Source organism: Abramis brama, assembly GCF_963993115.1.
Source record: "Abramis brama genome assembly, chromosome: 3".
NCBI classification, from domain to species: domain Eukaryota; kingdom Metazoa; phylum Chordata; class Actinopteri; order Cypriniformes; family Leuciscidae; genus Abramis; species Abramis brama.
The window spans coordinates 28176579-28313557 of record NC_139965.1 but is presented as its reverse complement, the minus strand read 5'-3'; the positions used below and the strand labels follow the sequence as shown (position 1 = coordinate 28313557).

The 136979-nt window shown below is 38.3% G+C and overlaps 9 protein-coding genes and 1 long non-coding RNA gene across 16 annotated transcripts in view; 5 read left to right on the top strand and 5 right to left on the bottom strand.

Annotated features, from left to right (window-relative positions):
- LOC311079010 overlaps positions 1-1368 on the top strand; it is a 4839-nt gene extending 3471 nt beyond the window's left edge. For all 6 annotated transcript variants that reach the window (XR_014605315.1, XR_014605316.1, XR_014605317.1 and 3 more), the window contains one exon: positions 1-1368. This exon is cut by the window's left edge. This is a non-coding gene — a long non-coding RNA (uncharacterized lncRNA).
- A 4997-nt stretch (positions 1369-6365) lies between these two features.
- atp6v0d1 (ATPase H+ transporting V0 subunit d1) lies at positions 6366-14725 on the bottom strand. The gene is made up of 8 exons (XM_084108128.1): positions 14502-14725; positions 12718-12889; positions 12310-12488; positions 9808-9887; positions 9087-9164; positions 8804-8980; positions 8541-8618; positions 6366-8414 (listed from the first exon to the last, which is right to left on the bottom strand). The coding sequence occupies exons 1-8, from the start codon at positions 14626-14628 to the stop codon at positions 8253-8255; spliced, it is 1053 nt and encodes a 350-aa protein (XP_083964254.1). The 5' UTR covers positions 14629-14725; the 3' UTR covers positions 6366-8252.
- Positions 14726-17377: 2652 nt separating this feature from the next.
- Positions 17378-19333, top strand: agrp (agouti related neuropeptide). Its single transcript, XM_084109556.1, has 4 exons — positions 17378-17517; positions 17690-17861; positions 18364-18443; positions 18841-19333. The coding sequence occupies exons 2-4, from the start codon at positions 17747-17749 to the stop codon at positions 19021-19023; spliced, it is 378 nt and encodes a 125-aa protein (XP_083965682.1). The 5' UTR covers positions 17378-17517; positions 17690-17746; the 3' UTR covers positions 19024-19333.
- An 879-nt stretch (positions 19334-20212) lies between these two features.
- On the bottom strand, positions 20213-22871 carry LOC311079825 (chymotrypsin A-like). Its single transcript, XM_084109555.1, has 7 exons — positions 22715-22871; positions 22483-22586; positions 22318-22397; positions 22075-22153; positions 20894-21074; positions 20537-20670; positions 20213-20425 (listed from the first exon to the last, which is right to left on the bottom strand). Exons 1-7 carry the CDS (start codon positions 22764-22766, stop codon positions 20264-20266), a joined length of 792 nt encoding a protein of 263 aa, XP_083965681.1. The 5' UTR covers positions 22767-22871; the 3' UTR covers positions 20213-20263.
- A 3742-nt stretch (positions 22872-26613) lies between these two features.
- LOC311080348 (chymotrypsin A-like) lies at positions 26614-28417 on the bottom strand. Its single transcript, XM_084110261.1, has 7 exons — positions 28319-28417; positions 28073-28176; positions 27875-27954; positions 27639-27717; positions 27319-27499; positions 26962-27095; positions 26614-26846 (listed from the first exon to the last, which is right to left on the bottom strand). Exons 1-7 carry the CDS (start codon positions 28368-28370, stop codon positions 26685-26687), a joined length of 792 nt encoding a protein of 263 aa, XP_083966387.1. The 5' UTR covers positions 28371-28417; the 3' UTR covers positions 26614-26684.
- Positions 28418-29548: 1131 nt separating this feature from the next.
- ctrb.3 (chymotrypsinogen B, tandem duplicate 3) lies at positions 29549-31768 on the top strand. The gene is made up of 7 exons (XM_084109860.1): positions 29549-29652; positions 29855-29958; positions 30077-30156; positions 30257-30341; positions 30566-30746; positions 31198-31331; positions 31418-31768. The coding sequence occupies exons 1-7, from the start codon at positions 29601-29603 to the stop codon at positions 31577-31579; spliced, it is 798 nt and encodes a 265-aa protein (XP_083965986.1). The 5' UTR covers positions 29549-29600; the 3' UTR covers positions 31580-31768.
- Positions 31769-38562: 6794 nt separating this feature from the next.
- galr1b (galanin receptor 1b) lies at positions 38563-91933 on the top strand. The gene is made up of 3 exons (XM_084107928.1): positions 38563-39469; positions 49629-49694; positions 90916-91933. Exons 1-3 carry the CDS (start codon positions 38774-38776, stop codon positions 91231-91233), a joined length of 1080 nt encoding a protein of 359 aa, XP_083964054.1. The 5' UTR covers positions 38563-38773; the 3' UTR covers positions 91234-91933.
- A 2744-nt stretch (positions 91934-94677) lies between these two features.
- ddx28 (DEAD (Asp-Glu-Ala-Asp) box polypeptide 28) lies at positions 94678-96597 on the bottom strand. The gene has a single exon (XM_084107682.1). The coding sequence runs from the start codon at positions 96559-96561 to the stop codon at positions 94765-94767; it is 1797 nt and encodes a 598-aa protein (XP_083963808.1). The 5' UTR covers positions 96562-96597; the 3' UTR covers positions 94678-94764.
- Positions 96598-111786: 15189 nt separating this feature from the next.
- On the top strand, positions 111787-113232 carry LOC311080433 (uncharacterized protein). The gene is made up of 2 exons (XM_084110412.1): positions 111787-112138; positions 112257-113232. The coding sequence occupies exons 1-2, from the start codon at positions 111995-111997 to the stop codon at positions 113007-113009; spliced, it is 897 nt and encodes a 298-aa protein (XP_083966538.1). The 5' UTR covers positions 111787-111994; the 3' UTR covers positions 113010-113232.
- A 33-nt stretch (positions 113233-113265) lies between these two features.
- Positions 113266-115655, bottom strand: LOC311080432 (uncharacterized protein; the record flags this gene model as incomplete). 2 transcript variants are annotated; one of them, XR_014605587.1, is made up of 3 exons in its annotated part: positions 114492-115655; positions 114334-114410; positions 113266-114235 (listed from the first exon to the last, which is right to left on the bottom strand). XR_014605587.1 is itself a non-coding variant. In XM_084110411.1 (3 exons), exons 1-3 carry the CDS (start codon positions 114615-114617, stop codon positions 113276-113278), a joined length of 1179 nt encoding a protein of 392 aa, XP_083966537.1. In that variant the 5' UTR covers positions 114618-115655. The 2 variants fall into 2 exon arrangements, 1 of the variants encoding a protein (XP_083966537.1); XM_084110411.1 differs by having other exon boundaries at positions 113276-114251.
- Between the last annotated feature and the right edge of the window lie 21324 nt (positions 115656-136979).

The following is a 136979-nucleotide window of genomic DNA, read 5'->3' as shown; positions in this document are numbered from 1 at the left end:
AAACGCTAAATTATCCAAATTGACAGAGTGTGTTAAAGATATAAAAGATTGGATGATGCGTAATTTTCTTTTATTAAATCCAGACAAGACAGAGGTAATGTAATAAAAATACTTATCGGTTCAAAAAACCACCCACAGAACCTCTCACAATACAACTTTGACATCGTAGGATGTCCTGTTACTTTATCCTCTACAGTAAAAGACCTGGGTGTTATACTAGACTGCAACCTGTCTTTTGAAAATCATATTTCGTATGTTACAAAAACAGCCTTTTTCCACCTTAGAAACATTGCTAAGCTACGTAATATGCTATCAGTTTCTGATGCAGAAAAGTTAGTTCATGCATTCATGACCTCGAGACTAGATTACTGTAATGCTTTATTAGCTGGTTGTCCTGCATCCTCAATAAACAAGCTACAGTTAGTCCAAAATGCAGCCGCTAGAGTTCTAACTAGATCAAGAAAATATGATCATATAACACCGATTTTATCATCACTACATTGGCTACCTATAAAGTTCCGTATTAATTATAAGGTATTGCTACTGACTTATAAAGCCCTAAACGGCTTAGCTCCAGTCTATTTAACGGATCTTCTATCGCCCTATAATCCATCGCGCTCTTTAAGATCAATAAATTCGAGGCTTTTGGTCATACCTAGGATATCCAGATCAACCAAAGGAGGGAGAGCATTTTCACATTTGGCTCCGAAACTCTGGAATAGTCTTCCTGATACTGTTCGTTGCTCGGAGTCGCTCTCCCAGTTTAAAACTAGATTAAAGACGCATCTTTTCGGCCAGGCATTCATATAATATTGTTAATCTTACAGTTCAAACTACAATCCGGCCTCTAGTTCATAAATGCCAGAGGAGAACTGGCCCCCGACTGAGCCTGGGTTCTCCCAAGGTTTTTTTTTTTCTCCATTAGGTCACCTGATGGAGTTTTAGGACACCATTAGGTCACTTGGAGTTTTTTCGGTTCCTTGCCACTGTTGCCTTTGGCTTGCTCAGTTGGGGATATTTTGGGGATATTTAATTTTATTATATCAATCAATAAATTCCACTAGAAACAAACCTTGTTGTATTATTTTATTTTAATTTAATACTGTGAAGCTGCTTTGATACAATCTGTATTGTGAAAAGCGCTATACAAATATACTTGATTTGATTTGATTTGATGTTTCATCAACTAAATGGTCGGGGCGGGGACATTGTTTAGGACACAAAACACAAAACAGGAACAACTAAATTTAAGGGAAACTGTTTTTGTTTTTGTTTTTTGGTTTTTAAACAAAGTAAGAAATTATTTACTGTGATGAACTGAAAGTCCAACAGTAATCATTATATATACAGTACCAGTCAAAAGTTTGGAAACATTACTATTTTTAATGTTTTTTGAAAGAAGTCTCTTATGCTCATCAAGCCTGCAGTTAAAAAAAAAAACAAAAAACAAAAAAAACAGTAATATTATGAAATATTATTACAATTTAAAATAATGGTTCTCTTTTTTAATATACTTTAAAATGTAATTTATTTTTGTGATGCAAAGCTGAATTTTCATCAGCAAGTACTCCAGTCTTTGGTGTCTTATGATCCTTCAGAAATCATTCTAATATGCTGATTTATGATCAATGTTGGAAACAGTTGTGCTGCTTAATATTTTTTTTATAACCTGAGATACTTTTTTCAGGATTATTTGATGAATAAAAAGTTAAAAAGAACTGTATTTATTTAGAATAGAAATCTTTTGTAACAATATACACTACCGTTCAAAAGTTTGGGAACAATAACTATTTTTGTTTTTAAGAAATTAGTACTTTAATTCAACAAGGATGCGTTAAATTGATAAAAGGTGATGGTAACGATTTATATTGTTAGAAATGTTTTTATTTTGAATAAATGCTGTTTTTATGAATAAATGCTGTTAACGTTTTACTCATCAATGAATCCTGAAAAAAGTATTCCAAAAAAATATATTAAACAGCACAACTGTTTCCATCATTGATAATAACTGAGTATCAAATCATCATATTCGAATGATTTCTGAAGGATCATAAGAGACCAAAGACTGGAGTACTTGCTGATGAAAATTCAGCTTTGCATCACAAAAATAAATTACATTTTAAAATATATTAAAAAAGAGAACCATTATTTTAAATTGTAATAATATTTCATAATATTACTGTTTTTTTTTTTGGGGGGGGGGGGGGGGGGTTAACTGCAGGCTTGATGAGCATAAGAGACTTCTTTCAAAAACATTAAAAATAGTAATGTTTCCAAACTTTTGACTGGTACTGTATATATATATATATATATATATAAATGTTAATTTTCCTTAACATATAATGAGGCACTACTTCCAAGATATTATGTTTACAAGACATATGCTCTGACATGTTGAGACGTGGTGCTCATGTACACAATACAGATTCAAATCTGCATCAACTACACTGCCACTGATAGCAAACGTGGCAAAAAAGGACCAAATTAAACAAAATACTGGACCCAAGTATTGTATGTCCAAGAGTTGAGAAATCTGGCATAGCAGAGAGAAAAGCAAAGAAAATTCTGAGAAAGAGTTCAGATTAATAATGCTAGTGGTGTCCTGAGGCAAGAGTTCAGCCAATTCCAAAGAGGAAAATTATTATTTTTTTAAAAATGGAAAAGAAACAAAAAATGTTTCACACACAAGTCAACCCTTGGGTTGTGGTGGGGTGTTAAGGACAAAGGGCAGGAGATTGTGCCATTCAAAATAGGGAACAATAACACACCACTACATCAATAAACACTGTAGGTCCATCCAGCATTACTTCACAGCTGCAAGATTTTCCACTCTAACACTTCATGTTGTCAGCACATTTAGCTGTACTTGAAGTACTTATGTAAAACTGATATTATGATTAACGTTAGTGAGTGTCTGGCCTGCTAGCAACAGATTTCAGTCTGCTTAAAAGCTTAGCATTTCAAAACCTTTGCAGGTGTGCCACAGGCAACGGTTCTCACTTGCCAATTCCCCTCAGGAGTGTGGAGTGCTGCACACTGACTCAGCGCTGCAGATGTTAAAATCCAGAACAGGACGTTTGCCAACAACAACATACTTAGTTCTTAACACTGAGCATACTTGGATGGAAAATGGTAAGGTTTGTGCTGGCCAGATACACTGCTGAAGTAGATCCAAAACCATAATTTGGCCCTTGTCAAAGTCGCTCAGATCTTTATTCCTGTCTATTTCTCCTGCATCCAACACATTGATTATGAGAACTTTGCTTACCATATAATCTATCCAGACCTTAATTTGTGGGAATAATTAAGGTCACAGTGCCAATAATGTAGGACACTATAAGAGACCTCTCTACTGAAAAATGCCCAGGGATCCCTACTCAGTGCTCACCTGTGTGAATTCCATTATCCTGCTGCAGGGAGGCTTGAGGCCTGCAGATGTGGCCAGAGCCATAAACTGCAATGTCTGTAATGTTAGACACATAAGACAGTGCTGCAGGCAAACAGGAAGGACACTTGGTCATCCATGCAGTGCCAAACAGCCATTTATGCTCTCTATGTTCCCTCTGTTTGTTTGTTTTCTTCCGGAACTGTGGGACACAATTACATTGTAAACAATGTATAGCGCATTTGTTCCCAGCACTTGCCAGTAGGACATGGGGCCGAGTTCCCGGGGCATTTGTCAGATGGCAAAGCAAGATGAGGGACACAGAGGGGCATAGGACACCGTAGGACACATATGCCCATCTAATACAGCGGCCTTTGTAAGAACTACATTGATGGGGGCTTAATGTTTAGGCTGTGTTAATGAGTAGAGAATGATCTGGGGCAACTGTGGCTACACGTCATTAATTTCATCCACACAAATAATTAACAGTTTGGCAACCGCAGCACAAGTAATTAAACAAGTAATTTTTCAAGTAATTAAAACAAATCTAAATGATGCTATTCTTCATGTTCACTTTCGCAGAATGCCACCCTGTGTCTGATGCAAGCTTTTGTAGAAGCTTTGCATAAGCATGTGTAACGTCATTTAATGTACAGTGACTATAAAGCAGTAGAGATACAAAGACTGCAGCGTTTTACGGATGCCTATATACGTTGCTTTTGTTTCTGTCTTCTCAGTCTGTTTGTCACTGTTTGTAAGTACCGGTCAACGAGTACAAGTCTGCATACATCAGACTTCTCTCATTCACTGCTTGACAAGGGCCCACAAAAACATCATTAGCAGGCTATTTTTGCTCATCTGGTTTCCAACAGAGATCTTCTTGTCAAAGAAAAAGCCCATGGAGAAGAAGCTGCCCAGTGCGCTTGTAATTATGCCAGTCAAATCCCAGGGCATCAGTGAGTGTTGTGCAACCAGAGAACCATTTCCTGCAAGTGCAAAGGAACACAAAGACTACGTACTTGTAACTACACTATAAAATGTAAGTATAGCTATATGTCTGCACCCTGCATTTGATACTCATTTTGCTATGCATCTTCCTTTCTTCACCAGGAAGTATACAAAGATAAATGTAAAAAAAAGAAGTATATTTGAACCTGAATTTCCAGTGTGATCGTTTTTCCTGTATAGCAGGTGACAGCTGCATCACAGCTGCTTTCCATATTCTCAAAATATCTTTATTTCAGTATCTCATTATAGAGCTAACCAAATGTGTGTTCTCCTGGGTACATGGGAACACTGTGACTTCCACAGAAACACTAAAACTGTTTCCTAGTATCAGCAAAAAGTAACCAAAGGCGACTCTTTGAACATCTTAACATCATGGGTGGAGAGGGCTTCATCCTGCTGAATAGCAGGGATTCGTAATCCAATTAGAGAATACTGAACATGCTCTTAAAGGCTCTGTGACAGAAGATGTAGATGTAGGTCTTGCACTCTTTACTCTACTGTTTACTACTCTTAAATAGAATAGTAAAGACGTTGCATTGCATGAACTTTAAGGGGTGGTTTGTTATTATTTATGCTGTTCCAAACCTGCATGCATTTCTTTCTTCTAAAATCATATTTTGAAGAACGTTGGTAACCAAACAGTTTTAGTGACCATTAACTTCCATTGTATAGACAAAAAAAAAAAAAAAAAAAAAAAAGACATTGAAACATTTCACAAAATTTCTTTTGTGTTCCACAGAAGAAAGAAAGCCATGCATGTTCGGAACAAGCATGCCGCGCACAAGCCCTGAAAATTGAAGCCAAAACGTCTCGATCGCCCTCCGGTGACTGGTCCTAGTATAGGTCATAAGCCCTGCCTCCCCGTGTTATTCAACGGGATGTGAGACCAACTAAACAATTTAATTACACTTCAAATATCTTTTTTCCAAAGGTGGTTTCTTTCATTTGCTGTCGTTTTTATCACGCTGATGCAAGTTCAAGTGTCTGTTTCAAAAATAAGTTGGTTTTTAGTTAGTTACGTGATGCTATGAAAACGGTGGTGTAACGTCATGATTGACAGCTGTGATTGACAGGTTCTCTGAGCGAAGTAGTCACTGAAGCTCCAACGGACATTTTTTTCGGGATCTTCGGAGGACTGAGGAGATTGTATTTACTTTATTTTAGCCTCTTGTCGTACTGCAATCAATTTTTAAAAAAGTGCACTCAGGGAGAGTGCATTCTGCGAGAGTGAGGGCGGAGCGTTGATTTCGCGGCTTTACTTCCTGCTCACTACTGCGCAGGTCTGGTCCCGAGAACGCTACTGCGCAGACTCAAGTTCCAAGATGTCAGCGCCATATCGGGACACTGGCGGCTTCAGTTCTCACCAATGGAAGAGAGCGAAGGGGCGTCGTCCATCTTTTTTTACAGTCTATGGTTCGTTTGGAATGACATAGTAAAGTTAGATGGTGTTCCTACAATGCAAAGGTGATGATCCAACAGTAACTTTGTACATGTATCACCTAATCAAAATGGCCATAAATCCCATAATGTTCCATAAATTCACCTCCATTATTTCATTCAAGTCTGGGACTTCCATCGTATACATCGAACTGCATTAGATCTGGCTAAACCAAACTTTTTTTGAACACTATTTGCTGAACAAGATTAAACAGGAATACCACATGTAGTACTACTGTAATAGAATTAAGTCCACCATAATAGTACAACATTAACATTGGTCAAAACAGATACATTGCATATTTATAACTCTACTAAATGAAAATGGCTTGGAGCGTCTGAAAGATTTATGCATTTTCCAGGAGTTGTGTGGCAACAGGAGGAGGAACTGTTTAAACTTATTGTGCTCTTGTCTTGGCTGCGGTGGCGTGGCTGCTAAGATAATTTGCATTCATAAAGGTTGCTAGAGTCCAAGCCATTTTTGGTCTTCTGATCCACAACAGGTCCAGAGCACTGTGGAACTAAAAGGCTGTGATTGTTTGCAGTAATTAAGCGTTTTTAATGAGGCCTGGACCATAATGTTTTAGCACGTAGAAAGAACGAGGATGGGGTCATCAGTGAGTGATCCAAAGCCCCCTCAAAAAAAAAAAAAAAAAAAACCTTAACTAATGTTCATCCAAACAGAAATACAAAACTCAATGAACTGCGTGGGTGTTTAGAACATCACTAAGATACAATTTCTTCTCGAGTGTTTTAAAACACAGATAACCAGCCATTCAACTACATGTTCAAACCACATCTGGTATTTACAAAAGACTGAAGCTCTGTCAGTAAGAGGTTGGCCTTCACATGTTTAGGTATAGCTTAGCTTTTGGCAGAGCAGCCTACAGCAACACAGCATTAATGCAAAAATGGCATCATTAGCCCCGGAGGCATCTTGTGGGTTTTGGCAGACACATCTTCCTGTCAACTAGAACACCACATGCTTAAACAGGCTAATTATCTTTATAAAGAATATCTTCAGGTTGTGTTGGAAGGTACAGTAAATCCTTTTGTGTTCAGCTGAATGTCCGTAATAAAATTTTAATTTAAATTCCAAAGCTCATGCTGTAGCCCACTTCAAAGCCAGTGAGCACATGGTGATGAAGGATTTTTGGGCTCTTTGCACCATCTGGTGGTGGCTAATGTAACTACTGCTAAATCAAGCTAGACAACTCCACAAAATGCAATAGTGGCTGTTTTTCAATCCTCTCTTTTTCTCTTAAAGATAGAATAAAACATACAAACACAGAATTACTGTATATATAGTGTGTGTGTATGTATATATATATATATATATATATATATATATATATATATATATATATATATATATATATATAGACTTCATTTAGATCACTTAAATCACAAACATTATGGTTACAACAGTACAATAGATTTTACATTGCAAGCAAGGTCTTTCTTAATACTAGATCCATTAGACCTCACCAATTCAGCTGTCAATCATGAATTATGATCTACTCCATAAATTTCATAAAGCACAAATTTTAGCACTAATTTACAAACAGCAAGCACACAATTCTCATTTTAACAAACAAACACACATAATGAAGAATCTATACACACAAAAAACATTTTCGTGTAAATCCCCCACATTTCTTTTTTTTATAAGGATAATCCTACTGTTCTGTATTCCTGAAACACATGGAAAACAATTTCTCTGTAAATCAATTATAAATCCATTCTTACATAAACCGTGTTGTTGCACTGAATCCAACAATTTACACAAAAAGGATTTTATGTAAAATTTATACTGAAATTCATTATGCTTGTTTCATGAATAAGGACAGCAGTCTAGATTAGCAGTGGTTCTCTAACCCTCATCAGATGTGGATACTGGATCCTCTAAGAGTTCAGGGAGTTTATAATCTGAAAATGTACATTAATTGAAAAAGTATTCAATGCATAAACAATAATGATGGAATGCGTGTTTTCTTAGCCTTACCCAGGAAGAGTATGACAATAGATCTCTCTTTAGTTTTGTGTTTCACTAAAACATAAACTCTCCTGTTTTCCTGTAACTCCCTGCATTTATTTACTTGCAATGGGCTGTGATTGCTTTCTAGGTGACATTGTTACACAGTCATAACATTATGAAGCAAAATAACATTTGACTACTTTTATAAAACTTTTCATTTAAAAAATCCTAAGTTTTGAGAGGGAATGCAAACTGCATTGCTTTGTCTGTCAGACAAAAACAAACAATAATTTACTCTAATAAAGACAATCACAATGAAAGGTAAGAGTGGCATAGTGCAAGAAACAGGGAAGAGACAGAATCATATTTTTCAAACCTTAACATAACAGAGCACAGTTAATACATGCCATGTGGATCATTACTCAAGACTGATATTATGTACCATTAGAATATGGGGATGTAGTTGTCAATCTTAGCCCGGTGCCTTTGGGCGATACACTCTGCAATCCACACAATGTTCCGGCACTCTTGTTCCTTCAGTTTGACATAGGCATAGAACACGCTGAAATGAAACTGATTCAGGAATGCCAGCTTATTAAGTTTCACCTGCAAACACATAACCAACATTTTCCCATTAGCAGAGGACTTTCAAAAGAACACATTTGCCAACATCAAAAAAATCCCTGAATTACATAAGGTTCAATGTAGTAGCATTCTCTCTGTAATGCTGACCTCATGTTCAAAAAAGCGATCCTCAAGGGTTTTGTCTCCTGGGTTGCTGCCAGCACCCTCAAAGAGAAGCTTGTATTCCTGAAGCAACATGAATTCATTGTTAATCCTCAAATCATTTTGGTGGCCAAAAATACATGAACTTCACATCAGAACAACTCTTATAGAATTAAAAGTTCAAAAAATTCAGAACATTCTGTCATAATTTAATCATGCTGTCTATGAAGTGTTAGTTTGAAGCCATTTTGGTGTACACAGATACCTACAGGGTAGTATTCAGCCACAGCTTTGACCTGCTCGTAATCATCTGCGCGGGCTAGCTGTGCTAGACCCTCTGGGTAGAGCTTGCCACAGTGAGGGAAAAGTTTTGCTCGGTCTTCTTTGGAGAGCTCCGTACCAAAGGAGTTAATGGTAATGATGAAAGCCCTTCTGTCTGCCTCAAACTGATGCACAAACAAAGCTTTGCTTTAGTTACTAAAAGACTGAAACGTATCAATAACAATTAAAAAATCCCATCAGAATCTTTTTCATTGTGCTCGTATTACTCACCTCCAGAATTGGACACATGGTGTCTGCGGTTGTTCCCCCCAGTGAGGAACAGAACTTGTAGAAAGCTTCGAGATATGCCTGGAGACACAGACAGGAGAGATCAACCACAGCTCATGGTTTCAAGGTTAAAGGCCAGACAGAGCACAGAAATAGAAAGAATACTGACATATTTTGCTGGTCACATGCCCAGCACTTTTGAATCCTAATGACCTTATTGCTATTTTGTTATTATTATCACACATTTTTCCATCATTATTTCTTGTGTTCATCTTAGCGTACCCTTTTTTTAATCTACTATTTATATATTTAATGGACAGTCTAAGTAGCTGACCAGGCTTACATTTCACTGCAAGTTGTATTCTGTAGATAACCGTGTATGCGACAAATTAAAAAAACTTAAAACAAAACAAGTGTTTAACCTACTGTATATTTTTTTCTGCTCAACAACACTGCTGTTCAATAAAAAATTTGCAGCCAAGCCTTGGCATGTGCCTATATAGAAATCAACCTACCCTGAAAAATATTCAGAGGAGTAAATATGGTAACAACTAGCCCCGGTCTGCCCTACATACAGGGTCAAAGTTAGATCACTACCTGCACATAATATCCAGACAACACCAGCGAGTTTCTGTGTTTAATAAAGCATATTTGTTATGTCATGAGAAAATTCCTAATGAATGTTTAAGATTTACATCCCTGTATTTTCCACCGCAAGGCTGACCTTGTAAAGGGTGTTGCGAATTATTTCAATGTTCATCTCATCCAAATCCTGCTCAGAGATGCAGTCCTGAAAGAAAGCAGCTGAAACAAACAGAAACAGTCTTTAACCCTCTGAGGTCGACAAACGCGCCGACGCGTTTTGCCGGATTTTCTCCACATTGTAGCACTATAAACTTAAATTACTCCATCATTTATGGTCATACAGAAAAAAGAAATATAAAAAAAGAATCTGTGATATTTCTCCTTTTGTATGTGTCCACTTACAATCAAATCAAAACATTGTGCTTTTGTAAAATAAAGAAAATAAACAGGGTGTGCGTTCTGCCTCTCTGTCGCGGTGAACTTTTTTTTCTTGAGCACGTCTATAAACTGAAACAAAACTCAGCGAATACTTGTCACACATTTATGAGCCATATACCTTTATAAACATTTAAGTGTGTACTTTTAAATGATCGGATTCAAAACGAAAACAAATATTCTCTGTTTAAGTAATTTGTATAAAACCAACAAGATGTCCAGCTTCTCAAACGCTTGCTCATTACAGTTAATTTGGCCACGCCTACTCGCGCAAAAGATATTCACATGCAAATCTCCACATGGAACGCGAACGCGCTCGTTACCTCAACAACAAAACACTTCACTTCACTTTTCGTCGAGTTTGAAAGACGTGCCTGAGCTTACATTGGATTTAGGCTACCTCAGAAGAAGAAGAACGCGATTTGAAGACAAGAAAGATAAGGTAAGAAATTCTTACATAGCCTAGTTTGTTATTGTTGCATAAATGTCACGTTGCAGCTGAACTGTTGCTAGATATATGGGGAATATTATAATATTTAGACCCGTGTTTACTGTGTTTGTGGATATCTGCTCAAACATAGATATGTTTATGGTAACCATAATGTTTTATATTTGAGAGTGATCGCGTTTGAATGTATCATATTTTGCAAGCGATCGCGTTTGAATGTAGCCTATCATATTTTGCAAGCGATCGCGTTTGAATGTATCATATGTGTTTACTGTGTTTGTGGATATCTGCTCAAACATAGATATGTTTATGGTAACCATAATGTTTTATATTTGAGAGTGATCGCGTTTGAATGTATCATATTTTGCAAGCGATCGCGTTTGAATGCATCATATTTTGCAAGCGATCGCGTTTGAATGTATCATATTTTGGATGAAAGCAAAACGCACCAAACGGCTTCATGTTTTTATTATTATCTCATTTCATATCATCATAACGGATGGAAACATTTGAAGTAACATGATAATCAATATATTTTTCTCTAGCTTCTTTTGGAAGATTTATAGGCTGTTATAGGTTATTTATTGTTATTATTATTTTATCCGCACTGCGCATATACCTTATGCCTACAAGGCACAACAAACCTGGTGTTCATTATATTATATATCGTTGGAAACGTGTGTGTGTGTGTGTGTATTCTGTGAATTTTAAAAAGGAATTTTAAAAAGCAATTTTAACCAGAAAAATCTAATATTTATTTCCAAAATCATGCAGGCCTTTCTCTTGATATCAGTATGTTCACTTTTTTTTTTTTCAGGTCCCAGATGCCACTGAGGACTTCAACATTCACATGAGTCTCAGTACGTGAACATGGTAAAGTGAAAATCTTGGAAATGAAAGGTATGTACAATGTTTTTAGGAATGGCACAAAGGTCTCTGTCTTTGAAGTGCTTTTTTGGCATTTGTTGTGTATCTTTGGATTATGTTGTGTTGTAAATAAATCCAAACAATTTAAAAGCCATTATTTTTTAAATCTCCTCATTTACAGTATTGTGCAAGGTTGCTCAGAATGATAGGGGCCTGATAGCTCCTAATAGGGCCGTTAGGGGAGGTTCTTTGTCTTTCTCAGGTGTGAAAAGCTTACATATTAATGAGCTCTCGCATAAGGCTTTTTCACACAAAACACGTCGTAAAATTTTTAAATCAATATATTGTCTTATCTGAATGAGCAGTCAGGGTGATTTTCACATAGTTTTGCAGCAAATATTCTAGGCTACGTCATACAATTTTCAAAAGTCTTGTGAAGAAATAATCAGTATGGGTTTCATGGCCTTATTTCAGTGAGAATTTTTTTTTGTATTTTCAAAAACCACGCATAAATGTCATTATCTCAAAACTACAAACTTTTACATACATGCTGCTGATATATTATTGTAGCAGAGTTTGTGCTGAATACAGTGTAATTAGACTTTAGCCATGAAAATGTCACAAGTAACAGAAATAACCAGAAATGTCAGAGCATGTCAGAACACCTCCAGGGCCCAGAAAACAGCTCAGACCTCAGAGGGTTAACTGTGATGTGGGGATGAGCACTTTGGTATTATTTAGAATATGTTTTGGAGATTTGTGAATGCTTAAAAAAATCCAGACAATAAATGACAAGATTTGCAACTCAGTGACTTCCTCTAGCCACAAAACTTGTGAACGAAAAAGTGAACGTGATTCATGTGTTCATTTTTCATGTCAAGATTGTCCTACCAAGTGGTGTATCCACCAGGATGGCATTATAGAGCTCTGCTGGAGTCTGGGCAATGTTAACGGCCTCCATCTGTTCGAAGCTGCCAAGCGGATGGCACTTGGGCACCAGCTCAGAGATGGCCCGCTGATGCAGAGTTCCAGTGATCAGCAGGATGACGTTGTCAATCATATAGCTGTATCTGAAAAAGCAACGGAGAATAGCTTAATAACGGGTCCTGAGAGGTGAAATATTTTAAAACATAGTGATTAGTTTAAAATCGAGCAGATAAAGCTATCAAAAAAATGTCTTAGTTATGAATATTCACTAAATCCAGTAAATTTGTAAAATACAGCATTATATTTGACACCTCGTGTTGTGAATCGGCAGCATTGGTTTGCTTATGCTTTTTGATATCTGACTGCACTCACGTGATGAAATCCATGAAGCTGGCCAGAGGCTCATAAGACTGGTTCCTCATATGGCGGAACTCAACCACCATCTTCTCTTTTAGTTTGTCATCAATGACGGAGACAGTGAGGGGGGAGGCTTCATTGGCCAGGAAGCTTCCATAGTCAGTGCTCTGCAAATGAAGCTTCAGGTCTGAGGAGAAATACAAGTGAAAACTTTAATTGTTTAAAAGAAAAAAGAAGATGATGATGATAATGAATGTATCTGTAAATCCAAATTCTCATTCTTCAATGCTAAAGGGTTGTGCTCGAAGTGATTTCTGTACACATTAATCTCGGAAATGTTTTTACATTTTCCAGTTCCCTAAAGCACAAGCAAAAATTCCAAGTGAGTCACTTCCCACTGATTCTTAAAGGGGGGGGGGGGGGACAAAATTAGCTACAATTTATTCAATTTTTAAAAACATTGCTTTCATTTTTGGGGTCATTTTAAAAGTTCTTTAATTGTAAAGTCTGGCATATTAGGCAGTAATGCAGCACAGGTTGAAGGATTTTTTAGATTTAAACCAAATGGAATGTATCTGATTGAATTGATAAAATAAATTAAGCAAAGTTTCTTCCTCAATTTTACAAAATACACACAAGTTGGAAACATCAGCAAAAGTAGCAATTTGGGAGCTAGTTGGATAGATATATTTAGCAGTTTCTTAAAATGTACTTTACTTCTATTCTTAAGGAGTTTTCAGGGAGTGACAAAGCTCTGTTCCAGTGAATACTGTCAAATTACTTGTTCCAGTAAAATTTTCATCTAGAGGATGTCTAAATTAATTTATGCAGCAATTGATTTAGATGTTTAAAATGTTATATCTAAACAAATTTGGTCATAATTGGTTTTCTCTAATTAATGCAATTTATTATTTTTTTTTTTATTTTTTTTTTTTGAATAAGTGGAAGTAAATTGCTGGACGAGTAAAGTCATAAAAAACAAGTAATACTGCCATCAGCACAGGTTGAATGAGAATATGCCCATCCTACAGAAACTGACGTCATGACATACTGTATCACATGACCAGCACCATCAACTATCATTCCTCAAATGAGACCTGTATCTTTCGTTTATTAAAAAATTAAATAAAAACACATATTTATCCCGATCATTACTTTAAACGGGTCAAAATCAATTACTGGCCGGTCTTAGCAATTTAAATACGACGTTGAAATCACAACCGAGGATGCTCCGGTAACCATCAGTCCGTCAGGTTAAACGCAGGCCTTTAAATACTGCATAGATATTAGATACTGTACATTACATTGCATGTTTAAAATAGAGTTTAGGTTTAAACATTTGCGTACGATCATGTAAAATAAATACGTAAATATAAAGATCAGAAAATAGAATGTGTTGCTGAAAGCACCACAGTTAGCATGTACATTTATTGCACTTAAATTAAAAAGTAGCATAATATAATGATCAGAGGACTTCATGTGTTTACTTAATATCAGGGCAGAGGAACATGGGAAATATAAGGATGTAAAAACTGAATTTCGCCAGATGAAGGGGATTTAAACGCTCGGAGGATCTGGGCTGGCTAAAGAAACAAGCTAACTGACATTAGCTGTGCTGTTGTATTATGACGATTTATGAGCGAGATACCACATCAATGATAACATACGGATTGCATATTTAAACGACAATACATGTCAAAAACGACACGCAACTGCATGTGAAAATGTCGAAAATGAAAACGGACACAGATCAGATACGTTAAGCTAGCAGCCTAACGTTACACATACATTTGACTCACCTTCCAGAGTTTCACATTGAACAAGGTTCAAATAATCCGCCTGAGATAAAATACCAGCCTTAAAACCTCTCACCAGCCCCTCCAGATAACCATTATCCACATTAAAATATAATTCAGAGAAAGGCATGGTGAAAAAATAAGACTAACTGTGTAAGTTACTAGCTACAGAAAAAGCAAGATGTAGCGCCACAGTCGCTGTCCGATTCATGAACGATTTGTTCTTCTGAGTCGAATCATTTTAATGAACCATTTGAACAGATTCACAAAACAGTTCTGAATGATTCAATGAGCCGAATATCAGAATTTCTACAAATACTGGATTGTTTACAACTTGATTGTATGTCAGTTTAATCAACAAACATACGAAACCGTTTGTTTTAATAAAATCCTTTTTCACCTGAAAGATGTTAAAAACAAAAAATGATTTAGTTTATTATAAATGCACATTGTAATTTCGAAATTACTTTTTGTATTATGAGCTGAATCCTAGCTGCAATAAACTAAAGTGAGACAGTAAAACATAATAATACATAATAATAAACGATCATTAGTACAATTTAATCGTAAAATAGCTAGTAATAATAGATGTGACGGAAAACAACACTTGAGAATCGTTTTAAAGCAAGAATCTTTAAATCTAACGGTTCGAAAGAATCGATTCGTGGAAATGAGTCCGACTTCCGTGTCCCATAACTGAAGTTGCGAATACCCGGATGAACACACATATATACACACACACACAAACTCATGTGACTGAGCATCTGACCATCAGACCTTAAATACTGATCTCAGACCATCCCTACACATTGGAATTGGAATTGGGGTCCCGCGGATGGGGTTTCACACCTTTGCTGCAGGTGGGAGAGTGGACGGTCAAAAACTACGGCACGGGTCCCGTCGTCACACAATTTGCCGCGTAACAAGAAAAGAGTCAACAAATGAATTTCGCCGCAGTCGATCAGTAACAATCTCTTCCTCTATAAACAGGGCTTGGCCAAGTCACAAGTGATTCATTATTTAATTAATAATTTATTTTCATTTTGATATATGTTATTAGCTAGGCTACATAAACATATTTAGCCTATTTCCTATTTAATTTGTTTTATATTTGATTTGTTTAATATTTATTTATGCTATAAGTAATATAAATTTAATAGGCCTATATTGTGCCTTGTTATAGGTTACCAGAGTTTTGTGTTGGTTAGGTGTGTCAACCATCCAAACAGAAGCAACCCAAGTCAGTCTGGGCTGAGCTGGACCTTAAACTCAAAAAAGATTCCACATTAATTGTTTGTTTAAATTAATGTTTGGATGTAAATGTTTTGGTTGTCCTTCAGCAAAATTATTATTTTTTTATTATATTTATTATATTCCTAGTATTCACCCATCCACCATCATTACAAATCAACTAATATGTGTCTTTGTTTTTTCATTATTTAAAGGGCACTGGAGTTTGAAAGGCAGCACTATCTATGTATGGTGCACTTAGACGGCCTTCTGAGAGAGAAGTACACTGAACATTGCACGTAGCCATCCTAAAAGATAAATGGAGAGATTTGTACAGATGATGGTGTTCACCGTAAAATTAATTAATGTACATTTTGGAAAATGAACAGATTTCTGTGAACTCATCATTGCCCTCTGATAAATTATTTTTGCTGCAAACTTAAATGTTGATAAATTGTCTTTCAACGGAAACACTCAGTCTATTATTTCTTCAAATATGCGGTTTATATTTTCCAGAGAGCAGGATATGAACTGAAATCATCTTAATTCAATATTAGATGCATGGCTAAAAGCATGTCATGGTATAAAATAGCAGCAAATATTTGTTGATGAGAAGTTGTCTGATAGTTAAGCATTACATACACACATGATGTATTTAATAATTTATTTCTTTTTTTTAAAAGAGAGATTTATCATACATTTGTGTCTACTTCGTCCTAATCCTAATAGATCAGTCTTTCAATAAATAAACTAACAATTCTGACTTGGCCTGTTTGTTTTGTACAAAATTATTTGAATAACATATGTTTTTGTTAATTGCACATTCTATTTTCCACTTATAAACAATTCAGACCAATCTGACCTTACAAAGATAAGTACTGAAGTCCTTTCTCTTAAACAATTTCTTTCCACACAAATGGATGCTGTATTGCGTCATCAGCAGTAAATCAGCAGGATGGAGTCATCAGCTGATAATAGATGTATTAGCTTCATAATGAACTGTTTACTGGTCAGTGCTGAGCGTTAGATATAGGATGAGCATGAAAAATAATCTGAAGTACAAATTCAGTGCCTAGCTCAAATATTACCAAATAGGGTATTTTCCTTATTTATCAGGAATAAACAACAATTATGAGCAAAATCACAAAATTAAGCTAAAGATCATTAAAAGTGTGATTGTGTCAAACGGTGTCAAAGAAAATGATGCTATGATGAGAAACATCACAAAATTAAGCCAAATAATAAATGAATATGTACTGAATACATAGATATAAAATTGTGTACGTTAAAAAATGTACAAACATATGCAAAATAAATATGCCAAATAAGCATCAGATTAAAAATTAGCATCCTTCAACTGATTTTTGTTGTACTGGTTCAAAATACAGAACCATGTTTCAAACCTACTGAGCTTCACTAACTAGCAATGCATTTTTCACACTCCTCAAATTGTTTCATACATTTAAAATAAACTGACATTTTTAAAATCTTAAATAGATGTTAAGTTTTTTTTCTTATATTTCAGCATTTATTTTTTATTCTAACATATTACAGTAATATTCCATCAGACACCATCATCCAGGATATTCTGTTTGTTTATTTTTTCCTGACTGCGTGGGCAGTCATGTATGTGTGTGTTTGTGTGGAAGTTAAGTGGTTGTACCAGGCACAAGAGACCACACCTCCATCCACTGATCAGCACCATGTGTCCCTCACCTCCCACCTCAAGGAGCCTTATAAATCGAGGAGTCTTGTGCAGACACTCAGCCTGGGACGTGGAACGCTGCAGGTAGGTCAAACATACATAGTTAACTTACACATGTGCAAACGTACATAGATCCACACACATACTGTAGGGCAAAAACAGTGCAACTATAAAAATACACACTTTCTACTTGCTCACAAACATATACATAAGACTTTTCAATCTGTATTTTCTTGACTGCTCTCTCTTTTTTCAGTGAATACAACCAGATCACTAAAAGTGTGGCTGAAGTTTATCTTGTTTTTGAGTTTAAATGATTATGATGCTGAACACAGCCATCTTCAGCTGGTTTTTGATAAATGTTATGGTGATGGCATCACATCCAAACCTAAGACGTAGTGAAAACTCTTTTGCTCTTTCTGACACAGGTAAGGTTTCTAGACTGATGTTTTTTTTTTTTTTTAAATGTGGTGTATCTTTTTCTATTGATCTTATCAGAGATTAAGATTTTTGTTGTTATTGTTTACATTTTAATGTGATTTTAGTACACTACAAATGTTCACACATATCTTATATGGGATATTTTACCAGACTTTTTCTTTTTTATTCTAAAATGTGAAAATACTTATAATAAATAAGTGGTAGGTTTGTCCAAACTTATTATGTTTGATATATGTATGTGTATATATTTAATATGTTTTGATAAATAAAATAATTTCAGTTCTTAAAGTGGACACTATTTTGTCTGGACATAATCTTTACATTTTGATCAGTATGGGGAGTACAAAAGATTTTTGCAAAAAGTATCAGTCCTTCATTGTGTAAATCCCAGTTAACATTAAGTGTTAAATTAATGAATTTCAAATTGGATACAGTGGACTTCTTTAAAAAAAATATATATTTGGCACATTTGTGTTTTGTATGTCACAGACGTACTACCTATACTGGAGCACCTTGAAAGAAACTCTGCAGAAGAAAAACTGCTAGAAGACCTTGGATCCTATGATGAGGTGGTTAATTTACATTTGGCTTTCACATTTAATATCATGTGACTTACAGAATTTACATGTACCACCAGTGGTATGTGCCTCCACTTGGTACGCCAAATGACAGTGCTAAAAATATTTCAAAAAGTTCCTTCCATTTAAATTGTCCTGTTTTTTTCTTTCTTTTTTTTTCTTCCATGTTTTACTTTTAATATCTGATCCGTTTACAGTTTTAATATTGGTTAGTTTTTACTCCAAAGCATAGCCCACATTCCTATGTATGCAGTGTATTGCTCAGATGGTTAAGGTGATGACTTGGATGTTCTGATATAATTTAACACGGTACTTGGTCTGAAAAGTTTGAGGACTATAAAATTATTCTCTGAGTTGAAGTATTTTTGATTCGTTGCCATAACCACAGGATCTGAGTAAAGCTGTACGGCTTCAGAGAAGAGGCACCCGTTCCCCCAGCCGCTGTATCCCTCATCAGCAGTCCTGCCTGGGCCACCACCTGCCCTGCTGCAACCCCTGCGATACGTGCTACTGCCGTTTCTTTAAAGCCTTCTGTTACTGCCGTAGCATGGACCACACCTGCAAAAACTAATATGCATAGAGCCAAATTCTACCCTGAAATGGCTAATGGTGGTTTAACGTTTACAGTTTATACAGCTAAAGCATGTATATGTGGATAGTGCAAACATACAGCCTTACACTATCCACAGAGAAGTTTAATATAGACCAAATATAATGGTTAATAATGTGTTAATAAAGCTGCACAAAGCATAGAGTGCACATTTGCTCTTAACACTTTTATTGCTGCAGTTTAAGGTGTAGTTTTATTGCAATTTTAGGTCAATATCTACTCATTGCCTGAATATTTTGTATATATGCATTCAATAAACTCTTATTGCAGATGTGAAGAGTATTATCTAAAAGAGCAACAAAAAGTATCAATCCGCCTGACATTGAAATTTAACCATGTACAACTGCACAGCACACATACACTGAGAGGCAGAAGAAAAACTGAGGGGAAATAATAATTATCTATATGCTTTAAAAAAAGGTTACCAAAAAACACATGTGTAACAACACACCAACACAGAAGATGAAGAACCCAGTTGCAGGAGTATTTTGCAAAACAAGGAGAAAAAAAACGGTAAGTAGCACAAAAAAAAGGAACTCATGATATCATTTGTCCAAAAAAGTGAGGAAAACAGGCAATATTTAAAATTCCATAATTCATTTATCGTAGCCCACAGGAATCCAAAAAACACAGTAAACACACAGGTAAGTTCTTTTAAAGCATTCTCAGCAAAGAAGGTGAGTCCATGAAACATTTCAACAACAAGGCCAGTCAACGAGTGAGTGCAAGTGAGCGGGTTGAATACAAATTCAAACCAAATCAAAGAAACAGGTGATACAACTTAATCAATCACTGAAAAACCATGGAAACATTATGTTTACACGACAATGACTAAAAACGGAAAAGTTATTCCTTTGCGTTTTTTGTGTATAGATGACATCTTTGTCAAAATGATCCCTGTTCACATGGAAACGCTGTATTATTATTTATGCATGCCAGGCCAATAGTTGGCAAAGGCACTTTTTGAGAACCACTGTGTAATGATGTTTTTTTTTTGACTACCTTATGATTAATCTAAAATGGGGAAAATAAGAAAATAAGTGTCTAAACCCTTGACTGGTAGTGTATAAATTATATCTGAAAAATAAAATATATATATTTTTAATATATAGCCTTTAGAATAATTAATCCAAGAAAGAGGAACAAAAGGTCATGTCATACATCTTTATTAAAGAAAATAAAGACAGTATTCATGGCTGCTTTAGTTAGTAGCAATGGTCTGGTCAACCCAGGCACGGAGCTTGGTGACACGGGCGTACACAGCAGGGGTTGAAGTGGAGCAAGTGCTGCTTCCCCAGGACACGATACCAACCAGCGTCCAGACTCCATTCTTCTCACAGACCAGAGGACCACCAGAATCTCCCTGTAAAACACATAGAAGAGTTTGTAATCAAAACATTTATACATGTAAGACGAACTTTCATTAATCATATAGAAATAAATAATTGTCACATATATTTATTTGGGAGCTCACCATGCAAGAAGAAGCACCAGAGGCTCCAGCACAGATCATCAGATCAGTGATGTTGGTTCCCCAGTAACGCTTGCAGTCATCATTGGTCAGCAGAGGCAGAGCAGCCTGCTGGAGCAGGGCAGGGGTACTAGGGGCTGAAAGCACAGATTGGCAGCATTTTAAAAGCTTTCAACATAGAAAATAAATCAGGACAGAGCTCTAACTCAAGTCTGACCTTCTTAAACCATAAAAACTGAACAAATGCTATAATATATATTAAAACTAAAATAAAAGTTTCATCATTGTAAATGTAAATATTTTTTAAATATATGCAAAAATTATATAAATGCTGAAATGAAAATAGATTCTGAAACTCACCATTGTACCTGGTCAGGCCCCATCCAGAGGTCACACACTTCATGCCTCCAGGGAAGTTGTCACTGGTTTCAGCGAGACACACAGGAGACACTTGAGTGTTGATCTGAGCAGGAGTGGCCAGCTTGATCAGGAGGATGTCGTTGTTGATGGTGTAGCTGTTGTAATTAGGGTGCTTGATGGACTTTGGGAAGAGGATACAGACATGTTAGCATTCCAATTTTAAGGTAGCAATCAGTGGAAACGCTCTCTTCATGTTTCTATTAAAAGACTACCTCAGAACAATTATGGTTAATGTAGGATATATGCTAGTGTTTCTTGCAGTGCTTTTCAACAATTGGGAATCTGTGCTGCTGCTGCTGAATCTTTTGTGAAAAGCAATCATATTACCTACTTTGTGAGTGTGTGTTTGCAATCTGTATTAAATGTGATGGAATATAATGGTGATAGAGGAAAAAAGAAATTGAGGCTGTCTGTGAAAATGTAATAGACGTCTAACCATAGCCCAGGAATAGACGCACAGGCTACGCATACAACATGTCAAAAACATGAAACCAAACACCTTGTAATCACTGTTGACTTTGCTTACATGATGGAATATCATACATCTCGCAAGTTATTTTGGAAAAAACGACATGTAATCAAATTCAGGGTTATTTTGTCTAGAAGTGGGTTACTCATAGCCGGACTATATCGGGTCTAGTTAACCGAGATGGTGAAATGACGGCTATTGCTTGCTGGGCAGTTGGCTTTGGGAAACGCACCCCAGATACATTAGTGAATGAACAACTGACTAATTTACTGAACTGAAAGTTGTCGTTATTAAGCACTGAATGATGTAGTCCCTATTTGTTATTTGTTATTTATTTATTTATTTATTTATTTATTCTCGAACAGGCATCCATTTGAACCTTACATAGTTAAAGCATGAAATTTGTTACAATGATAGAGGTAGTCCTGAATAGTAGTTGTACGTTGTACTGAATATTTTCAGTGATGTCAGATGCATGAAGAATGCTTTGCATGAGCATCATCTCATGCATCTGGTATATATTTCTAATAAATGAAGCGATTGTGCTTTATATTTATGTAGTGAATTTGGACGGGGGCTTCCCACTGGCAAAACAGAATTCTGCAGGAAATACTGCGATGCTCAATAAAATAGATATTGAGGGTCTACACACCTTTCCAACGGCAATGGTCTGAATGGCCTCAGCATTGGATGAATGATCATGCTCACCCAGGATGACGCGGTGAGAGGTCCTGTAAAAATATATATCGATAATCAAAACGGTATAACCCAAAATCTTTGGTAGCAGAACAATAGGCTATAAATACCATATGAAATATAATGATAACTGAATTTCAAAGTTATTCACCAATTGATCCTTATAGGCATTAAGGTTTACTTTTTAATACTGTCTTACCTGACATTGCAGTGAGCAGCAGTCACAACCCACCACTCGCTGATCAGGGAGCCACCACAGAAGTGGAAGCCAGTGGAGTCCTGTAATAAATTAAAAATGACGAAATAAATGATTCAATCTTTTGAGTTAGCATTAAAAAAGCATTGTTTTTCACACAAGTTTTACCTGCAGAGACACCTGCCAGGGCCAGGAGTGAGGACGTGCCTCCTCACCATTCACAATCCTGGCGTAGCCAGTAATAACAGGGGGAACGGCAGGAACGCCACAGCCTAACAGACCAAAAATTGCACCAAAGAAATTTAACAGATTCATGCATCCTGAGCACAATTTAATAAAGGTTAGCCAGGCTTAAAGGCTGATATAATGGTATCTTATTATAAGAAAAACAGGATTGTACCATAGGCTGCACCAAAGAAGGTGAGACAGGAGAGGATCCACAAGAAGGCCATTGCTGCACTTGAATATTGTCTGCTCCTCTGAGGGCTTTATATATTCAGTCCTCATTCATATGCTGGACTTCTTATCGCTCCACTGTGGGATATTGTGCACCTTGCAAGAGAGAGTTTTTTCCACCCAAAAGATAATGCCCCCTCCTTCTGGATGCTTTAAATCGGCTGCAAATATTTCATTATTGAATTACATTTATATTTATGCATTTGACAGACTTAAACTGCATTGAAAGTAATCATTTTATCAGTTTGTGCATCCCCTGGTTGTTAAACCCTTAACCATGGCATTTCTAACACCTTGCTTGCACTATACTGTTGGAGCTACAGAAATACTACCCAATTACCCATGAAAGAATGCCTTTAACTTTCACTGATTCACAATGATTGAAAATTAAGAGAATTAATGGCATTCATATACAGTAACATGCAGGTTATATTATATGAATGCTGTTAATTCTCTCAGTTTCACAATGATTGAAAATTGCTCTATTATTATCTTAAATTTCTCAGTTTCATGCAAAACATTTCTTAGGAAAGCTGTACTCAGAAAAGTGATAACCTCCATGTTATATGAATGAATATAGTTAATAATACCTGCGTGGTCAAAATGGCTATGACATATTTCACGTGAGCTGTTATTTTTTTCTTATTTTGTGTAATATTCTCTGTTAAATAGACTCCACAATAGCTTCCTGTAAGTTTAATTAGAGGATTTCATATTTTGCATTTATCAAATAAGCTTATTGAATGAATTTTTGAATTTTTCTCCTCTACTTTTTGTTGCGTAACAGACATTTTTCAAAAGTCATTATGTTGACTGCAATAACCCTGACCTGAATAGCTATATTCTCATACGCACTGATAAAGCCGTGTTCCTGGTTTCAAGGCCTCTGTGTCCACATCTGCACTGATTCCCAGCTCATTTCTATTTAGGTAACCTATTCCACGTATGTTCATCAGTTCAGCTGTATGTACTGTAAATGTACATAATTACATTATTTACATACTGCAACCAATTTACTTTGCACTGATATACCTAAGATCAAACATTTCAAAATGAGAATATTATGAGATTTCATTCAAAGATAATCTGAGCTTGTTAGAATATGTTTTTATTCATAAGTCATTTTGTATTCAGGTATCTCAATGGCAAAAAATTGTCCCAATCAACCTGAATTCAGCCCTATATTTATTCATGTGGTACTAATTTTTATCCAAAGACTGAATGGGATTGAAAATGCAGCAACATTAGTTATTCTAAGGAAGCATGCAATATTGCTTATTGCTTAGAAAAATAAGAGTTGAAAAGGAGAGTGGAGAAACAGCTCAATAACAATAAGTACCATTCCAGTAGGCTAGCATTTTTTCAATGTTTTAAGATTTATTGGATTAACAGTTAACATTAACTGTGTTTAAATGACTTTAATGGGCTGATATATTCACAATTGCACAGCAAAAACTTGACAAGCACCCTTATAATAAAGTGTGAAATTTGGAGCTGTCCAAAGCTATTGGGTTTGAAGGGGGAGTGGTAACGGTGTTTTTTGTTTGTTTGTTTGTTTTTTTAGTATTCAGTAACATTTATTAAATTATTCTATGCTTTTATATTTTTTGCAGTATATTTATAAAACTTCTTACAAGAATGTTATCATATAATTAAAATATATAAAACACACAATATATATATATGTATTATAGATTACAAATTAATGGCAGGTAATTAAATTAACCCTTTCATGCATGAATTATGATATCCTCAGTCAGGATTTTTTTCCTATGTGTTTTTATTGCTCTTAGGGCATGAAAAACAAGAATTGATTTTTATTTTATTTTTTTACAAATTTTTCAAAGAGATCTTCAGATGTCCACTTGAGTGGACAGCATGCGTTTGGTTTAAACTTAAGATATACTAGATTTAATATAAGACAATAATCAAACACATAAAGTATGTGAATTTAACGAACTAATCAATACAATTATATCAAATCATGTGAAAACTATAAAATATATACAAAAAATATAAATGCAAAATATTGCAAAGGCTTCATACAGCTTCATACAAGTTGCACTTCGCATATCTTTGATATCAGAACATGAGGACGTGATTCCATCAGATTTTTCTACAGTCTGTCAAGGTACAACTGTGGAAACCACTCAGATGCTCCCTCCAGTGCACCAGAGTATGGAGATTTACCCTTATTAGTTGATAATTCTGATTATGTTCAAGATGGACATGCACATTTCTATCATAGCCCCCCTCTGAGAAAACCTAGCGATACGTTTTTTCAATCTCATCTGAAATGATCAGTGTTGGGGGTAACGCATTACAAGTAACATGCATAACCCATTCAGATTACTTTTTTGATGTTACAAGTAAAGTAATGTGTTACAAGTAACATGCATTACCTAATCAGATTACTTTTTGATCTAACAAGTAATTAACTACAAGTAATGTGCATTACCTAATCAGATTACTTTTTTTATGTAACAAGTAAAGAAACGCATTACAAGTAACATGCATTACGTAATCAGATTACTTTGTGATGTTATGAGTGAAGAAACGCATTACAATAACGCATATTACATAATCAGATTACTTTTTGATGTTATGAGTAAGGAAACGCATTACAAGTAACATGCATTATGTAATCAGCTTACTTTTTGATGTTATGAGTAAAGAAACACATTACAAGTAACATGCATTACGTAATCAGATTACTTTTTGATGTTATGAGTAAAAAAACACATTACAATAACGTGCATTATGAAATCAGATTACTTTTTGATCTAACAAATAAAGTAATGTATTACAAGTGTCATACATATGTAATCACATGACTTTTTTCAATGTCAATGAAAATTACTTTCTAATAATACAAGTACATTTATTTACAGTAAAAAAAGTCACTGCAGATTAAGTTTTTAAGTTTTAAATTTCAAAAACAATATTCACATTATAATTATGAATTGTAGCTGAAATATAGCAGTTGATGCATGACGTCCACTACAGTGGACATGTGATTAATCAGAGTTTTCTCTCAATCTAAAATCAAAACTTGGAAAATTTTACTGTGATATGACTCATTAGATATTGCTTGATGCTGCAATATTTTTTTTACCTACAAGAGTCTCCTAGATTAGAAGGAATGGGTGGATATTCCGGAGCAACTTGGCATGTCTGACTGACCCTTGGCCATCTTGGATTGGAGGGGGAAAAAATCGAAACACAAAGGCTTGCCACTTGATTACAATTTATAGGATGATGCACAAGGGTCTAATGAAGAGATTGATGTGCAACTTTGCCATAAAAACCTGTGAAAATTCAAGAAAATGCATTTTTAATAGCTGTCCACTGTAGTGACCACTATGCGTGAAAGGGTTAATATAGGCTAAGTTAACATTTTCCTTTTTTCCTTCATTTTTTCATATCCTTACAAAAAATAACTTGTGAGTATATGTAACATACAAAAAATAAAAAATATGTTATTCCTTTTCTGTCCTGGTCACTGTTTTTTTTTTTTTTTTTTTTGCATAGTCGTTCTATTCACAAAGTTCATTTAAAAGAGCTTCAGGCATGCTAGCTATTATAGAAAACATGATTGAAAACATGATTTCTTTTGATTTCGAGATGATCTGCTAGTTGTTATTATTACTTTACATTATATACACATTTGTCATTTCATCTTCTTTTGCAGAAGATAGTAACAAACAGGGTCATTGCACTTATAGCAGTTTCGAATAATTACTGTTCTGATGAATTTGCAATTATTAAAATGATGTAATAAGAAAAATTCACTCAAACATATTGATAGTCCATTTTCCAAATTCTACAAAAAACACAAACAGGTTGTTTTTGTTTCCAAATAAAACTTTATTGATGAAAAGTATGAGCAAGAAATGCTATATAAACATTGTGCTTTAGTTAGTAGCAATGGTCTGGTCAACCCAGGCACGGAGCTTGGTGACACGGGCGTACACACCAGGCGAGCTGGTTGAGCAAGTGCTGCTTCCCCAGGACACGATACCAACCAGCGTCCAGACTCCATTCTTCTCACAGACCAGAGGACCACCAGAATCTCCCTGTAAAACACATAGAAGAGTTTGTAATCAAAACATTTATCTATACATGTAAAACGAACTTTCATTAATCATATAGAAATAAATAATTGTCACATATATTTATTTGGGAGCTCACCATGCAAGAAGAAGCACCAGAGGCTCCAGCACAGATCATCAGATCAGTGATGTTGGTTCCCCAGTAACGCTTGCAGTCATCATTGGTCAGCAGAGGCAGAGCAGCCTGCTGGAGCAGGGCAGGGGTACTAGGGGCTGAAAGCACAGATTGGCAGCATTTTAAAAGCTTTCAACATAGAAAATAAATCAGGACAGAGCTCTAACTCAAGTTTGACCTTCTTAAACCATAAAAACTGAACAAATGCTATAATATATATTAAAACTAAAATAAAAGTTTAATCATTGTAAATGTAAATATTTTTTAAATAAATGCAAAAATGATAAAAATGCTGAAATGAAAAGAGATTCTGAAACTCACCATTGTACCTGGTCAGGCCCCATCCAGATGTCACACACTTCATGCCTCCAGGGAAGTTGTCACTGGTTTCAGCGAGACACACAGGAGACACGCGAGTGTTGATCTGAGCAGGAGTGGCCAGCTTGATCAGGAGGATGTCGTTGTTGATGGTGTAGCTGTTGTAGTTAGGGTGCTTGAAAACCTTTGGGAAGAGGATACAGATACGTCAGCATTCGCTGCAGCAATTCTCATATTCAGTGGCAGCAGTTTTCTCATCTCTCTGTTTAAACCTTGTCTAAGTGGTTAAGGTATGATACAGAAAATATGAAGAGTCAACACACCTTGCCAACAGTCATGGTCTGAATGGCCTCAGCGTTGGAGGAACGATCATGCTCACCCAGGACAACACGGTGAGAGGTCCTAATAAAAAAAAAATGGAACTTTTTTTCGCCGAGTTGCGCCGATTTATTTTACTCAATAGAAAAACATACTTATTCTGAAATAAAATAAAAAATGATGATAATAATAATAATAATAATAATAATGTATACTGTTTATACTTTTAATACTGTCTTACCTGACATTGCAGTGAGCAGCAGTCACAACCCACAACTCGTTGATCAGGGAACCACCGCAGAAGTGGAAGCCAGTGGAGTCCTGTAATGAGACATTAGATTTATTTATTTATGGATGTTTTAGCCAATATATATTTTTGCTATGTTAAATGTGTTTATGTTATCCATATGTCATCTATTAAAATTATGTCTGTTTGTACCTGCAGAGACACCTGCCAGGGCCAGGAATGACGAACTGCCTCCTCACCATTCACAATCTTGGCGTAGCCAGTGATAACAGGGGGGATGGCAGGAACGCCACAGCCTTGAGAATAAAAAAAATAACAATAATTTGTAGAAATGTTCATACAAATCCAAGCATTCTGCCCTTGATGGGTATGTATTAAAATGGACACTTTTATTAGAAAATTTGAATCTGTTTTACAGAGGAAAAAACAGCAACAAACCATAGGCAGTTCCAATGAAAGCAAGACACGACAGAATCCAAATGAAAGCCATTTCTGAATCAGGGCCGTCTCACCAACGTTTGAGGGTTTATATACCAGTCCTTCCCACACATTTACATATTTTGCTACATAAATTTGCTGACACATTGACTTTGAGTTTTCACCTATTATCAAGATTGTAAGTATTCCAGAAACCCCATATAAAGGCATCATATAACTCATCAACTTATCATTAAATAATATGAACTTTTTTAATTATCCTAATTTTCCAGATGCCTGAAAAATCCCTAGTCCCCTTTATTACCACTTCTATAATATGTTTTGTGATTATTAATTTGCAAAACAAAATCTATATTTAAATAATTATTTTTGATAATTATATAAATAAATAATAGAACTAATATAATTAAATTATATATATATATATATATGTTTGTGTGTGTGTGTGTGTGTGTGTGTGTATTTAAATAATGTATGATATAATATAAATAATACAATAAAATAAATAATATGTAATTATAAAAATAATAGAACAATTCAGTATTTAGAGTTTATTTGCTTGTTTGTTTATTATTATTTTTTTATTATTCTTCAGTTGCAAATGTGTTTTCGTAATGGAATCTATGAATAAGAAGTTATGTTAATGCTTTTGCCAAACAAAAATATTCGTTAATAACCGTTTTGGTTAACATTAAGTTCAATGTAAAAAATATATATATAAAAATTCGCAAAATATATGTAGCGTATATATATTTTTATGTTCTACAGAAGAAAGAGAGTCATACAGGGTCATGAGGGTGAGTAGATGATGACACAATTCATATTTCAAATTAAATGTGAACCTTCCAGTGAAGGATTAGTTGGCAAAATATTTAGTTGTTTATGTTTTTTAATCATTATTTTCCTAAAAAGAAAACCCGATCAACAAATAAAACAATTTGAATTAATTAAACAATAAGAACATTTTTTAAATAAAATAATAAAATAAAATAAAATAATAAAATTAATAAAATAAAATTAATCAAACAGAAGTGTTTAATAGCACATTTATAAAGAACTACCCGGTTTATGCGAAAATGCACTGTACTTTGCATGTTAAACATGGCAATGTTCAAGTACTGGTAAAATCATGGGATTCTGCACAGGTGAAGACCAGCTGATGCAGACTCTCAGGGTTAATTTTTGACCATGACATCAGGTGGCCATGCCCTCATTGGTGTGCGAAATCATGGTTTGGTGTTAAATAGGACTTTCTACTATCAATAATGCTGTCTTCTGCACAATGTCTTTCCTGTGGCTGCTGTCCTGTGTTGCCTTCATTAGTGCAGCCTATGGTGAGGATTTTTTTTTTTTTTTTTAAGTCATACTCATAGTTACTGAAAAGATCAGTATAGTCACCAGCACCCTACAGTATGTTAAAAAAATGTATTGTTTGCATTTACAAAACCATTGGTCAATTAGCCTATTTATATTATACTATAAAATTTCATTCAGTTTTCATTCTTCTTTGATCTCCTGTTTTTCCTTTTTCTTTAGGCTGTGGTGTTCCTGCCATTCCTCCTGTTGTCAGTGGCTATGCCCGCATTGTAAATGGTGAGGAGGCAGTTCCTCACTCCTGGCCCTGGCAGGTCTCCTTGCAGGTATAATGTTAGTATTTTAGCTAATGGTAGATTATACTACACAGTTTATACAAAGTGTAATTTGTTTCTCTCTCTCTCACTGTCTCTTTCTTTTGCCAATGCGTTGTTTAAAATACAGGACTTCACTGGCTGGCACTTCTGCGGTGGCTCTCTGATCAGTGAGTACTGGGTTGTGACTGCTGCTCACTGCGGTGTGAGGTGAGACTAACTTAGACTAATCACAGTTAAATCATTACGTTAACTATGCATGAATCCTGGGATAGACGTGGATTAATAAACCTCTCTTGCTTATGTCCAGAACTAGTCACCGTGTGATCCTGGGAGAGCATAACAAGGGAAGCGGCAACACTCAGGAGGACACGCAGACTATGAAAGTGTCAAAAGTGAGGCTTAAAACTTAAAACTTATTCCTCAATAACACGCAAGAGCTGGACACTTACATGTCCACTTAATAATCATTCAACATGATAATGCAACATGATAATGCTTTTTAGGTATACTAAACCTTTACTCTGTATATTCTCATTTATGTTTATCTCTCCTCATTATTTATTTACTGATTTTTCTATGTTTTGACATGGAATTTATGATTTAATCACAATTACAGGTGTTCACCCACCCTCAGTGGAACTCCAATACCATCGAGAATGACATTGCCTTGATCAAGCTGACTTCCCCCGTCTCACTGAATGCCCAAGTGTCTCCTGTTTGTCTTGCTGAGACTTCAGACGAATTTGCTCCTGGCATGACCTGTGTGACCTCTGGCTGGGGAGTGACCAAACACAATGGTTGATTATCTATAACATCACAGTCTATTATACATACTTGCTTCTGGTTCTAGATCAATAGAAATATCTTTCAAAATTTGATATTCATTCAAGTCTAATGAATTAGAATATTTAGAATATATTTCTACAGCAAAATAATAATACAAATAATACATCATTATATTATTGAAATATATTATTATTATTCTATAAAGGTTATATAATTGATATAATGCTAATAATAGATATGCCTATTGATCTCTAATTACATTATATACACTACCATTCAAAAGTTTATTCCTGTGATGTTCTCCCAGTAAAATTCTTACTGACCCCAAACTTTTGAATGGTAGCATAATACATGTTTATAATATATTTACAATACCTAACATGTTTTATGATCTCTCTCTCTCTCTCTCTCTCTCTCTCTCTCTCTCTCTCTCTCTCTCTCTCTCTCTCGCTCTGTGTGTAGCTCTGTTAACCCCTAATGAGCTCCAGCAAGTTGCTCTGCCTCTGTTGTCCAACCAGGACTGTAAGAGCTACTGGGGAAGCAACATCCATGATGTCATGATTTGTGCTGGTGCTGCTGGTGCCTCCTCTTGCATGGTAAGACTATCTTCTCTTCCTCACTTCCTCAATTTCTCTCAATATAACTCTCTCACCATAACTCTCTTGTCCATTTGTCTGTTCAGGGTGACTCTGGTGGTCCTCTGGTGTGTCAGAAGGGTGATGTCTGGACACTGGTGGGTATTGTGTCCTGGGGAAGCAGTCGTTGTGACACCAGTATACCTGGTGTGTACGCCCGTGTCACTGAGCTACGCGACTGGGTGGATCAGATTCTGGCTTCCAACTAAACACACAAAATGTATAGAGATTCCTCAACATTACTAAACAGCAGCTAACAAAACAATTTCTACGACAGCCACTCAAGGCTGATGTTAAAACCATCTTAAAACCATCATTGTGGTCAAACTAATGCTATGAGAGGCTTATTGCTCTTACAGAATGTCTGTAATAGTTAAATAAATACATACAACATATCATTTTATAGTGGGTTTTCATCGTGTTAGAAATTAGCAAATGGGTACAATACTTTCCTGGAGAACACAAGATGGATTTTACTTGTCATACGCAGATTTGACAGAGGAGGGCGCTAAAGACTCACACAAAGCGTCATATTTACTAACTCAGTATATTTTGGCAGATCAGGCTACTTCTTTTCATCAATACAATCTATGTTTTCTAGTATGCATGCATTGTGAAAAACAGTTAAAAGTTTTTAATTTCCAATAGGCAGTCTTTTGTTTATACTTACTTAGAGCTTTCAAATCTATCAAAGTGAGAATGGGCTGTATTATATTAGAAAAAAAATAATTCCCCTGTTATTCTGTGGTTATTTCAAACATAAACCTAACTGAAAGATGTTTTTGTCTATACATATTTTGGTGTGTTCAGGTTCAGTCTCAATCAGTCTGTTAAATATGAGGTAAAACGCCATATAAGGTGTCTCCATGGCAACCTCCTGATCTTCCTTAAGACACATTTACAACAGTGGAGTGAGTTGTTTCAACAAAAGGACAAAAACAAAAGATAGTGAAGGGATGAGACAAATTATAGAATAGGAGAAGCTCTCATCTTGCCACTCTGTTAAGACTGATAAAAATACAATACCCCAGTAACCACTTCTTAAATTCAAGCATACATTGATTTGCTAAAAGCTTGGACTCTTCAGCTCTTGGTTAGACATTGGTTGAATAACACTTTAAATTTTTAAAACATGACTGTAGTTTCAAGGTGAATGTCGCCTTGAGGTCACTCTGAATCAGAACCGAGCAATTGTGGAGCTTTGCTTTTTATAGTTTGCTTGCGTCATCCACCTTTCATCTACCATCCAGTTTTGTGTTCTTGCAAGGCTGATCAGACCAGAATTGAACATTTGAGATTAGTAGAAGGATCATGTGAGTTCAAGGCCACTGAGAACAGCTGGATTGACTGGAAGATAATATAGAATAACTCTTGCCGATTTCCCCATAGGACTGACTCCAGTATTGAGAGGGTTCAGTGGATCACAGAGCATGGCAATAATATCTGTGGCTCTGCCTCTCCATAAACCTCTTGTAGTAAGAGATTCATGGGAGTATATTTTGTTTTTGGACATTGGTTGTTCGGACATTTCAAAGGAATTTCACAAATCCAATTCTCACAATCAAATAGAGGAAGTTTGAGTCACCTGTGGGAAAAAAGTGATACTTTGTACATTTCAGAAAAGATTTTGATTTAAATTGCCTCAGTTGAGCACTAAATTAATGGTATCCCATTTCCAGTTTCTCTACAAGTATCTGCAAATGTGCACTAACAGTTAACAATTACAGTTACACTATAACAATCAATATAGTCAATATGCATTAAGAATCAGAAATAAATAGAATCCAGTCTCATAAAACATCTACAAAAAATCATATAATGGAAATAGATTATTTTAACTTGTTAATGCAATTCATAAATATATTATATTTCATTGTTAATTATATGTATAATTTATAATTTACCAACATTAACTGAAATCTAAAACAAATACTATCTGAGAAAGTAACATTAATAAATGCTGTGTTAGTTGATGATGCCCAATGCATTAACCTCTGTTAACGAACTGAACCTTATTGTAAAGTGTTACCACCATTTCTTCTTTGAGATGTCCTGTCAAGAATGGATACAGAAAAGAAAAAAGAAAAAGATGTGAGGCAGTACCTATAATTATCCTGGCACTGAGGTGCATATGAACATTTTAATTTGATTGTCAAGGATGTGAAGAGTATTTCTTTACTGAAGAGAGTACATTCAGTCGCTACTTTATTGTATATATGTATACACATACACATACACATACATATACAGTACATACATATATATATATATATAAATATATATATATATATATATATATATATATATATATATTGCTGTACATTTCTTTTTACAAATTATGAATCGTCCCCTTCAGTGTCTCCCTTTTTTCACTCTTTCATTTCATTTATATCACTCAGTCTCAGCTCAATAGTCTCAGTCATTTCTTTACATCACTCTACATTTCTCTTTTTTCTTTTACCTCATTTCTATCTCGGGTTTGAGTCCTCCCTAATGTGTGCCATAATGAACTTGAGGCGCTCACTCGATCCTCTATGAACCATATAGTTTTGTGTGTGTGTGTGTGTGTGTGTCGAGGCTTTGAAAAAAAAATTAATGTCTGCTTTAAAAACTGACTGTACTGTGCAACACAACCACATTGGTCGTGTGTTTGCATAACCTCAGCAACATGCCACTTCAACAACCCTCAAAATGAGGAGTATGGAAACATCAATTATGTTGACAGCTCTTAACCTTATTCTAGGTATCAGAACACTATGACGCTCATTCAAAAGGCAAATAGGAATAATGACAGAGATGAACACACACAAACCAACTCACAACTCAACAAAACAATTTTGGTTTCTAATTCTGGTTATTATACATAAACAAATTTGAACAGGAGTTTTCAAATTCTGTGTACCAGATAAACCCAATGGGATTAGAGAAGATGCTTTTTAAATCAAACACGACAATACAAAAAGATTAAGTGTATGGCAGAAAGAGTACAGGGAGAATGTTGTATAAAGAGGTAATTTGGAAACCTTGTTTGAAGGGAAGGCAGAGCATTCATCACACCCCCTCCCCGAGGTAGATGTTCTAAACAATCACCTTGAATAAAGACAACCAAAAGCCTTTAAAATAACATTTAACTGAAAGAGCTTCTCCCGCCCCATGGGCACAGAGGATTTTTTCCAAAAGCTTGTGCCAGCTATTTTCTAGCAGCTGGAAACATTATCACTCTTACCCAGCCCTTAAACATCTCAGTCCCCTCTCCTATCAGTCACATCCCTGCTATAACACATTGCAACACTGCATGTTCCTCTCCTTGACTTCCTTCAATGTTTATTTTCACAATGCTGTGTGGAAATGCTCGTTGACTGCCGCACAACCTTGGTTTACAAAGATGAACTGATTTAAGGGTGAAATGTCTGAATCTGAAATATAAGATACAAATACGTTTTATCAACACTATAAAAAAAAAGTTGCTGCCTTAAATTGTTAAGTACAATCAATATATCATATATTTTGATGAGTTAAAGCAATGTAAATACATATGTTGTCATAACTTATTGATCATATAATTTTTTATGCTACGCACCATTGTGGTTATTTTTCAAAATTTCTGTCTGTGCTGGGAGAAAAAAATAGATAATCAGATCAGTCAGGTGAGGAAAGTGTTAGTCTAAAAATATGTCTTAAGTAATTGTCTAATGCTCAATGTTTCAAGCAATAATGCCCTTAACAATCAACTGTTCAAACCACTTACAGCTTACCTACTTACAATATATCTAAAATTCTGCATGAACCTCCAATTGCTATCACACATGAAACAGATTTACTGTAAAAACTCACACCTCATCCTTGCCACTTCACCTATCTCTCTCAAAATGTCTACTTCATTTATATCAAAGAGGATAATGTCCATATACTTCTCAAAAGACAAAACATGAGCTGCAAGGCCTGATAAGACGACACCAGCTGTGTTTATACATCTATTCAAACAATTACTGTCCCTAAGCTCCTAGCTTCAGTGATTCTAAAACCAGTGATGCAGAGAGTCCTTAGGGGGTGGACAGCAAGAATGTAGGCTGTTACTGTAAAATATTTCATTTTAAATTTTGTTTTATATTAATTGGTTATTTTAGTTTATTTTGTGTATCCTATTACAATTTTATTAATGCATCGCATACTTACATCAGATGAATAGGCAATGCTCTCTTTAAAGAGAGCTGTGCACAACACAATTTTATACACGTATGAAGCTGGTAAAAACTATCTATCAGCAAAACAGAAATATTATTCTGTCTGTAAGCTTGGTTTCCTGTTTGACTTTAACTGGATTCAGTACTTAGTTTTGACCGTTATGGATAATGAAACCAGACAAAGGAGTTCAAGTGCTTCTAAACTGATGGATAAAGTTTAACATTGACCTAAATAGGTCATGGGTTCGATTCCCAGGGAGTGCAATCAGTGAATGAAGTGTCTTTCACTTAGGCCTAAAGTGTTTGCCAAATGCTTAAATGGGATTGCAATACAGTATTTGAGGTGATTTGCTAAATGTTTGAACTGGACTACAAAATGTATAAATGTTACTGTTGTGGTGTATATGTTTTCAATTTTAGAAGTTGCATGTCAGTGGTAATTTCCAAATTAACATGTTTGACATCAGTATTGTTAAAAAGAATACCTACATTTGTACTTGGTACTACTCTCCTACTTTGTGCCAATGTGATACAGGCAAAACTATTGTTTTTTTCAAGCACATGTCAATTTTGAGATTTTGGGCTATTTTGCTTCCATAACATTTTGCTTCCAGAACATCTTCTTTCAGACCAAAATATGCATTTAAGTGTTTTCTTATAGAGGAGGTAAAAACTAGCATACACATAGCCTACTGTATATAAACTTTTAAGTTTTATTCATATCTACAGTATATTCTGAAGGTTTTTACAGAGGGGTTTGTTCATAAATGTAGCTTGATTTAATGCTAAAGACAATTTTTGAATTTTTTTCTGGCTGTTGATGGTATTTTCTGATTTAAATGTAGTGATAAAAATACATTAAATCCTCTCTGTTAAAATTCTAATATGTCAACAAAATTATCATTTTAAACCGGTCTTTATCCAGTTTTCGGGCTTCTGTTCTGAAAATGTATGCAAATTTGTGCATTTTTAATCAGATAATACCGATACAGATCATTTTTATATTTAAACATAACATTCCAGAAAAATAGTAATATAAAACAATGTCTTAGTGTGTTCAACTGGGGAAGTATGGTCATATCTATTAATTCTTTTCTTTTTTTCACCCTATTCACTTGTGGTGTGTGGTGTCATGTCCCATTCCCTTACCTCCTGCTACTTGCTTCTGAGGGGAACAGTGCTACACCTCTGCTACACTTGGCAAATACATCAGAATGCAATTTGTGAACTTTTGCTCTGAGACAAGTAAATATAACACCATCTTTGAGTCAGTGGATCACAAACACCTGGGCTAAAACCTGTAAAATTCCATATGAGCACTAGAGTGCCTCAGGGCTGCTCGTTTTACCTCTTGGAAATTAACCCACCTCTTCTAGAAAATAGGTGCAGCTGCGGTTATGACTGAATCACTCAAGTTCCTTGGGACCACCATAACCAATTAAATAACCACAGCACATCACCACACTGGAAAAAAGGACACAAGTGATCATGATCCTAAAAGATCACTCCAGTTCCTATCCTCCAATGCATTACAGTCTGGTTTTGCTCTTCCCTTGTCTCCTCAATGGGAAATCTGCCACATGTTGTCTGATGAGAAGAACACAGTGCCAGAACAAAGTTGTGTGCCTTGAACAACCACTGTTTGCAGGTGTTTCAGAGCTATTAAAACCAACACACATAACCTTCGACCCTTGAGAAGTCAGACTAAAACAAAGTCTGAGAATTCCAATAACCATCCCAGATACAGTTGCATATTAATTTCCTACAACAAATATCATGTACTGACAGAGCACATTGTTTTTTTTTGTTTGTTTTTTTGTTTTTTTTTAGCTCCACACTCATTGTATAGAAAAGAGTAGCTTCAACATTATGGAAAAATATCCCTCCTTGCCTAGAGCTAAAAGTGTGAAAGATGCAGGAAAGTGTGCATATCAGAACACCAGCATATTTAAAAAAAAATATTCCACTTTGAATGATTCTCCCATATCTTTTTAAAGCAATTTTCACTGAACTTTAATATTCATTGCCACATTGCTTTTGCAATTATAATAAGACACCTTCATGGATTAATCTATTCATTTGGCTTTAGACAAAAGTCTTAAGTCTATTATACTTTACCTGACCTTTGCGGTTTTGCTTTAAGTGCAAGGCTTTCTGCATTCATTCTTTTGATATCAATCAAATCTTTTCATAGTTTTCATTAACACAGTTACTTCTTGTTTTATAAATTAATATCAGGTGTAGGCATATACAACAATGTTAAAAGCTTTTTTTTGTAAATGTTTTTTCCCCCCTTCAAGAATCCTTTCTATTTAATATGATTTGTAAATGGGTAATATAGCAGGTGTGTTATAGAACATTTCCCTAGAGTACAAAGATTGCATTGTTTTCACAAAGACTTTTGTTTCGCATAACAAAATGGAACATTCTATTCAGGAACATATTTTAAAACTGCACAGTAACAGCTGCTATAAAATCCCGGAAACAGTGTAAGGATATTCTTCTTTTATTGAGTTCACTGAACACTCTTGCATCATTTTATTAAGGTTATTTGTGTGGGTGGAACGCTGCTTGTGTTAGTAGGTTCTTATAAAGAACAGGACTGAACTACTGAAACTTAAGAAAAAAAAAATATTTTGACAAATCAGTACTGTGAGTTGTGGATATCAGCAGGCTAGTAGGCTAGGCTATGCAGATCAGATGCAGCATACAAACAAGCAAGTCACTGAGTCTGCGCCTGGTTATCTGTATCGTCTTGACACCTAGATAATGTAAGAACAAGCGTAAAGGTCCTCTGAATTTTTCTAAGCCAAGTTCATAATGACATAGCCTACACAAACATGATAGTGTTCTTTGACCCAACGACATAGTTATCGTTATGACAAGTAACATATAGTTAATAGGCCAATTAATCTTCAGATAAGCTATGCCATAATAATAGTGAATCGATCATGACCAAATCACGACAAAGGATCTTTTAACGCTTCCGGGCGAAAATTTTCCCCCTTGAGCTGGTGCCAGTGTTCCAGCGTCTTCCCTGGAAAGAACACGCGCCAGTGAATGATGTGCGTTCTCTCTAGTGCTTCATACCCAGCCGGTGCATTTCCCAGCGTAACTGGAGTACTCCACAACCGAGCCAAGGATTTGTCAGCGCGCGCTAACTTGAGAAAATGAGAAACCAAACTGGGGAGTGATTGTTCTGTGCTTCTGAACGGACTTATGTTCTTTTGTTTCGACCGGTCTTCTCGAATCCTTGTAAACATGGTGTTATCCCGAAATGAAACAATCTGGACAGAGGAGCATATGGACACGAACCAAACGACCGACACTTTTGGTCCGGAGATAGTGATTGTGCCCGTCATTTTTGGATGTATATTTTTCTTGGGAATCGTTGGAAACACTCTAGTGATGGTTGTTATTGGGAAAATAAAGTCAAGGCGCTCGAGAAGTACCACTAACATTTTCATCATAAATCTCAGCATAGCAGATTTATCTTTCCTCCTGTTTTGCGTCCCGTTTCAGGCCACCATATACTCACTTCCCGAGTGGATCTTCGGGGCGTTTCTGTGTAAATTTGTGCACTATTTTGTTACGGTCAGCATGCTGGTGAGCATTTTCACGCTCGTGGCCATGTCCGTGGACAGGTACATTGCCGTGGTGCTCTCCAAAAAGTCCCCCTGTATTCGTAACCGGAGGAATGCGCTCATTGGCGTTTGTGTTATTTGGATGCTTTCCTTTATCTTTGCAGTCCCGGTTGCGCAGCACCAAATTTTGACGGATCACCCTAAGGCTCCCAATAGCACGTTCTGCTGGGAGATTTGGACCGAACGGGTGGCCAAGCACACTTACAAAGTGACCATTCTCGTTATAGGGTATCTGTTACCGCTGGTTTTGATCACATGCTGTTATGCCAAGGTAAGGATTCGACATAAGATAAAAGATAAAATCTTGTAGAACTATCGAGGGAGGACTTATACCTGCTACAAAGCTATAAGTTTCATGTTGTAGCCTATCTGATTTATCGTTTAAAATGAAAGTGTGAGGATGAGAGGGTTTTCTGGAGCGTCTAAGAAATTATTAAATGAAAACCACTTGGCGCGTGATTGCTTACTCAGAACTTACTTTTTATGACAGTGTGCGTTTCCTCTAACTCGTGTCAACATGATTATGACAATTGCCATAATAATTCACCATGGAGTCATTCCGTGTCAAATCAACCGAATTTCAGAAATTTCCCCGCTCAAATCTTTGGTTTTGTTATTCTTGTGTTGTTGTTGATGTTTGCTCCAAGTTTGCATGCCTGCAACATAATAACTATTAAATATATCTTAATAACCTTTTAGATTCCAATTATTAACAAACGTATATCTTAATTTTTAAGGCCCAATATGGTTCATTTCCAGAGACATGGGGATCTTAATGTAGCTCCATGAGTAAATTGGTAACTGTACACATTTTCAGTGTTCAAAAACCAAATGTGTCACTCTGCATAAAGCCGATACTTTTTTCCTTTAAAGAGGACTATCTGAAGAAAAAATTATGTTGAAACAAATGCATATCATTTTTTTCTATCAAAATAATTGCATAGAATATATCTGTTTGAGTGCCATAAATTTGTGCCAAAAAGTTTGTGTGCCTGTCACTCAAAAAGTATTACAATATCAATATCCTTAAAGATTCTAATTTTTAATAAATTTTTCTTTTGTAATCTTTATTTTTAAGGCCTTACATAGTTCAAACCCCATAGATATGGGGATCCCAATGCGAATATGTCCAAATTATTCAATTTTACCCATTTTAAATGGTCGAAAACAGAATGTAGGATACTTTTCAAACAGCTGCTTATTGTTCCGGTTTCACAGACAAGGCTTAGACTAAGCCAGGATTAGGCCTTAGTTTAATTAAAACATTTAAGTAGCTTTTTTTTTTAAATGTGCCTTAGAAAAAAACAGTACTGGTGTGCATTTTGAGACAAAACAATGCAGTGACATATTCTAAGATATTCTAAGCTTAATTTTTTAGACCCATATGGTTAATTTCCAGAGATATGGGGATCTCAATGTGGCTCCATGGGTAAATTGTACAAATTGTCAATGGTCAAAAACAAAATGTGAGTCACTTTGCATACAGCCGATACTTTTTCTTTTAAAGAGGAATATCTGAAGAACAAAAATGTTGAAACCAGAAATGTATCTCATTTTTTCTATCAACACAATTGCATAGAATATACCTGTCTGAATGCCAATAATATTCTTTTTACAAAGTTTGTGTGCCTGTAACTCTAAAAGTATTAAAGATATCTCAAAACAGTCCTAGATTCTCATTCTGAAGAAACTTTTCTTTTGAGAAAAGAAATCTTAATTTTTAAAGCCGTATATGATTCAATCCCACAGATATGAAGATCTCAATGTGGCTCAGTGTTAAAATAGAAATGTATCTTGTTTGCCTCTTATGTGCCAAATATATATACAGTCTTTTTCAGAAGTTTGCATGTCTGTTACTCACGAAGTGTTAAAGATATCTTAATATAATTTTATTTTCATTTAGATTATTGTTCCTATGAAACTTTTTTGGAATCTTAATTTTAAGACCCTATATGATTTAATCCCATATTGGGATGTCAATGTGACAGCAGTTATTATACTGTGTATTTTGAACTCTTGGTAGCTTCAGAAGCTGTTAAAATGAACAAAATTCCTGTATCCAAATATCCCTGAAACTGATTCAAATATAGATTCTTATAAATACAGGTTTGAGAGCAAATTAATGTGCCTCAACTTGACCATTTCAGTGTATTGTTGGCACTCTGAGAGGTATGTTGTATGCAATTAATTTGATAGAGTTAAACAAGATACATTACAAGTAGTATTATTTGTTCTTCAGACATTCCTCTTTAAACACAATTCCCCAGTTTCACAGACAAGGCTTAAGAGACCAACTGAAAAGTTTAAGAACAAAATTCAAAAAGGATATTATGAGATCTGTAATACTTATTCAGTTACAGGCATGCAAACTTCGGGCAAAAAAAAACAAGAAGTGCTTTTTCCCATTTTTGAACTGTCACCGTTGGCATATAATGCAACAAAGATTGTAAAAGTCAACAGATTTTACTAATAGACCTACCAATCTCTGTGTAAAAATACTGTAAAATAATGATGCATGTAATATGGCTCCAAATCTCAGGTGAAAATTTTCATTTGAACCCCCTCTACAAAATAGAGAACTACTTCTTCAGAAAATAGGCTTTCTTCTTCATTTATGAAAAAAAAAAAAAGAATAATCATTTTTAATCAGGGACCTCTGGTTGAGTGGACATGGAATGACCCTATGGGCATTGGCAAAATAACCGTGGTCATAACTCAAGAACTTTTACAAACGTGCTCGAGAGCATTCATAGTTTATTCAAGGATGCAACAGATGGCCATGCGCCCACACAGAGTGTTTGGTGGGCACTTCATAATTCATTCCCTTTGGATTCAGAGATAAAGTTACCTACATATAGTAGCCTAAGATTATCCAAATGTCACGAGAAGATAAATCTTTTCCAGACTCCTCATAATCTGTTTGCTTCTAGCAAAGCTGGAAGTTATCTGCAGTTGCATGTGCAGTGACCTCATCGTAGAAAATCATTAATGTGCATCTGTTCCCCTTCGTCAGCTCACTATTACGTACGTCAGAATTGATTCTGACGAATTGGGATCTCGCTCAAGAGCGTATCCAGTTCGAGTGTAACTAAACGAGCCAATGCACATTGGCATGCGATAATTGCACCAGCTGCTGTGCATCGCGGCGCGAGCATATAATGAACGGCAGGTGCATCACATCCTTGTCTTTCGCTTCGGAGCCAGACGGTGAATGCTGTTCCTGCTCTGCAATCTTATCTGAGAGTTGTTTAAACTTCAAAAGACGAGTCTGCTTCTTCAGGACAGCGGCAGCAGCGCCAACACAGATTTGAATGTTGCGATATGATTTTGTCAAAGGTTTAGTAGACAGATGAAATGGAGGAAGATCACGTGGGTGTTTGAATCGAGATCACAGTCTTTTAAAGATGAATCGTGCAGTGTCTTAAGCCGCGTTTCCACCGCAGGAACTTTCCTAAGGAACTAGGAACTTTGGGCTGGTACTCGATGTGTTTACACCGCAGGAACCAGGGTCTAAATGAAGTTCCGGGTAAATATTTCCCCCTCCGATAGTCCCTGCTCACGAGGTAGTACTTTTTCAAAGTTCAGGAACTTTCAGGGGTGGGACTTGTGTGCTGCACAAGCTGATTGGTTGTGTTCACGCCGCATTTTGGTTGGATGACTCCACGCAGCATTTTATTTATTTTTAACCTCACTTTTTAAAAAATCTATTGCGGTTCGTGTCGTGGCTTCATGCAGTAAGAGTTGTCTGTCTGCAAATATGGAATTTAATTAAAAAAACTGGTGGACTGGCGACGAGTTTCAGGCTTTATTTTGTGGAAGAGGAAACTTTCTGCGCGTTCGTCCCAGCCATCTCACGGTCAATGTCCGCAATAGCTGATAACATACAAATTTTATATCTAACGTTAGCATTACGAGCTTACTGAACACGCTTTATCAGTGCTCGTCTCTTTTCTGCCACAGCTTTTATTATTAAGTCATTATGTTTACACATTGTCATCTATTGCAAGGCACTCCAAACCATGTTATAAATTTACTAACAGGATTGAAATAGCGCTTTGAGGTTAGTAACAAACAACTATTTACAAGACTGTCACTATTTATGATTGATAGACTGGGTTCAGGCTTTTTTAAGCGTATTTGCGAAAGAGGGAATTTTTGCGCGTTCGTCTCTGGCATCTCACAATAACTGATAACATGAACATGCGTTGTCTAATTTTATACGCATACGAGCTTTCTGAACACGCTTTAGTATCAGTGCTCGTCTATTTTGTTTTGTTAATTACCTCGTTAGTAAACCAATACATAACTGCAGCACAGTTTGAATCTCCTCCATACTTATTATAAATGTGGCGCTCAAAACTGATTACTGTCTGTCGCAGACTGGGAGGAGCAGTTGCGCGCAGTTTACCTTCCCGGTACTTTAGACCGCGGTGTAAACGCAGAAAGCAACCGGTCTGGGGCAAAAAAAGTTCCTGGGAAAAAAGTTCCTGGGACAAATTGTTCCGGGTAATTTCGGTGGAAACGCGGCTTTAGTGTCTTATCTCTCTCTCAGCATATGAGTAGCGCGAGGGCTTTTCTATGCATTCACGCGTCCACTTGAAAGGGATATTACGTCACTCAGCACTCAAAGATAACGACACATTTCATCCTCTGTTGAAACGAAAGTGGCTAACTTCTGTCAACCTCATTTATAAGCAAGGACAAAAATAAAGCAATTTAATTTGAATTAATATCGATTCTGTAATAAAAAAAATCGATTTTAAAATCATAAAAAAAAAAAAAAACCGCGATACCTAGGTGAATCGATTTTTTTTCTCCCAGCTCTATTTCCTATCCTCATATGACGGCCACGATCACGGTTTCACATGCCTGGGCTTAAGCGTGTTGAGACTGGGTTCGTGGGTGGTTCATGTTCTCACATGAGAGCATGACCACGTCGGCAAGTTGTTTGTCTCCCCTTTCTCGTAAAGGCTGGAGCTGCTCAGCGTGCCACGTGCCGTCAAGCTGCTGGCCAACAGTGCTGGTTGTCACGTCAACCCAGCGCGCGTCGTTCGTTTCAGGTCTGTGGACGGGGCCTCAACTGCATTGGCACATCAATTGCCTCGAGTTGCTCACAGTACGCCTTGCGCTGGGCCGCCTCAAAGGGCCACTACATGGCAAGCACGTACTTGTCCATAAGGACAGCACTGCGACCGTTGCGTACATCAACCATCAAGGTGGTCTACGCTCCCACCGCATGTCGTAACTCGCCCACCATCTCCTCCTGTGGAGTCAGAAGCATCTGAGGTCGCTTCGTGCCATTCACATCCCTGGCGTGTTCAATCGTGCAGCCAACGAGCTCTCATGACAGCTTACGCTTCAGGGAGAGTGGCGTTTCCATTCCCAGGTTGTCCAGCTGATATGGGACTTCTTCGGAGCCGCTCAGATAGATCTGTTTGCCTCTCCGGACTCGACCCATTGCCAGTTGTTTTATTCCCTGACCGAGGGGACCCTCGGCATGGATGCACTGGTGCACAGCTGGCTCCGGGGCCTACGCAAGTTTGTGTTTCCCCCAGTGAGCCTTCTCGCACAAACACTGTGCAAAGTCAGGGAGGACGAGGAGCAGGTCTTGTTAGTTGCGCCGTATTGGCCCAACCAGACCTGGTTCCCAGAACTTATGCTCCTTGTGACAGCCCCTTCTTGGCCCATTCCTCTGAGGAAGGACCTGCTTTCTCAGAGACGGGGCAGTCTATGGCACCTGCGTCCAGACCTCTGGACTAGGTGGCCTACCCCAGGTGGTGGTAGACAACGAGCCCCTCAACGAGGTGCCTCTATGCACTGAAGTGGAACCTGTTTGTTGAATGGTGTTCTTCCCACCAGGAAGACCCCCAAGGATATCCGATCAGAGTCGTGCTTTCTTTCCTGTAGATGGGTTGAAGCGAAGGCTGTCTCCCTCCACCCTCAAAGTGTATGTTGCCGCTATCGCTGCACATCACGATGCAGTTGAAGGTAAGTAGTTGGGAAAGCATGACTTGATCGTCAGGTTCCTGAGGGGAGCGAGGAGACTGAATCCGCCTCGCCCCCCTCTATACCCTCTTGGGACCTGTCTCTGGTGCTCAGCGCACTGTAGAGACCTCCCTTCGAACCACTGCAGTCAGGTGAGTTAAAGATCCTGTCACTAAAGATAGTGCTCCTGACTGCTCTAGCTTCCATCAAGAGGGTAGGGGACCTGCAAGCATTTTCGGTTGACGAATCATGCCTAGAATTCGGGACGGCCAACTCTCACGTTGCTCCCTTCAGGGACCAGGTAGTGAACCTGCAAGCGCTGCCTTCGGAGGAGGCAGACCCAGCCCTAGCTTTTCTCTGTCCCGTCCGCTCCTTGCAGTTATACATGGACAGAACGCAAAGCTTCAGGACCTTAGATCAGCTCTTCGTCTGTTACGGAGGCCAGCAGAAGGGAAAGGCTGTCTCCAAGCAGAGGTTAGCCCACTGGATAGTGGTTGCTATTGTTTTGGCATATCAGTCCCAAGACATGCCTTGCCCTTCCGAGTTGCGAGCACACTCAACTAGAAGTGTTGCTTCCTCCTGGGCACCTCGCTGACAGATATATGTAGAGCTGTGGGCTGGGCAACACCTAACACGTTCGCTAGATTCTATAGCCTGCGTGTAGAGCCGGTATCTTCCTGTATACTCGCCCCCAGTGGCCAGTAGCGCAAAGGACCCGTTCTTAGTGTCGGCTTGCAACGCCACTCCCGCCCCGCTGGGCCGGATACATGCGTCTATTTGCTCCAGTAGTGTTCCCCAGAAATGGATAACCCTGTTGAGTTCCTCCGTCACCCCTGTGGCAGTCAGACGTTGCAGAGCGTCTGACGCCAGGCCTACACTCGTATGCATTGTGGAACCTGTGCTAGGCTGAGTGTCCATATGTAGCGGTCCCTGCGGCGACCCCATATGTGTATTCCTCCACGATCAGCTCATCTGCGGATTAGCCCATGTCTTTCCCTCGACAGAGCCCGCTCTGTCATCTCTGCTGGTGTTCTTTCCCCCCAATAACTAGGCTGGAACCACCCCAGAGACTGCCATAAGTTGTACTACCCTGCTTGGCTAGTCCATATGTGTAACCATCACAATGCCTCCCTCTGGGGTAGGATGTGGCTTCCGCAGCACAGTTGCTGAGCTTCCGCTGTATGGCAGAGTCACAAGTTCGGCTCCTCAGCGGAAAAACAAGGATGCGATGCACCTTCCGCTCATTATATGCTTGTGCCGCGATGCACAGCAGCTGGTGCATGCCAATGTGCATTGGCTCGTTTAGTTACAGTCGAAGTGGATAGGCTCTTGAGCGAGATCCCCATTTATCAGAATCACTTCTGACGTACATTTCTGTTCCCTCCTCGGGGAACAATGGTTGCCATACGTAACCGAGACGTTTTCAATAACAGTACAGTAATTGTGGAATTATGACCAACAATCAATATCGCCATGCTTGGACTGTGACCAATACTTTGCGGTTTAGCCGTTTAGATAAACATTAAATCAAAATAGAGGTATATGGATTTTAGTTCATATGTGTTAGTTTTGAGTATCTATACTTTGTAGTCATATGTTAACAAAATTTACTTTTAGCTAAAATATGCATTTTCAAATTTACAGACTTTATCTTTTGGACCAGAAATGTTGATAACTCATCTTGGACCATAAAAGTTTTGGTCCAGTCAGATTCTTATAATGAGAATGTCTCTTTGTTCTAAACCCCATTGCAACTGACTAAAGCCCCTTTCACACAGAGATTCCAGAAAATACACTGTGTCCCGGGATTTGTCCTGGGATCGCTTGATTTTGGTTCATTCACACTGCCAGTGATTTTCTGGAATTTGTGCGTGCGTTCAACTTCACACACATTCCGTAAAGATCCCGTAAAGACGTGACATCAGGATGTCGTCATTTCTTTGTTACTTGACGAACACAAACTTTCTTCTTTGAGTGCTTCTCAATACTCAAATTTATGCTTCCTCGTTTCCTCGCTCCTATATCCTCCAATGGTGGAGCTAAGATGTGATGAAAGGAATCGAGGAAAGGAAACAAGGATGCACAAATATGAAAGGAGAAGCACCCTTTGTTAATGTGCAATGTGAACATTGATCTTCATTTAAAACCCCCAAAGAGTCGACATATGCGTCATCACTACGACACACCCCTTATGGCATTGGTCCTGCCTTTTGTTGGAATGGATAACAAAAAAAATTTATAAAATAAAAAACTGGATGACTAGTAATTTCCTACTACTTAATTCTGACAAAACAGAAATTCTAATTATTGGACAAAAAACTTCCTCACGTAATAACCTAGAATACTGTCTAACACTTGATGGCTGCTCTGTCAAGTCTTCGTCGTCGGTTAGGAACCTGGGTGTGCTCTTTGATACCAATCTTTCATTTGAAAGTCACGTGTCTAGTATCTGTAAAACCGCATTTTTCCATCTTAAAAATATATCTAAATTACGTAATATGCTCTCAGTGACAAATGCAGAACAATTAGTTCATGCATTCATGACATCAAGGCTAGATTATTGTAATGCTATTATGGGTGGTTGCCCTGCACACTTAATAAATAAACTACAGCTGGTCCAAAATGCAGCAGCTAGAGTTCTTACCAGAACCAGGAAGTATGACCATATTAGCCCGGTTCTGTCAACACTGCATTGGCTCCCTATTAAACATTGTATAAATTTTAAAATATTGCTGATTACTTACAAAGCACTAAATGGTTTAGCTCCGCAGCACTTGAGCGAGTTCTTAACGCATTATAGTCATTCACGTCTAATGCGATCTCAAAATTCCGGCCAGTTGATAATACCTAGAATATCAAAATCGACTGCTGGCGGTAATCCTTTTCCTATTTAGCACCAAAACTTTGGAACAGTCTTCCTAACATTGTCCGGGAAGCAGACACACTCTGTCAGTTCAAATCTAGACTAAAAACACATATCTTTGGCCTAGTATACACATAAAACATTATAGACATCTATAATTCAATGTTAGGCTGCATAGTTTAGGTCAGCCGGAACCGAGAACACTTCCCATAAATCCTGATGTACTTGTTACATCATAAGAAGGATGGCGTCTACGCTAATATTAGTCTCTCTGTTTATCCCAAGGTTTACCGCAGTCCGCCATATCCAGATCTGATGGTGGACCTGCGCCTGGACACGACGACAACACAGTCCTGAAGTGTCAATTAGTTTCTCCCCTGTGAAGGCCTCCTTCCCTTCCCTTTACCTCTGTACGAATAAAACGTTGTCATTTTATCTATACAGAGTCACCACGTGGCTACGCGGACGCGATAAATAATTCTGTATTATACATTTTTAAGGCCAGACAAGTAGTTTGTTGAGGGTTGATTTGTAAAGAAGGACTATACGCCTGCGCACATATATATTCAAACGCGCATACCTATGGACTGAACACATGATGCGCATGTGTGCGATGTCGGTGTTTGCGCAGAGGTTTGCGCAGAGGTTGCGTAGGTTTGCGCAGAGATAACTGATAATCATTTGCAGCTTGGAACCTATTTATGGGAGTGCGTTCTCGAGCCACCAGGCACTGTTTTGGGCGGCCGGAACGCGTTGAGGGTTTTCTGTTAGAACGGTGTCGTGTTAGCGGCCCCTAAGTTAATAACTAATGATCTTCGCAACGGAAGTGAATCAATCAAAACTAACTTTAGCTGGACAATAACTTTAATTTAGAGCTGCTGTAAAGCCAAAACAATCTCTGTTACTGTAATTTCCTATTATCACTGTAAAGCTGCTTTGAAACAATTCATATTGTTAAACGTGCTATATAAATGAAGGTGACTTGACTTGACTTTTGTTCACACAGGACGCGTTCCGGGACTGATCCCAGCAATATTAGTTGGTCCCCATCCCAGGATTGATCCCGGAATCAATCCCGGGACGCGTTTGCTTTCACACAGAAGGCACTCTAGCAATTCTATGACAATGTTCTGGGATCAATGTGTGAAAGGGGCTTAACAAGTAGCAAATAATAATTCAAAGACTATGAGCTATTTTCTTTAGATATGAGATTTTTTTCCCAAACAATATTTTCAATAAAGTAAATGTCAACACAGGATAGAAAGCTGTTCCTTTCAACAGATTTCATGCGCTCTTTAAACATTTACATTATGAGTATGGAGATCAGCATTCCATGAAGTGTATGGCTTTTATTTGCTAGTTCAGAAGAATGCCACTAAACATTAGACTACTTTTATTACATTTATTGTGAGTTAGATTGTTTACTCATGCATTTAATGTAATCAATGTATTTATTATGTGTAAATGTCATACTACTGTTTTTGTCATACCTGTTGTAAAAATGTAGTATGTAACCTCTTGTTTAATGGTGGATGAGTAATGGTATACACTCTTAGGCATTAATGTGGCTTTTTTATTCCAGGTATTATATCATCTTCATAAAAAAATGAAAAATATGTCCAAGAAGTCTGAACGGTCAAAGCGAAAGGTAAGAGATTTGTTTTGTGGATATGTGTTCTTTTCCTGGATATGTGTTCTTTTCCTGGTGTGACAACATTTATTAATATTATGGTCTGTGAAACTGGGTTTTGTATGATTTTTACCAGATTTGATGGCAAGCTGCCATGATATTACCACAGAAATTGTGAAAATTCATGCATGGGTATGAAAGGTAGTGGAGCATGACAGACCTCATAAACCTTCATGGATGATATAGTACATTTTTAAATAAACTACAACACATATAATATATAATTTTAAAGGGGACTTATTATGCAGAATTCACTTTTACATGGTGTTTGAACATAAATGTGTCGGCAGTGTGTGTACACAACCACCCTATAATGGTAAAAATCCTCCCACTCCTTTTTTTTTTATTTTTTTTATCCCCATTAATCATAAGCAGTGTCTCAGAATAAGCCATTTGCAGTTTCTATGTAATGTGACGTCACATTGCACAGGCCCTGCCCACGACTGCTGACGGACTCTGCCCTATAAGCATAGACCCCGTCCTGAGTGAGCTGTACACAGTCCGCCATGTTTATCTTCCCAGAGCATTTAACAGCAGCATTCAAGCAAGAAATGCATTCTTATTAAAGCTGCAAACGTTATTCAATCAAGAGCAGTTAGTGATTTTCTGTTTTTCTTTTGTTGTTTGATTAATTTTAACAGCATATATAGCAGTAGGTACAGTATATTACGCTGCTTTCACTTTAATACACATCTACTGTAATATATACACATGCAATTTCTTTACTTGCTGTTTACGTTCACAGACATAACCGACTGTGTTTATGTGAACTTTGTGCATTTTTGACATAACATTGTGTGTATTTGACAGTTTAAGTGCAATAAGACGTGAAAGAGAACTTAGTTTAATACTCAAAGGACGTGCCGTCTGACGTCCAGGTCTCTGAGCGCATGCTTCAGATATGTGCGCTCAGAAAACCATATATCAGAAGTTTAAACTGTCAGAGCTGAATAGGCTTCGCCCTCTTCTGGAAAGCAGGTGTTGACCAGCAGCTCATTTGCATTTAAAAATACATGCTTGAAAACAGCAAGTTTTTCCTTTCATTAAAAAATTAACTTCACATACACATTCTGGACACCTGAGACTTATATTACATCTTGTAAAAAGGGGCATAATAGGTCCCTGTTATTCACATTAACTTCTAGCAATCTGACACTCTTAAATCAGTAATTAATTGCAGTGTAATTTAAGCAGATGAATTTGGACACTTAGCCGCAAATGTATGGATTGTATTGCATTGATGACAAAATACAACACCATGTAGCATCTGCAAACAAATAATGCTGGCACTTTTCACTGAACTAGAGCTCTAGCAGAGAGTAACCATGTCTACTCTACAGTTATTGTGAGGAATTACACGTTCTGCTACGTTTGACAACCAGTGAGTGTTGAACAACTTTACGAACACTAACTCACTTGTGACAGTTCAGACAATTTCCAGTTGTCAATACAATGTTTTGAACAATTTCTTGTTGCCAGTATACTATTTTTGTGCTGCCTCCAGTTGCTAATACATACAATACTGTGACGCCGTCCCGTCTAGAATCTGCTATCAATACCCCAATTCACAGGTGCACGCCAGGGTCTGTATTCACAAATAATTTTATCTTACCACTAGGAGTCTTCCTAAGAGTCCCTAGCCAGGGGCCATGTTCACAAACAATCTTAAGGCTCCTCCTAATGTGGAAATGTAGGGGCAACTCTTAAAAATGAGGGCTCCGTCGCTTTTAATTTTAGTAAATGTATAATCTAAAAGTAAGTCACAAAGCATTTTAACGCTAAAAGTATCTCCTAAAACATAGGACAGCAAAGTCCTCCTGCGGACTTCTAAATCCCTAAGAGAAACGATCCGAAGCATGGCTGCTGTTGTCAATCTGAGTTGCAACTGAGTAAATATACTGAAATATTACAATTACATTGAACTTTTAAAAATGTATCATTTTAAAAGGTGTTTTCTTAGATTTAAACAGTCAGGTTTATCTTTTTTGTCTTATCTTTGGTGGTTCTGTATTATCCATCACTCTATCTGTACATTATTTTGTGGTTTAAATATATCCACTAATTAGTTAAATTGATTATGGAGAAACTGAAGAGAATAAAAACTGATTAGAATTAGCTGTAGGTGTAATACTTGATTGCTATTCATAATACGAAATTTATTTTATAGGCTACACAATACTTGGTAAAAAAAAACACAAAAAAACACACACACACACGTATACATTTCTATCATTATATATTTGTCCTTCCCACTGTCTGCCTACTATGCTTCTCAAACTACTGTGTGTAAATTAAAAGAGCGCACTCATAAAAAGTGACTGGTTTTAAGCCAGAACTCTTAGAAGCTCTTAGGAGAACTCCTAGTGGTAAGATAAAACTTTTTTTTTTTGGTGCATACAGCCCCATGAGTTTTTAAGTATTATCAAGTAACAAGTATTGTGTAGCCTATAACATACATTATGTATAACATAATCAAATATTATACCTATGGCTAATTCTATTCAGCTTCTATTCTATTCAGATTCCCCTAATCAATTAAATAAATTAGTGGATATATTTCAATCACATTTAAAATACTGTATACATAGAGATGGATAATACAGAACCACCAAAGATAAGACAGAAAGGTAAACAACCTTTCACCTGCACATCTCAGCTTGTTTTTCAAAATACCACTTGTTTGATATTTTGTTAAATAATGCAGTGACATTCATGTCTTATTATATAATTATATCTAAAAACTGTATAATGTGGCTGTATAACCCTGGATAACCTGTATAACCCTTCAAGAACATTAATAGTGCACAGCCTGAGCATTTCAGACATATTGACTTTCAAATCCGATATTTTAAATGCACTGCTTGATTAAAACTGACAAATTCATGCATGTCATGCAACCATTGCATCTGTGGTTTTAGCTCCTTACTTAAGATAATGGTCCATAATAGCCAATACGCTCCAGAGTGGTCTCTTGTATCCAGTGGCAACCAAGCAGGGTGTTATGGGGTGGCTGGGGTCAGAAGGGAATTCTAATAACGCTTTTAATCATTGTTGAAAGTAAGATTATCCTAACCTATGTTGGGATCTCTCATACAAAATGCACTAGACCTCAATACAGCTATTTTTATGCTGAGGTGAATTCGACCTTTTAATGTGAGAAAGATTGGTGTTAGAACACAACTACAAATCTGAGATCTGTATCTATAGCAACAAATCAGTAACCTTGGATCCTTTTATAGTAGATGATGTAGTCATCTATTCATGGGTATTATGGGGAAAATGTTTCAGAACATGGATTTGTGGGCTTTCATGTCGGTCAATTATAACTACCATGAAAAGGAGTGATCGCTATCTCGCATGATCCATTGTGTAGTAAAAAAAGAAATTCAGTCTGCAATGTACTGAAATGACTACAACAGGCAGCAAGAGAGTCCAAGAACTTGAAGAGAACAACTTTCACTGGTATTTATATATTGTATTTATGTATTTATTTTTTTGTGGGTATAGGTCTGAAACAATTTCTTGAGAGAATCATGTGAAGTTCTAGCTAAAATATAACATAACATTCAAACTAAATGCTGAAATTGACTTTATTACAATAAACTGCACCTATAGGAGCCTTCACACACACACAAAAAAAGATGCTGCTGCTTGTTGATTTTGGTCTGACCAATTAATTATTATTATTATAAGTTATTTTCGGTTTTTGAGAAAAGTGGGGATACTTGTTAGTGTTTAATGTGCAGTTATGCTGGGGTTCTTGAAGTGACGGACCCAGTGACGGCATCCCAGCAGAGCTCCTTAAACAGGATGGCTACCTGTGTACCAGGATGATTCATCAATATATCCTGCAGGTCTGGGAACAGGAGTGTGTCCCTCAACAATGGAGGGATGCAAACATTGTTTAAATTTTATTTAAAAACAAGGGTGACAAATCTATTTGTAGCAACAGTCGAGGTATGTCGCTGCTAGCTGTCGCAGGTAAGGTCCAAAAATCATGATATGTAGACTGGTGGAAAACCTAACCAAACAAGGTCCAAAAATCATGATATGTAGACTGGTGGAAAACCTAACCAAACATTTGTTGCCAGAGTCACAGTGTGGTTTCAGAAAGAATCGGAGTACTGTGGACATGATTTTCACAGTGAGACAGCTTCAAGAAAAATGCTGTGAACAACATCAGGACCTCTTCATGCCATTTGTCGATCTCTCCAAAGCATTCAACACTGTGAACCGAGAGCTGCTCTGGGACATCTTGACAAAATTTGTCTGTCCAAAAAAGTTTTGTAACATCTTTTTAACTTTTTAAGTACTTTTTAACATCTACCTCCTATGTGTCACAAAGCTTCTGCGTGATAAGCTTGAAAGCAGTAATGGGATCACTGTTGACTTCAGGTTGGATGGAAACTGAAGTGATATGCCAATGGAGGCACCACCTACTATGCCTGTTTTTACCATAGAACAACAACCACTTACAATAGTGCCATCCTTTAAGTATCTTGGCAGCATTGTATCAGAGGACTGCAATCTCGATTACAAAATAAAAAATCGGATAAGGCAAGCCTCTGCAGCCTTTGGCAAACTTTGATGCAAGGTCTTTCAAAATAAGCACCTTCAATTGTGCACTAAAGTTACCATCTATAAAGCTGTCTGCATCACCACTCTTCTTTACAGCTGTCAAGCCTGGGTCATATGCAACCATCACCTAAGGTTGCTGGAGCATTTACATTTAAGGTGCTTGCAGCGAATCTTGGGGATCACATGCTATGACCATGTACCACATTCTGAAGTGCTTGCTAGAACAAACTGCAAGAGTATGGAGGCAACAGTCACTGAACATCAACTACGCTGGCTTGGGCATGTTATTAGGCTGCCTCAAGATCGTCTTCCACGACAAATCCTTTATGGTCAGCTCCATTAGGGCCGCCGTTCTGCAGGGGGTCAGAAAAAGCAGTACAAAGACCAACTAAAAACATCACTAGGAAAGTGTCAAATTAATCCATCATGCCTGGAAGAATTAGCAGCAAACCGAACCACCTGGAAGCAGCTCTGCCACACAGGAATAGTGCAGCTGAAATCTGAGAGAAATATAAGGAAACAACAAAAAAGACTATGGAGACATACAACCATGCCTGCCCCTACAAACTCAGACTTTACTTGCCTAATATGTAATAAAATTTGTGTCATGAAAGAGTACACAGCAAATGAGGTGGAATGTAATTATCGGATACGATGGACTACCAAAGAGAAGACTGTGATCTATTTAATTCAACATCATAAGGACAAACACCAGGTGTAGTATGCCAAAGGAGAATATATTAGCTTTCTTAGCAGATGCTTTATTACCAAACCAATCCATATGAATGTGAACATATCACAATGAGTAGAAGTGTAAGTTTGAGTAAATATGTCTTGACACAAGAAATTTATAACCAAAACAGCTTTAGTGACTCAATAAAAGGTCTGCTGTTTCAATTTCCCCTCCTACTTTAGTGGACAGAGATTAGCACTGAGAAAACTACCCATAATCCCATTATCCAGGGTTATTTGAGTACTTTGTTGTTATTGCTATCTGTAGCCCTAATTGGGGGTCAGTGCTGTCACAGAGCCCAAAACAGCAGGATTAGACAGCCAGATGCTATAATTTTTCCATTAGCCTATTATCTCTATTGGTGGTTACCATGCCTTTTTGTATATTTTTTTCTTCTGCTTCTCGGTGAATGTGATTTCACTAAGTACAACATGTTCCTGGATCAACATCTTTGTTAATCCTGGAACAACATTCAAATCAACCAATCATATTTGAGGGATTGATTTATTTATTTATTTATTTATTTATGTTTAGGCATACAACCAGGTAAGCTTCTACATCAGTGTTATTCGCCTATCCTTTCCTTCTGATTTTGGGGATAAGTTATGGGTAGGGTTTGGTTTAGTGGCAAGGATGGGGTTAGGGCTAAATTTTCGGACAAGAATGTTGTTCCAGGATCAACAAAATAGAGAGGTGCAGGGAGGACGTCAGAACAAGGAAGACTAATTCACCAGTGGTTCCTTCCAGATTTTCCTATGGGTTTTCATAATGGAGTTTTTCAATTTATGAGTAAAATAAAGCCTGTTCTCACTTTGTAGAACTTACGTTGTTTAAAAAAAAATAATTCTACAATGTAAACTACACACACCCATACTGAAAATGCAAATTTTGAAGCTGTTATGTTTATATTTGAAAATGTATGTTTCTAATAAGTAACTAGGGAGGACAGTTTGGGGTGTGAGTGTGTGCAGTTTACGTTGTAGAAAAAAACATCAAAGTATTGTCAAGTTATGTTTACCACAATCTTATTTTACTCATAAATTGAAAAACAAACAAACAAAAAAAAACATAAAAACCCCGTTTTCTTGAAGGAACCAGTCCCTGAGCATCCACAGAAATGGCCAAGCACCCACGAAAAAACCCCACAGATATTCTAAATTTATTTTAACCAATCAAAAAATCGATTGAGATTTGGGAACCTCTCTGATTGGTGGATCTCACATCGGGTCCCGGCGTGTTGTAATACACACAATTTTAAAAGTGTGAAGTGTGTGTGCACCCATCTGCAAAAACATAAATCGCCACATAGGGTCACAGACTTCATTCCCAATTGAACATTTGTTCCCATGTAATTTAATTCATTCCCAATGTCACAGTTCATTTCAGCATACATAAGAATAATATCCAGTCAATATTTGCATCATATTTGCAAAACCAAGCTGTTAAATGAAATATCAATTTCTTTCCCATAGGATGCCTTGTCTAAGTTAGCTTGTGTAATTGGAGCTTAGAGAAAAGTAATTTATCATATTTCTACATTCCTCATAGATGACGCTAAAAGACAATGGGTTGACACTGGGTTGAGCCTGTTGGGTAATTTTTTAGGGGTTATTTTTTCCATGGTTGAGTTTTTGTGTTACCCTGTTAGGTTATATGCTGAGTCAATCTCACTGACCACTGACTGTTGAAACAATGCACGCCTTCCCTACCCTCTGATGCAACAAAAACCCAGTGTTATGGAAACAACCCAGCTGTTAAGTTACACAAGTCAAGTCACCTTTATTTATATAGCGCTTTATACAATACAGATTGTTTCAAAGCAGCTTTACAGTGATAACAGGAAAAATGATGCATTTCGGCTGTTGTTCAGCTGAAGTCAGTTCAGTATTGATTCAGTTCCGTTGTAAAGTTTATTTAATCTATAAAGCATTTCTGCAAAAAAATGTCATCGTCCAGCTCAGTTCAGTATTCATACAGTGGCGTTACAGTCAGATCAAAAATATTGTTGAATATTAATATTTGAACAGAGTGCGGGCTTTTCCGGATAGATCCGTTTTCAGCGACTGTGAATTGGTGCATTTCTTCACTGAAATAAAGGTTTGTATACATTTTATTTAATCTATAAATTCTTTACTGTGCTATTAATCATTTTATTTTACACAAACATACAGAGATGTCAGTCAGCTATCACATCAATCAGCATGGATCTTTTTTGCATGATGGAAAATTTCTTTTTATAAATAAACAGATTAAATTTTTTATAATACTGAATCTATTACTTTGGATATTAAATGATGTTCTCAGAACTCTATTGTTTGTTTATTTACAGGTTATAAGGAGTCAGTCACAACATCTTTCAGCTATCAGAAATATAGAGCAAGCACTCTGAGGTTTGCAGTTTCCCCATCAAACGGCAGCGCATCACCAGCTCAGATTTCAGCAACACACCGACAGAAGAATACTTATAAATGTTAGATGTTTGTCTAAAATTTTTGTTAAACAAGTTTAAATCTAGGTAATATTGTATAACTGAATAAAAACTTATAACTGTAAACTGTAAACACAGTGGTTGTGTAGCGTATTTTACACATTTTGTACAAGATTTAGTATCACCTAATTTACATAATAATTTGAAAAAAAGTTTGGTACACAACCGTGTCTATGTGATTGTAAATGGTCACCATGGGCAATGATCTGTGTTTTGCAAATGTAGGTGCTTTTGCATCTGCAGAGGAAAAACACAAGAAAAAGAACCAAAAAGAACATTTGTTGGCTTGTAGTTTCTCCTGGGTTAATTGGTGGTGAGAAGCAGTAGCGGCTCCTGACCTTAAATATAGGTTGGGCAGATTGGGTCTTAGCGCTAGTTTATGATAAGCATTTTGTAAGCTTTATATTCTAATCGCTGAACTCATGCAGACACACTTTTGGCAGAGGTCTAACGTCCTTGCGTTTTTCAGCCTGAGGGTGGCGATCTAATGTTAATTGACAGGCACTCATAGAATGCTATCTTAGTACTGCCTAAAGCCTGGCTCAGACTACAGGAGTTTTAAGCTAATTCATGCCCGATTTACCCCTCCCGGCCACGACACAGTATCTATTTAGCACATTTAAATTTCACATTAGCACGTTTAAACTTTCATGAATTTGATATGAGGAACAGACATGCCAGACTAGTTACTGACCAAATGCAGACTACAGGGCCTGTTTACACCTGGTATTAAAAAGTGTTTTGGTCGATCGGATCACAAATAGACAATGCTAACGGGTTCTAAAACATTTTGAGCTTGTCCAGTTTTGACCTCTGTCAGAAGTAGTTGGAAACGCATTCAACCGGATTACTTTCATAGGGTGAACGGAAAGACAAAAGACATTACGAGAAGCGCACTTGCCAGATGGGATTTAAACTTTGTCAGCTGAAGGCTATATTTGGTTTGAAGATGAAAACGTACCAAGCACAATGTTCTTTCACCATTCCTGATTTCTAACGCACACTCACAGCGTTCAGCATGGCCTTGCGGCTGTCAGAGCAGAAACGAAAGCTGCTGCTCTACATGTGTTTTCTCGTAGCCTCTGGTCGTAATTGCAAATGTAAATTGCTTGAGCTTAATTTGCCCATTAGATTGAAAGATCTGAAAAAGTTCAGAATGCTGAACACATTTACAATTTATTATTGTACATATAGCCATATCTCAGCAGCCATATCACCTTGTAGCCCAAGAATGGTTGCCCACTGAAGCTAAGCAGGGCTGAGCCTGGTTAGTACTTGGATGGGAGACCTCCTGAGAAAAACCAGGTTGCTGCTGGAAGAGGTGTTAATGAGGCCAGTATGGGGTGCTCTGTGGTCTGTGTGGGTCCTAACGCCCCAGTGTAGTGACGGGGACACTATACTGTCAAAGAGCACCGTCCTTCAGATGAGACGTTAAACCGAGGTCCTGACTCTCTGTGGTCATTAAAAATCCCAGGATGTCCTTTGAAAAAGAGTAGGGGTGTAACCTAGCCAAATTTGCCCATTGGCCCCTGTCCATCATGGCCTCCTAATCATCCCTATATACTGATTGGCTTCATCACCTTCTCCTCTCCACCGATAAGCTGGTGTGTGGTGGGTGTTCTGGCGCAATATGGCTGCCGTCACATCATCCAAGTGGATGCTGCACATTGGTGGTGGTTGAGGAGATTCCCCCCTTACATATGTGAAGCGCTTTGAGGACCCAGAAAAGCGCTATATAAATGTAACAAATTATTATTATTATTATTGATTCAGTTTTAACGAATATTTTGGTTGGCCTCTGCCCCACCTGCCCTTACAGATGAGCCGTGGCTGGTGAGAAGCTCATTAGTCACTTCTGAGCCCACCTCACCCACTTGTCATTGTCAAACCCCTAACTATTTTGTGTAATTAATTTCACAAATCAAGAGTATCTGTTCAGTCTGTTAACATATATTTTAATATACAATTCTGGCTTTAAAATCTGATTGGATGAGCCATGTTCAAAGCATTTTAACAGGCAACTGACTGACTCACATCTGTGACCACACATTAGTTGAGTTGTATATTGAAGTCAGCATGAAATGGAAAATGTGATATTTTTTTCTTCTCGATTGTTTCCTTCCTATTATACTGCGAGTGAGGAAAAACAATGTAGGATGGGACTTGAGTGTATCCATCGGGAATTTATAAATTGACAGTTGTATTGACTGTAGCTCATTTAGCCCAGCTGTGGCACCAACTGCTAACCCCCTGCCACACATCTCTATCTGTCTCAGCTGAAACTTTGGCCGGAGGGGGTTTTGAACTACTCCCACATCAACTTCAATAGTACAGTTATTTTACACCTTGAAAATCTCTATATATCTGTGTTTCTGTTCCTGGACTGCAGGGCTCCAGACTTCGACTAAAACTGTCGCATTTGCGACCAAAAAATATATATTTGCGAGTGGTATTTTTGCTGAGATCGCCACTGGCGACTACATAAATTTACATGTAAATTTACATGTTTCTTATGTTTGTTGTGTTGACGTATTAAAATGAGACAACACACTTGCAGCAGTAGGGGGAAAAAACGAGCGCCAAAATTCGCACGGGGACAGCGAGGATCAGCTTTCCACATCAGAAACGCATGTCAAAACGAAAAATATCAGGCTTTTTCAAAGAACTTATCTCTATCGAGCACCAACTCTGGCTGTGCCAACATCAGAGAGATAGAAAAAGACGGAGACGTGTCAATGAATGAACATCCAAGTAGGCCTACTGTAAAAGTTCAGGAATTAACAGATAAACATGTCAGGTGCGAACTAATCGTTAACAATTCTATTTTTAATTGAAACTGATATGGATTCCTATTCTAGTATCTAATATCTTTTAATCTTTGTTTTTTTTTTCTGTTACTTCCTGAACTTCACATTATTTGTAGCGCAGTAAGATTAATCCAAGATTAATCCAAGATTAAGCCATCCATAATCGCAGTAAGATTTGCACTTAATTGTCACCTTTAATATGCCACTTTTAAGGTGTTTGTAAAATAACTAACTTTCAGCTTTAGCTCAATCAGCAAATCTGGAAAGAGCTTGTATAAAACAGCTTGAGAACAACCATGTCATGTAACATCACATTTACCTCTGTAAGGGGGGTACAGTTGTCAGACCCAGGACCAGATATGATGAAAGAAGACCAGGAGTCGTGAAGTTCAATCAAATAAGTAAAAATTTACTGAAGAATAGTTTGCAGTTAAATTTGGTAGAGCCAGCGTCAAAGTCTCACGAGGAGGTCGCAAGCTAACTCTACCTTACACAAAAATCTTACACCAATTATACCTTTTCCAAGGACATGCATTACATAAACATTCACTTCTGATTGGCTAAGAGAACATAATAGTCCAGTCATTTTATGAAAAAAGGTTAAACAAACTGCAACAGAAGCAAACTCAACTGATTTTGTATCCTCAATATGTCCTGAGTAAGGAAAAAAAAGTCCAGAAGAATCCCATTAGGGGAAAGTTTTGAAAAAGACCCAAATATAGCCTATTCATACGCCTATTCATTCTTTTTCTTACGTGAATAGGGTAAAAAATTTAACCTTTAGATATCACCATGAAAATTACTGAGTTGATTACTTGCATCAAGACAAACAAAAATTTTATTACAAGTTTTTTGAAATTGTTTGTTAACATGGACAAACGGTGCATAATCTAATTATGTATGTGCTAATTTGCATAAATACCACAACAGATCTAAACATTGGGTCTAGCCAGGTGAAAATGTCTTGTTGAATCTTGTTGACACATAACAGTAAAATACTTAATGTTAAGGTCTGAATGGAACCCATTTAGGCTACCCATGAGCATTAATACATAGAGGCAGGAAGAAGTACTTTGTACTTCGCACTCAACTGTATCGCAAAACCACACAGCTCTCAGTTCCAGAGAGAGGAGGGGGAATAATGACAGTGGGCGGGGTTTTGTGTGACGTCCACCTGTGAATGCAGACACGATGGCTGGATTGCGTTTACATTACACTGAGATCCGATCACAATGCGTCCTCGACTACCACCGAACCTTGACACGCTGATAGGATAACATTCCGATCAGAAGCGCGTTTACACTTGTCTTTTCAATGTGTTTGTGGACAACATCCAGATACAGGTCGCATGTTAATGCCAAGTGTAAATGCAGCCCCTGTCTCCAGCGTTCTCCCTGTCTCCAGCAATCCTGCATCTCATCTCTCCACGTCTCCATCGATCCACCACCATCCCTGTAAGAAGACACATTCCTTTCACTGCCAGCACACCACTCTCCAATCCAGCATTGCATTTCCCACTCACCTGCTTCCCGTTCACTAGCCCTGTTGTTGTCAATAAACTTCCTGTTTGCTTCATCCCTGTCTTGTGAGTCTGATTCCGTAACAGAAGACCAGACCTATTACAGACAGACAACAATATGAGCATCCTCCTCAGTCCCCTAGACCCGGCTGATCTGCTTCTTGCCATCTCCCAGGACCACCGCCTGATTGAGACTTAAGTAGAGGAATTTGTCCTCCTCATTCACCAGGTGTCCTGGAAAGAGGCAACCCTCAAATCCCTCTTTTGGATGGGTCTGGACGATACATCGACAACATCCTGTGGGTGAGTGGATCGTCCTACACCATAGGAGAAGCCGAATCGGATTCCCTTTCTGTCATGGCCGCCATCCTTCCAGAGTCTCGTCCCGCCGAGACCACCCTTCCAGAGTTTCGTTCTGCCGAGATCACCCTTCCAGGGTCTCATCCCTAGATGGCTGCCACCATTCTGGAGCCTCCTCTCAAGATGGCCGCCACCATTCCAGAGCCTCGTCCCAAGATGGCCGCCGCCATTCCGGAGCCTCCTCTCAAGATGGCCACCACCAATCCAGAGCCTTGTCTCAAGATGACCGCTGCCATTCCAGAGCCTCGTCTCAAGATGGCCGCCGCCATTCCAGAGCCTCATCCAAAGAGGGCTGCCGCCGTGCTAGAGCCCTCGTCCAAGATGGCAGTCGCTGCACTAGAGCCCTCGTGCAAGATGGCTGCGGCCACTCCTAAATGTCCTGTCTCCATCCTCCAGAGTCCAGTGGGAGCTCCAGTGTCTGACCCTGTCCAGAGTCCATCCCAGCGACACCAGGAGCTCCCCAAGAAAATATTTGGGGGGGACCATATACCATCAATGCCGGCTCTGTCCTGGTCCCCTGAGCTGTCCCCACCATGGCCGCCTGAAGGGCCGTCTCCGCCCTGGTCACCTGCTAGTCCGACATCGCCCTGGAGTCTGTACCCACCTGCTTACACCAGTCTAGACTCCAGGGCGTCCTACAGGTCTGCCAGGTTCCTGCACTACACTTCCCATCACTCTCCTCTGCTCCCACCTGCAAGTCATTCCTAATCACACACACCTGCACCTTATCACCACCACTATAAAGACTTCCTCTTCACTTCTGTTCACGGTCTGGTCTCGTTGGTTGGTTGGAAAAAGGACTACTCACCTTGCCTTCCACAATCTACCTGACTTCTCCAGCGTTCTCCCAGTCTCCAGCGATCCTGCATCTCATCTCTCCATATCTCCATCGATCCATCACCATCCCTGTAAGAAGACGCATTCCTTTCACTGCAAGCACACCACTCTCCAATCCAGCATTGCACTTCCCACTCACCTGCTTCCCGTTCACCAGCCCTGTTGTTGTCAAACTTCCTGTTTGCTTCATCCCTGTCTTGTGAGTCTGATTCTGTAACAGGTTTTACAGACAAGGTTTAAGCCTAGTCCCAGAATAAAATGTATGTTTGAGCTGTTTAATTGAAAGGAACTCTATCTTAAAATATGTCAGTGCCATTGTGTCTCAAGATTCACACAGTAATGTTTTTTTCTAAGGCATGTTTATAAAATCTACTTAAGTCCTAATTGAACTAAGGCCTAATCCTGGCTTAATCTAAGCCCTGTCTGTGAAACCAGGCCGGAATGTAATCGGAATTTAGATGTCATTATGTAATGTCATATGAATTTATATGTTTACATTTATAATACATAGTATATACATTTAGAATTTTCATTTTGAAAAGTTTACAAAACAGCATATTAGATATTATATTACTTTTATTGGTCTTAAACTTTGATCTGATATCCCACTACGCCGCAACTATAGACAAATGCAGTCGTCTTAAATATCACACAATAACTTCTCCAAAAAAAGTCAAAAGTCAACTATCCTGGAGTCCAATCAATCAGTGCGTTTACATGCACCCTCTTAATGCGATTATAATGCCATTTTGGGAATGTTAGAATAAACTTTACCTCATGTAAGTGCAATACTTTGATCAAACTACTGCGATTAAGCTCATAATCGTGGTAACCATATTTGTATTAAACTGCGTGCCGTATGCTGATTTTAATCGTAATGAGCAGGCATGTAAACACCTTAATCGCATTATTACATGACTGACAGCTGAAGTCACGAGGACCCACGAGATCTCGCAAATTCACGTATGATCGCGCGATATAAGTGCTGAATTGCTGCGGAGCTCTCCGGCATCCGGCAAAAATAGAAGCTCTGCGTATCTGCTCCGGAGCTCCATTCCGCAGTCAGTGAAAATACACACATTGACTTTAATGGAAACATATTGACTCCGCCGCCGTTCCGGAGCGAATTCACAGCCGTTCCACAGTTGGTGGAAATTAGCTTTGAGTGTGCTATTCACAAGAGGCATTTCCTGATATGAACCATGCCTCAAATTGAGATCTCAGAACATGCAAGATAGGGGTCATTCACTTTCTTCTGTGGAAGATATTTTGAAAAATGTGTTTTTTTAAATTTTTGTCCACACAGTGTGTGTGTGTGTGTGTGTGTTCGTTCACAGAAGAAATAAAGTCATACAGGCTTAGTAGGACATAAGAGTGAGTAAATAAGTAATTTACATTTTTGAGTGAACTATCCCTTTAAGTATGTTGATTTGCAAAAATCCGGAAATGGTTATAAATTTCTTTGCTGCCTCAAGGTCTGGACAGCTTGCTATCATTAATGGGGAAAAAATTAATTCCCAGGTTTATCGGGACATTTTGTGGCCATCTTTTTATCAGCTCAATGGACATCAGATGGACATGGTTGCTAAATAAAGCATAAACTAGTTATTGAATTCAATGTCCATTATTTTCCCATCATGTACTGTGAATGTTTATGTTGTGAATTAATTAGAATAGAAATGTTTAATTAATTATCTTTAATAATAACAGAAACAGTTTTGTCATTTACAAGGTTGTTCAGCTTTAAGAAAAGTCTACCCATAATGCATAGTGGGCGAGAGCGCGCAGATAGAAAAAAGATAGAGAAGTGAAATGAGATTGACTCCATGTGTGTGCGCTGTATCTGTGTAAACCTGTTCAAAACTTCAGTAAACAGTTTGCTTATTTTAATTCAAGTCGTCAGTGGTCATTACTGCTTGTGAAGGAAGAAAAGACACGACAAAATTTGGTGCCGAAACCCGGGATAACTTGCAGGCAACATCCGAAATGGCGGAACGACTTGAAAGACTACTCAGAAAACGGAGAGCTGTACGCGGTTCCACGACGAGACTTCTGCAAGACATAGAAACAGAGGTTGGTAAAGATGATCCGATTGTTGACAGATTAAGTGAACTGTTAGCCCTGTTATCTGTAAAGGAGGAAACGCTGCTGGAGTTAGATCGCGAAATAGAGGAGTGTACAGAAATGGATGATTTGGAAAATGAAGTTGTTGATGCGGAGGAGTATGGAGAGCGAGTCATCAGCGCGAAGGCTCGCGTGCGGCGCGTGATGCAGAGAATCCGGGAAAGCACCAACAGCAAGCCATGTGACGCAGTGCCATTGCAGCGCGGACAGACAGTTAAGTTACCCAAGTTAATTATCAGCAAGTTCAGCGGTGAAATAAGCTTGTGGCAAGACTTTTGGAATCAGTTTGAAACCGCTATTCACAGAAACGACGCGCTGAGCAAAACAGAAAAGTTTAATTATTTAAAGACATATGTAACCGGCGCTGCTTCAAAGGCAATAGCGGGACTGATGTTGACAGACGGCAATTACGATCACGCGATCGATCTGCTTCAGAACCGGTTCGGAAGAAAGGATCTGCTCATTAATGCGCATATGACCAAGTTGTTGAATCTCTGCCCAGTAAAGAAATCACACGATGTCAGTGCTCTGAGACAACTCTACGATGAATGTGAAGTACAGATCCGTAGCTTAGAATCGCTGGGTGTTGCATCAGAGGCATACGGCAGCCTGCTATGCCCTGTTCTGCTACAGATGATTCCAGACGACATTGCTCTTCAGTACAGTCGCCAAAGAGGAACCAGTGATGAATGGAAGGTCTCAGAAGTTATGGAATTTCTACAGAAAGAGATTCTGAGCAGAGAAAGAGCCATGCAACTGATTAAGCCAGGTAATTCCAAAGACAGCCAGAGCTATCATAAACCATTTAAAAGACCAGACACATCAATTGAAATGAAGCAGAAAAAGCATCACATGCTGTCAGCTGCAGTACTGCAAACCACCAGTCAAAGAATACAGAACTGTCTTTTCTGTGACAGTACAGCACACAAAACAGAACTGTGTCCAGGAACTGATATTGCTGCACGAAAGGTAAAATTGATGAAACTGGGACGATGCTTTGTTTGTCTTGGGCCAAAGCACATTGCACGATTCTGTAAAGCCAAGGTGTGCTGTGATGTGTGTGGAGGCAGACATCATAGTGCTGTGTGTGAGAACAAACACTTCAGACACTGACTACAAAGATGATGTAGTTTCTTCATTTGCTTCACATTCTGTTAAGATCCAGCCCAATAAACAGAACGCTGTGCTCCTTCAGACTGTAAGAGCATGGGCAGAAGGACCTGGTGGACGTAAAAGCATTCGCTGCTTACTGGATGGGGGCAGTCAGAGAAGCTTCATCAGTGAGAACACAGTAAGAGCTTTAAAATTGCCTGTGACAAAGCAAGAAATGTTCACTCTTCATACTTTTGACTCTGCAGCACCAGTAACATCAAGGCGCAACACAGTTAAAGTCATTCTGCAAAGCATCTGGAACAAAGAGCAGAAGGTGGAAGTAGAAGCACTCGAGACCCCTCAAGTATGCAGTGCTGTGATGAAGATTCCAGGTGAGCACATCCAAGCAGAGTTGAAACGAAAAGGCTTGCAGCTGGCAGACTATACAGACCCCAGCACTTGTGATACAGAGTTGTCTATGCTGATTGGTGCAGACTATTATTGGCATGTAGTGTCAGGCCAAGTGGAAAGAATCACAGATGCTCTTGTGGCCATTGAGAGCATTTTTGGATGGTCAGTGCAGGGCCCAGTCACACTGTCCAGTGTTTCTGACGCAGCATGCATGCACATACAAATGAATGAAGACACGCTGGTCTCAGAACGTCTGAAAGCCTTCTGGGAAATAGAGTCCCTTGGCATTACCATGCAGCAGACAGACCGCCCTGAAGAAGAGGAGGCTCTTCACATGTTTCAAAAAACAACTCAGTACAAAAATGGACGATATGAAGTTGAGCTGCCATGGCGACCTGACAAACCAGAACTCCCAGATAACTACAGAATTGCAAGGAAAAGATTTGAAGGGCTTAAAAGAAAGTTGCAGTCAGATGTAGTGCTGTATCACAGATATAATGAAGTTGTGAATGATTACCTTGAGCAAGGCATCGTCGAAGACGTGATGGAGGATGGATCATCTCCAAACGCTGTAAAGTATTACATGCCTCATCATGCTGTTCTTCGCGAAGACAAGGTAACAACAAAGCTCAGAGTAGTGTTCGATGCTTCATCACATGACATTGGCTTTCCATCACTAAATGACTGTCTACTTACTGGTCCTAACCTGAATCCAGATCTGCTCAGCATACTAATAAAATTCAGACTGAATGAGATTGCATTTACCGCAGACATCAAGAAGGCTTTCTTGCAGATTTCTCTTGCTGAGAAGGACAGAGATGCAGTGCGGTTCCTCTGGCTCACTGCACCACCCCATGAAGACGCAGGTGAGAAGCTGCGTGTGCTACGGATGACGAGAGTGGTGTTTGGAGTGTCCCCCAGCCCATTCCTCCTGGCAGCTACAGTGAGAAAGCATCTGAAGGAATACGAAGACCAACTTCCTGAGGTAGTAAAGATAATAAAAGAATCACTTTATGTTGATGACTTAATCTCAAGTGCAAGTGATGTTGAAAATGCCTTCTCCATAACTACTGGTGCAAGGGAGATTATGTATGCAGCTGGCATGGACCTTTGCAAGTGGACAACCAACTGTGCTGCATTGAAGGAGAAATGGAAGACAACAATGAGTGAACCTGCAGAGGAGACAGAAACGCATGGATCAGTACTGAAGGTACTAGGCTTGGTATGGAGAACTAAAACAGATGAGTTCGTCTTTGACCTGACTGCATTGCTGGATGCTGTAGCTAAAAGAGAGAATACTAAAAGAAGTGTTCTAAAGCTCTCTGCTCGCATATTCGACCCAATAGGCTTTCTTACCCCATTCACTGTGCGAGTGAAATGCCTTTTCCAAGAGATGTGGATACGAGGCCTCGGCTGGGATGAGGAGCTGCCCACAGATCTTGCACAAGAATGGCAAGGATGGTGTTCAGAACTTCCACAGATCCACCACATACACATTCCTCGTTGGTATGGAATAAAATCAGTGCACAGACACGACGCACATCAACTCCACGTGTTTTGTGATGCAAGCGAGAAAGCTTATAGTACTGTCGCTTACCTGCTACGAGTAGCTGATGATGGAGCAAAGACCACATGCCTTGTTGCTTCAAAGTCCAGGGTAGCCCCCCGAAGAAGATCTCACTGCCTCGTCTTGAGCTGATGGGAGCAGTGATTGGAGCAAGACTAGGAAACAGTCTGTTAAAGCCTCTAAATATGGAGCTCTCAATCAAGTTCATATGTGGACGGATTCGATGATTGTGCTGCAGTGGATTCGCAGTCCAGCTCACAAATGGAAACAGTTTGTGTCAAACCGAGTGTCAGAAATCCAGTCTTTAACCAATCCTGCAATGTGGTCTCACTGTAAAGGCAAGTTCAATCCTGCAGACCTTCCCACCAGAGGTCAGACTGCAGCTAACCTGAAGGAAAGTCAACTGTGGTGGAAAGGACCTTCATTTCTGACTGCACCAAATCTATTGGAAGAGAGCAATGAAGATCAAAGTGATGAAGATGTGACTAGTGAGCTAAAGCAAGGTCAGCAGGTCATCGTGCAACTCCGTAGCGGCAGTGACGAAAAGAGAATGGAACCTGTCCTGGATTTACTGAAGTACAGTAAGCTGAAGCGAGTTCTGCGAGTCACCGCTTGGATCAAGCGGTTTGTGCATAATGCAAGTTCAAGCTCCAAGATGCGAGGTGAGCTGACTGCTGAGGAAATGTTTGAGGCCGAGAAGTACTGGATAAAGGTGACACAAGATAGCAGCTTTAGTCATGAAATCAATTTGCTGAAAGCTGGTAAGACCCTGAACGCAGATTCAAAAATCAGAGACCTAAAGCCTTTCCTTGACGAAGATGAATTGCTCTGTGTTGGAGGCAGACTGCAACAGTCAGACTTCAGTTACAGAGAAAAACATCCATGGATTCTGCCCAACAAAGACGGATATTGTGAGCTGCTGGTTCAGCACAATCATGAATTTATCATGCATTCTGGTCTGAAAGACACACTAGTACAAATTAGAAGTAGATACTGGATTTTGCGAGCCAGACAAATTGTGAAAAGTATTCTGTCAAAATGTACTGTGTGCAAAAGATTTAAAGCAAAGCCCGCACAGCACGACACTGCTCCATTACCACGAGACAGAATATCAGAGACCCCCCCATTTGAAGTAACTGGCATAGACTTTGCAGGTCCACTGTATGTGAAGAATGATTGTGCACTATGCAAGGCTTATGTTGCTCTGTTCACATGTGCTGTCACTAGAGCAGTGCATTTGGAGCTGGTTTCAAGTCAGTCAACAGAAATTTTCTTGTTAGCACTCAAGCGATTTGTTTCCAGAAGAGGGCTGTGCAAGGTCATCTATTCGGACAATGCCAAAACCTTTAAGAGAGCAAACCAAGACCTTAGTGAGCTGTGGAAAGCCATCAAAGATCCACAAATTCTGGAATACTTCTCAGGGAAGGGCATCACTTGGCGTTTCATTGTAGAACGAGCAGCCTGGTGGGGTGGATTTTGGGAGAGGCTTGTTAGGTCTGTGAAAACGAGCCTGAGGAAGGTGCTAGGAAAGGCATCGCTCACCTTTGAAGAAATGTCTACACTCCTTGCAGAAGTAGAGGCCACACTGAATTCCAGACCCCTCACCTTTGTCCATAATGAGCTCGATGAGCCACAGGCACTAACACCAGCACACTTCTTGGTGGGTGAACGACTCACTTCACTGCCTCCAAAACCATTTCCGGCAGACTATGATCATCCCACTGTGAGTAAAGAGGATATGACAAAAAGGTGGAGATACAGGAACCGACTCATGACCAACCTGTGGAATCGCTGGAGGAAGGACTATTTACTGGACCTAAAATCTGCACATTCCTGCAACATACAGAAACCTACTGAGATGAAGATGGGTGACATTGTTCTCATAGGAGATGCCAACATGCCGAGACAAACCTGGAAATTAGGAAAAATTGAAGAGTTGTTCCCAGGCCGAGATGGCAAAGTTAGATCCTCTGCTGTTCGCACATCCACAGGGACTGTGTTAAAGAGACCTATTCAATTGCTTTACGCATTAGAGATTTAAGTTGATGAACATTTGTTCATGGGGGGAGGATGTTGTGAATTAATTAGAATAGAAATGTTTAATTAATTATCTTTAATAATAACAGAAACAGTTTTGTCATTTACAAGGTTGTTCAGCTTTAAGAAAAGTCTACCCATAATGCATAGTGGGCGAGAGCGCGCAGATAGAAAAAAGATAGAGAAGTGAAATGAGATTGACTCCATGTGTGTGCGCTGTATCTGTGTAAACCTGTTCAAAACTTCAGTAAACAGTTTGTTTATTTTAATTCAAGTCGTCAGTGGTCATTACTGCTTGTGAAGGAAGAAAAGACACAACAGTTTAATCCATATATTTAGTAAAGACACAAAAACTGAATTTATGCCAACTCTGTTAATCTGTTGTTGTGACCTATCAGATCAAGTTTTAAGACCAGGTTATGCAGAAAAAGGTTTATATTCTTTTTCCTGTAACTGTACAAAGGAGTTGCCACAATTCAAAACTGAGACTAATATATGTGCAGAAAAAATGCTGTCATTAATTGATAAGGAGCTGGTCGAAGGTATTTTTAATTAATAGGTGTTCACTGCACCGTGTGCAGCTTTGTAATGAAAAATTGGGATCCTTTCTGTCATATGTGATTGCCATTTATAACTGTTTTTAGGGGTTTGTCTCAAGAACATTACGATTAGAAATTGTGGACAAATAGAAATATGGTTAACAAATCATTATTAGGCTCATTATATAGGTATTATATATCAAAGTCAGTCTGTTGCAAGATGAGACCTCAGTCTTATCAACATAATAATGCAATAATGGTGCCCCTCTTTCTCCCTTTTCAACATTCATCTTGATCCCTTTGTGTGAGACTGAATTTAGCTTTTGAAATGTACAAACTTTCCAGACACTGGTGCACAAATGACATGGGTCTGTATTGGGTAACAATAGAGAGGGATCTGACACGGCCGTTTGATTCAAATGAGTTTCTCACACTGGCAGGAGAGCAGGCCTAATACTTGTAGTCCGTTTAAGTCTCTAACAAGGGAGGATTAGTGCAGATTCATAAAATTTATGGTAATTTCACAATACCAAAATCTCTATAGCCTATAAGCATCATTTTGGCACAACCCTAAACTCTTTTTTCCAAAAAAGCAGAATATATACTGGATCAGCTGTGGAATTCTTACCTTTGGGCACATACGTGTCAGCAACAGAAGAGGACAACACACTTATCAGTGAAACACAAAGGTAAGTTTATTTGCAGGAGTGGAGAATAGCAGCTGGCGAGGATAACAGGTATAGGTGAAGCAGTCAAAGAAAGTTTCCTTAGACTTAGCTGAATGGTAACAGTGCTTTCTTGTGATGTAGGTGGTGAGGATCATAAGAGTCACTGGATATGGGAATCAGATGACAGAAGACGGATGGAGGCAATTTAGCATCAGGCTGTAGATAGTCCAACAGGTAAGTGGTCATGTAAGTTGAAGCATGTATACAACAACGAGACTAGACAGCTGATGAAGAGATTGACAGCTTAAATGAAGTAAAGCTGATGCGGGTGAATGATGGCAGGACTGGACATTTGGAAAAACTGGAAATCGTGACAGTACTCCCTCCCTACCAGAAGGGCGTCCTGGAGGCTGACAAGGGATAGACAAGGCAAGTTTATTTATAAAGCACATTTCATACACTATGGTAATTCAAAGTGCTTTACACAGAAAGGAATTAAAATAAAAGCAAGGAAAATTAAAACAGTTTTAAAAGTAATTAAGAGATATATAAAGATGATACAGTTATAAAAGGAATTAAAAGGGTAAAAAGATGACACATAGATAAACTTCTCATCTGGCAAAACACCGGCGTATCATATTTCATACCTCCCAGTTTTACTCTGAGATTTTCCCATGGTGATAACACTATGTTTGTAGTGTTCTTTCGGGCAAACAGGAAGCCTCCATGGCGGTCCTGGCAGTTTAGGGGGCCATTGCGGTGCAGGTAGCTCAGGGGGCCGTGAAGGATTGGCCTCCGTGGCCTTGACACTTGGCTCAGCCACAATGGTTGGTGACGTATAGCCCCCAATAAAATCTTCTTGGGAGGAGCTATAGAGGAGCTATAGACTCTTGGGCTGGAGAGGACTCTGGAATGGGCTCAGAGAGGACTCTGACTCTGGTCAGGGGCTGGAGCCAACGTGTGCAGCCCACACACCAAATGGCCATGGCCATAATGGTCAGCGTTGCATTCTCAGGAACTGACTCTGGGTCTGGAACGGGCTCAAGAATTTCCCTTTCTTGAAAGGACTGGTTAATTTCTCTCATTGAAATGGACTGGTAACAAAACTCTGGGACTGGAACGTGCTTGCTACTGGACTCTGGGACTGAAGCGGACTATGGAGAGCATTCTGGAGCAGGCTCTGGAGCGGATGAGAAACCCAAATGCCTTCAGGATGGGACTGGATGAGGGTTGTAATTGTCCACTGTAACTTCAACTAATCAGAACCATTTAGCCAGAGGTTGAAATTAATGGAATCGACTAAATGTGAATCACAATGACCAGGAGACAGGAACCGAATTACCTCATCATCCAGTCCCATTTGAAAGTGGGTATTGAGCGTAGTGTTGCTCCAACTCACCAGATGGAAAAAATTCCAAATTTAGGAACTCTAAATTCCTCCACATACCACTTCAGAGGGAGTTTTGACAAAGGGAGAGGAGATGATCTTCAGCCATTTTTTATTTTTTTTTATTTTTTTGTGGTCTAGTATTCTTTCAGCAACAGAAGAGGACAACGCAGGTATCAGTGAAACACTAAGGCAAGTTTATTTGCAGGAGTGGAGAATAGCAGCTGCCGAGGATAACAGGTAAGAGGTGAAGCAGTCAGATAGTTTGTATAAACTTAGCTTAAAGGGTTAGTTCACCAAAAAATGAAAATTCTGTCAGTAATTACTCACCCTCATGTTGTTCCAACCATGTAAGTCTTTCGTTCATCTTCGGATCACAAATTAAGATATTTTTGATGAAATCTGACAGATTTCTCACTCCTCCATAGGCTTTCAGAGGGACCCAAACTCGCCGGCCCAGAATAGTTATTAAAAACATCGTTAAAATAGTCCAAGTGACTACAGTGGCTCTACATTAAGTTTATCATGCGACGAAAATACTTTTTGTGCGGAAAAACAACAAAAATAACGACTTTATCCAACTATTAGTGTTCTTCAATGTGGGCCTCTGACGAGAGTTCACGGGAGCGCCAGGACGCATGCGTGAGAACTGAGATTACGGCGTTCTTCTTCTTCTTCTACTTGTTACTGGCTGCTCACTCCTTGGGAGTATTACCGCCATCTACTGTACAAGATGACGTCCCGACATTGCCGGAAGCGCAAAACGGTCTATTTATAAGCAGAGGAAGACGCTATGTAAGCTATTCGACACTTATTGTGATTTAGGTCTCAATGATGTCGGGACCAGAGTCCTGCACGGGTCCGATTTTGTAAATCCGCATCCACCCGTACCCGCAGTGCTTCAAACCACATCCGACCCGTTATCCGTCAACAGCACTAATTAAAATCCGCACCCGACCCGCTTAAAATAGAACCGACACCCGACCCGCACCCGAAATAAAATCATTTTAGCCAATCACATTATAGACACAATTACAATTATTGCCAGGTCATACAGAAGTTATAACCACAATTAACACAAGGACAACTTCAGCCGAAGCTGTCAAAAGGCTAACGTTACCACAAAACTGAGTAACCTAACAGCTGTCTAGTCGGGACGTCATCTTGTACAGTAGATGGCGGTAATACTCCCAAGGAGTGAGCAGCCAGTAACAAGTAGAAGAAGAAGAAGAACGCCGTAATCTCAGTTCTCGCGCATGCGTCCTGGCGCTCCCGTGAACTCTCGTCAGAGGCCCACATTAATACTAATAGTTGGATAAAGTCGTTATTTTTGTTGTTTTTCCGCACAAAAAGTATTGTCGTCGCATGATAAACTTAATGTAGAGCCACTGTAGTCACGTGGACTATTTTAACGATGTTTTTAACAACTATTCTGGGCCGACGAGTTTGGGTCCCTCTGAAAGCCTATGGAGGAGTCAGAAAGTACTCAGATTTCATCAAAAATATCTTAATTTGTGATCCGAAGATGAACGAAAGATTTACATGGTTGGAACAACATGAGGGTGAGTAATTACTGACAGAATTTTCATTTTTGGGTGAACTAACCCTTTAATGGTAACAGTGCTTTCTTGTAATTTAGGTGTTGAAGAGTCATTGGATATGGGAAACAGATGACGGAAGGCAATCTAGAATCAGGCTGCAGATAGTCCAACAGGTAAGTTGAAGCATGTATACAACAAGACTAGCTTAAATAGAGTGGAGCTGATGAGGGTGAATGATGGCAGCTGTGGATGATTATGAAGTGTGTGCAGGTTTGAGCCAGGAGGGATTATGGGAAATTTAGTGTGAAGGTGACCGTGATGGTGAAGTGAATGGAGATTGTGAATCATTGTGATGATTGAGTATTTTTTTAACCTTTTTGGACTTTTTATACAGGGTTCCCACACGTCCTGGAAATTCTGGAAAAACAAGTTGTTGTTTTTTAATTACACTGTTTAATCTTGCTGTGATGTAGTGACGCTGTCTTGTGTTAAAAATATTGTCTGTTTCACTAACAAAAATAGTTCCAAACAAAACCAGATCAGAATTTTTCTTAACAACACACAGTGGTGTTTCATTTTGAATGAAACTACAATTTTGAACTAAACATTTGAGAAAATGATTCAATGACCCATTCATGAAGACCATTACTAAATTCGGAACCGCATAGTATACTTTACGTACTACTTTTACCACATCTATGGCAGAAATAGTAAGAGTAGTATGGGGTTCTGAATTCAGTACGTCATTTGCTTCGTTCATAAATGAATAAGCATTCTGAATGAATCGTTTGAAAGATTGACTCTAATGACTCACTGAATTTCCGAAAGAAAGAGAACAAAAAATACTCTGTCCCAGAGCAAAGGAATGGGTTTACAATAAATAATAGATTCTCTTAATCTGGCCACCAGCGCTGAATAATAAATCCTTTGACAGATGTCTGTCAAACATTCCATTCAACTTAAATCATTTTCCTACATGTGATAAAGTGTTGGGAATTAAGATTTTAATTATGATTTTGGTGACAGAGCCAAATGTCACATGTTATAAAAGAGGTTTCAAGGAAATGTCATTATGAATGATATTGTACATTGTGAATGCTTTATTCCATTATCTGTATTGAATCAAGTAATATTTAAAACTCTGATTCAAAGTATTTAGCCAAGTGGTTCTTTTTTGTTAGTGGTTCTTTTACTGAGTGACTGCTTTTCTTCATTCACTTTTCTTCAACACCATGAGAGCTGAGGTCTTACAATGTGAGAGAGGATAATAAATGTTGATTTTGGTTATCACTGTTTTGGATGGATGGATGGATGGATGGATGGATGGATGGATGGATGGATGGATGGATGGATGGATGGACGGATGGACAGACAGGTAGTGTAGCAGTGAAAGTATTCCTACTGAAAAATTTTGGCATGGGTCTTTCGGTTCAGTACGCATGTGTACCGAACGAATGCAGCATTGTTTTAACCATCACGGAACTTCTGTGTGCGGAATGTAATTTGAAACTCAGTTTTTCTCTCGGACGAACAAAAACCTAGATCTTACGGTTGTATCTTTCTCTATAAAAGTTAGAAATTCACGTGAGTGTTTCCATTGTGCATAAAGGCTTAGGCTACTCTGTCTTCACTGAAGGAGCGCTGCATGGCGCTAAAATAAACTGAAACTAGACTACAATGCACACTGTGAAAAAAATCTTTGTATATGATTACTGGTCCTGGATTTGTGAAACTGATAAAGCTGGGTGATGTACTGAGAAAGAACAGCTAAAGTTAAAATACTACAGAGCGATTGAGAAAAAGAATAAGAGTATAGGCCTATGTGTGCATGTTAAAGAGAAAGAATGATTGAGAAGAGAAGCTCCAGAATAAACATCCACTCCTCTGTTAAAGATATCTCAATCTCTGATGGGCAATCCACTCTGAAGCTCTCAAAGCAGAACAGATGCTCAGTAGTCATGTTCACTCGTATCTAATCACGGCCCTGCTCTTTTTCAGTTTACCAGTTTACAGCAATTGTAAGTTTACAGCAGATTGTACAGTTATCTGCCTTTGTTTTACTGTCCATTAAAATTGAAATTACGCCTGTGTATTTTGTACAGCTGCCATCAGCAGGGCCGGATCTACCATACGGGCAATCTGGGCACGTGCCCAGGGGCCCTTGCACAGAGAGGGGCCCTCCGTGAGTTTTTTTTTTTTTTTTTTTGTGCGCTACATAAAAATAGTATACACAAGGCTTGGACTCGATCTTGAGAATTATCCAATCAGAGAAAAAAAAAAGGTGTATATTACAGTATATGATCCCACTCTTATTCATGCAAATGCTTTTAAAAAATTAATGTGCGATAAGACAAAAGTGTGACTGTGACACACACACACACAGAGAGAGAGAAAGACGTGCCAGTATCATGCACACAGACAGCACGCCAGAATACAGTTCTCATACGTGCTTGAACTTACAATAACTATTGTAACTATAATTATGCCAAAATGTCAGTTTTTTTGTCGAGTATATTCATAACATAAGAGCAGTCTTATGATGAACGTGAAGAGGTGTGAGAGAATAAGGCGCGTGTGAGATCAGCTTCTCTGTCAGTAAAGTTATTCAAAGAACAAAAAGAATAGAGAAAATTTCTCACTGCTCTTGACTAAAGAATGTTTTTAGCTTTAATAAGGATTAGGTAAGGGCACTGGTAAATATGACATTTATTTGTGTGTGTGTGTGTGTGTGTGTGTGTGTGTGTGTCTGTGTGTGTCTGTGTGTGTGTCTAGCCCAGGGGCCCCTAGGGGTATTAATCCACCTTTGGCCATCAGTCCCTGTAACTTCTGATGTCCTCAGAGCTTTGTCCTGCACAAACGCGGTCAGAACATTTAGTATGGTCTGAACCCGCTCCATCGACAAACGTGCGATATTGATCGCGAAGGATATATGCAGAATTGACAGAAATATGTTACACATGCCGTAGCAGGTGAATACAACAAAGAACTAGCTCCGCCTCACCCAGTTCGGGTACCGGACCTGGTTGAAACACTCATGCCAAAACTTCGCCGGCGCCTTCAGCCTCGCCCTAAACACGGTCGAGCCAATGCTGGACTAATATATCTATGGAGGTATTTTGTCATGTCAAATGTATTAATAATGCCATCAGAATGCAACCAAAGCACAGGATAGCAATAGATGGCTATAAGTAATTGTAAATCATACAAAATAAATGCCATGATCACTAGATTTTATACAAGTGTTACTATAATGATTTTGTTAATGGTGATCAGCAACCAAATATTGATAATGTGGAAGTTAGGCTACTGCCTTTTGCCTTGGCATGACTTCTCACTTTTTGCTGACAAAACAAAGGCAGAGTACAGTAACTTTAAAATAGTGGTCAGGTCAAGTTAGGTCAAGTTTGAGCTCAATATTTTTTTATGTAGATAATTTTCATTACTAAAACATCTAATTGCCAGATTTACAGTGTCCTACTTAATTTGGCGGGACAAGTAAAAATCTTTTCAAAAAATATTTTTTCTCAGTTCCACTGTCCACACTCTAGCGAGTTAAGGTCTTTTGCCTTTAGGGAACCGTTTTTACAAAACACTGTCATTAGAGGTTTTTGTCTATTCTTGATTGCATGTTTTACTGTCTAAAGCTGATTATAACCAGTTTAAGACTAAATTGTATGGCATTTCTTAAATATTCGTATTACTTGAATTAATAAAAATCAGCATTTGCTTCATGTTCCACTTTGATTACAATCCTGGCTTATATAATGTGGAACTAAAGAATGGCGTATGAATTCAATTTAATGCTTTTTTTTTTTTTTTTTTTTAACAAGGTTCCTTTATAGATTGTCTGTTTATAAATTATGTAAAACTATAGCCCCTTTCACACACACAGTCTTTACTGGTAAGTTACTGTTTAGAGATCATGTGTGAACAGGACATTTTCAAAAATACCAGTAAATTAGTCTTTTTGGTATGAGAAATTGGGTAACATTTTCTAGTAAATTATGATGCTATGTGTGAACAAAGCATAAGATTACTTGTATGAGCAGGTAGGAGTAATGTAAGAAGTCTGCTTTGGGCCAGTCATAAAGCCCTGATGGAGATGAAGTGATAACTCCACACTGTTTACAGTAAGCTTAATTGTTTTTCTATCTAAATGTGCTAGAAGGAGGTCTTTGACCATTGCGTTGTGTCACAGCTTTTTCAGCGTCTCACACTCAAGAATGTTGTCAAATTGGACAGATAGTGAAACTAAAGCAGATTATTGGTTTCACAGAGTTTACCGGTATTTTGGTAATGGGTAAAAAGACGGAATGTTATTGCTTGTGTGAACAGCATAGTAGATTTTGCATATGGCATACTTTTCAAACTCTCCTTTGATCTAGTCACCCCATGCCTTGCTTCTCTTTTTGTTCACCTGCGTAGTTGGTGCCAGATATACTTGTTGTAATTGGACTTTTCTCAAGAAGTCCGGCCTCGACAACGCCATTCAGAACAACTATAGACCAATATCGAACCTCGCTTTTGTTGGCAAGCTACTTGAGAAGGTAGTTGTGGCACAACTGCAGTCACACTTAGAGAGACATAATCTATTTGAACCACTACAATCTGGTTTACGTCCATATCACAGCACAGAAACAGCTCTTTTAAAAGTGCTAAATGATCTCCTTCTGGCTTCTGATTCTGGTGCACATAGTATCCTGGTTCTTCTTGACCTCAGTGCAGCATTTGACACTGTGTGCCACTCTACACTTCTTTCTCGACTGTCTTCAATAGGTATCACTGGTGCGGCTCTTCGGTGGTTGACTTCATATCTATCGGATAGACAGCAATTTGTTAGGATAGGTGAGAATCAATCCCGTACTGTCACTATTTCTCATGGTGTACCTCAAGGTTCTGTACTTGGTCCTCTTCTATTTCTCATTTATTTGCTGCCACTTGGCCAGATCATCAGATGGCATGGTCTCAACTTTCATAGTTACGATGATATTCAAATTTATTTCACGATTAACCCCAACTCAGCTTGTCCACTCACTTCTGTTATCTCCTGCCTTCAGGAACTTAAAACATGGATGTCTGATAACTTCTTACAGCTTAATGCTGGGAAAACTGAAATCCTGTTAATTGGCCCCAAATCAAAGAGTTTACCCGGACATGACTTTTTTATTGATGGTGTTCAGATTAGGCCTTCAAAAACTGTGCGGAATCTGGGAGTTTTGTTTGACCCCACGTTATGCTTTCACTCACACATCGGTCAGACTGTTAAATCATGTTTCTTTCACCTGCGGAATATTGTTCGTATACGCCCCTCTCTTAACTTTGGAGATGCTGAAACTGTTATTCATGCTTTCATAACTTCCAGATTGGACTACTGTAACTCCTTATACAGCGGCCTACCCACCAAAGCAATACATCACCTTCAAATGGTACAAAACTCTGCTGCTCGAGCACTTACATATAATAAAAAATCTGCACATATTACCCCTATCCTTCATCAACTTCACTGGCTTCCTGTGGTCAATCGCATCCAGTTTAAACTATTAGTCTTAGTTTATAAAGCCTGTCATGGTCCCGCACCTCAATACCTCGCTGAGTTAGTGCAACCATACCTTCCTGTCCGGACTCTTTGATCTAGCAACGAAAATTTGCTTGTCGTCCCCAGGTTTAAACTATCTACTGTGGGTGGTAGGGCTTTTGTAGGCCCTAAGCTATGGAATAAACTGCCCCCCTAATCTTCGTGCCATCGACAACCTCCAGATCTTCAAATCAAAACTTAAAACTCATATATTTACCATGCTCAATAAATAATCTTCAATTCTATTTCTCTGTCTACCACTCTCTCACCTTTATTTTATTTCACATACTTTGCCGAAATTTATATGTTGCGAAAAATTCTTTTGTCTGTCTACTATTTGTATTATTTTGTGAAGCGACCATGGGTTCTTGAAAGGCGCTATAAAAAATAAACGTATTATTATTATTATTATTATTATTATTATTATTATTATTATTACTTTTCTTTGTCCTGTGATGCCATCCATTCAGCTTTGAACTTGTTGATTGAATGTAAATCCAAATGTTTTGGCAGGAAAAATAAATTGTCTTGCAGTAAGGTAATGATTGCAGTAAGGCACAAAGAGGCTGTGTTGCAGTGACGTTTATGCTAATATACATTTTTATGCTTCGAACACATTTCAATCATGGAATTTGAAATTCTGTAAAAAAATTAATTGAACTGACAAAATGTTTATTATAATACATGACAAATCATGTATTATCCACTGAATTTGATCCTAATCCTTCAACTTTTCCATGACCATATAAATAGTCCCAGTGCTAAAAGCATGATTTAGCAGTATTACGGTTCACATTACACACGTTTGTATGGCAGAATTAATACAAGTGCTTTAACAGAATTTTTAGTTTCACGTATCTGCTTTTAAACCCTCTGGAATGCATGCCCTTTGCTACCATTGTAAGTGCTTTACTGTAAATGTGATTTGTGTTTGTTTTTAACAAACTGTGAGGCCAGTCAAAATAATTTTCTGGTCATTTACAGCCTGTCACAAATGCTGTTGATAAAGATGAACTTGTTTTGAACCCATATACTCTGAATTGTGTGTTTTATAAATGCCTACATACAGTAGCATATGAAAATATTCGGAACCCTGGGATATATATGGTGTTCTAAACAAAACTTCATCTTATCTTATGTCCTATCACTTATTACACGAGCAGCCTATATAAATAGCCGCTTACCTCAGTCCAGTGACAATACTTCCAGCATCCCTCTTCCACCCCACATCCTCCTCTATTTATGTTCTCTCTATTATGTATTGAATATTCTTTAGTAATCTCTATTACTTAAGTACTCCAAGTACTCCATTTATCTCTCAAGTCAAGTCTCATGCTCAAGCCCTTACATAATAGATAGCATAGCACTCCAAATATGTTTAACTTTATCTCATTTAAGGATCATGCAAATATGAACTCATAAATGATGGTTTATTGTGTAAGGGCCTGGATACAGGATATAGTTTAAATCATTCTGCAAGAATTTTTCATCTTGAACTGTTTTCCCTCTGTGTTAAAATATGTTGTTTGGCATAAATCTAACAAAGCACATTACTGTGTGAGCACCCTCCCTACAGTAAAGCATGATGATGGCTGCATTACAATAGGGACGCTCAGTAATATGCCGGAATGTGCTAGAATACGATTCAGATTCGCTGTCCTAGTCCACTGGCAATGTCTCTTCTTGACTATTTTTTTGGGCAGCAAAGTGATTAAATTAACATTTAATTGATTATGGATTTCACGGATACTTGTCCTAGTAATTTCCATTAATGTGATTAATGCACTTACAATTTGCTAAGATAGAATCTGTATGATGTAAATGTGGCCAATTAAACTTACAAACTAGCAGCTAAAATTGCTATCAAAGGTGGCCGTACAATAAAATAACTGAGTTTGTTTAGCTTTCATTTTACATTGTGTTGTTTTAATACATTTATGATCAGTCCTTGATGATGTAAACACTGTTCACACCATTAATATCACTCAGTCATACCAAGAGATACACCTTTAGATTACTTTGTTTTGAATCTGATTAAAGATTAAGAAAGAGAAGTTGAACGATGTTTTAGAGTGCATAATGTAATAAAAGCAGAAACAAGGGATACTCGCTTCTCAACAGACAAAAGTCTGAGCTAGCAGCCACATCAAAGGGAGACCCATTACATTGGTGTTGCACACCACAGTAAGGATTCCATTTCCTTTGAGATCAATGGATTGATGTTCCTGCCAAAGCAACTGTCTTCTTATTATGTGGCAGATAAGGAGTCAGCATGCTGTAAGGAAAAGGCTTACTTGTAATTGAAGTATAGAGATGTGTGATGCCCCGAGAGGATAGACTGTGTATCAAAACAATACAGGTTTTTTTTAGGGGGTGGGGGGGTTGCAGAGAGCTAAAGTTTTTACATATTTAATGACCACCATACATTGGGTCGTGCTTGCAACAGCGGGTAAAGGTTCAGAGGGAGGTAGTGTCTCTTATTGTGTTCTCATTGGGGATGGCTTTCCATGTCACTGTGATTGGCTGATAACACTGTTGGTGTGATTGATAATAGCCACCTATTTGTCCATAAAATATGTCAAATTGGTGGAAATGTATTGTTTAACAAAACAAACAATAAATAACCTTAAGGATTTGTAAGTGAGTTGGTTCTTAGTGAGCACTCAGCTCTGTTAAATTAAAGGTGCACTTCTGCGCCTGTGACCTTCATGGTACAGTACCTGCAGTGTTCACAGAGCATTTAGTGACTAATGGTCTGAAATGAAGGTGTCTAATAATAAGTAAACAACAGCCGGTAGAAAGAAATTTAACTAGAATTTAACGGTAGAAAATATGTTTGGAATTCTATCATTTTTGAAAGCATTATTTTGAAGCAAGGTTTAAAGATAGATAAACTTGACAAGACTCTTGTGGTGTTAAAAACAAAAAAAAATATGTTTTGAGATGCGTGCAGTTTGTTCTGTTCTGCTCCATCTAGCTTTTTAAACACAAGAATGCCTTTCTCGTTCTTCCTCTTACTTTTAGTGCACAGAGCTAAAAGGATCTAATGGTATCAGGGTCATAGCACTAACAAAGGTACGTAGCCTACTTCAAAATGCAATTTTAAGTATGTTACATTACAGATGTAAATGTACAGGCACTCTACCTGAATGTTGTTCTGTATCCATCTTTTTTAGTTCTAGCATTAAATTTCAATTTGCCATTCAGAAGTGGGTGGTGAGTATAGACGCTTTTAAAACTTTAATCATGGGTAAAACTTCTCAAGTAAAAGTACTGGTAAAAATAATCACTCAAAAAGAAGCAATATAATAATAGATAATAAATAAATAAATAAATATATATATATATATATATGGAATGTTTTATTTATCTGTTTGCACATAATAAAATATTTTTTAAATACATATAGTAAATCATCCCAATAATTTTATCTTTCAATAATTTAATCCACTGCTCCAGTCACAGAATCAAACATTTTTAATGTTTAGTCTTTCCTTTTTATGTTTATTAGTTTTTTCTTCAAGAAGGAATGTCTGTATCTCTAGAGTTGGTGTGTATTTGTTGTTATTGGCTGTATGAGGCTCCATGTATAAATCAAACTTTGCTTAATGTTTTTTTTTTTTTTTGCAAAGGCATTACATATAATTTGTATTTTCATCTTAGAGAGAGAGCAGAATTTGAGGCCAATGATTCATTTTTGTCATCGATTCTCTTGAGTTGGAGAAAAAAAGTTTCCTCCATTAAACAAACTTTTTAAAAAACATTTTATTTGCTTAAAGGGTTAGTTCACCCAAAAATGAAAATTCTGTCATTAATTACTCAAAAATTCAACTTTATTCAACAATTTATTCTCTTCTGTGTCTGTCTCTGACGCTAAATAAATAATGCTGCGCTTTTCAATGCACTTGAGTGGGCCTTTAATGATTTTTGATACTCACCCTATTTTCCATAAATATAGACAGGGCTCTTGACAGTACATCTGAAAGTAATTTTCCATGTAATTATTACAAAATACCTGAGTTGTTAGCAGTCCTATTCATTATAGTTCACTCTCACACTTTCCAATTCACTTGGTAACTGCCCTTTTGAACTGGAGTATTAAGGTGTTATCAAAGAAATTTCTTACTTTCATGTAAGTGGATTACAAGCCAGCTTATGCAGATAGACTTATTGTCTTATCATTAAGTAGCATATATTTGAAGGTTAACACTCAAATGTGTTGCAGGTGAAGTAGACATGGAAAAGTGATTGTGTAATTGGGAAGAGAATTATGTGAGAGAGAGCAAAACAGTCTAGTAAGAGAAAGAAAGAAGACCCAGGGAGAGACCAAGGAGAAGAGAACTGAAACATAATTGCAGACAGTGGAGGTCACAACAGGTGTCTGGCCACTGACAAACCCTTTCAGCCCATAGTAACAGGCTACCTTCACAATTTGTGCTGTATAAACAACTTGTTTTCCTTTGCCCAGGGTTCTGACAGTTGGTTTTGTGGATGGTGGCAGAGGGGAAATAGCAGTAATTATGTTTGAATCAGTCTGAGAGCTGTTATGAGCCACTCATTATTTTCTGCTGTTCATTCACACCATTAAAAATGTACAAATTCACATATAATGTTATTATTTACCTGCTGTTTGTGAAACAGTGGACAGAGCTAGGTCAGTCATAAAATGTAAAAAAGAAAAATTCCCCTCAGTGTGTGTTTAAATTTTGCTCATTGTTTGATGTGTGGACAAAGATATTTAGGCCTTCCCATTATGCTCTTCCTTCTGCTATCACAAAAATGAAGCATTGTTATATTTTTGAAGATGTTTCATTGCGATGGCCCTAGTGCCCACAGCTTCTGTTTCATCTGTGTCATTATGGTTGTTATGCATGTCAATAAGAAAGTTTTAATATCTGAAAAGAAAACATGGTTGCAGGTTTGCAGTGTTGTGCATCTCTACAATGTTAAAGTACTGGTTGTTTTGTTTTGTTATGTTTTGTTTTGTTTTCATTTTGTTTTGTTTTGTTTTACTGTGAGTGATCCATTTCTCTGGCTGTGTCTCATTTTGAAGTCTGCATCCTCCGGAGGTTCGCATTTGTCGGCCGCATACTTTATTGAGGCTGCCTCACTTCAGAAAAGTAACCATTACATTCCAAAATAAGAAAGAAATTACAATCATTTACACCACAAAAGGAATAATGGTCAATTTTATAATGGTTACTTTTTTTAAATGAAACATCCTCAATGATATGCGGTGGACAAATGTGACCTTCAGAGGGTGCAGCCTCCGAAATAAGACAGCATGTATGATCACCGTTTTATTCACCATACTGTATTTGACAACATTTCCTTGTAGAAAACCGGACTGTAAAACATTGAATGCTTCATTTCTAATTTCAACTCTATACAGTTTCTTATATGTACTGTCATGTCAAACAAGTTGTATGGAGCATTTTGTCATTCTTACAAAATACCCAATAGAGACCCATAAATAATTTTGATTTGCAAGTAATATTGGATATTGGATGTGTCCTATGCTATTTAACATAGTTAACCTGAAATTAAAATTGACCATATTTCTTTCTTAAACGAAAAATGTCATCATTTATAAACCGTCATGTCACTCCAAACCTATATGACTTACTTTCTCTAAGGAACAAAGTTATTTTGTCCAATGAAACAACAGTGGACCCCATTGACTTCCATTGTATGGACAAAAACACGGAAATGTCTTTTGTTTTCTACAGAAGAAAGCCATACAGGTCTAGAATGACATGAGGATGAGTAAATGTGTCAGGGTTCTGTCACTCCAGTTGGTCTTATTATTAGTTTGTTATTATTAGTTAGAATCCATTCATATTCTGAATGGATTATATATATACATAAACAGTATATCGCCTAGAAAGCAAGCTAAAAGCGCTCCCCTTATAATCACTAAAAAGCTCTCATATGATTCATCTCAATTCATCGCAATCTCACAAAGTTCCGCTATAATCAATGAAGCTGACTGCACAATGAATCTCTTATTTAGCCTATGTAATTTCTAAAGTTTGTTTGTTATAAGTTAACTTATAATGAGAGTATTTGCGAGCGTGTGGAACTCAGCACTGGACAAAAAGTTTGAGTTTTGAGTTTGAGAGGTGAGTGGATTCTAATTTAAACACGTCTGTTTGGCAGTTTGCTCTCAAGAAATCATCAGATATGTTTGTGATTGGCTGCATTGCTCAATGCGAAAAAAAACTTTGTAAATAAAAACCTTTGACACTCTCAAGAAAACACCAAATCTGTTTCGCCAATATGCTGTTATTACTGAGAAAACTGATCCTAGACCAGCGGTTATAGACGTTATTCAGAGCAGGGCCATGACAGGTATGAAAGTGAGGCTGTGAGAAATTTTCAATGGTTTTAAAAATCTGTTTAAAGCTCCTAGATCAATTTTCCACAGCTCATGTTGTCTAGAGTTTATTATCTACTGAAATTTCTTAGGTTTAAAAATAAACACAATAAATAACAGTACAACCCAAACAAAGATACCGCTATTCAGTGGTGAACACCTCAGAAATAAAATGGATTGTGAATAATGAGCATTGAACGGAGAGATTAAAGTAAGATGAAATGACCGCCAAAGGAGAAAAGAAACAGTTGGTTTCTCGCTTGTTTATTTACATTAATCTGATCCTGTCCTGTAAAATCTCCAGCTGTGTTTCCGAAGTAAACCATGTCTGTCCGCAGTGATACTGAAGTCAAGCAAGGAGTTGCTATTTTGTTGTTTATGTGAGAAGTAGCTGTGGTGTATTTGCTCCACCAAACAGTTATACATTTATCTTGTTACCTGTACCTGATGTTCTTAGTAAATATGGACATTCCAGGTAGGTACTGTATAGGGAAAGATGTGATGAAGAAGCATGGCTTTCAAACATCATTAGTAGTTCAATGGCACCTCTTTGGAAATGTTTATCTCCTTATCTGCTTAAATATGCTCACCAGTTATTGACAGGAGTTCATCAGAACTGTTGCTTTGTGTCTAACATTGCTCAATAATAATCAATCAGTCAGTCTGACAATGATATTGATTTCTCTACAAAATATATCTCAAATGTAGCACAGCTTTCACGTGGTACAGCCAAGTATGAAAAGAAGTGTCAAATTTGAAATCATTCTATCAAGATCTCAAAACTCCAAAGGATATTAAAGGCTGAAGCGAGTCTAGGGCCAAATGAGGACAACACCAATCTAGCAGAAAATTTATTGCACTTTGCTAGACTTTCATCCTATGACTAATCATGGTGGTCTATTTCATTTCTCTTTTTCTATTTGTCTTCATCACTCAGCCACACTCTGTTTCAAGCAGGATGCACCGATACCACTTTTTCCAGAACAATGCCAATAGCCTATACTTTCAATGTTGGTACTTGCTGATACCCATACGTGTATTTTCATTGCATTTGTAATTTTTAAATAAGCTATATTACACAGAGAATCCAAAAGAATATGAATCATTTTTATTGATTTAATTTGTTTAGCAACTTTATATTTCCTTCAATTATTTTCATACTTATATTTGGATGTTAAAATGTATTGTACAGGCCTCTGTTACTTTCACTGTTCATTTTATTAGAGGGCTGCATTGGGATTGGGGTCATGCGGGACCCAACGTAAATCTCGTGAGAGCGGACGGTTTTACCTTTGCTGGGGGTGGGAGTGGGCGGTCAAAAAATACAGCGCGGGTCCCACAATGCCGCGTTTTGCCATGCAACAAGAAAGGAGTCAACAAATGAAGTTCACCGCAGTCGATCAGTAATATGCTCTTCCTCCATAGCAGGCTAGGCCAAGTGATTCATTATTTAATTCATTCGTTAAGTAGCTACATTTAATGTTTTTTAGTATTATTTATTTTATTTTTGCTGTTATTTAGTTAGGCTACATAAACACCTATGATAGCCTATCTGAGGTTTTTATTTCTTTTCTTCTTTTTTTTTTTTTATAATATTTAATTTAATATTTATTTATTTTATAATAATTCAATTAAATATTGTGCCTTTTCAGGTTCCCAAATTTTATCTGTGATGTTTAGGTGTGTGCGTGTGTGTGTGTGTGCGTGTGTGTGTGTGTGTGTGTGTGTGTGTGTGTGTGTGTGTGTGTGTGTGTGTGTGTGTGTGTGTGTGTGTGTGTGTGTGTGTGTGTGTGTGTGTGTGTGTGTGTGTGTGTTACGCATATGTTTAAATAAGTTTTAGGCTCCACTATAGTTGTGATGTTTTGTTTTAACAGTTGAGAGTTAAGGCCAATAAAAAGCTGACTTCGGTTTGTCATTTATGGTGCTAGCATTACTTTATCTTATGGTCAGTTTATTTAAACAGAATGTTTTACCTCTGTTATTCTGAACGTTTTGCATAGCCCTAATGTTTTTGTAATGTTTCGTAATTTTTTTCCACAATTTCCTCAAGCTGTAAGCCTTTGCGGGAGTGCAAAACACACGGTAATAGTCAGAAATTTAGCGGGATTAAGAAAACAGTCCCGCGCAGGGCTCTACATTCTATTCCTTTCTCATATTTTATCTTTCATTTAATAGCACAGCACAAATTTAGAACTGCTTCAGCAGGGCTCAACGCTATGATACCAGTATTTTAGATACCAATGAAATATCACAATTTTACATTTTTGATACTACAGCAAAACTACTAGCCTAATTAATGTAAATTTAAAAGTAATCAAATGTAAAATAACACTGGACTGTCTTCACTGTATAAATGAAATATAGATGAATATTTATTAAATGTATTGAGTAATTAACTGAAGAGCAGTGAGTAATTTATTTGTCCTTTGTTGTTTAAATAACATTAAAAACACAGCAGCAGGTTTATTAAGCTGCTGTCCCTTTATGACCGATTGCACGGATCCAATAGGCTATACTGTTACACATGCATTTTATTTCTCAACTGTTTGCGTTCACATAGACATAGTCTATACTGTCTATACTAGGCTATACTGTTACATGCCCATCTCTGCATACACATGAGTTTTAGTTTTAATCCAAATGATGCATGTGCTGCGAGCGATCAGCAATTAAGAGCATGCAACAGAAGTGCGCTCTCTCTCTTTACCATCAGTTTACATTAGTTATGTGACTTCTTTTACCTTCTTTGCTATTGACATACCAACCGAACTACAAACTTTCCAGCGATGTCTGTGAAAAAGGGATGTGCGCTTGATAAGCTTGTGCGTCTGTGCTGCTGTGTTCTCAATCCACTTTACATAGGCTATATAGGTGTAAATATTTAATTTGTTAAACATTCTATTAATTCGATACATTTGCTTCATAGTATAATGATTTAGTCCACTGGAGGCAAGTTGAAGTGAGATGCAATTGCAATTTATTAACAAAATGTGATCAAGCATAAAACAAAAGGCATGAAACTGGAAACTCAAAACAAGAACATCGACAAAAAACATTCAATACTCAACAAAGACACAGGGCAAACATGAGGGCTTAAATACACAGACTAATTACAAGACAATGAACACCTGTGAACAATGATCAGACGATTAACCAATGACAAGACACATGGCAGGATCACATGACAAGACACATAAACATGACAATGACAAGAACAAGAAACAAAACCCAAAACGTGACACATAGACATCCTTCTCTGATATACTGTATCCATTCTGCTCTCTTCTTGCTCTGTTGTCAGTGTTTCTCTGTCACAAGCACTGTACTGGTATCGGTAACTGTGCGGTATCGGTTGTTGGTATCAGAGCATTTTAATGAGTACAAGTACACAAGCACAGTATTGGCCCGATACCAATACTGGTACCGGTATCGGTGCATCCCTAGTTTGAAATATCCAGATCTTTTTTAAGTCCTTTGTGTATTTGTTTCATTTTGATGTTCTACCACTGGAAGTGTCTGGAATATTTCAAAATCTGCCAAATATACTGGCTATAATCTATATTGGCATATGTTTATCCTATCTTTGATAATGTTGCTTTACTCAGAATTATTCTATTACAAACAATACTTAACCTTAAGCAAATCACAATGTGTGGGCTGTGATTTCTGTTAGGCAGATGCTCTCCACATGGCTAGTGCCAACTATAGACTGGTCTTATCTTTGCTAATGAGTTCATATATTGGAGGAAGGTTGAATGTCTACTTTCCTGGTGTGGCAAAAACAACCAGCTGTACAAAGTTGTGGAAGTGAATATAAAAAGAACATTTTGAAAATTGGCGTCCTTTCCAGCCTCTCTTCCAGCATCATTCATATTGCCAGGCACCATTTATTGTATAGATTTTGAACAGAGCGACTACATAACATCCATTAGAGAATGCATCTCTTGCCGCTACACATTACTGCTAATTTTAGTTTCATAATTGAGTTCATTCTGCTCTCATCAATCATCTTTTGGTGTGGAGCCTCATCTGCCCACTCAAAGGATGCGTTTCTTCATCTTTTGCAGGATGAGGTACGCATTATCAAGCCTACAAAAGGTTCACTGGGTGTCATCTGCCTTGTAAGAACAGTTTGACTCCAGGTTGAGAAACAAGGAAGAATATGCCACACTCTCCCACTTTGGCCTCCACTTTCAATTCAGTGAAAATCAGACCCATGCCACCTGCTACCACAGTCTTGCACTATTGCCTTTCTTCAATGTCCTGTCCAGCCTTTGATTCCCAGCCCACACAGATGATTGTCTCAGTTACGGTTACAGCAGAGTCTGAATCATACGCTCTGTTCAGCCTCAATAATTCTGTCATCCATTAAAAAAGGCCAGCACCTTTTACAGAATAACTTTCACAAGTGCTAACACCTTAAAAAAACTATTATTTAAATTATTTAAAGAAAGTTTGTTTCTGTATACCTGCGAAAAATTCAGGTCATCTGAGGTATGATTAACCAACCAATTTTTCTCTCTCTTTCTGTGTTCCCTAGACGGCTCAGACGGTGTTGTTGGTTGTCGCTGCGTTCCTCATCTGCTGGATGCCGCACCACATTATTGCTATGTGGGTGGAGTTCGGCCAGTTTCCCTTGAATGATGCTTCCTTTGCGTTTCGCATCATCTCTCACTGCCTGGCCTATGGAAACTCCTGTGTCAACCCCATTCTTTATGCTTTCCTCTCGGAAAACTTCAGAAAAGCCTGCAAGCAGGTCTTCACTTGCCATTTTTTTTACTCCCCTCCGCCTGTGGAGAAAGTGGTGCGCATTCGCATGGAGAACTTCTCCATGACACATTCCACTACTAACTTGTGACTCAAATTTTTTTAGAGATATCAGTACTGTTTAAAAAAATGGGCAAACATTTGTGTTGTTGTTTCTGGATCATAGCCTAGTAGTGTATGGATCACATTCAAGAAGGTTTGACTAACATGGACAGTAAAAAGAAAAAGCTACCTTGAGAAGTAAAAATCCTATAATATCTCAATCCATGTATATCAAAGGCATTTGCTTAGGAAAAAAGTGTGAACTATTTAAGTGTAAATAGTGTTTGTCATTGAAATGTTGTTTTATTACATTTTTTATGTTCATTGTTTAATGTGTATTTAATGTTATTGAAAATAACTCAAACATATATAGATATGCATTTAAAAATATAATTATTATAAGATAGTTTTTGAATATGTTTGAAAGATCCACTCTACAGGAAGTGATTCTTTTGAATGTGTGAAAAGTGATTCTAAAAGAAGTGATTCGTAAAAGGCTGTGTTTGTGAATGAACTGTGCTGTCTGAACTCCTTTTTAGTGTTTATGTTGTATTCAACAAACACTTTCAGTCTCAGTATAAACATGCCATAAACCTCAATATTTACTTGTATGCTGTAATTATATATTTGGTGACGTTTGTTTCAGTGTATTATGTCCAGTCTTCTGGTTATATATCCATTATAAAAAGAAAATATTATTGAAGGTTTCCCCCTTAAGAATTCAAATAAAAAAAATATCTAATTCAATGAAAAATAAAATGTATGTTTAGGTTTTCTGGTCCTTTAAGAGTAAGTTAGAGTGGGTTCTTCTTTAAAAAGGATGTCTATCTGTATCCTAATGCTTATGGTTAACTGTTTGACATAAACTGGTGATTGTCCTAAACAAAAGACCAGTGGAAACTTTTGTGTGTGTGTGTGCGCACCTCTTACCAGTCTATTACTCACGGCTCTCTGTGAGATATCAGGACAAAACCTCTTATAAACACTTTTTTTTTTTAGAATCAGGAACAAGTCAAGAGTGTCTCAAAACTTAGGAACTTCCCTGATGACGAAAAAAGAATGGCACATTTTCCAACAGGTCAGGTTCCTGTCAGGTGAATATGATTGCATAAAATGCTACCATCACTCATGCCTTTAATCCTTGTGGAATGCAGCTCTCTCTATAATGTGATATAATAGTACTACAAATGATAACACAGTGCTGTAGGTAACCCTAAAAATTACACTTTTTTTTTTTTTTTTTTGCACAGATCACATAACTTTGGAATGACTGTGTCAAAGTACAGACTGGTAACTTTCTGTTATTTTCTTTCTTCGTAAGTATATGATGTATATTTGAATACATTTATAAACAGTGCTGCATTTCACATAGTATCAGCACTATAAAGGTCTGGCAGTGCACCATGATAAAAAATGTTTTACACTGGGAGAACTCCCAGGTGAGTAGTCAGGGAAAATATCCAGAATCTGGTGATGCTAAATCATGCTCAGACAAATCATTAATAACAAAGTTAACCCTTTCAGACATTGTCAGTGTCAAAGCACATCACTTTTCTCAGGGTTTTTTATTTGTATTTTTTATTTTGTATCATAATTAGATTAGATGCTGGTAAATTAATCTTTGAGTGCTTTATCACTATCACACAGTGACCATTATTTCATTAGTAATTCTATACTTTTGTCCAGTATCTAAAATTGAATCAAATTCTTTTTAGACAAAAGTTATCAAATATCTTAGCATTGCTAGCAACCTGAATTTACAATGCCTTCTATATAAAGTTTTCATGAAATAAACTTGAATCAACAAATATAAATTTCTAATTAAAGCATGGTAATTTTTTTGTGCCTGGAACATAATTTGGGTCATTAACAGTTATAGATATGCAACCTCATTCTCTATACATTTTACACCAAATATCATAATGTGAAAAAAAGCAGACAAAGATCCACATATAGCCTAAACATCCTTTTTTTCAACACTTTCAATAAAATTATCTCCTCCTGCATTTCTGATGAACCAAATGAACCTTTAAATGGAGTGTACAATTAAACCCAAAAGTATTTGTTGCATTTCAAAGCCAAAATGTTGCTGTACTCTACAGTCAATAACATTATGCATCTCAAGGGCATTTGCATGAGTGTTTGTCTGTCTTTCATACATTAAAGCATGAATCTCACAAAATGGACTTGAAAAAACAAGAACGTGTACATTTACTTCATAAGAGAGTAGTTCTGCTTGGCCAGGTTGCTTTTTCTTCACAGCTCCCTGTTTACGTCTTCTCTAATCAATGTTATGAAAGACCCTCTTCTCAATAACACTGCAGCAAAGTTCAAATTTATCTCATGGCAACCCTCCTGTTGTGCCGTGATAAACAGTTGGTAGTGAAGCATGAAGCCTCACTTTCAGACCTCTATATCACATTCATTCCCATTAGGCAAAAGATGCAGCATTAGCAGCACTGAAATAACAATGCAAATAAACCAACATCACATCAACCAATAAAACCTTGCTATTTAAATGTGGTTTTGTCTTAGCACCACTTACAGCTTCCTTAAATTAGTCTGTTTGTTGTACAATTTATTGTTCAGTGTCAAATACCTCACATAATATAACAGTGAGAGGTCACTGCAAACATTTTCAAATGAAAAACAACATTCAGTCTAAATGTAAACAAGCTTTAGGCCAAAATATTTGTAAATGTTTAGTGCTATTCTGAAGTGAGCATCTGATGGACACTTTACTATCCCATGAGGCCACGGGATAGGAATTACAGTGAATAGCATCATGAATAGCAGTGAAGCGAGTCAAGTGATGCAACTGACACTGTAGGTCACATGACAATAACAACATGACAAATGTAGTATGTGTGGAATACATTCATACTATACACATTCAAACTATATAAAACATATTTTTTAACATTTCCAAAGTAAGGCCAAACTGAAGAATAAAGGTGTTCTGGTGTTCTTCCTAGAGTAGGAAATACTTACTAAGATATGCGCTTTCAGACATGATTTAAATGATGACAGAATTTAGATTTTGGGGTGAACTAGCCCTTAAGACAGTGGTTCTCAATTCCAGTCCTCGGGACCCGCTGCTCTGCACATTTTGTATGTCTCCCTTATTTAACACACCTGAACCAGATCATCAGCTCATTAGGAGAGACTCAATGAACTGAACTGAGAGTGTCAGATAAGAGAGACATACAAAATGTGCAGAGCAAGGGGTCCCGAGGACTGGAATTGAGAACCACTGCCTTAAGATGTCTAATACAAACGTGTACAGAAGCTTTAGGCCAAAATGTTCTTAAATGTTTAGTAAAGGTTGAAAACAACAAATACACAAAGAACCAAATAATACCAAACCTATATGGTGTTCTTTCTTGGCCAGAACACATAAGAAAATATATTTTGAAGATTTTTGCCTTTTTTGGGTGAACTATCCCATTAAGATGTCTAATACAAATGTGAACAGAAGCTTTAGGACAAAACGTTATTTTAACATGTTTATTTTAAAGGTTCAAACAACAAATATACAATAAACATTTGACATTTTTAATAAGGCTGATTTGTAGATCACCTATTTGTTTTTCTCCATTTCTTTAACATCAGTTTTATTGCTGGGTTTCTGAATTTCTGACTCCATCCCTGGTAAAGATGTTCTCCTCCTAGCTGCTGTCTCTATTCTCTGCACAAGTTCCACATCCCACAGGTGAGTAACGAAGCTCAGCACCTCCCCTCCGCCGGAGCCACCTGCTCTACCCACGCGCCCTGCCCGGTGGATGTAATCTGTGTGGGTCTCTGGGAAGTCATAATTGACAATAAGTCCAACCCTCTGTGTGTCCAAACCTCTTGAAGCAATGTCAGTGCATATTAGAACATCAACAATCCCTCTTTGAAAGTTCCTGAAAATTCCCTCTCTCATGGTTGCAGGCATCTCTCCCTGGAGCCTCATATGACGAACACCCATCTCCTCCAGCGAATAGCCCAGCCAGTTGACAGTGGAAGCCGAGTTACAGAACACCAGAACGCCTTTATGCTCCAGTTCAGCCTTCTTCAAAGCTTGATGAAGCTCTAGAATCTTGTCTGCACCTTTGATCCTGAGAAATGTCTGCTTTACATGCGGCATGAGATGATGTAGCATCCGGCTTTTAACGATCACCATGCTGGCCAGGTCAGTCACCATGCTGAGGACCTCTCCTACACCACGCGGAAACGTGGCTCCCACCACAACCAGCTGAGCTTTATGATCAAGCCCAACTGTCTCTGAGAGTCTGGACGCCACCTGGGTGTGCGAAAAAATATCCTCAAGCAAGCCCGCAAAACTGACGTCAAACATAGTGTCGGCTTCATCTATGACTAGGAAGTTTAGTTCGCTCAAGCTGATGAACCGCTTCTGGAGAGCCTTTAGCAGAGCGCCAGGTGTGGCCACTAAAACATCCGGCTGACCATGAGTGAACGCCGCTTTGATGTTTCCCACACCTCTCCCACCTCCTGCGACTTTGACCACTATTCCAAACCGTTGGCTGATTGATCGAGCTACAGATGTCACTTGTTCTGCTAGTTCCCGTGATGGAACAACAACCACAGCGCGAATGTTTCTCTCAGAGTCTGTGAACGGCTCCTCCTGCAGCCTGTGGATGATGGGAAGGAGGTAAGCGAGTGTTTTTCCACTTCCTGTCTCTGCAGCGCAGAGAATATTGCGTCCTTTTAGTATTTTGGGAATGGTTTGCATCTGCACTGTGGTGGGGTGAATTATATTCTGACTGTGTAAAGTCTCCACCAGTTCTGGACAAATGTGAAAGCAATTAAATGTCTTTTTAGTGGTGGAAGCTGTGTCATTACCCTTTTCCTTCTGCTTGAGCATGGATGGTGGAGCACTCTGGATGCTATTTATGGAGAAGTAATCCCCTAACGTTTTGTTACTCTTCCATCCCTTTGATGTCAGAACAGGTTGTTCAAATTTTCCAAGTGTATAGCCTACAGACTGGTTTAGCTGCGGGTTCTTGCTCTTGATCAATAGTCTGCCCGGCTTGACTGTTGGCAGCCTGTCAAACTTCTTGCTTTGCATCTGTTTGACGTTCTCTATATGTTCTTGCATGGGTCTCGGGATGCGGATCACAACAGGCTGTGAGCTAGCTGTTGTCATTCTGCGTAGACCCGCACTAATGGACGCGGTCTGTCCCCTGCCAGGCTGCGAACTAGAAGAACAGCGTGTTGCCTGCGAGAGTTTGGAAATTAGAAAGGCACCGCGTCTTAACTTCACTGCCTGCATTGTGGATACGAGTACAAACGAAAATGAATATCGTATGTCCTGTTTAATACACAAACGGATAAGAGAAGTACCTTTTAATGTGACAAATGCGGGAAAAAACATTGATCTCACGTGCACCCATGCGCTTAGTTTGTCCGGGCACAGGATGATGACGTTTACAAACACAGCAGACTAATGTCAAAATTAAAGCCCCATTGATCAAATGTGAAATGAAACTTTGTTGAATTCATAACCGCGTACTAGCCTACTCTTGCTATTTCTGCTATTTATTTACATTTATTTAAACGGACGATTTTATCTAAAGCGACTTTGAAGGAATACAGAAAGTGATTTATTTCATTTTCAAACATTGTCTAGAATAGAACATGGACAGGGAGTGATTCAGATTAAGAAATAGTGGGAGCATAAAATAATCTTTAAGAGTGCAAAACTAATGTTCTTTATTCTAGAACATTTATTTGTTTTGTGGAAATATTCGTTAACACATGGCCAGAGATAGGACACGCTCAAGACAGGCGCAAAGATTAAGAAAATTTACCATGGTTTTACAACAAATAAAACAAAACAAAAAAAAACATTTTTATTGTAGTTCAACCATGTATCCACAAATAAACCATGGTTTTGCTACACTATAGTTTAACCATTGTATTTGTAGTAAACTGATACAACTGGCAATGAAAAAAAAAAACATGGTTAGCCTACTATAATAAAACCATGGTTAATTTTGGTAAGGGAAAGCACAGAAAATACTGTAACAGGCACAGCAAGCTCACTGTTCGTGATGCTCAAAATATTGAAAGAAAAATATAAATATTCAATTTCTTATCTATTTTAAAATCTCTAAAGAGAAGTTTCGATGACATTTTCTTTCTTCTTTTTTTCTTCTTTTTTTTTAAATTCAACTTTCTGGGATTTTATTTTCCTCTTACCTCAGTGCAGATTTGTTTAAATCAGGAACCAAGGCAAAGCTATGTCGCTGCTCTTCCATAAGCACCGCAACCTAATGTGAGTGAATGCATTTTAATTCAGCCCGTCTCATAGACAGTAAAAGAAATGGACACAGCGACCCCATTGGATTCAACGGAGAAAAGTGAAGTAAATTAGAAGCACTCACTTCCTGATGGCTGAGCGTACTGCGCAGACTCAAACTGAGCTTGACGACGTAGATGTGACGTGAGCAACCTGTCTGTCTTCTAGTAGCTGTGCCAAGAGAAATCTGAATCATTCCCTTTCGAAACTTGCAGAGATGGAGAGTGTGAGTAGGAGGTGTCCATGAGCTAGGAGAAGGAGAAACTTTTGCTAAGTATTCTGATTAATTACTTTGTCATTTTGCCTCCACGTCCCCCGATTGCCCGCGAACTTCTCCTCCCGTCCATACGGTAATTTCTCTACTGTGCGACAGAGAGTCGTGTGGTTATGACACAATCGTTAGCCTATTTTTACAAAAACTGCTTCTACGGGGCCATAACGTAAGATACAAGGTAATGGAGCCTTTTTATAAATTTTCGTTTTTCTTTAGAAATAAAATGGACAAATGGAGTCTTTAAACGCCTCAGATGTAAAGTTATTCGCTGTCAAAGTGACGCCAAAATGAATGGGAGTCAATGGAATGCTAACAGCAGGTGATGGTCTGCTAATCAATGGCGGACCCCGGGGAAGCTTCAGTTTCCGGCTGATAGATTACCCCCTTGGCCAGTCTGCTGTTTTTGTTATGGTTTGTTTAAATCGGGAACCAAGGCAACGCTATGTTGCTGCTCTTCCATAAGCGCCGCCACCTAATGTCAGAGAGTGAATGCATTTTAATTCAGCCCGTCTGCTGTTTTTGTTATCTGCAGGTACGATTTGTGTAGCATAATTCCACAAAGCTAAAGTCAGACCATTCTGTTTTTGCTTTAAATATTGAAACTACAATAAAAATACAAATAAAGTTTTTATTAAAAACTGCTTATGCTGCATGTGTGCATCTTTGTTTGGATCATGATTAAATGCAGTGGTTGCCACTAATTTCAAATGGCAACAGATAGAACAAATAAAATTGTTTAAACAAAGAAAAAATCGGAAACCGGTATCGGAATCGGCCAATATATGACAGATAAATGAGTTTTTTTCTTCTGTTGAACAAAAAGAAGATATTGGTTGGTAACCAGACAGTTCACGGCACCCATTGACTTCCATTTTAGGTTAAAAAAAATACTATGGAAGTCAATGGGTGCAGTCAACTGTCTGGTTGACTACACCAAAAAGCTTATTTGTCCCGTTTTAGCTAATGTCCCACTTTTGCTGACTTCACCCTACATACACACAAGACCTTAAATTAGTTGACAACATTGGTGAGTATATGAAACAGTGTCAGTCGCCAGTTGGCCAGTAACATTTTTATGAATCTAACAATGCAATGTTGTGACAACATCAACTTGAACAACTTTGAGGACAGTTGATAGGCCAGTGCAGCATCGTCACGAAAGTTTAGCCTTGCCAATTTAAATAGCCTATTCAAGCGCAAAAAGTGGCCAAAGGTAGCTCAGTTCGTTGGTGTGAACAACTCATTATGTTGGTGTGAAATAAACAGTTATGGAAATGTAGAATTTAAAGTCAAAGCTCCAATCTCCTCCCCAAAATCCCGAAAAAAAATAATTTGGTGACTACTTCGCTCAGAGAAGCTGTCAATCAAAGCTGTCAATCATGACATCACACTCCTATAGAATCAAATAACTAACTAAAACCAGACTTATTTAAAAAACTAACACTTGAACTTACATCAGCATGATAAAAACTACCTAAAATGACAAAAACCTTTTGAAAAAATTTGTTTATGACATATACTTGGACCAGCTCCCTGGGTGCGATCGAAACTTTTTGGCTTCACTTTTCAGGACTTGTGCGGCACACTTGGGCCCTACACATAGGCTACATGCTAGATAATGATACATGTTACAGTTTTTCTCGATTGTTTACACACATTTTCTGAAAGCATGCCTCATATTCTCAGAACTCTACACACAAATCAAAAAACACACACACAATGGGCAAAACCCCTCAATTCTCCTGCAAAATGAAACTTTACATTCAAAACAATGTTATTTCTTCTCAAAATGGTATTTTGTTTTCAAATGACACACACAAACCATCATATGAATAGACATTTATAAGAACCAGTTGAACACTGATGTGCTCAATGTAAAACACTATGAATGGAAAACACTTCTTCTCCATTCATCATAATGACTTTTTTTTGTTCAGTGTTACACTTTCTACAGACAGTACATACATAAGTGTGTTGTAAAATATTTGAGAATATTGTTTTTATACTCAGAACACACAAATACACGGTAACAAATATATTTTATTTTTCCCACAAAAACAATATACACAGTGTACATCCCAACCAACACAAAGTTGTACATACAGTGGTCTGCATACAAAACAACAGAAGAATTGGCTGTATACAGTTACAAAAAAATCCAATGTTGGCATCCATTGCTCCATTGAAGAGCTCACCTGTTGCTCTTTTATGCTAAAGCTCTGATTGCTAATTGTAAAACTGTGTGACGGGTGTTTGCCCATGTGATGAGTCAGTGTGCATATTTGAATGGCAGTGTGTTCCTTGTGAAAACAAGAGATTTTCTGCATGAAAATTGTGCCAAAAAGCAGAGAATTGTGTGTAGTGTTTTGAAAAAGGTGTGTTTTAGACCTGCAATTTGAGTGTAAAGCAGGAATTGTGCATGTAGTTTAGCAGAATTGGTTCAGGGGGTTGGTGAATGAGTTACATGTTGTGGTCATTGTGTCTCAAGTACCAGTATTTGTGTGTAAACAATTAAGAAAAACTGTAATACATATAAAAAAATATATATATATATATATACAGTGCAATGCATAAGTGAATACACCCATGCTAAAGTTGACTAAAAAGAGGAATAAAAAATCATATTTTGGAAATTGAACTTAATGCCTTTTAAGCCTTTTAAATTAGGAAAAATCCAACCTTTAAGGACACCAATTTTCTTTGTGAATGAATAATGTATCGTAAATAAATAAATGTTCTTCCTTAAAATACATGGTGCATAAGTGAGTACACCCCTATGTTAAATTCCCATAGAGGCAGGCAGATTTTTATTTTTAAGTATTTTTTTTTATTTTTTTTTAGGATACTATGCATTCTGATAAAGTTCCCTTGGCCTTTGGAATTAAAATAGCCCCACATCATCACATAGCCTTCACCATACCTAGAGATTGGCATGGGGTACTTTCCATAAGATCATCTCTCAATGCAAATCAAACTAGCTTTTAGGCTAACTGAAATAAAATCATGCCAATGTCTAGGTATGGAGAAGGCTATGTGATGATGTGGGGCTATTTTAATTCCAAAGGCCAAGGGAACTTTATCAGGAAGCATAGTATCCTAAAAAAAATACTTAAAAATAAAAATCTGCCTGCCTCTATGGGAATTTAACATAGGGGTGTACTCACTTATGCACCATGTATTTTAAGGAAGAACATTTATTTATTTACGATACATTATTCATTCACAAAGAAAATTGGTGTCCTTAAAGGTTGGATTTTTCCTAATTTTTTAAATTAAGGCATTAAGTTAAATTTCCAAAATATGATTTTTTATTCCTCTTTTTAGTCAACTTTAGCATGGGTGTATTCACTTATGCATTGCACTGTATATATATATATATATATATATATATATATATATATATATATATATATATATATATATATATATATAGGCTATATATATATGCAATATCATTATAAATTCTGATCACATTTTAGAGATAATATGCATCATATTTAAATCTTATGTAACTTGTAATATTTTACTAAATTAAATACATTTTCTAAATCTAACTTTTGTTGTACACTGAGTGGCGTTGTGACGAATTATAATAAGAGCACCAGGGTAACAAGAAGGGTGCGCGTTGGTAATGGGGAAGCACAGTTTTTGAGGTAAAGAGGCAAGGAAGAAGGCGGATTGTGGACAATTAATGTATGCTGTGTCTGGAACATGAAGGAATGAGAAGCCATAGAAAGTGGATTTGAGGCTATGTTTATCCATTGTCACAAAAATAAGGAAAGATGTGCATCTAAACCTAAATGCATGGATGGAGTCTTTGCACACGCTGAACACTTGCTCACTCCTTTTATCAACGGCAACGGCTCATAAACAAGCTGCTATGAGAGATTCAAATAAAGATTTAACAGTGCATAACTGTTCTTTTTTTTTCTTTTTTTTTGGACATTGATTGATTGTGTAAATTTCAAATTCTTTTAATAATCTGATAAACTTTAGAAAGAGGGTTTTGAATAATAATTTTATTTATCTAATTTAACTGACACGAACATAAGAATCATGTCAGTTTTAAATTGAGCCCTGCGTGACTATGACTAACACAAATGACAGGTAGAATTTTTTTCCCACAAAATATGCATTTTAAATCTAATGAAAATGTTATCAACAACAGTTTACATAAAATTAGTTTTGGACCTCTGGCAGCTTAATCTCCACTCCAGCCCAAAACCACAGAAGGGTGTTGGCACTGATCTGCATTCATATAATCACAGAACTTCAGCTGTGTCTGCAAAGGGAGATAAATAACTCCTGGTGAGAGTATTATGAAGTCAAGTATCTCTCTCTCTCTCTCTCTCTCTCTCTCTCTCTCTCTCTCTCTCTCTCTCTCTCTCTCTCTCTCTCTCTCTCTCTCTCTCTCTCTCTCTCTGTGTGTGTGTGTGTGTGTGTGTGTGTGTGTGTGTGTGTGTGTGTGTGTGTGTGTGTGTGTGTGTGTGTGTGTGTGAGAGAGAGAGAGAGAGAGAGAGAGAGAAATGCAGTGAAGGGTCGCCACAGACAGAGCTGGCTCCCACAAGAGGAGAGACTCTGCTCCCAGTGTGACAGGGGACAGCTAGAGACAGAGCTGCACTTTCTAACCTCATGCCCCAAATATAATACACTAAGACAAAAACACTTTGCAAACATTTCCCAAATATACCCTGAATTCGAATCCATATCAGACACACAGAAACTCCCATATGTACTGGGAGAAATGCCCAAATGTGAGATAATTGCTGCAAAATATGTCTCTTCATGCCATGAAATGAGGACAACCAGTGGAACCTCAGATGGATAAATAATTGTATATTTATTTTTAATAATTGTATTTTTTTTTTACATTTGATTATTTTCTTCTTTTTATTTTTTTATTTTTGTATAAATGTATTCATGCATTTGTTTACTGATTAATTTTATTGATTATTTGTTCATTGCCTATGTAATGGCCAATGCTTTGGCAATACTGTACAAGTCATGCCAATAAAGCTAATTTGAATTTGAGAGAGAGAGAGAGAGAGAGAGAGAGAGAGAGAGAGAGAGAGAGAGAGAGAGAGAGAGAGAGAGAAATGGACACACTTGGCTTCCTAAAAGGAAGAAAGACTATTGAGGTTTTGTCTTTGCTTGTAATGATATTACAGTTTTTCTCAATTGCTAAAACACAATTTCTGAAACCTTGCTAAATTTTCTGAAAACATTAAACACAAAACCTCATCTTCAAGCACTATTTACAAAACCTCTGACTCCTCTTGCAAAATGAAACTTTCGCCTCAAAACAGTTTTACCTGTGTTCAAAATCAAACACTGCTCTCAAAAACATCATAAACAAAGTGATCAAAATGATATACACTATCAAACAGTCAGTATACAATACACCAAAAAATAGAAAACACATTGTTCGAAACATATAGTTCTCAAAACAAATTTCATATTTTTCTGTCATTGTCTTTTGATGAACGAAAACATGTTCTATCATAGTAGCTCAAAATTGATCAGAAATGACTACTCTGCTTTGCTCTTTTTTTTTTGTTCTTCCTCCTCCTTGTACCCCTATTTTTACAGTCCTGTACCCTGCATCTCACAAACTTGTCCTTTGTCTCTGTGATACTGCAAATTGTGTTTTACCATGTGAAATGGTTTAAGGTATTGACAACAGACTGCAAAATTAGCTAAATGAGTTCAGGCAACTGAGAACTTTGTTCAGCCAATGGGTTTTAGTGTTTTATCAATTGAGAAAAACTGTAAGGGACAGGGAAGCACTTTGACGTTTTTGACTGTTGGGCTGCAACTAACGATTATTTTGATAATCGATTAATCCGTCAATTTTTTTGATTTATCGGATGAAAAAAACAAAAATATTATTCATAAAAAAATATATATTTAAAAATTCTACTTGGATCTTGCACCTTTCCCCGCAGCTGCTCACTCTGTGTCCTCCACTATTTTCCATATGAGTTTTGTCCAAAGGAATGTGTTATTCACTGTAAAGCTACGTGACTGGCTGATTGTTTCCGAGCACAGTGCGCAGACACAACTTGGATTAACAAGAATTGGATTTTTTTTTTCATTTTCGATGATAATCGATTTTAGCGATTAGTTGTTGCAGCCCTAATTGACTGTCTGTGTCTGCTGCTTTACATCTGCACAAACAAAACAGCTTCTTTTAGGCACTTTCCTAAAAAGTGCCTTCTTTTAGGCACTTTCTTTCCTCTCACTTGAGTGTTTTCACTTAGTATAATTGACAGGCAGAGGAAAAAGTGCACTTCAGAAATGAAGAAGTGAATTATTGCAATGCACGCTCCATCTGCAGCAGTCTCTTCAAAATATATTTTAGAAAAGACAAATGCCATACCCAAAATTTGAATGCCAGTTTAGTATATATTTTTACCTCTAATGTTGTTTGTCAGGTCTGAAAAATTATTTTGAATATTTATTGCATTGCAGGGCCATCTTCCTGCAGATGTCAGACTGTTATGGTGATGTTTGCCAAAGAGCTGTATGTTGTTTACCTGAGAAAACTTTATTTTAAAACGGAAAATTATTTAGTCAGACCTGTTCTGTTACAGAATACTCACAGCACAATTTTATTTTATTTAGCCTTTATTTACAGACAAGTCACTTAAGAATGATTTTTTATTTTCAATAACAGCCTGGCAGAGGAATAACCGTCTCCTTGAGGACATACAATTGAATTTTTATATTATATTTCCAACATTTCCTGTGTATTTTCAATGCAGGTAAAAAGTACCCAAATTGCATTATAATGCCAGGATATTATGTGACTGGTGAAATGCCTCAGAGGGAATATTGACACAGAAAGTGTTTGATAAACAAATGTTGTTGTTGTTGTTGTTTACAAATGTTATGCTGCTTTTCAGTTGAGTGGCTTGTTTTTCAATTAGCCCCTGATTCAAATCAGAAGTGTCTCAGAAGTCCTTAAGTCCTGATGTTGTCTGGAGAACTTCCACTTCTCTCTCCTTCATCTCATTCTGCTTTCCTTCTGCTTTCCCTTGTGGGTTTTTATCAACACTTAAGCTAATTAAATGGTCACAGTCTCAGAAACCGCCATGAGCATGAATTATTTTCTCGGCATAAAATGAAAAATCCATTCCAGAGACACAACATTTGGATTTCTCTGGGTTTATAAAAAATGTCATAAAAACGACTTGATTGTGGGGCAGTTGCCGAAAAAAAGGCATTCGATACCAGGTCTGATAGGTTTCTGATGTAAATACTGTATAGTGAAGCCCGTCACGGTTTTCTACTTCTTGCCATAAATCTTTTTTTATTGTTGTACAGCAATAAGACAACAGCAAAAACTACTCAGATAACTACCGATGCCTCTGAAAAGGTTTGTTTTTGTTGAAGCTGAGAGCAATTACAGCTTAAACACAGTATCCCCAAGAGATGCTGAGCTTAAATTACTACCTTTCAGTAATGGTGTCTGCTACATCAACACAATGGCTGTTCTGTTACTAGGGATAAATTGTGCGCTTAATAAGAACCACAGCTTTTGCTGCCCCCTCACACCAAAAATCCTCTAGTACCTCTCACAACAGCTCTTACCACTCTCTCTCTCTCTCTCTCTCTCTCTCAAAAAAATAAAAAAGGACAAAAAAAAAAAAAACACGGTTTTCTGTTCAGCATAATCTAGCTTTGGTTGTGGCTTTGTTGTAAGCTCCTTGAATCCTTATGGCCATCATTACCGCAGCCAAACACGTGCCACTTGACACTTGTGATGTCAGATATGATGCAGCTTGTTCATCCCTGAGCTTAGATGCTGCAATGCCTTTCTGCTGTATACTGTAGATTTCAAAAGGATTTGCATTGTTGTCTGGAGAGTATCGGTTGATTTGTATTGCCACGTCTTGTATCAGAACATTAGTAAAAGGATCTAATTATTTGTCATAAATTTATAAATGACTTTGATAGGGACTTATCAAAGTACACGAAAAATAGTTATGTCATGGCAACTTTAGGAGTGTTTGGCAAGGTAATGACAAAATTGGCAGGATATGACAATGTTGATATGTTTGCTTGGGGGAATAGATCTGCTACACTGCTGCTACATAGGATTTTGATTGGAATCTTCTCTGGGAAAGTTCACACATGTTGACTTGTAGTCATATATGCTACAGAGGGACTGCTTTTCCTTTTCCATCAGAAGGCCTATTGTTCATTGATTTTTCTTTAGACATCTTTTAATACAGTTTGTGCTGGTTATAATCATTGAAACATATAAAGTAAATAAGTAAATAAAAAAATAAAAATAACATTCAACAAATAAGTCTTTTGATACTTTTAAGCATATAAATATTTTGGAAAAAAATGAATGCATTTTGATTGCCAGTTGATGAGATCATTTAAATTATAAGTACATTTACATTTTTTTTTTGCAAAAGGTAGGTTTAAATGTTGCACAGACTTTTTAATCAGACTTTTCTTCTGTATGCATTTGACTCAATAAAAAAATACCAGCTCATTGGATTCCGTCGTTCGAGAAACAAACTATTGGTTGCGTTTTATGTTTTTGATTCAGTAAAGAGAACCGAATCATAAGATTCATTCGTTCTATAATCAAACTACAATGGTCGTGTCATGCTGTGTGTTTCGCACTGTAGATTCAGTAGCGATGTTGCAGCTCCACTAAATATAGGTAGTGCAGGAAGCTGCTGTCAGAGGCCCTGCTGTTTCTATGTGGTATTAAGATGTGTTTTCTGTGGTCCATTCAGAAGATTTTAGCACTTAATACAGGTAGAAAGAGGATCAACTTTGACCGCACTCTCAGAAAAAATGGTACAAAAGCTGTCACTGGGACGGTACCCTTTAAAAAGGTTCTAGTACCATTTAGGTACTATGTACCTTTGAGGTACTAATATGCACTCTTTATTCACAAATACCTTTTGAAAGGGTACTGCCCCAGTGACAACTTTATACCTTTTTTTCGAGAGTGCAGCATGAATTGGCCTAAGTTGGTTCATGCTGGTTTACATTTAATCATTTAGCAGACACTTTTATCTAAAGCGACTTACAAATGAGGAGAACAATAGATGTAATCAGATCAGCAAGAGGGCAACAGTATAAAAGTGCTGAAACAAGTCTCGGTTAGTCTAGCACAGAACACATAGCAAGGTTCTTTTTTTTCTTTTTTTCCTTTTTTTACAGAAAAACAGTATTACAGTTTTTTTCAATTGATAAAACACTAAAACCCATTGGCTGAATAAAGTTCTCAGTTGCCTGAACTCATTTAGCTAATTGTGCAGTCTGTTGTCAATACCTTAAACCATTTCACATGGTAAAACACAATTTGCAGATCTCACTTAGACTTTTCAGCAAAACTCTAAACACATTCTCATTCTCAAAACATATTCTGCACTCTAATGCACATGTCATCCATACTGGTAAAAACACAAGTGGCAACAATCAAATACAAATAGAGAACACACGTTATTGATTGAACACAACCACTCAAAATTGATTTAACCTGTTTCAAATGATGCCCAAAGACAAGAAGAAGCACACTGATCACATGTTTACTCCTTTGATTTTTGTCCCGTTTAGTATTGTATACTGTCGTACAGTGCATTGTAGGCTGTATACTGTACAATGAACAAATTGTAAGGCCCTGAACATTGTGCTTTCCATTAACAGTACTGACTGCTCAATAGATTTTGACTGGTTGCAGGTTCATATCAACAAAGAACAAGAATTACAGTATCACAGAGACAAAGGACAAGTTTGTGAGATTCAGGGTACAGGACTGTAAAAATAGGGGTACAAGGAGGAGGAAGAACAAAAAAAAATTGCAAAGAGCAAAGCAGAGTAGTCATTTCTGATCAATTTTGAGCTACTATGATAGAACATGTTTTCGTTCATCAAAAGACAATGACGGAAAAATATGAAATTTGTTTTGAGATTAAAAATGTGCTTCTCCCTGAACTTTTTGATGGTAGTAAGGTGTCACGGGTAAGTCTACAAACAGAATAGCAGTCCATAGATATCTTTCGAGAACTATATGTTTTGAACAATGTGTTTTCTATTTTTTGGTGTATTGTTTACTGACTGCTTGATAGTGTATATCATTTTGATCACTTTGTTTATGATTTGAGAGCAGTGTTTGATTTTGAACACAGGTAAAACTGTTTTGAGGCGAAAGTTTAATTTTGCAAGAGGAGTCAGAGGTTTTTTGTTTAATGTTTTCAGAAAAAGGAGCAAGGTTTCAGAAATTGTGTTTTAGCAATTGAGAAAAACTGTAATTGGTCAGTTGCTGTCGAAAAAGATGTGTCTTTAGACATTTTTTGAAAATGGCTAAAGACTCAGCTGCTCGAATTTAGATGGGCTGGTCATTCCACCAGCTGGGAACAGTCCAGGAAAAGGTCCGTGAGAGTGTTTCGTGCCTCTTTGGGATGGAGGGCGCATAAGTCTGAACTAGTGAGTTTAGGTATATTGGTGCAGAGCCAGTGGTTGTCTTGTAGGCAAACATCAGTGCCTTGAATTTGATGCGAGCAGCTATTGGCAGCCAGTGCAAACTGATGTAGAGAGGTGTGACGTGGGCTTTCTTCGGCTCTTTGAAGACCACCCTCGCTGCTGCATTCTGGATTAGTTGTAAAGGCTTGACAGTACATGCCGGAAGGCCCACTAAGAGAGCATTACAATAGTCCAGTCTGGAGAGAACAAGAGCTTGGACAAGGAGTTGTGTGGCCTGCTCTTATAGGAAGGGTCTGATCTTCCTGATGTTGTATAAAGCAAATCTGCAGGACCGGGCCGTTGTAGTAACATGGTCTGTAAAGCTTAACTGATCATCAATCACAACTCCAAGATTCCTGGCTGTCCTGGAATGAGTTATGGTTGACAAATAAAGCTGAATGGAGAAGTTGTGCTGAAGTGTTGGGTTGGCTGAGATCACAAGCAGCTCTGTCTTAGCAAGGCTGAGTTGAAGGTGGTGGTCCTTCATCCAGCAAGAAATGTCTGTCAGGCAGGCTGAGTTGCGAGCAGCTACCGTCGGATCATCTGGCTGGAATGAGCGGTAGAGTTGTGTGTCATCAGCATAGCAGTGATAGGAAAAGCCATGTTTCTGAATGACAGATCCTAGTGATGACATGTAGATGGAGAAGAGAAGTGGTCCAAGCACTGATCCCTGAGGAACCCCAGTAGCAAGAAGTTGTGACTTAGAGACCTCGCCCCTCCAAGACACCCTGAAGGACCTACATGAGAGGTAGGATTTGAACCACTGGAGTGCAGTTCCTGAGACGCCCATCTTCATGAGGGTTGACAGGAGTATCTGGTGGTTGACTGTGTCAAAAGCAGCAGACAGATCCAGCAGGATGAGTACTGAAGATTTGGAAGCTGCTCTTGCCAGTCTCAGTGCTTCAGTAACCGAGAGCAGGGCAGAGTCTCAGTTGAGTGGTCGCTTTTGAAGCCAGATTGGTTGTTGTCCAGGAGGTTGTTCTGTGCGAGAAACATGGAGAGTTGGTTAAACACAACTCGCTCAAGTAGGGTGACCATACGTACTCTTTTTCCCGGACATGTCCTCTTTTTGGACCTAAAAAAATGCATCCGGCCAGGATTTCTAGATCGCCCAAAATTTCTAGATCGCTTTTGCTTTCTACAGTCACCATTCATTATGTTTACATGCACACCTTTTGTTTCAATCGGACTGAATTCATTCAGATTGATGAATCTGAATGTACTGTTTACATGAACAATAAACTGTCATGATGTGAGAACGAGGAAGCAATAGCAGGTGCAATAAACTCTTTATTTGTATAAATGATGAAACATACAAGGTAACAAACACAGGCGGGTGACGCAGGGACCTCGATGGTCAAACACGGGTGAGTCTTGGCTGGTGCTGAAGTGCAGTGATGGTGATGGTGAATCCCGGCGTGAACGAAGAACAGAAACAGCGAACAGGAATCCAGGAAAAAACACCACACGAGCACAGAACGGGGAACAGGAACACAGGATCAGGACACCAGACAGCACAAGACTTCAACAACAATCTGACAATGGAGAGGAGAAAACGGTGAGTATTTAAGGAAGTGATGATGAGTCGCAGTTGGCGCCGATGATGATTGCAGATTGATGAATGAGCGTGATTGCTCCGGCCACACCCACAGATCCATGCGACACACACACACACAACACAAATAACAAACGCACGAGACAAAAAGAAAGCAATGCATTCGTGAACCGTGACATAAACAAGTGTCCGGGTTGATGTGCGTTATTGCATTGCTTTAAGTCCAGCCTTCTCGCACGGCACCATTGGTCGGTCGGTCAAAAGTTGAATGGAAAGGATGTATTACTTTATGTATTAAAGTTCAATAACATAGTTGCAAGGTTGTGAATGCATCTGTCAAGCATTTGTTGATGCATTCAACCCCACCCCATGATGGGGTGGTGTGGCGAATTGGCTGCTTATGGTTGTTGTTTTGTTTATGAAGAATGTTGCAAAGTCATCAGCTGTAAGAGTAGATGAAGAAGGGGTGAGAGGAGGACAAAGAAGCAAACAGAAGGTTTTGAAAAGTGTGTGAGAGTCAGAACAATAGGCTGTATGCACGGCGGTGAATGACGTACTTCCGGTGAAATATAAGGATGCTGGATTACTTCCGTTCCGGCGATCGTAGAGTGCTATGTACTATTTTGTTTCTAATAAAGTCTTCTCTTTGGCTATACTACGGTAACGTTAGTCACAAAAACAGACAAAACAGCCTCCACTCATATTGTTGATGCTTATTTGCTTTATTATATTAAATAATCAAATATATATATATATATATAAAATGACATCTAAACGTATGAAAGTATCTTTTCAAAGACGGGAGGACAGCACCTCTAGCCACCACTGCTGTGTGCCGCAGTGTACAGCATCTGCTAAATTTAACACTTTTCTAAGTTTCCACACGTTTCCTAAAGACAAGGAAATACAGAAGAGGTGGGTAGTTAATATAAGACGAGACCATTTTACAGTTACAAACCAAACAAGAGTGTGTAGCCGACATTTCCAAAGTACAGACCTGATCGAGCCGCAGACGCCGGCCGGCCGCAGACGTCTGAAGAATGGAACTGTCCCGTTGCTGTTTCATTGGAACAACTTCAGTCTTCCAGCCCCACGGACCGGAGTTTGGGAAAGGGTAGAGCGACCAAACACAGACACACTGCATACCGAAGCCCCCTCTATGGACGTGGAATATTCGGACCACGACTACTGCTCCAGTGCTGAGCCTGCTGCCCTGGATTTGTCCCTGGACCACAATGAAGATCAAATAGCGAGGCTACAAAAACGAATTGAGGAGATAACCATCAGCACCAAGTTCTGTTTGGAGCGGTTTGCTGCCTCCGATGATGATATTAGGTTTTACACAAGGTAAGCTGACTCAGAAGTTCCTTGAACATTCATTAACACATTAATTTTACCTCACCTGCAGCAGTGACCAACAGTAAGCAGTGCACATGTGCAAATTGCGCATGCCCATCCCTCTCGCCTACGGCAAGTCCAAAAAGACATAATATGTTACACACTGATAAGTGTATTATTCTGTAAACGCTGGCATTAGGCTTTTTATTCTACCTCCTAATATAATGTTGTATTAATGGGAATTACGACTAGGATGCTAATAAATCTGCAATTTAAAACTGTCTATGGGCAACATACCATCAAATAAAATATGGGTTACACTTTATTTTATTGTGTCCCTGTTACAGTGTAATTTTGCATTTAAAGGATTAGTTCACTTTAAAATGAAAATTCTGTCATCATATACTCACCCTCATGTTGTTTCAAACCTGTATGAATTTCTTTCTTCTGCTGAACTGAAAAGAAGATATTTAGAAGATTATCAGTAACCAGACAGTTTTTGGGTCCCATTGACTTCCATAGTATATTTTTTTTCCTACTATGGAAGTCAATGGGACCCAAAAACTGTCTGGTTACTGATAATCTTCTAAATATCTTCCTTTCTGTTCAGCAGAAGAAAGAAATTCATACAGGTTTGAAACAACATGAGGGTGAGTATATGATGACAGAATTTTCATTTTAAAGTGAACTAATCCTTTAAATACTGAGTAATATTAATGAACTACATGTACTTACTGTAGGTTAGGTGCATGTAATTATGCCTAATTTATAGTTATTACTATAATAAATACATACAACATCTGTAAATTTAGGAACATTAAAATAAAGTGTTAATGAAATAATGTATGTCCCACAGGTTTGCGACTCATGCACACTTGATGGCCTTTTGGAGGCAGATAGAGCCAGCAACAGGCAAGATTGTGCGCGTGACAAGAGCACGGACTGCAGCCGGGACAGATGAGGTCCCTCATGCTGTCAATGCAACAACGGTACATGTAGTCTGAAACATTTAATCTGATTAAGATATCTTTTTGTTTTACAATAAACCTTTCTGTGCCAGTTATGGTGTTTGTGTAATAGTAATAAAATATTTTCTTCTTTTCGCAGTCTCTTCAACCCATTGATGAGTTTTTTCTGTTCATGACATATCTGTCATTGGGTCTGGTGCAGAAGGATCTGGCCCACAGATTCAGAATCCACCAATCTACTGTAAGCCGCATAATCAACACATGGGCTAACTTTCTCTACACTGTGCTTGGAGCTGTTGGCATTTGGATGGATGAGGAGACTGTCAAAGCTCACATGCCAGATGTTTTTCAGTCTTACTCAGATACACAAGTGATTTTGGATTGCACTGAACTGCGCTGCCAAACACCACACTCTCTTCTCCTTCAGAGCGAGGTATTCTCCAACTATAAATCTCACAGCACTTTCAAAGGGTTGATTGGGATGGCTCCTCACGGTGCTGTAACCTTCGTGTCATCTCTCTATGAAGGAGCCATCAGTGATAGAGAGATCCTAAAGCAGTCTGGTATTGTGTCTCTTCTAAAACCAACAATGGCTGTAATGGTGGATAAGGGTTTCCTTGTGGAAGACTGTGTGCCCTGCAAAGTCCACATACCTACCTTCCTGTCAAAGAGAGCACAACTGTCTGGGCCAGAGGTCAGGAAAACGCAGTCTATTGCAAGACTCAGAGTCCATGTTGAGCGCCTCATTCGAAGGGTGAAGGAGCACAAGATATTCAGTACAGCAATACCTCTTTCTCTCACAGGAAGCATCAACCAACTGTACACAGTCGCCTGCCTCTTGGTTAACTACCAAAACGGGCCCTTAGTTAAAGCCTGGGCAAGCAATTGCTAATGCTGAAGAAGCAGAATTAGACAGGCAGAAATGTTTTTTATTACTGTATAATCACATGAAATAATCATTTTTGTTTTAACTTTAGAATGAGTCGTTATTCATGGTATATAATTTGAAATTTGATTTGAAATTAAATTGTCAACAAATATAGAATTGTGAAACAAATATTTTAATTACATTTTGATGACATGAAAAGACAAAATAAAATGTTTGTAAAATCATACATCAATTAATTTCCTCATTTCCTCAGCACTGTGCCTCTTTAGTTACTTGTGCATAGAGAGGTATTTTGGCAGATATGTAAAAAAGAAAAACAAATCACACCTCTGTTTCAGGGAGCTTAACACAGAATTGTCTCTGTAAATGCGCTGCACAAACATGTCATCATGGGCACAGACAACAAAGTCACACCATTCCATACCCGTCATAAGCAACTGCCCCTGCACTTGCCAATAATAAGCATGGCTTTCCTTTAATTTATATGTTCCATGATCAACTCTGAGGTACCTGCAGTCGACGTAGTTTAGTGCATTTGGGCATTTCATCTCAACCAAACCGAATGATGGTCTCTCAAGGGGGTCATATACCATCCCATCAGGTGACGCACCCAGCCAAGGTGCATCTGGATGAATCACCAGCCCACATTTCCTTAAGTTCAGGTTTTTAAGAGTTGCATAGTCCTTTAAGGCACCTGCCTCCATATCCAGTCCCCTCTTCATGTGTGGTGTTTGTCGTGTCCCTCGGATGATCCTCTCAGCTAGGTTTTCTGCAGCATTTGGACCTCTAACATGGCTAACCTCCCTAAAATTTGAAGCAGTCACCCTCTCTTTCCTCAGTGAATGCCACTCAGGTGCTGCACTTTGACATCTGGTTGCTTCCTCAATGAGGTGTGACTGCAACAAAGTCACAGACAGTGAGTGGAGATGCAGCTGTTCCTGGTTTGTTGGCACATATGTACAGTCTGTTGGCTTTAACTGGTAGCCCTCTGGTGGCACTTTTGGGAATGGGGGTGCATCCTTATGGGTGATAAAACCATCAGGTGTAGGTGGTGGATGCTGATACGATAGGATACTGCCAGCTTGTACCTTACCGAAAATGGAGTCCACGAGTGGCTTGTCAGGTGAGAGATTCATTGTGCAGATAAGCGGAAGAGATCCTGGTTTGAAGTCAGCATAGACAGCTTTAGGGTCGACTGTTGATGGGACTGGCAGCTCACCACTGTAGGCCTTGTATAGTGAAGATCTGGAATATCATTATCAGGGAATCAATAAACATTTTTGCTACAGAGTATAGTATAGCATGCATGTTTACACTGACTGCATACCTGATTCCACTTGCTGAAGTAGCACCTGGTTTGGGCTTCACTACCACCATGGCATCCACCGGTCCCGGCTTCACTCCCTATTTATTAGATGCCATCAAAACTACAGCAAAAGACTATAGCAAAACAAACATTATGTCAGATATTTAATTGATACAAACCATTGTTCGTGGTTTATGCCACTTCTGTTCTGTTTGGGTGCATGATAGGACAGGAGGGACGACAGACATTCCAGATTCATAGTAATGGGCTGTCTGGTAAAGCAAAGCAACCAAATGGTTGCACATCCCACTCCCAGCCACACAGGAGCAGGAGCTGTTAACCAGCACAACTGGCTCTGAATCACGTAATGTCACCTGAAATACACAAACAAAAAGTGTAAAAAAATAAATACAAAAAAGTAGTCATCATGTATATCAGCTACTCATCAACAACCATTTGTCTATGCTTGGAACAGGTAAAGACAACAACAGTTTCAAGGTAGAACATTAGCAGTTTGAAGGGTAGCCGAGTAAGGGAAATAGCCAGCATTCTGCATCTGTAGCCATCACATCAGGTAAAACTACATTTCATATCATTATTCTTCAGATTTTAAAATAAACTCCCTGTGTGTTATAGACTAACTGGAAAGCCTGAACACTCTGCTACCCTGTATCTGCAACTGCGGTAAAGTTAGTTTCATATTCATATATTCAGATTTTTGCCCTCAATACCTTTCTTATGGTGTATTCAAAAGTAAATTATTATTATTATAAACAAGTATGACTATCAGCTCCAACTCTTGTTTTCTCTTGTAGTCGTTTTATTAAAAAAAATGCATTTTTTTGTAGCTCATTGTCAATTATATTAACTCTTTTGCATCCACAATTGGAAAGCTATTGACAAAAAGTCTGAATGTGCAATTATGAAACCAACTTTGCCGCAGTGTATCTCCATTACCACCGTTTCAGCTATAATTTGCAGTGATAATGCAGTGCTATTCATCTGTCGTAGAACTGCATTACATTTTTTATTCTTATTAATTTTGTACAATAATCATCCATACTAGCTAAGATAACAGCTGTGGTTATCCAAGCTGAACAGTGGTAACGTTAGAAAAGTAAAAACTGAACTGGACTGAACATGTCCAACAGAACTTTGAACGTCACTTTTAAGCTACTACTCCTACTCTCAGTTGGTGTGGAGTCTCTGCTTTCCTCATAGAGCGGTAGCAGTGAGCTTTCACTGAGATCTCATTTGTGGCCCTGATTTTACCTGACACTTTCAGACAAAATTACAGACACATTAAATGTCAAACATTTATACTAACATGATTAGCCTGCTTATGGACGGATCGTAAAAAAATAGCAGTTCAGTTCAGGCTAGCTGAATTTACCTTCATAATTGCAGAGATAAGAAGACACATAAAACTTGAAACCTTTCTCAAGTTTGCTCTGTGGCGTTGTACTGCACATCCTTACAATTCTTCGCACATCATTGATTGTAAATTTAGGCAACTCGAGCAAACACCGAGTAAAATTCGACGACTCTGCCATAATCGCGTTTTCCTCCACTTCAAACCTCTCCAACCGGAAACGGAAGAGCAGCCTTGCGTCGAACACGGAAGTACGCGTGCATAGAGCCTATTGCTAATTTTGTTGTGGTAGAATGTAATTTTAGCAGTGTGTTAACCATGTAACCTTGGTAACCTTGCTTTGTAAACTATGGTTAATGCTGCATGGTTTGATCAACCAGCATGGGTTTTCTTGAGAAGCTGGTTGTCCAAAATAGTTCTACCAGAAAGACTCGGGAGGCAAAATGACTTAACAAGCATTAATTTATTAACACCCCAGAAAGCAAGTATTGTGTTATCTTTGGCGTAAGCCCCGTCTGTAGCTCGCAATCCGAGGGTAACACGAAGGCAGGGGCGCAGCCAACCTGGGAGGTATGGGCAGGGACCATCCTGGTGGTGGTGGGGAGGATGGAGGTGAATGTTGGCGTCAGCATCTGCGAACTCAGACATGTGTAAGTACCGATTTTTTATACTACAAGTATTAGAACATGATTGGTTAGATGTGAAGGTAAGTGACGTAACAATCGAGTCTTCCTGGCAGAACTTACGCTAAAGCTTGCATTTTTGGAGGTTAAAGATGCTGTTTGTTTTTTTTGCTCTAATCTGTGACAGAAGAATGAAGGATGGCCTTTGTGTTGCTGTTTGTAAATATCACATCTGAATCGCTTGCACCAGACAGGGACTGTGATGGATCTTTCTTCAGTGGCATCAACTCGACAGATCACTGCTCTTTATTCTGTGTCACTTATAGTAGATGGGAGAGCATGAGGAGAATTACTGCCATTGAACCCCACACTTTGGACCACCACACTCATCACCCAGACAGCATGGTAACATTGATTCAATGTTGAGTTTTGATCCAAACCATCATTTTGGTTGACATCAAAATTTCAATGTTTAAAGTGTGTTGGATCAGCATTGACATTTTGATGAAAGGGAACAGCACACATGGGTGGAGACAGTGACATTGAACTAACAGTGAGTCTTAGCTTATGCGCACAAGATCTTGCAGGCATGTATCTGTGCAAAACACTACTGGGTGTTTCCCAATCAGTGGGGCGTTTCAGTTCATGATGGGCACTTTCAATGGTGTTACCTCATTTGCTCTAATACACTGGGGGTTTGGTTTAGGGGTGAGCCCTCATGATTTTAGCAAGTCTTTTGAAAAATGGTTGAAAAACACCAATTGTAGTTTGAAAATTGGCACTAATTGGTATACGCCCATTTTGGTTTTGCATGTGGGCTTCTCAGTAGTTAATTGATGCTTCCTTATTAGAGAGAAAGCACAAGGTGTGTCCTATACGGAAGTCTTGTGTGTTTGACATGCATGAACTCTCTGAGTTTCAAACAATGGTGCATATAATGTATTTCTGTTTTTAGCATGCTTTTTACTTGCATTTTATTTATTGTCGCACAGATAGTATGGGGATATTGATACAATGTTGAGTTTTGATCCAAACCATAATTTTGGTTGAGATTGACATTTCAGTGTTTAAAGTGTGTTGGATCAGCATTGAAATTTTGATGAAAGCCAACAGCACACATGGGTGGAGACAGTGACATTGAACTAAAAGTGATTTGTAGTTTATGAGCACAAGAACATTCAGGCATGTATCTCTGCAGAACACTAGTGGGTGTTTCTCTATCAGTGGGGTGTTTTCAAACCACAATGGGCATTTTCAACCACTTTACCTGATTTGCTCTAATCCACTGGGGGCTTGGTTTAGGGGTGGGGTGGTTTAGCAAGTCTGTTGAAAAATGGTTGAAAAACATTAGGCTTGTTCGACTTCATGCAGCTCTGCGCAGACCGATGTGTTGAATAAAGTTCAACATAAGCTACTATCAATGAAGTGGAGTCTATGTTTTTTAATCAGTTTTAATTTGATAAACATGACACAATATAACATCACAACGACATGAAAAGAGTGTTTACTGTTATTAAAAACTGATTTGTGAGCTTTAGAGGAACTAAAGGTGTTCAAATAAACACGAAACACACGTGATCGTTGTCATGCGATGAATCTGGCCAATCGTGGAAAAGCTATGTCGTCATCAGCCCTCGTGCAGCCGCTCTTGAGAAGCTGCGCTGGCTGAGTTCTCCGGCTACTCTCGAATTGCTCTCGCAGTACTTTGATGGCATACGTCACAGTCACGTGTCGTTGGCGCTGTATCAAGTCGGACAAAATTTCTAACCGGCATGCACTGCTTCAAGTCAGCCGCCGATCGGTCTGCGCAGAGCTGCATGAAGTCAAACAAGCCTATTATGTCTATGCACTGGGCTGCAGGAGGGCTGATGACGACACAGCTGTTCCACGATTGGCCGGATTCACCGCATGACAACGATCACGTGTGTTTCGTGTTTATTCGAACACCTTACACCTTTAGTTCCTCTAAAGCTCACAAATCAGTTTTTTATAACAGTAAACACTCTTTTCATGTCATTGCGATGTTATATTGTGTCATGTTTATCAAATTAAAACTGATTAAAAAACGTAGACTCCACTTCATTGATAGTAGCTTATGTTGAACTTTATTCTTGTTCAAACAGACACTGTATGAAACAGTACATAAAGTATTGAATGAAAATGTCTCTGAAACATCTGTGTATTATTTGGCAAATATTGCATTTATTTCACTTCAGATGTGGTAAAGTATGCAAACACCACGTGAGCGGTCACTACGGGAACCAGAAAGTGTCCGACTTCACGTCTCCGTTTGCAGCTCCTCCCCGCCTGCCCGCGGCTACTCTCACCGATCGGTTACATCCAGCTGCAGCCGATGTCGAACACACCTATTTATTGTAGTTTGAAATTGGCCACTGATTGGTAAACGGCCATTTTGGTTTTGCATGCGCACTTCTCAGTAGTCTAATGCTTCCTCATTAGAGAGAAAACATAGGTGCATCCTATACAGAAGTCTTGTTTGTTGGAGCACCTGACATACTTAGCCTACATGACTTCTCTAGCACAGTTTCAAACAATGGTGCATCTACATTCTTAAAAAATGCACATTGCTTTAGTAAAGTTTATTACGAATTTCCTGAATAAAGTTCTAACATCATTTAACACATTTCTTGTGCAGGAGACATGAACATGAGCAGGAAAGTTACACTGCAAACATAGCCCATGTCTTGCATCCATCAGTGCTTGCATGCAGAGCACTTTGCTCCTTTAGTAGGAATGAAGGTCGACGAAGATGGACAATTAAAAAAAAAAAAGAAGCACCCTCCTGATAATGCATTGATTATACACTGAGTTGTTGTCGACAGCATAATCACCTGACCTGGGACTTATCACTGCTTAATCAGGTAATCATTCATATTCCTGAATCTGTATTCAATTTGAGAAATGTAACTGATTTCCATTCAGCTTAGCTTGTTTCCACTGAAACACAATAACAAAAAACATCTTGTGTTTATTAAGAAAGTGACTGACATGGCTATTTTGTGATATTTAAAGAGATTAAGGTCTAAGGTGAATCTGCAGCTTCAAAGGGATAGTTCAGCCCGAAATGAAAATTCTGTCATCATTTATTCACCCTCAAGTTGTTCCAAACCTGTATGAATTTCTTTCTTCTGCTGCACACAAAAGAAGATAGAGTGAAGAATGTTGGCATCCAGACAGTTGATGATGTAAGAATTGAGAAATTACAAAATGCCGGACAGTGTGGTTGAAGAGCGACCAGACACTGGAGGACAAAGGACCTCTCTGGAAATTAACATTTGAACTAGCCCTCGTGCACTATCGAGACGAAAGTCTCACCTCCGAGTCATCCTAATCTACATTTCATTCCCTCTTCCCTCACCCCCTCTCTCTCATGCTCAGATCACCTGAATTCACCCAAGAAAATGTATAGTTTAATGTGAATGATTATCACACAGTATTTTTCATATTTGGTATCATTTAAAATGTCACAGTGTGACTGGTACAAATGTCTCATTTCCAAATAAGTAAAACAAAAGGTAATAAGGTTTTTAAGAGTTTAAAGATAACTAACATACAAAGGAAGGTGATCTCCTGGCAAATGGTCACACACCCCCAAAAGGTGCAACCTTGTTAGTACATGTTTCCATGTGAAAGAGGTCTGTCTATATAATGAAATGCAGCAGGGGATTCGGGGCCTTTCTGTACCTCAGATTAGCCCGTGAGGCTGAGAGTGAGACCTCTCACCCTGATGTATTTCTTAATGTTGGGTTGCATCTCTTCTTTTTATTCCAGAGCATTTGATGTTTTGTATCTTTGAAATTCGATTATCTTTGAATTGATTATGAAATTGGCATGATACATTTACCTGACATAATAAATTGTTACATTTGATTATTCTGATTATTATTTGATTATTATATAACTGACTTTGACATTATTTTCATTAAAGAGTTAAAAGGAATAGTCAAACATTCGCTCACATTTAATGATGCAAAGATATCATTAAAACCTTTTCATTTATGGAGTCAGATGAAATAACGAGAAAATACATTTCCAAATGTATTACATTTAATCAAAAAAATACTTTGCCTTGAGAAAAGACAGTAACACGTTAAGACCTTCCGCGCTGGTCGGATGCCGGACTTTGGGTCGATCGAGCGCAAGCTTACAATGGTAGCCATTGACTTCCATTTATTTTCTACTATGGAAATCAATGGCCACCATCAACTTTCTGGTTACCAACATTCTTTAAAATATCTTCTTTTGTGTTCAACAGAAGAAAGAAACTCATACAGGTTTGGAACAACTTGAGGGTGAGTAAATAATGACAGAATTTTCATTTCGGGCTGAACCATTCCTTTAAAGAAATTTTCATTGAAAAAACCTAAGCTCTTTTATTCTACAAGATAAACTTGTTACTTGAATGCTATAGTTTCACAGAAAATGAACTGAGATATACTTAGCTCAGGGCCCGTATTCATAAAGATTCTAAGAATCCTCTCAGAAAACTCTTAATTTAGCTTAAAAACTTTTACGTAGGAGTCTTAGCTTAAGAGCAATTCGAGACCGATCTGAGAGCAACTCTGAGTAAGGAAAAGACAAAAACTTTTATCCTAGTGAGGAGGCGGGGTTGACCCCGTTGCTATGTATGACACTATCTTTTGACGACTGTGATTGGTTGGTTGACCAAGAAGGAAAAAAAGATTTATATTTCTATTCTAAGCCTCCACTTTGAAATTACATGCGTAATTTTTCCTATTTGACCGTTCTCACACACACACACACACACACATTATATATGTGTATATACATCCTTTTTTTTATTTACCATGCTGTTAATTTCCTATAAGGTATTTGATTGGCTTAGAATGATAAAAATTGTTCCACTCTTTCCAATTACACTGATTACTGGCATGTCTATTTAAGTGGTGGTGGTTTGAATGTTGGTTTTAATGTATCAAACATGGAATTTTCCCAGTTCCCAAATATTGTAATGTAGTGATTATTTTCATTTCTGGCACTATGGCATTTCTGCGCTGTGTTGGAGATATTAGCGTGTCTCTAAAAATATCTGTCACAAACATGATCCCTGCACGATCTAATATATAGCTTCTTATTAACTCACTGTCATCCATTGTCTGCAACACATTTCTTCTCCTTCTTCGTCTTTCTGTCATTTTCTCCTCTGCTAAAGAAACTCTTAAGCCTCTTAAAAGTCCTCGTCCGTGCTCCTAACAATGTTTACCTTAAGACCTCTTTTAATGGTTAAGATGCTTTCTGAAATACTTTTTTCTTTACTAGGATTTTTTCTTCAATTTTAAGAGTAAACGCCCACATTTCTAAGAATTTTCTTAGAATTTTGTCACTAGGAGCTACTCTTTGCATTAAGATTCTTTATGAATACGGGCCCAGAGGTGTTTGTTCCTCTTCATGAAGAGTTTAGCTCCAGCACCTGCCTGGAAGTTTTCATTGATCCTAATGACCTTGATTAGCTGCCTCAGATGTGTTTAATTAGGGCTGGAGATAAAATCGGACACCCCTACCATAGTGCTTTCTTTTGATATTGAAGCATTAATAGATTTTAGAAAATAAATTAAATAAACAGAATTTAACGATAATTGAATCGTAGTTAGAATATTTTGTGTTCAGCAACGTTTTTTAAAAGTGAATCATATTGTGTTTAGTATATTAACATTCTTGAATTTCTTGAATGTGGCAACTGAACTGACTTGTTCTTGAGTAACATCATGCTTTCTTTTTCAGATTTCAGAGAACCCAAAGGAAAAGAGGCAGTAGTCTGATGTAAGACAGATTTTAAAAACCTGAACCGTTGGACCACCTGTAGTTATGACATCAGACTTATGAAGCCAATTTTATTTTTAAAGGTTGAAATGCTTTTGTCCTATTTCTCCCCCTTTCTTTTTTAAAGAATGATCTTTTAATATATTTTTGTCATTGATTGATTGAATAAAATAAATTGACTCAACTGCTGGAAAGGTGTCATTTATATTTTAAAAGGTTTTTGCCAAATTTTTAAATGGTCAGGAATTTGTTGACGCATCATTGAAGTGTAGTTGAAATATTAATCTTGTTTCAACATTAACTTGGTACATCAGATGGCAACATTGTTTGACATTCCTTTTCAGTGTATTTTCAGTGTTTCAACAAAATGTATTTAGAATCAACATCACATTGTAACATTGATCAAACCATATTACCAAAGATTATTTCTGTTAATTTCAGTGTTAATTCAAAAGCAGTGATGTAGATTCAACATCATGTAACGTTGATTCAACAATATTACCATTGATTATTGTAGTTAATTTCAGTGTTGATTCAACAGCAGTGATGTAGATTCAACATCTTAGTGTAACGTTGATTCAATATTACCATTGATTATTTTTGTTAATTTCAGTATTGATTCAGCATCGGTGATGTAGAATCAATCATAGTGTAATGTTGATTCGGTAGCATTTCTATTGATTTTTTGTTCAACAGTTTCAACATTAATTGAGGGTGCAAAAGTGATGTTGATAAAATATCACTTTGTAATGTTGAATCAATACTATTACTGTTGATTTTTGGTTGAAATCTCAACATTGCTTCACCATTAACTGAGGGTGCAAGAGTGATGCAAAAACAACATCACTTTGTAATGTTGAAGCAATATTAACACTAATTGATTTGTGGTTGAAATCTGAGCATTATTTCAATGTTAACCGAGGGTGCAAGAGTGATGCTAAAGCAACATCACTTTCTAACGTCATTTCAATGTACTCAACATTGTTTCAATGGTTACATGCTATCTGGGTCTGGACATATGACAACAACTTCATCAGGCTGTCATGCTGGAGGGTTATCTCTGTGTTGGTTATGAAAAGTAATATTGCATACAAAAAGTGAATACACAAGAAAGTTAGATGAATAAAAGATGCTGTTCATTTTCACAGTTCTTATGATATTTATATTGTCATGTGTTTACAAATATGTTTATGATTTTATTTATTTTTTTAGGACAGTAGGATGTAAAGACAGGGAACACAAACAACAGCCTAAATTAATCTTTTCCTTCACTGAAAAGCTAATGTCCGTGGTTGTTTGTGATCGCAATGCATGCTTGCCAGAGTTTTTGTGATTGCTTTGCAAAATTTGTTGTGGGTGGATTCGTGACATTCTATCTCCAGGGCAACGTACATTAAGTCAGCTACATGTGACAGAACCCTAACAGAACAGAAGAAATCCATTATTACAGTACAAAAGGCAATGTTTTTGTTAGTTTGTCTCTTATTTGCATTTGCCACAGCTTTAGTAAAATGCATTCATAGTCATGATTGAATGAAAAAGTGTACCTTAGAGGATATGGTAGATTCAATATAGATTTTAAATAAAACTTTTTATCATTCATACTGCTAATGTCAGACTTTTGCAAAACCCCATCCCCCTGATATTGTACCTACATTATTAATGTTATTATTTTTTCACATGTTGAACGCAACATACACTCTAAAAAATGCTGGGTTGTTTTAACCCAGAATGCTGCGTCAAGTCTGTTGGGTTATTTTATCACATTTTAAACACCTTTGGGTAGTTTTAATTGCAGGTTTAAACCAACAACTGGAAAATGTTTCTGTTCCCAACAACGCTGGGTTGTTTCTGCCAAGCTGGGTTGTTTAACGAGCGATCGCACCTGGAGATGTTTAAATTTGCTCCCAAACTTTTGAGAGGAAAAGGGGCAAAGCAGCTGGGTGCAACTGTTTTAAGGTAAGTTTATATAATTTTATTTATTAATAATTAGTTTGAATTAGCACAATTATAGCTTTTTTCGCAGCAATAATTCTTAAACTTATAGGCTACAGACTAAAATTGGTGATGCAACTTGTACGACAAACAATCGTTACCTCAGAATCAGATATTGACTCGCAGTCATTTTAAGGTGATACGACAGATTAATACAGTTAATGATTCTATATCACACGGAACCATGAAATATGTGAATATCTGTGAAAACAGAGGAAAGAGTCATTTCTGTCACTGACAAGCGAATTGAACAAAGTGAGTCGAGTCACTCAAAACAAAACAATTGAGTAATATGACTCACTGCTCTTGTAAAACGCCTGCAATTGTCCATACCGACATGAAAGAGGCATAAAAAGTAGCCTACGTAAAATGTCGTGGGACCGCAGGTCTAAAAGAAACTACCATCCGGTTTAAATAAACCGGTTCACCAATTTTGAAACAAAATGATTCCCGGAAATGAATCGACTTTTCAGCACCGCGAAAACTTTCAAAGTGCGTGCGTGCGTGCGTGCGTGCAGTGCCGTGGGTTGGACCAGTGAGGTGATTTGATGCATGTGTGGTACAAAAAGTATTTTATGGACAAGTTTAATGCTAAGTTCATGTTTATTATACACTTTTGCTGCTTTTACATATATAATTGACTGCCTGCGATAATCAACTCAACCTCGCTTAACTTAACGCATATCAATTTTATCCGTGCTATAGGCTAGTTAAATATAGGTAGCTCACAAGGTTGCCAACTTCTGAATTTAGCAATTTATAAGCTTGTGGTTTGATTCCGATCTTGATTCAATGTCGATTCGTTTGGATAAATATAGGATGCAGTAGCTACATGTTAATTTTTTACTTAAAAATTACTTAAAGGGGCCCTATTATGCCTTTTAATTTTTTCAACTTTTGTTAGTGTGTTATGTTGCTGTTTGAGCATAAAAAAGATCTGTATGGTTACAAAGCTCAGTCACTCCAAAGGGAGATGGCCTATTTTATGTAACCGAATTTTAAGGATTGCAATTAATGAAGAAAAGTTGAATCAGTATTTGGAAAACATTCCACAAGTTGATGTTTGTTGTTTTAAATCTTTGATACAACATAAAAGGCAACCTTAGGTATTTAGTATCATTATTGCATATTTATTTTTTATGTCTGTAGCTTATTGCAATAACTTTAGTATATATTTGTTGTAGCTAGTCCTGTTTCTGAGATGTTATGTCTCTTTTCTGCAGAGAATAGAGGTGATGTTGCTCTTTTGGTCCTTCCCCTTCTTCTTGCTGCCACCGTGTACATAATTTTTCAGAGGGTATTTTGTCCATCTATTGACGAAGCTAGAAAGGCTTTCATTGATCTTCAACTAGTAAGTATAAAACCACATAACTGCTATTTAAATTGCATTGTGTCCTGACTGGAACTGCCTGTGCATTAAGCAAGGGATACTGTACATCCAGCCAGTTGATATTGGAGAATAAACTTCAACAAGGGTAATCAACACAAAGTGGAGGGATCTCGTATCACCATGAAGGAGTTTATTTTGTGATGAAAACTGACTGGATGTACATTATCTGACTTAACTTTATTACCTCAAAACAATTCCTGTTAAGCAACTTTGATCCTAGACAAAAAAACAAGACATAATGTAAAGCATACCACTTATTATACAGCTTTTTGCCAAATAAAAATATTGATTGTTGAAATCATGATGAACTCCATTTCATGATAAACTTTACACAGTTATTGAACTGAATTGAATCAACACTGAACTGACTTCAACTGAATAATGAAACCGTTGCCATTGAGACAATCTGTATTGTATTTATTTTATTTTATTTTTTATTTTTAAATTACATTGTTCAGAACTAATGTTCTTTCTTTCTTAACTGTATTTGACTTTAACTATACTTATGTACATTTTTGCATATTTTAAAAATGATTTTGCATTCGCTGACTTTAAAATGAATTATCTGCTGATTTCACTGCGTATTTAAACCGTTAAACATATAAATGTCATTGTTCAGAACTACTTTCTTTCTTTAATTTTATTTGACTATTTAATACTTGATGTATTTTAAAATGATTTTGCATTCACTGAATTTAAAATATAATTGTCATTGTCACTGTATTTAAACCGTTAAACATGTAATAGTTTTAGAACTAATCTTCTTCTTTAAAACTGACAATATTTAACTACTTTGATGTCAGCACTAAATGATTTTTGCATTTAAATTTAATGTGCAGTTTGTTGTCATTATCAGGCGCAGGTTGGACAGCTAGAGAAAGTTTCCCGGGGTCCTGAAGCACCACGAGAGAGGAAGTGAATGAGATACATTGAATGTGCTCTGTTTGATTTGTGTTGTTTAATAAATACGAATTTGATTTTCATTTCATCACGCTTGTCTACGGTCTCGTACTTCAAGTGTGCAACAAATATTGGCGAGCAATAAGCCTGGAGAGATCACGGAGAAAAAGTGTAATTTGACACGAAACAATAACAGCCAGAGCAGCGCGAGGAAACTAGGCAGAGCTGAAGCGCGAGTGAGAGGCGCGATCGGGAGACGCGATCGGAAAAAGCATGGGTCTAGAACAGATGCAGGACAATTTGCAGAGAGTTTAGTCCAGCTGGATTTAAAACAACTGAAAGAGGTATGTTTCTTCATGAAAATACCTGTAGAGGAAGGAAGAAAGAGACGTGCATTAATAAGACTGATGAGTGAGGCACTGGAAGAAAGTGTTGAAGAGGAGGAGGAAGATGTTGCAAAACACTATCTTGCAGAATTGTTAGTCTTGTGTGGTCAGCTGAAAAAAACAAAACAAAGAGGGGGATGCTCCAATAGCTGAACAGAGTTTGGAGGGTGACATGACTGAACTACAATGCCTGCAAAAACAATACTCAGAGCTTCAGATTAATTTCCAATCAGCCACCAAGCTTTTGGAAAAGGAGATGAAACGTCTGAGTGACAAAGTGAGCAGACATGAAAATAGTCAGCCACAACCACAACAAAATGTCTCTTCCGAGCAAAGAGCACCTATACAACCACCAGAAGTGACAATACGACGTGAATTCAGAATTTGTGGCCAAATCGGTGAGAGAGGGCAGAAAGAAAAATTATCATACACAAATCTCATGCATCAAATGAATGGTGGCCTCAAAAAGGGACACAGTGAAACTAAGATTATAGAGGCAGTGGTGAAAGCAATTAGGCCAGGATTGAGTTTGAGAGACATGCTGGAAATCAAGAGTGGGCTGACTCTCTCACAACTAAAGACAATTTTGAGAGGCCACTTTAAGGAAGACAGTTCAACTGATCTGTACCACAGATTAGTTAGTATTACTCAAGATGTTCGAGAATCCCCTCAGAATTTCCTGTTCAGAGCAATTGAGCTAAAGGAGAGGCTCCTTGTTGCTGCTCGAGAAGTTGAGTCAGACGAGCAGTATATTCCAGAGCTAATTCAGAGGAAATTACAAAAAAAGAGTGCAAGGCCTGCCAGGAAAGTAGCACAGGTGAACCATATGACCACTGCTTCAAATGTGGCCAACAGGGTCATTATTCAGGGAAATAAGGGAAAGTCAACTAGAGTTCTGCACTCCCGCGGGAGTCCCGCGGTACCCGACGCAAAACAGAGCGGCGCGGGACAAATTTTGAAAGGTCATTGCGGGAGCGGGCGGGATGATGAAGGTGCACTTGCGGGTGCGGGCGGGGGGGATGATACGCTGCACTCCCGCAAATTAAATATTAGTGTAAAGTAAAATATATAAATGATTAAAGTAGCGTACATAATTTGTAGTTGTGAGGGAGATTCTGTTTGGCAGCAATAAAAACGTTTTAAGCAGCCTAAACTTGGATGTTGTCGTTTGGGGTAGGGCGGGGCCTAATCTCACGCACACTTGTTTAGAGACAATTCCTTCCTGCTGCTCCGTGTTCGAATTCGAAAGCTTCAAGTTCAAAATAGACAGCATGGACGAGGAAAAGAGCACCTCTAGTGCTTCAGATATAGGCCTAAGCGCTTCAGATGTAAGCACTTCTCTAAAGAAAGGCACATTTACTACAAAAAAAATATCACGAAACCTCAAATCAGACATTTGGCAGTCTTTTTCGGTTGTGCATGATGGAGAGGGGAATCAACTAGCCTACCTTTTGCCTGCTGCGATAAATGCCAAAAGGTGTTAACATACAACGGACACAAATCGCATTTTTTTTCCAAGACCTTTCGTGAGACAGAAAGTGAACATACATCCTGCCTGCCATCTTGCGGGCATTTGCGGGCAGGAGCGGGACATAATATCACAGATGCGGGCGGGAGCGATACTAAAAATGACAAATCTTTGCGGGAGCGGGACTGAACACTGCGGGAGCGGGCGTGAGCGGGACTGAAAATTGTGTCCCGCGCAGGTCTCTAAAGTCAACATCGCCAGTCACACAATAACTCACCTCTCCACAGAAAATCTTGAGCTCACTGGATCCATTGAGGTATCCAAGGAAGACCAGCTTAGTGCAGTGACTGGGCTAGGCTCTACTTACATCAGTCACATCTCACCCAAACACCACTCAGAGCTGTTGGGCCTCACTGGAAAAAGATGTATGGTGAGTTGTTACCTTGAAGGTGTGGCAACCCAAGTCTTATGGGATACTGGGTCTCAAGTCTGCCTTCTGAATGAGAATTGGAGGATCGAACATATTCCCCACATAAAAGTCCAATGCCTAGAAGAAATCCTGGGACCTGGCACACTTGTGGGTAAAGCAGTCAACCAGACCAACATTCATAGGCTGGGTTGAAGTGAGATTCCAGCTTGGAGCAGATAGGACAGCCCCGTTAGAGCTCAAGGTCCCCATGCTAGTCACTGCAGAGGCTAATATAGCAGAAGAACCCATCATCGGCTATAATGTCATCGAGGTACTGTTGAAAAAGGGGCATGAACAACCACCCCAAACCACAATACAGGCTGTGAGTGCTGCTTTCTCTATCAACAGTAAAAGTGCTGAGAAGTTGACCAAATTAATCCAAACCAGTGACCCTCAGAGCAGTGATGGGATAGTAAGGCTGGGGCGCCAAAAAGTTAACATTTCACCCGGCTTGACCAAAATGATTAAATGTGGTGTGAGGACCTCTGCTTTCCCTTGCCAACAGGATGCTCTCTTCATTCCCAATGAAAGTCCCTCTTGGCTGGATGTCCTGGAAATAGGGGAAATTGTTGTCAACCTCCAGAAAGGAACATGGTCACGAGTAGCCATTCCAGTGACAAATAGAACAGAAAGAGACATCATCTTGTCACCACGAACTGCTCTTGGTCAGGTTCAGCGGGTGAAAGCCATTTATCCTATCGAAACCAAGCCAGTGGAAAAAACGATGAGAGCAAATGCTGAGTCTGAGGTTAGTCCCAGCCCCCACCACATACACATGGATGGTTCAAAAGTCAGTGAGCAGACAGAGGAAGATAAAAAGGAATTATGGGACCCACCTGTGTCACTCGCCCATTTGACGCCAGCTCAGCAGCGAAAAGTAAAAACAATTTTAAGGGAAGAGTGTGTGGCATTCTCCAAAGATGAGTATGATGTGGGATGTATACCATCCCTACAGCTTCACATCAGGTTGTCTGATCCCACTCCCATGTGACGAACATACATCTCTGTGCCAAAACCCTTACACAAAGAGGTGAAGGAGTATTTGGAGGACTTGCTAAATCGGGGTTGGATAAGAAAATCCAAATCCAACTACTCGTCGCCTATAGTGTGTGTGCGAAAAAAAAGATGGGACCTTGCGTCTCTGTTGTGATTATAGGGAGCTAAATCAAAAGTCCATCCCTGACAGACATCCCATCCCACGCATACAAGATATGCTTAACAGTTTACAAGGCAGTGCTTGGTTCTCTGTACTAGACCAAGGCAAGGCATATCACCAGGGTTTCCTGGAAGAAAGTAGTCAATCCCTCACTGCATTTATTACACCCTGGGGTCTATATGAATGGGTGAGGATACCATTCGGGTTGTCTTCAGCCCCATCAGAGTTCCAAAGAAGCATGGAGGAGTGTCTCTCAGGGTTGCAAGATGAAGTTTGCCTTCCTTATCTGGATGACAACTTGGTGCACAGCCAATCTTTCGATGATCATCTCAGGGATATGCGCAAGGTGTTACAGCGCTATCAGCAGCACGGGGTGAAGTTGACAGCGAAAAAATGTGAACTGTTCAAAAACAAGGTGAGGTTTCTTGGGAAAGTGGTCTCAAAAGAGGGCCACACTATGGATCCAGCCGAAATCGCACCTGTGCAAGCATTAAAAGAAAAGAGGCCTGTCACAGTCGGAGACCTGAGAAAAGTGCTGGGGTTTATTTCGTACTACAGGCCCTATATTCCCAATTTCTCAACCATAGCCAAGCCATTATATAGTCTGTTGTCCCCTGAAAAGTCAACGGAAGAAAGAGCTGTCAAGTCAAAAACAAAACAAAAGTCTGCAAAGAACAGCAAGAACCAAAATCAACTCCCCTCTTACCATCCAATCACATGGACTGACAAACACCAGTCTGTACTCTGCCAACTCATTGATTACCTCTCTAGTCCACCGGTCCTAGGGTACCCTGACTTCGATGCTCCATTTGTGCTTCACTGTGATGCTTCACTGTGATGCCTCACAGGACGGGCTGGGGGCCATCCTCTATCAGAGACAAGAAGGGAAGTTAGTAGTCATTGCTTATGGCTCTAGAACTCTTTCTGCTGCCAAAAATAATTACCATCTTCACTCTGGCAAGTTAGAGTTTTTAGCTATGAAATGGGCAGTCTGTGAGAGGTTTCGAGATTACCTATATTATGCCCCTTCCTTTGTAGTATACACTGACAATAACCCCCTGACCTATGTCCTCACCACGGCCAAGTTAAATGCCATAACACACAGGTGGGTAGCGGAGTTAGCAGACTTCCGGTTCATGATAAAATACAGACCTGGAAAAACAAATGCAGACGCTGAAGGGCTGTCCAGGATGCCTCTGGACATGGACAAATACAGTGAGGAAAATAAGTATTTGAACACCCTGCTATTTTGCAAGTTCTCCCACTTAGAAATCATGGAGGGGTCTGAAATTGTCATCGTAGGTGCATGTCCACTGTGAGAGACATAATCTAAAAAAAAAAATTCAGTAATCACAATATATGATTTTTTAACTATTTATTTGTATGATACAGCTGCAAATAAGTATTTGAACACCTGTCTATCAGCTAGAATTCTGACCCTCAAAGACCTGTTAGTCTGCCTTTAAAATGTCCACTTCCACTCCATTTATTATCCTAAATTAGATGCACCTGTTTGAGGTCGTTAGCTGCATAAAGACACCTGTCCACCCCATACAATCAATAAGAATCCAACTACTAACATGGCCAAGACCAAAGAGCTGTCCAAAGACACTAGAGACAAAATTGTACTCCTCCACAAGGCTGGAAAGGGCTACGGGGAAATTGCCAAGCAGCTTGGTGAAAAAAGGTCCACTGTTGGAGCAATCATTAGAAAATGGAAGAAGCTAAACATGACTGTCAATCTCCCTCGGACTGGGGCTCCATGCAAGATCTCACCTCGTGGGGTCTCAATGATTCTAAGAAAGGTGAGAAATCAGCCCAGAACTACACGGGAGGAGCTGGTCAATGACCTGAAAAGAGCTGGGACCACCGTTTCCAAGGTTACTGTTGGTAATACACTAAGACGTCATGGTTTGAAATCATGCATGGCACGGAAGGTTCCCCTGCTTAAACCAGCACATGTCAAGGCCCGTCTTAAGTTTGCCAATGACCATTTGAATGATCCAGAGGAGTCATGGGAGAAAGTCATGTGGTCAGATGAGACCAAAATAGAACTTTTTGGTCATAATTCCACTAAACGTGTTTGGAGGAAGAAGAATGATGAGTACCATCCCAAGAACACCATCCCTACTGTGAAGCATGGGGGTGGTAGCATCATGCTTTGGGGGTGTTTTTCTGCACATGGGACAGGGCGACTGCACTGTATTAAGGAGAGGATGACCGGGGCCATGTATTGCGAGATTTTGGGGAACAACCTCCTTCCCTCAGTTAGAGCATTGAAGATGGGTCGAGGCTGGGTCTTCCAACATGACAATGACCCAAAGCACACAGCCAGGATAACCAAGGAGTGGCTCTGTAAGAAACATATCAAGGTTCTGGCGTGGCCTAGCCAGTCTCCAGACCTAAACCCAATAGAGAATCTTTGGAGGGAGCTCAAACTCCGTGTTTCTCAGCAACAGCCCAGAAACCTGACTGATCTAGAGAAGATCTGTGTGGAGGAGTGGGCCAAAATCCCTCCTGCAGTGTGTGCAAACCTGGTGAAAAACTACAAGAAACGTTTGACCTCTGTAACTGCAAACAAAGGCTACTGTACCAAATATTAACACATCTCAGGTGTTCAAATACTTATTTGCAGCTGTATCATACAAATAAATAGTTAAAAAATCATACATTGTGATTTCTGGATTTTTTTTTTTTTAGATTATGTCTCTCACAGTGGACATGCACCTACGATGACAATTTCAGACCCCTCCATGATTTCTAAGTGGGAGAACTTGCAAAATAGCAGGGTGTTCAGATACTTATTTTCCTCACTGTATATGCTGACCTGTACCCAGGATGCTCCAGCTGAGGTAATTTCCAGTGTAATGAAAGCAATATCTGTAAAGAGAGATGAAAGAGAGCCATGGTTGTGTCCAGCAGTCATTACAACAGCACTCGCGGAGGAGGAACATGAACAACATGCATCACCTGTGGCACAAATATCCAGTGAGGAACTGAAAACCGCTCAGGAGGGAGATGTGATGATCTCGAAGATCTTGCAGTATCTGAAGACAAACCAGTGGCCTAGGGTGAAGAACAGTGATGAGACCATAAAGGCATTCTTGCGGGAGAGAAGTAAATTGTATCAGGATGAAAGTGGGGTCCTATACCGAAAGATTGCTACACACTCACAGCTGGTACTGCCCAAAAGTTTTCATAATTTAGTCCTCCAACAGCTACATCAGGAAATGGGCCATCTGGGAGTGGAACGAACAATTCACGTAATCAGGGAACGGTTTTACTGGCCGCACATGCAGCGAGATGTAGAGCATCATGTCACTAAAAAGTGCTACTGCCTGAAAAGTAAGAGACCGAATAAACCTACCAGAGCCCCACTTACCAACATCGTGAGTACATACCCCCTTGAGATAGTGTCCATTGATTTCCTGCATTTAGAGAGATGTAAGGGAGGCTATGAGTACATACGGGTCGTGATGGACCACTTTACCCGGTTCGCGCAGGCTTATGCGTGCACTAACAAAGCCTCCAAAACTGCAGCTGAAAAGATCTTTGAAGACTTTGTCCTTAAATTTGGATTTCCAGCTAAGCTCCATCACGACCAGGGCAGAGAGTTTGAAAATCAGCTGTTTGCCAAGCTCCAGCAATACTGTGGGATTCGTGGCTCGCGCACCACCCCTTACCATCCACAGGGGAATGGTCAGGTTGAAAGATTTAATAGAACCCTGCTGGCCATGTTGAGGACATTAACAGAGGATGAGAAATCGGATTGGAAAAGTTCCCTTGCTAAGGTGGTACATGCATATAACTGTACACGTCATGAATCCACAGGCTTCTCGCCATACTATCTCCTCCTTGGCCGTCACCCGAGACTCCCAATTGACCTCATGTTCGGTTTGAGCCCCAATGATGCAAGTTCTTCACCTCAGGAGTATGCAATCAAGTGGAAAGAGAGAATGGAGGAGGCGTACCAACTGGCTTCCCAGATGGCTCGCAAGAATGGGGACAGAGGGAAAGAGAACTATGACAGAAAGGTATATGGCGCAGAGTTGTATCCAGGATGCAGAGTCCTTGTCCGAAATCTCACAGAGAAAGGTGGCCCAGGTAAACTCAGATCTTTCTGGGAGGAAAAAGTTCACATAGTAATTTCAAACAAATACCCAGGCAGCCCAGTGTATGAAGTGCAACCAGAAAATGGGCAAGAGCGAAAACGAGTGCTTCACAGAAATGTTCTGCTACCATGTGACTTTCTGCCTATGGAAGAACAAGAGACACCAAGAATGAGGAAAAGACAGGAAAAGAAAAGGCCACACATAAGTATAAACTGTAAGGAACCTGAACTTACCGGTTCGGATGAAGAGGATGTCACAGAAGGAGACAACAACCCCGGAACAGTATGACTGGGATAGGAAACAGCTCCAGATGGCATCGGAGCTTCCTGAAAGAGGAGGAAGAAGAGGAACTACAGGAGGACACTATACAGACGGAGCAGGTTGAAGAGGATTTGCAGCTGAAACTCACCTTGAACCAAGAAAAAAGAGAGAATACAGAGGATAAAGAGCTGACCAGTGATGATATGCACGACGAGCACCATCAGCAGCGAAAGTATCCTTTGAGAACTAGAAAAAGCACAAAGACTTTCACATATGATATTCTAGGCCAGCCTACACTCACTTAAGGTTAGAATGTAGGACTTAAGTACTTAAAATAGAAATGTGTGAAAAGTAGTCTTTAAGTTGGGGCATTAGTAGTTATTGTTAGGTATGGAAGAGTTATGGGATGTTCAGGTATTTTTGTAGAGATAATTGTAGATAAAGTGAAGTTGCTAAATGAAAATACCCAGTTTTTTAGATGCAATTCAGTTCCTGTAGGTGAACAATTAGGCACAAACTCAAGATGACAACGTGGAACAGAAGGAAGAATGATTTATAATGGACTCTGGCAAAATGTGATTGTATGTTGTTATTTGGAAGATTAAAAAGTCGTGGCCAGAGGTGGTATTCATTAATGTATTCTTGAGGAAGATGAATATTCAGGTTAAAAGGTTTAAACCTATTTTCAGTATGAGTACATTACCTGTGAGTATTCCAGAGTGAGTGGTGGTTTATCATAGTGCACGATGATTTCTACTACGGCCATGTTACGTTGAATAGGGTTAAACGTGATATGTTAAAATTGAGATGAATCAGTCAGCAGTACTCTAATTGACCCCTGAATCTGTTTATTTCATTCATTAGAAATGTCAAGGACATGGTGTGCTCAGAAAATTGTACAGTAATGTTGGGGCGACATTTAATTTTTGAGGGGAGAGTGTGGTAACTATAGCGGTTATTGTTACAATTTGCCTTTTAAAGTACAGATGCATGTTTTGCTATGTTATATTGTTCTTTTATTTACCACTGTCCATTGGTATTAATTCAAAGACATTGTGAATAAATGCAGAGCACTATCAGGCGCAGGTTGGACAGCTAGAGAAAGTTTCCCAGGGTCCTGAAGCACCATGAGAGAGGAAGTGAATGAGATGCATTGAATGTGCTCTGTTTGATTTGTGTTGTTTAATAAATACGAATTTGATTTTCATTTCATCACGCTTGTCTACGGTCTTGTACTTCAAGTGTGCAACATCATTCAACGTTTGTAGAGTAAGATATATTGCAGCCATTAGTAATCTGAGTTAGCCTCAGTCTGTCAAGGGCAAGTGAACAAAATGGTTAACCTCGCTGTGTACTGGCTCAAGCAAAGGTCCTGGATATAAGCTTTGCTCAATAGTGATGACAGTAAATGCTGTTTACCACTCATCTCAAAAAGTCTCATCTAAAAAAAGTCTTATTTCTTCTTTCGTTTCAGAGTGAATTGATTCAGCAGTTCTATGAAACACTGTCAAACTGTGGAGAAAATATCAGAAACACGTTGTTTCACCTTTATGCAGACATTAGAGAACAAAAATCTTCTCTGTGGATAGTGGCATTTTATATCCCTCATAAATATCACAACACATCTCCAGGCTAGCCGGCCCTAGACTTCTGGGGGCCCTAAGCAAAACTTGGTCAGGGGGCCACTGTCAGTGCATTCATAAAAACCTAAAATGACCCCCAACCCTGCAATCTGTTCTTTTACCTTTTAAACAAGTTGAAACATTCGATATATATATATATAATAAAATAAAATAAAACACTAGGAAAAATACAACAGAAATTAAATATGAATGAAATTAACCATTTAGCCTATACTACTAATAATAGCCTACTATAAATTGAATAAAGTAATCAAATGTAAAAATAATATGCATTGATTTTTATTAAAGTTACTCATGTTAATCAGTGAAGAGCAGTGAATGATTCTCTCATTTTCTTTTGTTCTTCACATGTACCTGGCCATGTGCCAGTATTCTGCTAACACAGGGCCAGGCCACAGTGCATATTGGTATTATAATATCATAGGAGAGTATGTGAATAGCAATTAAAGAGACCAATTAAAGAGACCACTCACCATTTCCCCAGTGTAACAATTCCACGCTGAGTCCAGAACTGTCACGGTGTGTTGCAGACAAACACACAAAGATGACGAAGAGTTCAAACACTGAGTTTAATAATAATTCACAATTCCAAAGTAAAAGTAGATAGCTTGCTCACAATGTAAACTTGACTGATGACATCCGTGGGATGACCGACGGAGATGGAACCGATGTCAGGGGATCCCAGGGAGCAGACGAACAGTCGATGGACTTGAGCGACACCGCTGGCACAGGGGACCAAGGCACAGCCACAGCGAAAAGCGTCCAAGGTGAAGCCAGTGTGCCTGAGGCAGAGCCGGAGCGACCGACGACCAAGGTGGAGCCGAAGGGAGGGCGGATCCCGCTGGAGCCAAAGGGGTGGAGAGATGGAGCACAGCGGGTGGCTCATAAGTCCGCGGTGAAGGTAGGGTGACGGCTATCCAAAGTCGAGCAAGACAGACAAGGGAGTCTAGTGGAGCTGCAAGGCCAAGGGTCTCTGGTGGATCCGAGGGTGGGAGGAAGAAGCTTTGGCGAAGCTGGTGATTGCACGATCTTACGCTTCACAATACCACAAGGCGTCACAGGGGAAGACCAAGGGCTGCAGGCATCCAGC

Excerpts from the sequence above, each read along its gene's own strand:
- atp6v0d1 (XM_084108128.1), bottom strand. The coding sequence starts at position 14,628 with ATGCCTTTCTCTGAATTATATTTTAATGTGGATAATGGTTATCTGGAG. Across the intron at positions 9,888-12,309 it reads CCTGGTGGATACACCACTTG|CTGCTTTCTTTCAGGACTGC; the intron begins GTAGGACAATCT and ends TGTTTGTTTCAG. Across the intron at positions 8,619-8,803 it reads CTGTGGCTGAATACTACCCT|GAATACAAGCTTCTCTTTGA; the intron begins GTAGGTATCTGT and ends ATGTTGCTTCAG.
- LOC311080433 (XM_084110412.1), top strand. The coding sequence starts at position 111,995 with ATGTCCCACAGGTTTGCGACTCATGCACACTTGATGGCCTTTTGGAGG. Across the intron at positions 112,139-112,256 it reads ATGCTGTCAATGCAACAACG|TCTCTTCAACCCATTGATGA; the intron begins GTACATGTAGTC and ends TTCTTTTCGCAG.
- agrp (XM_084109556.1), top strand. The coding sequence starts at position 17,747 with ATGATTATGATGCTGAACACAGCCATCTTCAGCTGGTTTTTGATAAAT. Across the intron at positions 17,862-18,363 it reads TTTTGCTCTTTCTGACACAG|ACGTACTACCTATACTGGAG; the intron begins GTAAGGTTTCTA and ends TGTATGTCACAG. Across the intron at positions 18,444-18,840 it reads ACCTTGGATCCTATGATGAG|GATCTGAGTAAAGCTGTACG; the intron begins GTGGTTAATTTA and ends CCATAACCACAG.
- ctrb.3 (XM_084109860.1), top strand. The coding sequence starts at position 29,601 with ATGTCTTTCCTGTGGCTGCTGTCCTGTGTTGCCTTCATTAGTGCAGCC. Across the intron at positions 29,959-30,076 it reads CCTGGCAGGTCTCCTTGCAG|GACTTCACTGGCTGGCACTT; the intron begins GTATAATGTTAG and ends TTTAAAATACAG. Across the intron at positions 30,157-30,256 it reads GCTGCTCACTGCGGTGTGAG|AACTAGTCACCGTGTGATCC; the intron begins GTGAGACTAACT and ends GCTTATGTCCAG.
- LOC311079825 (XM_084109555.1), bottom strand. The coding sequence starts at position 22,766 with ATGGCCTTCTTGTGGATCCTCTCCTGTCTCACCTTCTTTGGTGCAGCC. Across the intron at positions 22,398-22,482 it reads CCTGGCAGGTGTCTCTGCAG|GACTCCACTGGCTTCCACTT; the intron begins GTAAAACTTGTG and ends AATTTATTACAG. Across the intron at positions 20,671-20,893 it reads GGGCCTGACCAGGTACAATG|CCCCTAGTACCCCTGCCCTG; the intron begins GTGAGTTTCAGA and ends CTGTGCTTTCAG.
- galr1b (XM_084107928.1), top strand. The coding sequence starts at position 38,774 with ATGTTCTTTTGTTTCGACCGGTCTTCTCGAATCCTTGTAAACATGGTG. Across the intron at positions 39,470-49,628 it reads TCACATGCTGTTATGCCAAG|GTATTATATCATCTTCATAA; the intron begins GTAAGGATTCGA and ends TTTTTATTCCAG. Across the intron at positions 49,695-90,915 it reads CTGAACGGTCAAAGCGAAAG|ACGGCTCAGACGGTGTTGTT; the intron begins GTAAGAGATTTG and ends TGTGTTCCCTAG.
- ddx28 (XM_084107682.1), bottom strand. The coding sequence starts at position 96,561 with ATGTTTTTTCCCGCATTTGTCACATTAAAAGGTACTTCTCTTATCCGT.
- LOC311080348 (XM_084110261.1), bottom strand. The coding sequence starts at position 28,370 with ATGGCTTTCATTTGGATTCTGTCGTGTCTTGCTTTCATTGGAACTGCC. Across the intron at positions 27,500-27,638 it reads AGACCATGACTGTTGGCAAG|GTTTTCAAGCACCCTAACTA; the intron begins GTGTGTTGACTC and ends CTCTTCCCAAAG. Across the intron at positions 27,096-27,318 it reads GGGCCTGACCAGGTACAATG|CCCCTAGTACCCCTGCCCTG; the intron begins GTGAGTTTCAGA and ends CTGTGCTTTCAG.